At 36.5% G+C, this 144,179-nt stretch overlaps 6 protein-coding genes across 7 annotated transcripts; 3 read left to right on the top strand and 3 right to left on the bottom strand.

Moving 5' to 3' along the window:
• Positions 1 to 8,794: 8,794 nt before the first annotated feature.
• LOC137393850 (protein mono-ADP-ribosyltransferase PARP15-like) lies at positions 8,795 to 21,063 on the bottom strand. Its single transcript, XM_068080560.1, has 11 exons — positions 20,824 to 21,063; positions 18,732 to 18,959; positions 17,795 to 17,960; positions 17,260 to 17,441; positions 15,480 to 15,573; positions 14,361 to 14,494; positions 13,051 to 13,228; positions 11,895 to 12,162; positions 9,366 to 9,435; positions 9,075 to 9,180; positions 8,795 to 8,874 (listed from the first exon to the last, which is right to left on the bottom strand). Exons 1-11 carry the CDS (start codon positions 21,061 to 21,063, stop codon positions 8,795 to 8,797), a joined length of 1,746 nt encoding a protein of 581 aa, XP_067936661.1.
• Positions 21,064 to 41,894: 20,831 nt separating this feature from the next.
• On the top strand, positions 41,895 to 48,828 carry LOC137394680 (glutathione S-transferase 3, mitochondrial-like). 2 transcript variants are annotated; one of them, XM_068081438.1, is made up of 5 exons: positions 41,895 to 41,909; positions 46,933 to 47,079; positions 47,517 to 47,639; positions 47,824 to 47,893; positions 48,411 to 48,828. In XM_068081438.1, the coding sequence occupies exons 1-5, from the start codon at positions 41,904 to 41,906 to the stop codon at positions 48,539 to 48,541; spliced, it is 477 nt and encodes a 158-aa protein (XP_067937539.1). In that variant the 5' UTR covers positions 41,895 to 41,903; the 3' UTR covers positions 48,542 to 48,828. The 2 variants fall into 2 exon arrangements, with proteins under 2 accessions (XP_067937539.1, XP_067937540.1); XM_068081439.1 differs by lacking the exon at positions 41,895 to 41,909 and adding an exon at positions 41,929 to 42,006.
• A 5,829-nt stretch (positions 48,829 to 54,657) lies between these two features.
• LOC137394777 (glutathione S-transferase 3, mitochondrial-like) lies at positions 54,658 to 67,156 on the top strand. The gene is made up of 5 exons (XM_068081544.1): positions 54,658 to 54,802; positions 59,757 to 59,916; positions 64,172 to 64,294; positions 64,632 to 64,701; positions 66,650 to 67,156. Exons 2-5 carry the CDS (start codon positions 59,776 to 59,778, stop codon positions 66,784 to 66,786), a joined length of 471 nt encoding a protein of 156 aa, XP_067937645.1. The 5' UTR covers positions 54,658 to 54,802; positions 59,757 to 59,775; the 3' UTR covers positions 66,787 to 67,156.
• Positions 67,157 to 68,042: 886 nt separating this feature from the next.
• On the bottom strand, positions 68,043 to 79,776 carry LOC137393375 (carbonic anhydrase 3-like). The gene is made up of 9 exons (XM_068079904.1): positions 79,744 to 79,776; positions 77,846 to 77,965; positions 77,473 to 77,511; positions 76,854 to 77,009; positions 75,187 to 75,353; positions 73,632 to 73,721; positions 71,445 to 71,511; positions 70,789 to 70,958; positions 68,043 to 68,725 (listed from the first exon to the last, which is right to left on the bottom strand). Exons 2-9 carry the CDS (start codon positions 77,949 to 77,951, stop codon positions 68,585 to 68,587), a joined length of 936 nt encoding a protein of 311 aa, XP_067936005.1. The 5' UTR covers positions 77,952 to 77,965; positions 79,744 to 79,776; the 3' UTR covers positions 68,043 to 68,584.
• Positions 79,777 to 86,362: 6,586 nt separating this feature from the next.
• Positions 86,363 to 112,528, top strand: LOC137393402 (cAMP-dependent protein kinase catalytic subunit alpha-like). Its single transcript, XM_068079947.1, has 10 exons — positions 86,363 to 86,655; positions 89,102 to 89,163; positions 91,370 to 91,498; positions 92,984 to 93,082; positions 94,522 to 94,604; positions 100,293 to 100,419; positions 102,948 to 103,043; positions 107,520 to 107,642; positions 108,851 to 109,015; positions 111,684 to 112,528. Exons 1-10 carry the CDS (start codon positions 86,595 to 86,597, stop codon positions 111,807 to 111,809), a joined length of 1,071 nt encoding a protein of 356 aa, XP_067936048.1. The 5' UTR covers positions 86,363 to 86,594; the 3' UTR covers positions 111,810 to 112,528.
• A 53-nt stretch (positions 112,529 to 112,581) lies between these two features.
• LOC137393404 (small ribosomal subunit protein uS7-like) lies at positions 112,582 to 142,275 on the bottom strand. Its single transcript, XM_068079948.1, has 6 exons — positions 142,144 to 142,275; positions 139,217 to 139,393; positions 135,567 to 135,630; positions 133,471 to 133,641; positions 123,564 to 123,701; positions 112,582 to 112,722 (listed from the first exon to the last, which is right to left on the bottom strand). Exons 1-6 carry the CDS (start codon positions 142,266 to 142,268, stop codon positions 112,630 to 112,632), a joined length of 768 nt encoding a protein of 255 aa, XP_067936049.1. The 5' UTR covers positions 142,269 to 142,275; the 3' UTR covers positions 112,582 to 112,629.
• Positions 142,276 to 144,179: the final 1,904 nt, after the last annotated feature.

Below are 144,179 nucleotides of genomic sequence, written 5' to 3'. Positions count from 1 at the left end.
TGATTTTTATGGTATTAAACTTTTATATACATGTATTTATGTAATTCTCTTATGAGCACAAATACAAACATTTTTATTTCTTTTACTGAAACAAATATACACACACCAAAAACAAAAAGCTTCATTGCTCTAAGAGCAAGTACAATGTACTTTATAATTGAATGGTGTATGTGTAGCAGAGAGAGAGTTTAAATTTGCTAAAGCATGCTATCGACTGCTGGTGCACTTGTGTAATCTTTTTGCTTCTTGTATATAATTAGAAAGCTATGATCAAGCAGTTTAAACGCAGCTGTCTTTTGTATTTTTCAATAAGCAAACGGCTAATCTTTATGTTTAGTATTTGGAATTAATATATAAGTTATGACAAAGTTGATAAAGGTCAGTCATTAATAGATGGTGCTACAGGTATATTATAGAGCGCAGTCTGAAATAGTGGCTAACAGATCAACCCTTTGATTGCCACATTGGAAAACATGCTACTTAGACAGTCTACCTACATATTCAGTGAAGGTCTGAAAACAGGTATGTGTACCAAAATTTTAGTACTATTGTGTAAATTTAAATTTTAAAACAATGTTTTAATTAGCGTTACAATGTATTTAATGCTAACGTTAATTAGTTTGTGTCATCTATCTTGTCTAGAAAAAGGTAACAGAATTTAATAAAACTCAGTGTATATACATGAACATGAATGTACTGAATAGCAGTCTAAAGTATTCAGAGCCTGTTCTATTTGTTTTCTAGTGTCAGTCATTCTAACAGAATGTATGTAGAAACTGAACCCATGAGCCTAACCTCCCACAACCTCCCACAACCTCCCACAACCTAATCAGAACTTACTTTAGTTGTAGTCGACCTTTCGATATACTGTAGTTAGCCTGTAGCCTGGGAGACATACATAGCTGACCTGGTGGCATGTTAGGTATTTATAGAAACATACATACAGGTTTGGTGATATATTTACTATGTTAGACTCATTTACATGTTACACTGTGTATAGCTAAAAAGTAATGTTACTTTGTGTATAGCTAATAGCTAAGGATAATGTTACCTCATGTATAGCTAAACGGTAATGTTACTTAATGCCATGCACGCAACGCATTGCGCTGATGGCACGAGTATCTTTGCAGCAAAATATCGTAGTAATTAGCACAAGTTCTAATGATCTGGTCACAGAGTAAGTAAAGAAGAAAGCAGACCAGGACTTGCGACGGGTCTGCTCCAACTTCAACACCTTGACAGTTGGTAGCGTTAAAAAAACTCGGGCTTAAAATATGACCTGCAAAAGATTATTCGCCTCAACTGTCCATCAAATCGACACGAAAAACAGAGGTAAGATTTTATGTAATTTCCAAGTACGAGAAGTAAGAGAAGTACGATACATGGTTGATCGCATAATATGCAGTTGGTAGAAAAGCAGCTACAGCTTTAACAATTGACCCCGATGTCTATGTAGTTGAATTGGAAGAGTATGAAAGCACTGTCACCCTCCAAGGCGTCTTAGCCAAAATGGCGAAGGTGAAAGCCCGTTTGATCGCTCACCAAGGTACTCTGGGACCGCTGCAGTTGCACCAGATCCCGACAAAGTAATATTTATGACATTCAATTTGCTCAAATAATCCTTGGCATTCCAAAATTTTTTTTTACATTGTGGTTAGATTAAAATCTTTTTGCCGTCACACGTTATTGATGTAAGTTTATACATCTACCCAATGATATTTCTAGAGTTCCATGCCACCACATTAGCAGCAGTTTTGATGAGCTGATGTCTTGCTACTGCATCTTAGCAAGTAGTCTCTTTATGCCCATTCAAGACCTTCATGTGAATAATGGGGATCTAGCCAAATGTGACTCCTTTAATGTGCATGGTTTAAAAAACAACTGTAAAATTACTTCTCATTCGCATTAAACTTTGCTAATGGAGCCTTCAAATATTTTGATTTTGTACTGATCTACAAAAGTACAAAATATGAATATCATGACCTGATTTTGTTTAACATTTCCATACTCTCTGATACTTAAACGATATTCTCAAATCATTGTTTTTCGCATACTTTTGAATGAGCTCTTGTCATTTTCATGTGTTTATGTGCTCGCTCACCAAGATGATCTTGAATAAGTGCAGTTGCTCCAGCTCCCGGCAAAGCTTATGTAACTGGTGACACTCTTTTCTTAGCTGAAGACCTGAGAGAAAACTGAGACTAGTTGCCTTTTCAGAAGCTCATATCTGCAATAGAAAGTTTTAGTCGATTCTCGAATTAAATTTGGCCAACATTTCAGCGATTCTCCAACTCAACCAAACTGTTCAGCATCTGTTGTCTGAGACTGTTTAGTTCTGAATTACTTCTCTTTTTTAACCTGCTGTTCTAAATGTTTGACTTTTAGTTGATGTGATTGCTTGAGTTCCGCCTCATTTTTATCTTGACTTTAGAAAACGGAATATAACCTTTGTAATTCCTTTCGAGAAATTGCCAAGTCTTTTTTGTAACTTGTCAAGTGATTTTTTTTTACTGGACAGTGGATGAGTTGTTTTCCTGATTTACTTTGAGCATGTTTATGGATTCCATTACTATCATACGCATATATTTTGGTAACTTATCTGTTCATATTTGTATTGGCGGTGAATTCCCAAGTAATCCAGGATTAATCATTTGCGTATCCTTTTTGTAAAGTATCTAACATATTTTGGTTGATCAAACTGCAGTTGTTCGCATTTTGCCTAGCCCAGCTCCCTATTCTGCCTCTGCACAGAGGGCACTTTCAGTTAGATAGCTTAATTATCTCAACGAAACACGGTTTGCATATAGTATGGTCACACGGTAAGTTACAGGTTCTATATAAATGTGCAAAGGCAGGAAGCAATTAAATCCAAGCATTTAAATCACTTAGACAACAGCTGTTCATTCGCAAATGAGCTGATATATGCATTTATTTCGGTCAAACTAAACTTATGTGTACTTAGCTGACCGCACGCCCGCCCGCACACACAGGCCAAAGTACAAAATAAGTTTTAAGTTAGACAGCACTCAATTCTAATTTTGTTTTCCTTTTCACTTGCATCTGTCCCGGTAATAATTTTTGCAACACGCTTTGTCAGACTTTGTCGCTGACACTCCTTCAAATGTTATTTATAATAAATAACATTTGAAGGAGTGTCAGCGACACTCCTTCAAATGATAATCACTCCTTAATTGTTGCATATCCTCACCTTCCAGGTCAACAAGACTGTTGTGGTATTTTTTCCTAGGGCCATCTCTTCCTGATATTTCCTGACTAGATCCTTATTGCGTTCACTTTCATAATTGAAATTTTTCTGAAAAGATGGAACTGTAGCGATTGTCATAGTCACTGCAAAAGCCATAAATATTTTAGTTATTCTCATGACCATTCTGTCATGAGAGTTAATCTTCAGGCTGATACTTGAATATCAAGATGTTAGCTGATAATCCTTCTTTTTCTCTGATTGGCTGATCTACTTGGTTGGCTGGTGCTACTACTTCTTGCTGATCAGTCGACTCTAGCATGAGCAATAAAATAAATCTTGGAGTGTGGACAGGTAGATGACAATTCTGATTGTTCTTTATGAGTAGGTGTTTTTGGCTATAATAATATAGAACTTATTAAGGTTGCATTTCTTAGATCTGTTGTTGTATAAACTTGCATGATTCAGACAGCTTTGATTTATTTTGAAGTTTATGCTGTTGTATTTCAGGTTCCAAATATTATGCTTGCTAAGTTTGCATTAAGCTTGCTTTATGGTTTAGCCCAAATTAGGTCTCAGTGGTTTGTGTGGAGTCTACTTATTGTTGGGTGGTACACTACACTTTTTTGCATGCGGTTTTTACCTACATTGTTCGTGTTGTTGTTGTGTAATTTGCTGTTGCTTTTGTCTATGTTGATTTTTATATTAGGCATTGTTGAGTAGCTGACTTTCAATGTTGTACAGTTGAATATTTTGCTTATGGTGTTGCCTTTTTGGAAGCTTAACTACAAATGATAGGAACCTTTTTGCTACAATTGTTTTCACATCTGCATTGAATAGATAGTTTTACAGGTCTTTATCTTATTGGTGTCACTGTTGTTACTCTGTGGCATATATTTCAGCTCATAAATGTAGCCGCTACTTAAGAGAGCTGTTTGATAAGGCTTTTTTGCACTATATTAAGCTCGGCGGCAGAAGGCGACAGGTTGCTGAGTCGTTTGTTTATCTATACAGGAAGGTTTTTTGTGATTGTCGGTGGGTGGTAGCTCAGTTTGTTACGAAAGCCTCTACATACAAAATTTTCAAGTTACAAAGTTTCTTTTGGTAGAAATTTTGTTTCAACTTGAGAAAGATATCTATTGATGCAAAAGGCAAAAACACTTGTAATTTGTCCTGTTTGTTTGTTTCATCACTTAACCTCTTTTGCTAGCGTTTATGTGTTAAATGAAATAAGTCGAATTATAGAGACTGTTTTTATATCTAGTCTTACGCCCAGGCTAGCCAAAACCAAGCCTTTTTTACCCAACATATTATAACTAGTGGAAGAATAGTAAAAACGTACCAAAGGTTTTTGTTTCGGCAGTTTGGATGATGCCATTGATTTTACACATAGAGCAGCGTGTGTGACCTGGAAGATTGTTGGTTTAACTTGGTACAGGCTGTTGTTCTGTTGTTTTGCCAACACTCAACGAGCTATTTACATCATCCACATTGCTCACTCTAACCCACCGGAGACCTGCAAGGATAGCTCACATGTCTGCTTTCCTGACCACTCAGGTCGACCAGGTTGCTACAAAACAGCATGCTAATACAGCTGTGTGCATTCTTATGCATAAATGAGAAATTCTTTATTACTGTATGGCAACATATGTAATAAAAACTTGTGAAATTTACCATTAAACATTTACCATTCTAACTTTTAAACTTCATACCATGACAAAATATTTTTAGGCAGTTCAATTGAATTAAAAGGTAAAAGAAAACAACGGTAAAAGTTTAAGCTTTTTCAAACAACTACAACTTTTAAATTTCACATGAAAGAAGTTTTTCATCGAAATAAATTAAAAAGAAGAATAAAATTGTAAATGTGTTTTAATGTAAATGTGAAATAATTAGCAATTAATAGCTAAATATAATTTGTTTAGCTATATGATTACAATAAAAAATTGTTTAATAAAAAAGGTAATAAAAAAATCTATTTTCTTTTTTATATAATTTAATATAATTAAGTATAATTTATTTTTATATAACATATAACAATATTTGTCACTCTTACCATCAAACTACATACCATGAGAGAAGTGTTTTGTGTAATTGAAATAAATGAAGAGAGAAAATAAAAACAACTGTAAAGGTTTTTAAACTTTCTCATACAACTGTTAACTTTAAAACTTATGTGAGATGTCTATCTCGATATTTAAATACTGCGATATCTCCTCAATATGACACTAAGTGTACTAGGTCACAGAAATTATATAATGTAATGATATGGCTTTCACTAGTCGTTAAAAGCTTAGCGTGCTTGTATGGTCATTACAGTTTCTTTAAAATGTGCATATGTATGTAAATGGTTATTAGTTAAAAATTAAGTAGTTAAATAGACTTGTGGCTAATAAGTACGCATTAGAAATAGTGATAGCCTAAATGCTATTTAATAATAATGTTTGACAGAAACATTTGATATCTGCCTTAAAGTGATTGATGGATTAGTTGTAAGCTTTTGGTCGCGATTTTTGCTCTTGCATAGAGTCAGTAGATTAATATGATAGTGGTAACTGTGATTATGGAGAGAAAAGTAGCTATTGACAGCTCGAGAAATAGTGATGAATTAGTTGTTGCGTTGGTGTTGGAGTTGATAGCTAAGACAGTGGGTACATGTTAGTAATAAAGTAACAGTAAGGTTATTTGTAATTTTGAATTTTATTGTAATCAGCAATAGTGGCTGTAGTGGCAGAGGTAGAATCAGCAGAAGAATCAGCTAAAAATAAAACAAATTTGCTTATTAATACTATTTTTTTACTAGTTATGCTAAGACTTCATTATAGATTTATTATAGCTTGCAGATTGAGGTGTTTACTTAAAATTATTATCTTTGCAGAAAAAAGATATGGCTAATTCTGATTTATAGTTAATTGCGAGTCGGAATAAACACGAGTAAAGTAAGGGAGCAGCAGCATAAAACTAGAAGGGCAGAACATGATTAAATAGATACAACTAGATTTTATGAATTAAGGAAAATATTTTAACAAATTTTGAAACAGTCAATTTGGCTGTCGGCATAGATATGGATTGATTTCCCACAGATTGGCTTATTTGTGATTAATTATTTGAGAGATGTAGTAATCTGAGTTAAATCTCAGTCTAAATTGGTCCTTAAAATTCATGTGTGTAGAGAGCACACAATTCTTAAGGTCAGCTGAATTAGCTGTCAGTTTCGGTTCCCCACCTTCTTCAACAACATGGTCCAGAACACCAACCTACAGATGCAGACAAGTTCCAACCTACCTGACCGATATCAGTCAACTCACAGCCCTCTAGTAAATCAGACGATAACAATCTTTATGCTTCAAGACTACTCAGAACTGAGTTAAGTTAATTTATTCAAGGATTGCATGACTAGATTTGACATTTTCTCTGGCTAGCTAAATAATAAATTGCTCTTATAATTAGGTTGTGTAGCAGCAAGCACGTGATTTGTTAACTACTTGACCTAAGAGTTGTTTTATGTTAAAGCCTATCCACTTGCCATATGATATTTTTATCGGTGGAAGGGAGCGAACTGTTGTATAAAAAAAAAGTAAATAGAACTAAATGAGACACATGCTTATTATTTTTGTTTTGTTTAACCTTAGCAAAGAAGCCTGACTAGTAGGGTAGGGCTTGACTTAGTTAAGATTTTATTTACAGTATATATTGTGTGTTTATATTTTTTATTTTATTGTGGTTTTAGTACACTGTCTTTCTTTTTATTCTTAAGAACTGCAACTACATACTCGAGAAATTGACAGCAAATGACAATTTGTGAGCCATCGACAAGATACACAAAGGCACATCCTGTAACAAGCGAGTTTGGGTATTCGTGAAAATTGCAGTACAATGTCAGACATGCCCCAGACAAACAGTTGCTATATAGACACTCGAGCAACTACTATACATATGATCCTTCAACAGCATCAACACGCTACATCTACCAATAACCATAACAGCCAAAGATTTGCAGCCAAACATCCGCAACCCTCTTGAAGAAAATTTACGACCATGACGCCATCTAAGGAGGAAGGTGTGAGATATGTCTATCTCGACATTGAAATATTGCGAGATCTCCTCAATATGACAGCTATTATTCCATTCAGAAGATTGTGTAACAGATCTACATATGTTTTATTAGTATTCATTTCTTAAGACATTCATTTACATAATAACTGCACTAAATCCACCATTACACCTGGACACAATCTTGTAAAGCACTCAGTTGCCATCTGCATCAATGTTAACCTTCTTTGTCTGACCATTGTGCCTGCAACAAAATTATAATAGTATTACTTATTATTTGTGTCCTTTTTGTATCTTGTGCTTGGCTCATTATACAGTATTATTAATGACTATTATGCTACCAACACTATATAAAGGAATGCTGACTTTTTACTAGGAGAGTGATCATTGTTAGTCTTGTTAGCCTGTCAGTACTCATGACAGTTTTGCTAAATAAATGCTAATAAGACCCAAAACTCTCTCTCAAAAAATCTTTAGGCTTTAGGAGTTAAAGTCACCTTAGAGCAGCATAACGCACTGTTACACTTAGTATCATGTGGAAAAGGTTTTGTACAGGACAACTAAATTAAACATAAATAAAACAGCTGTAAAGGTTTTCAAACCACTATAAATTTAAAATTTCACAACTTTCAGCGACATGTAAGAAGGTTGTTCGAAAATCGAGTTGTTCAAAATCCAAAACAAAGTTCATCAAGTTTAAGGTTTTCCAGAGGAATGTACAGTTTCAATGTCAGTTTTAATATTATTTCACTTTTTCTGTTACGACAAAAAAGGAAAAAGATACGTTAGTCTTGTAATATTCATAACATTTAATATATTCAAATAACGCCTGACATTCCAAAGAATTTTGTACATGTACTTTGTGACTAACTTGAAATCTTTATCATCACATGTTATTGACATCAGGTTTCATATCTACCCGATGATACTTCTAGAGTTTCATGACACTACATGAGTAGCAGTTTCCATGAGCTGATGTTTTGCTACCGCATTTTAACACATAGTCTCTTTATGCTGATTCAAGACTTTCATTTGAATAATGGGGGATCTAGCCAAAAGTGACTCTCCTAATGTGCATGGTTTCAAAATCAATTTTTAAGTTTGCATTAAATTTTCCTAATGAAGCCTTCAAATGATTTTGATTTTGTACTGATCTACAACAGTAAAACAATGAATATCATGACCTGATTTTGTTGAATCCTTTTAATACCCTCTGATACTTTACCGATTTTCTCAAATCATTGTTTTGCGCATACTTTTGAATTAAGTTCTTGTCATTTTCATGTTCTCATGTGCTCGCTCACCAAGGTACTCTAGGACAGGTGCAGTTGCTCCAACTTCCGACAAAGCTTATGTAACTGGTGAGACTCGTTCCTTAGCTGAGAGACTTGAGAGAAAACTGAGACTAACTCTACCAGGTACATGCAGAGGTCCTTCCTATTTGCCCTTGATGTCTGGTTTGTCCCTCGGTTTGCTACTGAGCTAGTCCCTAACACTTTCATTGTAGATTTACATGACAGCTACCTTGATTTCGTACGTTCAATCTGTTGACCTTTCCGCAGCTTCATCAAATAGCTGAATTAGAGCTCGTTCGCTGATGCCCAATTCACTTTTTTTATCTAAAAACAAAATTAACAAGTCTTAAAAGCTTTTTTAAGCTTTTTCTATAAAAAAAATAGTCATTGTTGAAGGAAAAAATATGGTCATAATTAAAGTAAAAAGCATGATCGTAATTGAAGGAAAAAATATGGTCGTAATTGAAGGAAAAATAAATTAAAATAACATTTCAAATTAATAAGCTTGTCAAGAGTGAACCAACCTTCCATAGCGTGCGGTTTGTCAGAGCCTGTTTGTCCATATGCGAATATACACATATGGTAGCCATCCACACAGCTAGTAGCCAATGCCTGTACATCTTTGAACACCTGCATTTCCAACAATTGAAAACAACAATTACGTTTCAAAATGATTGAGATACAATAACCAGTTCGTGATCAGTTATACTCTTGTAAAATAATCAGTTCAGACTTTTTCAGTTAAGACATTCGCATCACTAAAGATCAACAGACATCGAAAATATCGGAATGTTGAAAAATGTAAATATTATTACCTTTAACTCATCTGATATAGACTTCGCTTCAACTTTTAAATCAGACACTTCGGTGAAGCATTCTGAGACACTAAATGCGACATTCAAACAGAATATTATATTATTACTGTTGTCATAGCAATGAGAACGACATTGGAATTAGTGTTGGGTGCATGAAAAATTTAGCAAGCTACGCTTTCCTTTGTACATGTATTTCACTGAAAACAACAATTAAATTTCAGAATTCATTTGAGCTAGAAATTTATAATTACATGATACTGTTTCGAAACATGAGAAATGACACACTCTAACGTGAGAAAGGAAACAAATCTTAGAGTGTGGACAGGTTGATAAAATTTTGGGTTGTTTTTTAAGTGTAGGTGTTTCTGGCTATAATAATATAAAACTTATTAGGCAAAGATTGCATTTCTTAGATCTGTTGTTGTATAAACAACAACGATTGTCGATTTATTTTGAAGTTTATGCAGTGGTATTTCAGGTTCCAAAAATTGTGCTTGCTAAATTTGCATGAAGATTGCTTTATGGTTACAATGTTTGGTCTTGAAGTCAGTCTCGCATAGCCCAACATAGGTTCCAGGAGTTTGTTTGTGGAGTCTAGTTATTGTTGCATGGTATACTACGCTTTTTTGCAAGCGGTTTTTACCTACATTGGTCGTGTTGTTGTTGAGTAATTTGCTGTTTGAGCTTGCTTATGGATTCTATTAATTGTTTTTTTTTCAGCTTCTAAGGCAGCGACTTTCAATTTTAATGCCTCACTCTTCACCTGTACTTCAACCCACTTCTCGACAGGAGGAAGTGACTTGTGTCTGAGGAGTTGCTGCTTGAGGTCCTTAATCACTCCATTCTTTACAGAAGACTATTCAGTCAGGTTCTTTAAAATTTTAGTTTGTGCATACTTTTGAATAAGCTTTTGTCATTTTCATGTTCTCATGTACTCACTCAGCAAGGTACTCTGGGACAAGTGCAGTTGCTCCAGCTCCCGACAAAGCTACTGTAACTGGTGACACTCTTTCCTTAAATTTGTTGTGCCATAACAATGGCGGCTATTACATCATACATTGTTCCTGAAGAGTGTTCTCTTCATTCATCAAAATGCTTTAAAGTCTTCAGGTCAAATTGCAAACCACATTATGGACAAAACTGAAGACATTGGTTTGGATTTACACCTATAGCGACTTCGAATCAGAGTGTAGTTCTGATGATTGGGACGATCAACCTTCTAAGGTACACCGTCACTAAAACCATGGCAAACACTACAGCAAAAACAAAGGAATTACGGTAATTGTTATTGATGTAACCAAGTCATTATTGGTGCCATTTTGGGGACACTTTTCTACTGATCATTTTATATTGTGGGTTATATTATATTGTGGCTCTGAAAAGCTGATATTATTTTTGATGAGAATGCCATTATGAATGCAGTAGATCCTTTACTGTCATAAAAATGCATATTCAGTGACTTTTAGTGCAAGTTATGTTTAGTTTACTAAAGTTTATGTTATGTTAAGTTTGTATCATATATTACTCTTTAGAAGAGAACTTGTGATTCACCTACTGATGCTTATCACGTTCAAGGGATGCGAAGAATAAAGAATGAGTTCTTGCATCTAATATCGTTTATATATCTAAAAAAAAAGCATCCATTCGGTTCTGTAACAAGGGCCACCTGTTTACAATAACCTATAGCAATATCAGATAGTTGCTACAAGTATGAAGTCCTGTATTGCCCTTTCTCGTCATCACACAGTTACTGCAAAATGCCTCATTTAAATAATCAAGACCTTTTGCCAAAAGACTACGGGTACGTGGTACTGGCTGCCGTTGGAGGGACTTGGTTGAACATTCATCATGTTTTCAAGGTGGTGAAAGCTTGAAAGGATTATGGCATTCAAGTAGTCATATGCTTACATTTTTGTTTGCCCATAACATGGTTTTCCTTATCCTGCTAAACCTTAGCTTAGTTGTAACTGTTTTAACATTTTTAGATAATTTTAAAATTACATGAATGTGTTGCAAGATAGCATTGCTTATCAAAGCTCTAGCATATTTGAAAAATTAGTAACAATATGATATTTTGCTGTATTACACTTAACAATGCTATACTGAAAACAATTGCAATTTATACAAACCAAATAAACCAGCATAGATTGTCTAATGTATCAGGAAATCATAGAACAAGCTGTTAATTTCTTTCTCATCTTGTGCTCTATTATCTTTATAGCAGTTGCAACATGATAAAGTCTTCTTACCAAAAGATATATGTGCACAAATGTTTATAAATCTATCTAGATACAGGAAGATGTCTAAAAACATACAGAATGTAAAAATATAACATGATATAATCAATGTATGGAGCCGATTTTGGCTTATATCCAAAGTTTTCAACAGTAAAAAAAACAATGTCGTGTACCAAATTGTTTATAGTTGAAAACATCAATATGGTAAAATAATAACTGTTTTCACCTTCCTCACCAAAGTTCCATTTTTAAATGTTGGCTACTTTGTTAGTACTTGTATTTAATGACATACTCTGGGTAGGCAGATGCATCATGAAAGACAGCGTACATTGTTGGTTTTGCAAGGTTGTCAACAGCAGAATCATACTGAACAAATGGATTATCAGGTTTGTATAATTTAAGGGTCGTGAGCTGAGGGGTGCCAAGACAGCTTTCACCAGTGATCACTCTGGACAGGATTATGTATCTCTCTCCAGCAGCATTCGCTGGAGAGTATCTTTGTTGGGAAGAGTAGTTAGCGCTGACAGAGAAATAAGTACCAGCTCCAAGCAGGCTCCCAGCTGATATACAAAACAAAAACAAGCATCACTAGAACACTCATAATCCAACTAGTATATGCTAGTACGGGGTTCCTACAGACATTGACAGACCGCTATGTGGTTCCAAAAGGACTGCGGCTTAACTTATATTTTATAGAACAAGCAACTCCCTTTTGAAAGCTATGGGTGACAGGATTACAGCCAATTGTATGGCTGCATAATAACGATAAGTGAAGCAGTGAATTCATCTTCAATTTTTGGCCTTTTGCTTTTGAGACAGTTTAAGTTATAGATAGTGCACATTTTTTCTAAAATATGTAAGACTACTTTTATAAAAAACAATGACAACAATTTAAAATGATTGGTTGTTTTAATAGATCTTGTGAATGCAAGACATCTATTGAAATTGTTAAAAACGATTTTAGTCTCGGTTCCATAAAACAAGTTAGTCCTAACGAACAATTTTCCTACAAATACAGCAAATAACCAATAGAAATAACACTAGCATTCATTAATTTTGTTTTTGAGTAGAGAGTTAGATGCTGGTAATCTGTAAAATGAGTGCAATTCCAGGAACTCGTGAGCTCATGATATAAAATTCAAAGTTTTTTATTTTGCCTTGAAGGTAGTAAGTACCAGAGTAAGTCAGCTTTTAAAAATACAAGATGGAGGTATTTTAGATCATGGATATGTCTGTGACAAGTTTTTTTTCAAACAAAGTTAGCTGAAATCAATGCTAGCTTAAATCAATACTAGCTGAAATTAATACTAGTTGGTATCAATACTAGCTGGTATCAATGGTAGAGCCCTTAGCACTACCATTGCGTATTTACACTCCTTTCTTTCATGAGATGGAAACAAAATCAATCATATAGCTTCATTAAATAACTAACTCTATCATGTTCTTACCTCCAGCTGTTCCACGGTCAAACTTGGTCCTAACAATCTTAGACACACTGCTCTCACTTGTGCCATGCCAGAGTGGGGCGGTCTCCACTTCAGCCTCTTGTTTATTAAGTTTTCTAGCAACACTTTTTCTCATTGTGTCATAGAGTGGGTAGGTTTCTGGATTCTGTATACGCTTTACCTGTGAAAGACAATCTAGGACTAGTACCGGTTAGTTACAGAACTGTCAGAACTGTAGGTACCTAAAGATACATGAAGTATGATAACTACATGTATTTATTCAAATGACATGTTAACAAATAAATAACAAATGATTATGCTAGCAGTTAACTAAATTATCTTCATGTTTAGATAATGTAAACCAGGTAAATTCTCATCAAGTCAAGTGTTAACAATCAAAACTCATACTCCAACCAAATATATCATAGCACTGCTCATATAGGTAGGAGCGTGTCCACTAGGCGATCAATCATGACAATATATAGGTTAAATACTTGAATGTTAGGGCAAGTATCATTTTCATCAGTTGATTTAGTATGCTAGGATTGACAAAATACTTTTCAACTGAAAAAGTTCCTAAAGTCTAAACTTCATCAACCATTAGTACTTAAATACATACCTAAAGTCATAGTACAACTTCTTTAGAATCCTTGTCTTTACCAAACTGCTATCTTTATTTAATATCATTACTTATCGTTATTGCTTTACCAACTAGCCGTATTATTATTATTATTATTATAGGTTTGTTACAGCTTAAGCTGGTGTTGTTTTTTTCTCTTTGACCTAGTTCCACTATAGGTTAAGATAGACAAGACATTCCTAAGGATGTTAGCCAATCTTAACAGGGCTGTTAGCTGCACCAACGAGTATTTCTTCACAAAAATGATTACAGATTATTATTATTATGAAAGGTTAAAAGTTGAGATGAAGAAAATTCAAGTGATAATGGGAGCTTTGAGAACAAATTCCTCGATACTCTCTACCCGACTAGACCAGGTATAGAGAATAGTCAAGTGTAACACCAGCAGTTATTAAAGATTGACTCGATACTCTCAACCCGACTAGACCAGGTATAGAGAACATTCAAGTGTAACACCAGCAGTTATTAAAGATTGACTTGATACTCTCTACCCGACTAGACCAGGTATAGAGAACATTCAAGTGTAACACCAGCAGTTATTAAAGATTTACTATCTCGAGTTTCTCTAATCCCAAGGTGATACTCCAGTTCACAGCTCAAGTGGGATGATTGAGTTTGGGTCACTGCCCAGTAATGAGTGAGAGAGATTATTAGTATTTCAGTGAAATTTTACCTCTATTATGGTTGCTGTTGGTCTATTCAGAGTTTTGTTCAAATCTGTGATGACATCTTTGTACTCCCTTGTGCCTTTCCTAACACGACATTCCCGAAACTCGTGCACTGGATTTTCCCAAGGGTTGGGTAGATCTAAAAGATTTGCTGAGGCAGAATTCAAACTAATACTTCAAATTTAATAATTTGAAGTAACTAGGAAATGGGAAGCTGCTTAAATTGCGCAAATGGTGATTTGTAGAGTGATATTGCCCAGATTGTGGGCAATATCACTCCACAGATATTGCCCACAATATGATATTTGTGGAGATGAGAATTATTATTTGTGGAGTGAGAATATTTGTGGAGTGAGAATGCCCAGAATTGACACACACTGCGTGTCATTGATAAAAAGTCAGTGGTTGTCTACTCTTTACAACTAGTCACTAAAGCTCAAAGTCATATAAATGTTAAGTTTTAACTCAAACGGACTTCACAGACTTGAGATACAAAGTATTGTGTTTAATATTAGCCTTGTGTATGCAGTACAACTGAAGAGGAAGTCTTAAAACTCATTTACACATCGGGAAAATTGGGGTGTGCAGTCAAAATAGGCAGACATTTTGATTAATCATTCTCAGACATTTGCTCATTTCCTTAGAAAAATAGTAAATTATAGTTTATATTCTTTTAGAAAATTTCCAAGTCTTTAACAATGTATACATAAAGTCTCATGAGAAAAACTTTTGAATACTTAATGTAACAACTGCATCTGAATATTCATAGTACTTGTGTTGCCTGCAATATACTGTATGCCAAGATTTAGTAAGCTAACCAATGAGCTAAATACAGTTTAATTTAAACGTAACCTTGTAGATCACTACTTTAATGACACTTGCTGCGCCTTCAGCGTTTTTGTGACTTCTTTTGACAATATCTTTTGCTAGATGTTTCACATAATTGCTCACCAATCGAATCTTGAAAAATAACATTCTCTGTCTCCATCATAAAAAGCCTCACTGTAGCAGTGATATTATCATATGTAGAGTTAGGCATTGAACATTGAAGAAAGCCCAAGGGGTAATTTACAACAAGTAACTATAACGAAAATATGCTGCCAATCATCATATAGCCAACAGACCAACAATGGTTTTTCCATCTTGCAGAGTAGATGTCATATCAACCTTGCCGGTTATCTGTTCTTCCAAATGGAAGTCAAGGGCCTGTTCAACACCCTAAAAACAAACAAAAAACTTAAGAAATAAGTGAAATATTAATTAATTGAAGACCACAAAGTAAAAAAAACTCCTAGATTTCCAGCGTAAAGCAGCATAGACTCATAAGATTGCTGAATATTGAGATTTAAATGATGACAAAGCAGATATGAAAACTCTATGTTTTATTCAGTATAAGAATTCATGTCCTGCCATAAATCACTTATCATCTTAAGGCAGAACACTACTCTTATAAAAATAACTTGTCAACACAGTACTCAGTGTAATCTACAGTGGAGCTAAACCATTCAGTTACATAGACATCGGGATCAATTGTAGAAACTGTAGCATTTTTTTTTACCAACCGCATTATATGTGATCAACCATGTCTCCAGCATGGTCCTACTAGGATTTGTATATGCAAGTTTTATGTATTATAAGTTAACAGTATCAGTTGAGCAATCTGTTTCAGAGCTTTTTTGGTTTGAACTGTTGAAAAGAACACATTAATAATCAACACTGACATTCATGTAATAAATAGCTAAACCTACAGGACGCAGACAAATATGTGATAATATCTAAATATTATCACATATTTATACGCGTCCTGTAGCTTGTATCATCAACAATACATGTGGTGTGTTCTGACGGAACTGACCTTAACCTGGTAACATTCTTTGTAACAACAAGATCAGTAGCTCATCGAAACTGGCGTATTTATTAGTGGATAACATTCTTGTTAGTAAATAATTACTATGGTATCTCTTTGGCGTAATTCAGCTACGACCTTCATATGCACCAGTTTTGTTTGTTTAGCTGTAATATCAGTACTTGAATGTGTTTTTTACTATTTGATTTTATATCCCAACAAACAAAGTGCATGTATGTATTGTAACTTTCATCTAATAAATGGGAAGACTCGTTATGTACCAAATGTTATCTTAAGTAGCGACTTCATTTCTACACTTCGAAAAGCCAACGGATTAAACTCGGGACTTGTTTGGTCATATTAGTTGTCATATTGGGTTGCCAAGGTCATAACGTTACAATTACTGTACCAGAATTTGGACTGACAGACATGACTTCTAAATGACAATAATAAAAATCATAGCTAATACTTGTAAATTAGTTTTTATATGACTGGCTTCAACTTGTCAAGTATATAAGCACAATTCACCGTAAATTTATGTAGCTATTAAGAATCATTTTCAAAAGTAATTATCTGTAAATAGATTAAATAGTTTTATAGAAAAATCCGCAATGCACAAAGTAATGAACGGCGGCAGATACAAGAGAGTGCTATTAGAAAACAATATAACTAAAAATTATAGCATTAATAATACTATGGTCATTTTAAAGCTGATTTTTACTGACATTGGTGTAAGCAGTAGGTAGCACCTGGCTGACTTCTTGCTAAAGAAACGTTGATCTGAATTTAAACTTAGTTAAAGTCAAAGTTTGTATATTTATATTATTGTAATTCTAACATTGTTGTTGTTCTTATTAAACTTTGTTGATGCATGTGTTTGGTTTATCTACCAACCCTGTTACATAAAAAAAAATGTTCCAGTCTCTTTGCCCTAAGCTCAGCTGTGACATAATGTATTATAATTAGAAATCATTAATGTCGAATTGGAATAAATCTACCAAACCAGCCATTCCAGCTTCAACCATATTCAAAAAGTTGTAAATTAAGAGTTAACTTACCTCAATAGCAGATTCATCAGCTGAAAAGATGACTAGGGAAATACTCTTCAGAAGTGACTTTCGGTTCAGCCGAGCAAAATCTGCAACAGCGTGCACCACGCATCTGGCCACAGATTGAGGAGGGTACTCTAGGAGTCCCGTACCGATAGGTGGCAAAGCAAGACTCTCTGCTTTTGTGTCATCTGCCCAGGACAGGCATCTTATGATCAGGTCCCTTAATCTCTAAACACCCAGGTACAATTTTAAGTCTGACAGCGAGGGAAGTACAACGCATTAATATTATGAACTGGCCATGCTTTTGGATGAGATGGAAGCTAATTTCAGTTTTGGAAACAATTATATTTCGCGAAATACTGTTCCTAAACACCTCTGAATTGAATCAAAAGTAAAAAAACATTGTACAAGAAAATCAAAAATGCAAGTTGTAAAAATATATCTCTTCTAACTACTGCAATTGCATAAAAATAGATTCCCACCTGCTCTGTTTCTCCTCTGATCCAGAGTTTTGGGCAGCAGACATGTAGCACCTGCTTACAGGGCAGTCCAAAGCCCTCGGTCATCACAATATCACCAGTTATTATGGGAGCGTGTCGATTACACTCCTCTTGCAATGCCTGACCCGCCTTGTTGAGCAGAGCCAGAGATGTCTTGCCACCTGACAAAGCCATGTGACTTCCTGTTGAATTGATTATGAAGTCGGCCTGAGTAAATAAAAAGCCAACAATAAGAAGGGTATTAAATGGAATCGTCAGAAGGTGAATGTATCTACGAAGTTAATTTAATGCCATTTGTATTAGTAGTGTTTCAATTAGTTATTCAAAGGAAGCAAGGAAAGAAGATTGTTCTAGAACAATTTACTTATACTCACAGATGTCTCTGCTAAGTCTCCTTTACATACTGTTAGTTTAGTTTTGTTTGCCAAGGAGTATCCGTCAGAGAGTTTTTTTATTCCATGACGGCGCACAGACCACTTGAAATCCTGTTACAAAAACTGTTGACTCATTGAAATACGTGTCAGCAAAAAAAAGCAGTAGCAGATAGAAGCAACAAAATTAGAAAGCAGAATACAGAATATCATATGGCAGCCCATACTGATTAGCTTCTTTTTACCTTCATAAATACGTATTGCAACGTTGGAAAGATTTCTGTAATATTTGATTGTGTAATCAATTTTCACAAAATAAAAGCTTCAATATTCATATTTAGTTTTTGAGCAGAGCCAAAGAGAATATAACATGTAATCAGCGAGGGGAACCGATTGGTCGACTGTTAGACCAATTGGTCTGTATTAGCAGCAAGAATCAATCGCGAGCAAACCAATGTTTCTTCATAGTCATTGACAGAACTAAAAGATGCTGTGTAACATACATGGATTGTATGTACAGATTTTACCTACTTGTTTCTGCTAAATTCTCATACAGAGTTTAAGAAATAATCCAAGCATACAAAACTACACCATTGAAAAGGATCACCTCTCTGACAGCGGTTGTCGTGCTGTCAGGAGACAGATAGAATTTGATGGTGATAAGACAACTCTGGGGATGTTGCTGACTGAAATCGGCTATAGCAGCCAGCACGGAGTCAGCAACTACATCTGCAGCATAGTCTTCACTTGTGAAACTATCTGGAGCAAAAGCTATGGATCGATATTTCTTCACTGTACATATGCCTAGACATGCCTTGACTACGCCTTGCAGAGCCTGCAATAAAACAGTTTTATCTTGACTTTCAAAAATTTATTTGGAATTCTGCTTTGGGAAAATATGTTGTAAACCATGTTAATCCATATTCCATGTATTAGGAAATGACGCTGCTTAATGTTTTTGTTCTTGCGAGGAGAATTTTTTAGGATTTTTGTGCTCTCGTACCATATGACATTGACCTTTCTTATTAAGATTCAGTAATCGACGGGAAACAAGTCATGAGCGTATATGCTTGTTTTGCATTAGCTAGATTATAACCAAAAATAGATTAGTATGCAACAGTACCTTAACAACAGATACATGTACATGTAGGTTGTGAGTAACAAACCTGGTACAAGTATGTTGCAAGGGCATCGCTTAGAAATAATCAATTTAGAGCAGCAGTAAGTCAATAGACTACCATTAAAATCCTGTTCAACTAAAGAAAAATATGCCAAAACCACACTATACGTATCCCAAATGTTATGGTATATGTGACTACTAGTAGATTTAATAAACTAGTTCTGGCATTAACGCAAGCCAGAGACTTGAAAGAGCTCCAAAAAGTTGATATACCACATATAAGCCAAAATACACCGAAAATGTCATTCTTTGGTATTACGATACATGACAAATATCTTGATTGAGATGGGTCATGTGTGAGATGTGTCGCGAGTGAGATGTGTCGCGAGTGAGATGTGTCGCGAGTGAGATGTGTCGCGAGTGAGATGTGTCACAAGTGAGATGTGTCGCGAGTGAGGTGTGTCACAAGTGAGATGTGTTGCAAGTGAGATGTGTTGCGAGTCAGATGTGTTGCAAGTGAGATGTGTCACAAGTGAGATGTGTCACGAGTGAGATGTGTTGCGAGTGAGATGTGTTGCGAGTGAGATGTGTTGCGAGTGAGATGTGTTGCGAGTGAGATGTGTTGCGAGTGAGATATGTCGCGAGTGAGATGTGTTGCAAGTGAGATGTGTCGTGAAAAAGATGTGTCATGAGTGAGATGTGTCATGAGTGAGATGTGTCGCGAGTGAGATGTGTCACAAGTGAGATGTGTCGCGAGTGAGGTGTGTCACAAGTGAGATGTGTTGTGAGTGAGATGTGTTGCAAGTGAGATGTGTTGCGAGTCAGATGTGTCGCGAAAGAGATGTGTCATGAGTGAGATGTGTCACAAGTTAGATGTGTCACGAGTGAGATGTGTCACAAATGAGATGTGTCACAAGGGAGATGTGTCACAAGTGAGATGTGTCACGAGTGAGATATTTCATGACTAACAGTGTGTTTTAGTGAGGTATGTCATGTTTAGCATGGATTATAAATATGGCAATGAAATATAGTTTTTTTTTTCTTTGTGATTTATTTTCATCAACAAAATTAGTTAAACAAAAGAAAAAAGCTGGAAGAGTGATGAGGCTCATAATACGCAATAGCATAGCTAGTCATGGCGTTGGGCTTGTTGTCGTCATCATGTAATCTACGTAACTCTTTATTGGTAATTAGGTTTTATTCACTTGTTGAAAGATTTAATTTAATTTTTTTTAATAGCAGGTGGCGATACACCATATCGCCACCTTATCAAAAAATAACAGTAATAATATTAATAATAATACTTAGTTCACTTATGCATGTTCTCACTTATGCATATTTGTTTCTCTAAAAGCACAAGGAATATATTATATAATTGATTGGTTTATGTAAAAATATGTATATTCCTTAATCAAATTTACTCAGTAATAATAATTATATTGCTGCTATTATATTTGCTTTATTATTATGCCTTTAGAGAGGTAAAACTTATATTTTCTAATAAAAAGATCAGCATTCATACATAGCGGTGTCAGAATAAATTTGACAAGCATTGGAAATTATATAAAATGTTACTTACATCTGTGTTCCCATCTTGACTTGGTGGACAGTTGAAGTGAATAATGTTTTTGCAGGTCATATTATAAGCTTGGGTTTCTTTAATGCTACCAACTGTCAAGGTGTTGAACTTGGAACAAACCCTTTGCAGTTCATGGCCCGCTTTCTGCTTTATTTTCTCCGCGACCGGATCTTTAGAACTTGTGCTAATTACCACGAGATCTTCCTGCAAGGATACATGTGCCATGAGCATGCACGGCATTAAATAACATTACCCCTTAGCTATTATAGGCAAGGTTACATTTCTATTACATGATATGTTTAAACATTGTCTGCACACAATACCACCTCTATTACATGATATGTTCACAATTATTTCTGCCCACAGTATCAAGTATCTAAAGCAGCTGGAACATCTATCACTTTGAGTTGAAGTTCAGCCACAAGATAATCCTTCAAATGCGGTTTATTCTTTCCATTTTGATAGACTTTTTATACCTAATTTGATAACAACTCCCAAAGCCATGGCAAACTCTTATGTAAATGAGTCTAACATACTAAATATATCACCAAACCTGTATGTATGTTTCCATAGTTACCTACTAAATATGTCACCAGGTCAGCTATGTATGTGTCCCAGGCTACAGACTAACTACAGTATATCGTAAGGTCAACTTACGGTAGAATCGGTAAGATCCTGCCAGACGAGGTCCAAGTGAACTCGGTTGTATATTAATAGGTGCTCATCTGTACCCTCCTTGTACACAAAGCTGCTCATGAAGTTCTCAAAACCCTAAATACAACAGAAAACAGCTATTATTTTTAACAGCTGCGTTAACTTCTATTATAAGTGACTTTGCATTTGGTCTATTTATAATTTGCAGAACAAAATGACTCGTCCTAAATTATATCTATGCGCAAGTTATCAACAGCTACACTGTATATTGAGTCATTATCACAATTACCATCTCTTAGGCATTGTTAAAAGGTTACCTTGGCAACAACATTCCTAGAATATGTAGCTCTTGTAAAGCTAACTTTTGTATGAACTTGTCATAGTTTAACAAATATTACATAACGCCGCGCTGTAATCTATTCCTTTACTTTCTTGAACTATCAATGATAATAATAGCATTTAGAATAAGATAAAATAAAAATTTGTTTGATTAAATATTAGGGAAAACTTGGAATTAATTTCTAAGCAAACACAACTCTGCAAATAAAAAAGTTTTCATCGAGCTTTGAAATATTTTTCAACAACTATGAAGTGAAGATTTTTTTGACAAACTAAAGTTGTATATAAAAACCTCTAAAGATGATTAAAAATAAATATGAATTAATTAAGAGAGTGAGTCTACAATGAAAGGGGAATTTAATGATGATATAATAGAGAAATAGTTAAGAAAAGAAGACATCACCATGAACCTCAATAGTTTTTCTGTCTGAACTGTATAAGAATATGTCAACAGCTGTAAGAGAGCTCCTTGGAAACATCTCACAGTAATCGATAATAGCATCAATCATCCACATTGCCACAAGCTCTGCAGGGTAACCCAAAGATCCCGTACCAAGAGCAGGCAGTGCTATAGAGCTATAGTTACTCATCGCAACTTTCGTTAGACACTTGTGCATGAGTTCTTTTATTTTCTACAAAGTTATAAGAATAATACATAATAAATAAGAACCACGCACCACGCTTTGTCAGAAAATATTTTCATGTAGGTTTGTGTGACTATGTCATAATTTCATAAAGGCTGTTGTTGTGCAATGACATTTTTGAGACATTACTTCATCTGATGAGAGGAAAGCCAAGATGGAGCATTCAGACACACCTCAGAGCAGTTCAATCACTTTTCATCAATACACAGACATCAAATAAGCAATGCTGACTCATTGAAATTATGATAACTAAGGCTATACAAGCGGACAAGCAGAGCTTTCTAATGTTTTTATTAGATGCTGGATAAGCTAGTACACATATCACAAGTAGGTCCTAGACAAGGTAGCCAATCGACACTAAGCTATATATGTTTACACATCTAGTTACTTACAAGTTGAAATAAACTATTCTACATATATCCATTCTCGGTTTAGTTCTGATCCTGAAACAGTAGTAATAATTTATTCACAGATTTTGTAGAAGAAATTAGTGATACTGCTAGAAATGAGAATTCTGACAATGTACAAGTCATTGGTCTCTCTGACAATAGGTTTTGGGCGGGTGAGAGACAGGCAGGTGCCAGATCACTATTGCAAGTGTGTTACTGTAAAAGAAGTCGACTGACTCCTTGAAGCTACACCAATCTCAGAATAACTCATGAAGGAAGTTAACAGATATATAAACCTGTTTGTCTGTCTGTCATTTGTGTCTCCAGTTATAGCAATAAAGTTTTTGGAACAAAAAATTTGCTTCGCATTAGGTTCGAACTCATAAACTCTAAGTCTACAGGCCAGCAAGCTTACCCAATACGCTGTCCTTGCCATACTAATGAATTAGTAACGTAAATGTAACGCTTTCGTAAATACTAGCGCCGTTTGAAGTTCATGATTGTGTTACAGATTGCATATGCACTCTATAAAGCAATCATGAGACATGTTTGCTTTTCAGAGGTTGAAAGTGATGCACTCACACCAGTTTTTCTTCATTGACATTTTGAGCCAAATTAAATCGTGGTCACGTCAGCATATCAGATATGATATTTATTCAACATCCACCAATCAGAATTTAAAGTAAAATGCTCAGTGAATAAACTTTACCAGCTTGTTAGTCGCCTCATCTTCATACTTTGCCAAGTTACAGTGAAGTATCTTACATCCCATCTGAAAGCCATCAGTTTCAGCAATATCACCTACTTTCAAAGGAGCCAATGCTTTACATGCTGCTTGTAGCTTTGGCCCTGCTCTGCGTGCTAGTGCAGGGGCTACATGACCTCTAGACAAGTCTATGGCAGCTCCAACAGAATTCACAATTACTTCATCCTAAACGGCAAAGGACATATAATAATAAATTTTTAAATAAGAACCTCTGAAGACTGAATGCAACAGCAAAAGGCAACTAAACCGCGAAACAATATGGAGAATTAACTGAGCAACAATTCTTTCACACAAAAAAGTTAATGTAATTTTCTAAAGATCAAACTATTGCCTAAGTGAATATTCCCTCGACCAAACACGAGCGAAGCGATTGGTTGGGAAATTTATGATAAATGCATATGTGCACACAACTCACGAAAATTATTCATAAACGGCCGTCGCAAACCCTTGTACCGAAATCTCATCAACAAATTTAACCATTTTTCAATGGAGTCGCTTAAGCATAATAATGATACAAAACTCATATAAACCTAGTTAGATTTGTTACCAAGTCTTTGTTATTTGTAGAAAACTTCCTAAACCTCACCCATCTGATCGCATTATACATAAATAGACTGATTAATTCGGCCTAAAATCGTTATTAAAACTTGCCAAGCCTTATTTTTATCAAAATTAAGACCGGCAAACGAAACGCCGAGCGACAGAGAATAGAACAATTAAGTCATGCGCATGTCATGTAAAGAGAACATGCATATTTCACCAGTCTATAGCATTGTCGAATTGCCGAAGGTTTATGTAATTAGCGTAGAAGTACTGAAATATGACTGCGACTGACATTTTGGACACGTTTGAGTACTTTGGTATTCTAACTGATGTCCAAAGCAGTGGAAGTAAAGGAAAAGACAATGATATTCATTTTAACAATTCTTATGAGATTATTACAATATTTAATTATAAGAATAAGCATTCGGATTTACAAGATCGAAGTATATAGTGATTGATGTTGGGCAATATGTTACTGTTACTATTTTTCTAAATAGTTTTGCTAACTAGATTTGCTAAAAATCTATATAAATATCACAACTTCTTGATATTGTTAGCTGTGAGGTTTTGAAATGTTAACAAAATTGTGCATTGGTTTTCTATTATTACTGTATTACTACTATATTAATAATATTGGTTATTCTAATAACATCAGTACATTTTTCTTCTAATATTGCATTTCTCCTATTGCAGGGGGAGAGATATAAACATATAATCTTTTCCTTTCATTATTGCTGTTTGTTGTATATAATAACACCCACACCCAGTACATTACAGCTACCATTGCAGTTATCCTATTGCACTGCAGTGCCATTTGACTGCTAATATTGCATTTCTCAACCATCAGTACCCTTTCTTTTTTCCAATTTTACTTTAATCATGGGCTGTATAGCAGGGGAATTTCTAGCACTATTATTGTTATTATTATTATAAAAAGTAAGATGGTGCTTTAAGGTTGTATATTCAGATTCAAGTCCCAGCTCAAACCATAATGCTGGTGTTTCTATACGCAACCTAATAGAACTAATGTATATTAATAGAAGTAAATAGAACAGTCTAGCAACACTTTGAACTGCTATTCAATACATAAATGTAACTTTCTGTTGGCAATATCTGACTAAAATTTAGTTATATTACAACTATAATGTCATTTAGTGCCAGTTAGTAAAATATAATTAACTGTAATATGGGTTAGTCTAATGCTGTCTGGTGTGGTATAATGCGATATGGGTTGCTGTAATGCGATATAGCTCAGTATAGTATGGTACAGTACGATATAGCGCGGTATAGTAATTCTGGATATAGTATGGCATAGTACGGTATAATAGGATAAAATATGGTATAGTATGGTATAGTATGGTATAGTATGGTATAGTATGGTATATTATGGTATAGTACGGTATAGTACGGTATAGTACGGTATAGTCATGTATAGTCTAGGATGCTGTAATACAGTGTAGGATAGTGTTGTGTAGTAAACTATAGTGTAGGTCTAGTATTGTCATAGTACAACTAGGTTTTAAAAGTCAATGAATGATGCAAATTTATTTATAAATCTAATTAAGTCAAAGCACACATTATTAAAAAGACTAAAAAAAATCATAACTTGTTTTTCAGATATCATTAATAACAAAAGACAATTTGAAGTAGTTCGCACAGCATCATGAACACCCGACTACAACTAAAGTAAGTTCTGATTAAGTTGTGGGAGGTTGTAGGAGGATAGGCTCATAGGTTCAGTTTCTACATACATTTTATTAGAATGACTGACACTAGAAAACAATTAGAACACACTCTGAATACTTTAGACTGCTATTCAATACATTCATGTTCATGTATATACACAGAGCTTCATTAAATCCCTTTACCTTTTTCTAGACAAAATAGATGACACAAACCAATTAACAGTAGCAGCTTTAACCAAGCCTGTATGTCTGGCAATAAAAGCGCTTCTCACCTTGGACTCGGTGATATCACCATGGACAATGGAGAGCTTCACCTTGTCACCTATAATCATGGTCGTGTCTGTCACTTCTGTCAGGTGTCTGTCTATGATTCTTTTAGGCATCAGTTCAAACATGGTGCTGTCAAAGCTCTGCATATGATTGGGAGATGTTTTCATAACAATTCAAGTAAGCAAGAACCAGTAGGGCTGTCTAAATTGTAGCCAGCACCTAGCTAATTCATAAGTGGGGACATGAAGCGTGTAGAACCAGCCATTTAAAAGGATTACATGTGCAGTGCCTTTCAAGCCTTTCAAGTACTGAGACAACTGAAAAGTAGCATTCATCGTTTGCAATAAAAGCCCATAGACTAGCTTGTTTTGTTCATCAAAAAGCTAGTTGATTCTAATACACTGAACCTTTTTGAGCGGCCAGAAGAGATGCCTATACAGATGATTGTTAACAATAGTTGTAATACCAGCAAGGTAATTTCATTAGCAGTTATTTCAACTTGAAAAAGCCGTTTAATAGTTCAGAGTTCTTGTGCACAGTTGAGAGCGCAAATCAATAACAAACATGAATGATTACAGTCAATACTAAGAACACCAACTTCGAGCTAGCAAAGATCCTACCACAGATATAATTATGGATCTTTTGTTAAAAACTCAATTTTTTAAGCAACAGTTGCTCAAATATTCAAGCCTGTCATTACAAGTATGTAAAATCACATTAAAATTTATTTGAATACTGTTTTGCTTTCATTGAACTTTCCTGATTAATATAAAGATGAGGCTCAATGCAAACAAAAAAATTTATTTACAACGTGTTAAACTCAATGTCGGAAAAATATGTTGTTTTTTCAAATCAATCGTAAAATAGTTTTTAGATTTTTGCAGCTGTGTTCTTTTAAATTTATAACAACTATTCTGCAACTTCATTCCATGACAATGAATGGTGATTTGCTCTCCTTAAGTATTTCATTCTAACAGTAATTTGCCTCTTGAGATCTGTTAACCTTTTAAATCCGTCAACTCATAAGAAAGTATAACCAAAATCATGTCCACTTCTAGAGTGTCAGACGTATATGATACAAATAGTTGAAACGGAATTCTTTCTTCCTGATGCTATGAATTTTTTGCTTCATCTGGATAAGGACAATGTTGCACACCTTCAGATTCATCTAGCTGGAATAAAACTGAATGTGCACATGTAAGGTTAACAATACGAAAAAAGAGGTAATTACCCCAAATTTTGATTACATGAAACATGCGATGATAAAAAATTTTTTTATATGGAATTGAGCTGAATATGCAACAGTGTATGCAACAGTTGAAATGCATCACAAAAACCACATCTCAGAGGAGGCAGATCAATGATTGGTCAATATTAGCACATAAAAATTCATTCAAATGATGTTGTAAGACAGCATTCGAATTTATTTGAATTACGCTGTCATTTAGGACAGCGTATGTCTCATGCTCTCATACGCTGTCTTTCGCTATCATACGCTGTCATACGCTGTCATACACTGTTTTACGCTGTATCTTACGATGTCTTTCGCTGTCATAAACTGTCATAAACTTTTATACTCTGTCATACGCTGTCTTAAACGCTGTCTTGCGCTGTCTGAAACGCTGTTTTATGTTGTCATACGCTGTCTAAAACACTTCTTGTACAATCTTGTACAGTCTTGAACTCTTTTATACAGCCTTGTGCTGTTATACAATCTTATACTGTCTTATGCTGTCTTATATCGTCTTATGCTATCTTATACAATCTTATACTGTCTTATACTGTCTGATACTGTCTTATACTGGTAAAGAATTGCTTCATAATACTCAAGCTTCATAATACCTCTTGAGCCAGCGAGTCACTGACAGGTATGACAACTCTCACACTCCTGAGAGAGCTCCTTCTGTGAAGGTCACAGTGGTCATGCAGGATCTCCAGTATCCACTGACAGATGGGGTCTCCTACCATGTAGCCCGAGTTTCTGCTGCCACCAGGTATGCTGATCGACTTATAGCGCGATGCGGCTGTTTTTACAAGACACTTTTTGATGATGTTTTGGTATTTCTGCAACCATGTCCATATTTCCATGTCCATGTCCATATTTACTCAAAAAGCTAACAGCATTCGATGCCTTCAGTGATTAATTAAATATCTAAAGAAAAGTTTTATGATTGTAATGTGTTCAATTGGTTCCAGAATGTCACTGGCAAATGGAGAAACCACCTGCCAGAAAGGCAACTGACTGAATATGCAGAAAGGATAATATTCAGGCTTTTGGTAACAGTATTAAAGTAAAAACTTAGTAACATCCACAAATTTTTATAATTTGTGCGTATCTGGAAGGAATGACCAGGTAGATAACGTGCTTAGGATTTTTATCCCTTTTGTGAATATTACCTTCATCAAAATAAACCATTGCCTGTTTTAGTTTATGAGATTGAATGCCACTCTGCGACAGCAAATACAGCCTCAGATGTTGTGGACAGTTTGATATTTTTGAAATGTCTGACCTCATTGGAAACCAGTTAGAACTATTAGTTTAGGATTTTTTGTACAAAAACTCAGAATTGAAAAGAGTCAAACACTTTAGAACAACTCACAGCTTTTCTCTCACCCCTACTGGGCAGCAGGGAAAGGTTGCAGTGAATCACTTCTCTGCATCTCAGTCTAAATCCAGAAACAACGGCGATATTTCCTTCCTGTAACTCTCCAGCTGCTTTGCAGGCCATTTGAAACTTTTCTCCTCCCTTTTCAGCGAGTAAGGCTGAAGTGCTATTTAAGGAAAAGTCTAAGTCGCTGTTTGTTAAATTCACCAACACGTCTTCCTAAACAGAATAAAAAGAAAAATATGTATGGCCAGAAAAAGTTATAAACTTGAAAAAATAGAACCCAGGAAATGAGGAATAGTTCCAATAGTGTGAAAGGCGTAAACAAACAAAATAAATGCTATCTCATATTGTTAAACTTTGACTCTTTGTCTAGCAAGGTTTTTGATTTTGTATGCCCAATTAACTTCTCAGTTTTCATGAACAAGAATTTTGTGCAAGCAATGATAAATAGTTTAGGAAAAGATAGTTTTCATATGTAAAGTTTATTTCCCAGCAAATGTTCTATAGAATTGAACTATTATTACATAAAGGTCTTAATTTGAACATATACATGTGTACAGATGTTATACAGCATTTTAGTTAGTATCATTATTAACAGTCGACTGAATCATCAACAGCGTTTATTAAGAGATGTATACCTAGCTTCGCCCGCTGCTGTGCCAACAAATAGCTAGAAGCTAGTATTTATATACAGCTGTAACTAATCACTTATGCTGTTCTCTTATTAGCCTATACTCTCACTAACATTTTAGTTTATACTCTGACTAACATCCTAGTCTATACTAAGATGTTAATCAGAGAGTGTTTGTGTGTGCGTGCGCGCGTGCGTGTGTGTGTGTGTACAGGGATGTACATATGTACACCACTGTACGCCATCATACACACATGCCGCATACTTTTATGCAACATGTGTACGCATGACTGCTAACATTGAGCAACAGTCAGGAAACAGTTGATATCAGAACTTGAAGTAGATGAAATCAGATAACAGATAACTTAAGTGACCTCTGCCAATGAGGAATGTGGGCCTAAACTCAGCAGCAAAAATAAACATAAAACTCCTTCTGTTGACTGAAGTTGATAAAGGCATGTACTTTGAACCTGATACTCCTGACTTGTTGTTCAAAAGATTACAAACGAAATCAACCCGCTTTCAGCTGCTACTGACCATGGAGGTAGGATACCATTTCGGCCAGTCAGAAAAGTCGTACCTAAGAAGTTGCTCAAAGATATTAACCTAGCACTAGAATACATCCCAACCGAATCAATCACTGAGACTAACACACTAATCTATGGTACAGAAACCATCACCTTAGAGATGAGGTGGGTATTACACTACTGTCAGCCAGGCATCAAACTTCCAGACCAACTTGGCAGATGAGCCTTTAAAATAAGATCAACAGCTTGCGCAAGAAAGTTAGCTAACTCAGTGAAAGATAAAAGACCTAATTTGGCGAGTCCAAATAGAGAAGTCATAAAAGTTCTAGAATCTGCTGAACAGCAACTAATAGAACTCTCTATGCCACTGAAGCAGTAGATCAAAGAGTGGGATAACATGAAAATAAATCAACATATTCAACCGGAATCCCAAGAGTGTTGCGAAGGCAAATTACAGATCCTTCCAAATCTCTTCCCTCAATGTTTTGAAAGGACATATTTGAGGAAGATGGTACTCATAACACCACTGCCAATTGGCTAAAGAGGTTCACACAAAGCCACCAACATGTTGTGGCCAATCAAAGACTCACTGTCAGCGAAACTGGCAGTAAGTGCAATGTGCAGCATATGAAAAACTAGGCAGCACTTGAACCAGACGGGATCGATGCCCTTTAGTTGAAAAAATTGACATATTTGCGCCCTAAAAAAGCAAAGCAGGTGGAATGTTGATAAATTCCACTCTATTGTTGTGACATTAGAACTGAAAACTTAATAGGAACCTGGATGGCATACCAAACCTCTCCATGTACCCACCAATGACAAATATATGAGGTCGGCGACCTCTAGCAAACATAATTATGTGTGGCTGAACAAAGGTGGCCTAATTAACAATACAGAGTCACTCATCATGGCAGTGCAGGGGCATGGGCTCCCAACTAGGCAACTCTAAACACAGATCTATCACACAAGAAATGACTATAGATGCAGACTGTGCGAGGATGCACCAGAGACCATCCAACACATAATCAGTGGATGCAAGCAGCTAGCCAGACTTGCATACACTAAGATACATAATCATGTTGCAGGTTTGGTGTACCAAGGTCTGTGCGATGAGTAGTGATGCCTTAATAAGCCACAACACTGGTGGAAAGCTTCAGAGGAGGTCAATGAGAATGACCATGCTAATCTTCTCTGGAACCTCTAGACCCAGACTAACAAGCATATCTTAGCAAACTAGCCAGATATCATAGTGATAGGCAAGGAGAACAAGAGGGTTACTATAATAGATGTAGCTGTACCCAATGCCTACAACATAACCTGTAAAGAAAAGGGAAAATGGCAAAATATCTCCCACTCGGAGAAGTGTTTGAAAAGTGCTGGCATGTAAGAAAATCTGTAACCCCAGTAGTCATTGGCGCTTTGGGTTCAATAACCCCTGTACATCAAATGTGGCTTGTTTATATACCAGCAACAATCAACACAAGTCAGTTGCAGAAAAAGTGTGCTATTTAAAACGGCTAAGATTTTGACTGCTCAAACTCTTAAATGTCTGGCAGGAGACCTGAGCTTGCGTAAACATTACGACCCACTTGAGCTAACAGGGGTAAGGAAACCAACTTTTTCAGAATAAATTTGCTATCTAGAAGTTTGAAAAAACAATGTTTTTGTTAGTATAAGTAGCTGATATGTAGCATGGAATACCAAGTGCTGCTTGGACAGCATTAGTAATATAGATGATAATAACAGCAGGACAACAAATGCTGAACCATAAGAATCTGGTGCTGTAGCTAATAGAGTGTATTATTACTAACTTTGCAGTCTGTAATATCTGTTCGGCAAATGGCGAATCTAACTTTTCCTCTCACAATCAGACTAGAGTTTGTTATACCGGAAAGTTGAAGCATATCTGTAATCAATATAAAACATCACATGATCAGTTACAGAGTCTAAAAAATTTACGTAATTCAATTATGAAAACCAAAGGAGACCTCAGACCTACTTTAATGCGTTGCATTGCGTTCAACTCACAAACATGCCTTTATTGCAGTGATATAGCCTTGCAGTGATGAATATAAAAACAGAAACAAATTGATTGTCGGTAAACAGCAAATATCAATAATGCATTGATGTTCTGTTTTGTAATGCAAATAGCCAATGCTAAGAAGGTTTTTTAATGGAAGCCCTAATCAGTACTCAACATATCATATCTACATAGACATCTACATAGGACTCCTATGAGGACTCCTATGACTCCCATGCATGGGGTCTAGCGAACTATGGCTCTATCTGAATTCAACTGATAAGCTATATATAGGCTATAGAACATTCCCATGTAGATCAGGTCTGTGCCTTGAATGCGCAGTTCAAGCAATTGAGCATTAAGGTCCGGCCACACGTAACGAATTATTCGTTCATTCTGACCGAATTCACGAGTTTCACAGAATTCACAGATTTATTCGGCCGAATATCTCATAATCGTCTAAGCTGTGCATGCACACCGAATTCGTCAACGAAACGCTTTTGATTGGCTAACCAACTTTTTTAGCGAGCACGACTCCAGTAGCTTTGACAAGTGGTATAGTCCAAGACACGTACGACGACACGCAATAAAAGTATCACCGCGATATGACTTTATACATACGATGCAACTGCCTATATGCGCTATAGATAGCGACTGTTTTTACGACGAAGCTTTTGCTGCATAAAAAAGAAATTATTATAATTGAAAAAGAAACAATTTATAGCTACTAAAACATTTAAAAGAAATTACTGGATACACGATGAGAAGTCCCTGTCATGGTGATGGTGAACCAACGAGAGAGAACCAACAATAGCGCGTATAGGCAGTTGCATCATATGTATAAAGTCATATCGTGGTGATACTTTTATTGCCTGTCGTCGTACGTGTCTTGGACTATACCACTTGTCAAAGCTACTAAGTCGTGCTCGCTAAAAAAAATTGGTTAGCCAATTAAAAGCGTTTCGTTGATGAATTCGGTGTGCATGCACAGCTCAGACGATTATGGGATATTCAGCCTAATAAATCTGTGAATTCTGTGAAACTCGTGAATTCGGTCAGAATGAACGAATAATTCGTTACGTGTGACCGGACCTTTAGGCTGTGGTTCATAGCTTTTCCCAATTAATCATATACTTCCTGTTATTGCACAATAATAGCACCTTGTTACAAGCAACGCTACTGATTAGGCAGCTTGCCTCACGCCAAAAACTAGCTAATCATATGATGAGGGTATAGCTTTAATTAAAGATTGACTTGCAACAAAATTCACATTACAGTTATTTGGTATCAAAAGATTCATCATGTCTTACTCGGTTGTGTTGTAGGTGCCAAATATGTGGAAATGTGATTACAAGCTCTTGAAAGATCTAAAGCGAACAGTTAATCGCAGCCACACGAGACCACCGTAGTTTGGATTCTCTTTTTAAAATGGCTCAAATGTGACGTAGTTGTTACAAGATGGTTTCTGTTTACACATTCATGCAACCTCATTCGTCGAAATATTTTCACAAATATACTTCACGCATTCAATAAAACCATGTCTATTGTTCTTACGCGTCTGTTTTATCGTCATTGTAATGCTGTCACTTTTAGCAGTGATATCTTATAACTTACCGTAAAAATTCATTTAACTTTTTAACCTTACCTCGAAGGAGTACATATCATTGTCTGATAATCATGACGAGCCTGTTGGTCACTTGTGATAATCGAAAAGTGCTGCAGAAATTATTTGCGAAGTATTAGGGCACATGATCAGATTACGACTTGCCCATTAGACCAAACCGAAACAAAACTGTAAAGTAGCGATCATCTATATTTGATACGGGGTCTTCGGTAAAACCCGAAGTGTTTGTCATAAACTAGTGCTACGATGAGTTTTATATTGAGCTTTTTATTGGCCTTTCAATTCACGTGAGAACATCACGTGACAAGACAATAAGTAAATTTCATGACTACGTCAGAGAAATAAAGAGATTCCAATCTACGGTGGCTTTTCATTTTTGAGCTTTAAAGAGCTTGTAGTCACATTTCCACATATTTGGCACCTACAACACAGCAGAGTAAGACATGGTGAATCTTTTGATATCAAATAACTGTAATGTGAATTTTGTTGCAAGTCAACTTTTAAGATTGTTGACACCTTTGTAAATTTCCCTTTCTGTTGGCAAACGCTATTTCAAGACTATGGATTTAGATAGCTAAGATTGCATATTTAGATAGCTAAAGTTGCATATTTAGATAGCTAAGATTGCATATTTAGATAGCTAAGATTGCATATTTAGATAGTCCCATAAACTGTCAATATTAATCTAGTTCTAGCTAGAACTGTTACATTATATTCTAGTCTACAATACATTCATTGCAGGTTCCAGTCTTCTTACAACTTTGAAACTGTGCAACTGCGCAACTATACAAATGTACAGCTGCGCAACTGTACAACCGTGCCACCATACAACTGCACAACTAACAACTATACAGGCACATAGCAGAAGAATGAACACCTAGATTATCTTACCCATTGCTCTCTATAACTTGTACTGCTGGAGCCTTGACGGCAAAGATTCAACTACCTGTCACCTGCTGGTTTTGACATCAAATGGTCACAATGGATGCAAAAGATGGGAGTCTAATAATCCAATCAAACGACAAGAAGAAAACATTGGAAATTCCAAGAGAGAAGTTTCACTTGATACTAAAATCAATATCAAACATAATTTCTAAAACTGCATGCAAACGTTGAATAGGCTGAATGAAGCAGTTATGTTTTACTCATAATCAATGCCCTACCAGTGTAGGATTGTTCCAACAAGGAGCCGAATACAAAGAGATTTTTTTATACACATGTACTAGTCTGCAATGTCCGATATCAGTACAACCAAGACCTTATCAGCAGCCAGTCAGCTATGCTCTTTAAAATTAAATAGTCTTAATCTCTTTGAAAAAACTCCCCAAGATATTTAACCAATGGTGGTGCGTCACTTTTTGCAGCAAGTAAATTGGAGAGAAAATAAGTATGCTTTCAGACTTTTTTAAAAAAGGCTCCATTATTTTCAGGAAGGATGGCCTTGAGCAGTCGCTGAGGCCTTTGCCTGTCTATATATGTACATTACTTAGAATTAATTGCCACAGGCTGCAGTGAGCAGTGGTTATCATACAGCATTATTTTCTCATGGCTAGTGTGCAGGGTTATCCTCTCATGGCTAGTATACAGGATTATCATCTCATGGACAGTCTAGATGTGACTATAATAACTGTATAGTAATCGAATTGATGCAAGTTAGTTAAAATTCTCTTCATGTTATTAAAAAGCCTACTTGTCAAAAAGCCTACTTGTCAAAAAGCCTACTTGTAAATTTTACTAATCATAAACTAATATTGGATACTGTTATAGATTTACTAGGTGAATGCCCGGTGTTGCACGGATAATAAAAAAGGTATTTGCACAAAAAAATTACTTTTAATCAACATATACAACATTTACCATTTTAAATGAAAGTATTTGTTCATTTTTGTGTATTGTGTTTACTTCTGTGTAGGCCTACTGTGTTTATTTCTGTGTATTGTGTTTATTTCTGCGTAATTCATACTGTATCGGCTGCAGTGCCTACTGCAGCTCTATATTGATTGTAATAGTCTTGCAATAGTTCACGCATTTTTCTTCTCAAATGGGCACATATTTTTGTTGTAGTATTGCTTCGCAAGGTATTCTAGATGAATTGTTAAGCACGAAGCCATAAAAGATAAGCAGATGTAATAAGTATGTGCACAATTCATTCCCTAGTGTAGCTAGTTAGACAGCGCAGTGTATTGGTTAATGCCTGTCTGCAAGACTGGTTCAAATCCAGTATACAGCGGGTTTTCAATTCCTAAAAATTTATTGCTACAACTGGAAAAATGGACAAACAGACACTGAAATTCATATTTACATATACTAGCCAAATGCCTGGCACTGCACAGATAATAGACTAATTGCCTACTAAATTTGAATATCTTACCTAAAAAGCTAAATTTTACTAAAACAATACCTGAATTACTAAATCATTACGCTTAAAGGTCAACAGTGCTAGTTATTAACCCCAAGCAAGCGCTCTAAGCATGAGGATATTAACCAATGTAATGACTATTCGCCCAATGAATCTATTGTATTCTGTGTAGTTAAATGGTCAAGTTTGACAGCATTGACAGTTTGACAGCATTGACAGTTTAACAGCACTGACAGTTTAACAGCACTGACAGTTTGACAGCATTGATTGTACGCAACATTTCATCGATGAATGCTTTCAAAACCGTTGAACGTAAACGAGAACGTTATTATCCGACACAGTGGTGCCCTTAATAAGCTATTTGTGGTAATTGCCTCAGGTCTTCACTCTGACTGCAAATAATACTAGTTATTTTATTATCTATACATGTTTGAGCTAGCACTCGTTAAGTTTCGAGAAAGTTAACAATTTATCAAATGTCAGCTTTCTGACATTATTTGCCATCAAATGACTCTGGCATTGGACGAAAGTATTTAAATGATACCACAATGTAATAAAATATAGAAAGTAGAAATGATCTGTCAAGGTGATGTAGGATGTTTCTGTATAAAAATTTAGCTAAGGTTTAAGTCTGTAGGCCTATGGCTGTTATAAATAGTTACAGACCGACACATACACTGTAAGCTAGAATGGCTTTTCAAAGAAAAATTCCAAATTCTTTCTTACTCATCCCTGATTCAACTTTTTTCTAAATATCAACTAATTTCACATTTAGTTAGCAATTTTACTTTTATTATTAATAGGTTGGCTATCCAAAATAAAACTATAACATACTTTATATAAATTACTATATCATTATTACATCATAAAAAATTACACAATAGTTTTAATATGAACACGGTACATACGGTCAATGCTGCACCTCATGTTTGTATAACTTTTATATAGTTTAAAAATAAATCTGTTATTAGAGATAAATAAACTAGCTCTCACAAAATACCAACATACGGTTTCATTGCCAACCATGTCAATATTAACGGCTTTATGATTATTACTTACTGCTTTCTTTTGCTGAATTCCTTTCTACCATGTACGTAGAAAAACTTTTGTCTCAAAATCTCTCAACACAGTCGACAAAGGAATGTTAATTTATCAATGTTAAATTATTATAAAGCCAGTACTTCTCTCATTTATAATAAAATAGCAATTACTAGAGAAAAAAGCTAAGTTTCCCATGTGGGTGGTCTAAATCAAATGATTTAGCAGATATATAAGCAGAACACAGACTAAAGCCAGGCTTTAACGTTTAGCAATAACCTGCTTTAAAGATGTGGTTGCGTCAAAAAGGTCGATTTAATGAAGTTAAGACCAATAAAAAACTAAAACAGCTACAATTCGATGTTATTTTTGTCTTTGTAGACTATCCCTGTCCAGGGATATATGCGTTTGAATGAGGCCATCTTTTAAAAAGCTCAGATTCCAGCGGGTGCTTCATTCATGACGTAACTAGCGATACATCTGCAAAGAGTCAACGAGCGATAAATATAAGATTGCTCCATTAGCCAATCATCAGCACGAAATTTTTATATACAGTGTAGGTCGTAATAAATTTTATCACTCGTAAAACGCGTTGTCTGTGAGCTCAAATTTAGGGATTTTACTCTATTATTAAATTGCATGGATATCGATATTTACTAAATTAATTAACATCGGTACTTTAATGAATTACTCGATCGACACATTTTGTTGACGAACAACAGAATTGTAAAAATTACTGTAAAGTTACTGCGAAGGTGAGTTCGAGTTTTCTGAGCATCAGGTGGTTAAAGTGCTTCAGAGGAAGATTGGAGAATGGAGGTAAATTTATCTTTTACTTTGAGTCTCCTATAGATGTACTGCTGTGTTTACATTCAGATTATATTTCCCTGTTTGAAGTTATAATGTAATTTCCTGTGCGCGAGTGCGAGATACGGATGCACAGTGAGTTCTTGATGGCTTCTTTTTAATCCATAGCATCTAGCAATACAGTGGCTTAGATTGATGAATATATTAAAGGTAATAATTTTAGTACTCATTAAGACATGTACTAATTAATAGAATTACAACTTTGCTATCACCAATCATCGTTGTATAATTTTTTATCATTTCACTTAGCTATATTTGCTTCAAATTTTCTTTGGCAGTTTTATCTAGTAAATTAGATTTATGATTTGACTTTAGATGTTCACTTCTCACTTGTAGAAAGTGAAGACAATCGATTGATCAATGCACATCTTTAACTTCTAGAACCAAAGCTTCGAATCGTTGGCTTGGCGTACTTATGCTTTTGTTAAACATTTATTCATTTTTAAAATTACACTCGCAATCTATCTAACTCCCAATTTAAAAGCTTTCAGTAAATACGCTTTAGAATGACATATCCATGAATGACTTTTATTAATTGCATCTGTTTTATTGATTACAGGATTTTTATGTGGTCCCACTAGCCGAAGCAGCTTTGTCAGAGTGGAAACTGCCATAAATGGGAAAGAGAGACTTGAATGTGTGCTGCATATACCATGGTGTTTTGTTTGAGTTTGCTGCAGTAGATGAATTTGTCCTATTGTATGAGCTGAAACTATGTAAGGGGCCACGATTTGGATGGATATTTTTAATAAAAGCTTTATGGTGAGATGAAAATTCTTTTGCTTGTAAAAATTATATAATAAAATAATATTGTTGAAGATAATGCAAAACATGATTTGCAAAACATTGAATACATCATAGCCCCGTTGACACCTGTGCTGAAATCTTGTCTGATAGATGGATTTATGAAGTGTAATCAGAGCTTCATGGACAGGCACGTTTGCATAACTAACTCAACCATTTGTTAAGTACTTGAATCAATTAATCAAATGTGACCGGTGAATTTTTTTCTACAAATTGATACCAATAATGACTCGATAACGTTGACAGTCGACTATGCAATGTACAGTGGAACTCGGCTAATTCGCCCTCGGATAGCTCGAACACATGATTAACTCGAATGGATTTGTTAACCATGTTAACACATGGTTAACTCGAACACTTTGTTAACTCGAACAGTTTTTTGCCCAACGGCTACGGTTATCGCTTTAGAATATCATTTCATAAATAACATTATTTCAAGCCATAGAGATAAACATCAACTTTTAGTAGTTCTTAAGCGTCATTATTACCGCTATCGGCAAAATATTTTCGTTAATGACCCTTCTAAAAGTTTGCAAAAAATCAAATTTTATCAAACATCCGCTTGAGGATAGCCTTCTGAAAGCAAGGAGAAGCGAGGTAACCTTCAAATAAACTTTTTTTTAAATCTGCAAAATTGTTTTTGTTAAAACGCTCAAAAGAAAAATGTCTTTTTTTACTGAGCGTTTCAACCGCGATCAAGTTTTGCCTATTTTAATCTGAAAACGTCCTGGCAGTCACATCTATGGCACCTTACAGTGCCTCGCGTTGGGTGTTAAACAACTCGAGTTGCCGTGCTGTGCAACTCGGCCCGGGTTTATGATGAACTCGAGTTGTGTTACGCAAAACAAACACGGGTTTGTAAAACAGGCAAAGTGAGTAATTGGGGTGCCTCATTTACAGAAATTTAATAATAATAATTCAAATATATATACATATTTAAATTATATATATTGGCAAGATTTGTGCTTATTTATTTCTATAAATATAAAGAGACAAAAACAATTGTAGAATGTAAAAAGCAAACTAAAAAACAATCTATATGAGAGCCTTGCGAATATGAGTTTGACTGAGTGTACGAGTTTGACTGTATGTTGTCGGTGATTAGATAAATTTATAAGCTGGTGAGTGAATTTTTTCTTCTTTCAGAACAAAGTTTGGAATTTTTTATTATATTAATATTTAGGAACTACAAACCATTACGTTATTTTACATAGCGATATGGTAGCATTTTACCTGCTTTATTTTAGTTTATTTCATTAGTTGTATTGTTGTATCTTAAGAGTACTATTATGATGTGAATAAGACATTAATTTTTGTTGATTTTATGTAATTGTTATAATTGATGCTTTTTTTTAGGTGGTTCGAATGATAATCCTACTGTTACTCAGTTTAAGGCTACCTTTCGCAAACTTCTCAGCAAAGTTGGTGCAAAATCAGATGCTGGTAAGACAGGTAATGTTACTGCTCAAAACCAGATTCTCATCATACAGGCTACTCCAGGAGTTGATCAGTTTGTGGATCTCACAATGATTTCAGATGTGAAATTTCTGTTATAGCTAACAAACATAGTCTATATAGCTGGCTACATTGTGCAAAAGCTAACTAAAGTGCTGTCACGTGACATTGGCCGTCAGTCGCTGGTTACCACTAAGTCAAGTATCCAGTACCGACATCTCTATACTCTACTCGAGCTACAAAACAATGAAGGATTGGTGCCTCCATCAGACAGTGTCATCAGGATCCTGCTAGCTGCAGATCGATACTTTCGTATTAATGCAAAGCCAGATCCACTTCATTGTGTAGTGTATGTTATCAGTAGTGTAGGATCTTGTGATGTGCTATGCCTTGGGAAACACCTTACGGACACAGCAGATGGCATATCCAACCACTGCGTCATTGATGAAAAACCTTATTCAGTCGTTTTATGATCTCCTACAGCATCATTATGCTAAAATCCTACATTCAAACTGCAAGGTGCATCTTTGTGGCATAAAATACTAAAGCAGTACTTTTTAAAGGCCAGTAACAATGTAATCACTGTAATATTCATCTGTAGCTATTGTTGTGCTGTTATTTCTAATCTGATTCAGTTCTAAGAAACTCTGATGCACCTTTGTTCAACATTCAGTGGTATACAAATCTCCTTTTACACAGTTTCTGTAACGTGTATGTTTCAGTTTAATCATCTAATTACACTAATTCCTGTATTTCCTTGTTTGCATTATTTTGATTATCCTCTAATACAACTGTTTTTAATTTCCGTTTAGTTGTTGCAGTAGTTTATTCCATCTTTTACAGATACTGTATTATACATATCATACATTCATGAGCTATTAGCACTTAAATCTTGAAAACGGTTTTTGTTTTGGCAGCATATGCATACCTGCCAACTCTCACGCATTGGGCGTGAGACTCACACAATCACCCCAAAGAAAAAATGAAAATGCGTGAGATTTTTGTCCCAATTTCTACAATTTTATATATACTATCATTGATACATCAATTGCCCCAAAACCAAATCTCACGCATTGTCCCACTCTTGGGTTGGCAGACCTGAGCATATGTGTTGTTTTTATCGATATACTTCAAGTGCTAAATTTCTCCATTATGGTTTATGCATATATAATATAATTTTTAATATAATGGAACAGTTGTTCTTTGCCTGAATATATCATTTCCTGGGTTTATGCATCTGTAATACAACAGTTTGAATGACTAATATGGTCTACGAAAATCTATTTTACATCTACTTATCACTTATTATATCCCACTCCATATGTTATAAATAGGTTTTCTTCTATCAGGGCACGCTAAACGTTGTGTAGGAAGAGTTTTCATTAACACCCAGCTAGAAAATAACTATTCAACATGTATGTTTCTGTCATTTTTCACCGTTTGTTTACAAACGGAACTAGTGAACGATTAGCTCTCCAATATGGCGCATGCATTACGTATCACAATCAATGTAAAAGTCACGTGATTGCCATTCCAGGGGTTCTAAGTTCAATGCGGACAACATTCAAATAGGATAATTCTCTGGAATTATTCCTCCCACGTCCCTTCTTAGAGCCACCACTATTTTCATAGAGTTTGTACGTTCGAGTATCTCGCTAGAGCTGTTCTCGTGGTTTCAACATCAAAGCGGCTTACCGTTAGAGTTGTCTTCACGGTGTCATAGAGTAGGTTTTTAGCTGAGTTATCATTTAAGACCATGGCATAGCAAATGTGAAAAAGATTTTGCAACAGTAAGTTGTGCAACGTCCCACTTTCCGTTGGCAGTCGCCGCAAACCAATGAAAAGAATCGAGGATTATGAAGGTTTGCGGTCACTCCATCGCATCGCTAATATCCACCCCCAAATGCTTTACCAAGTAGCAAAATAGTAGATGGGACAGATGTTTAACGCGCACCAAGTGTTAGTTTTAAATAATAATCTGGATAAAATCGGAGTTAGCATCTGACTATCTTTTTATATTTTACAATATGATCTTACATAGGTGTACTTTTACTTGAGGGTCAAGCAAACAACGCATTTTTTCACAATATTGAAACAAATTTTATGTGACGGTGTCATGGGTGGATATGGAGAAATTATGTTATGCATCACTAATCCGAATCTACACATAACATCAGTGTTAAGTTTCCTTTGTCGTCTTGTACTGTTTTGACTACGTTCAGCTTGTGCACCTTTGCTTAGCTTGTGGGAACTGAATTGATCATTAGTTCCTACCTGCTCAAGTACTAGCGAAGATGTTAAGTTATTGTAAGCAATACTGATATTTCTTAATAAAGATCTTCTTTCTTAATAAAGATTTCTTAATAAGGATACTTCTTTATTTTATAACTCAAACAATTAAAATATACGACTAACAAAATTCTAAACAATATTAATGAAACAAGGTTGAAATAGCTAATAAAAGTTACGCCCCATGTTTGGTTGCTCTGTCCTGTACGGCTGGGAGTCTTGACAGTCAAACGAGAGTCATAAGAGCTCATAGATAGGGAAGCTCAATAGTGGAGATAAGGAAGTAGAAGGGGATCAGCCGATGATGAAGAAGGAGACTCCGTAAGCAGGGGTAGGGGAGGGAGCCTCCAGTGGCAGAGTAGCGTGTCTCAGCAGGCGGGGGAAAATAGAGCCTCAGTAGGTCATTGGGAAACAGAGAGGCTGGACCGTTGAAGTTGTTCTCTTTTATAGATGTCTCTGTTAGTCTGCGAGGTTTTTAGGCACTCTGGTTCTGTTCTATGTGTTGCAGAGGGTTAGCAATTGACTGGACTTGTCTTAAGTATGTCATGGGGGTGTACTGATTGAAAATGATGACAGTTAGTCCAATTGTTTTGGTTGTGTTTGATGGCGATCTAATTTCTTTTTAATGATTTTCTGACACAGCGATCGATGTGTCTTTCCTCATGGGTTACATCCACTAGAGGCTTTTAATCCACTTGTAGATGGGTGTATGATGACTGTTTTTCAGGCGGTTCTCTGATGTATTAGGTGTCATCTTCATTGTACTATTGTGTATATCTCCAGTGGTTTAGGCGTTTCTTCATTATGCTACCTGTTTTTGCTAATGCTTCCATACACCAGTAGCATTTAGATCATACGATTTTGCTGCTGTTGCTGCCACATTATTCTGAATAGCAGTTTCTGTAATTTTTTTTCTTTTATTCATACCTGGTTTTCTGTAGCCATGGTGCATGTTTATTCTGCTTTTCGCTCTGCGAAGTTGGTTTTATTGTTTCTTCAATAGTTTAATTTTTGAGTTAGATAAGTCGTAGTAGTCTAAACCATTATGTATATTTTAGTCAGTTAGCGTTGCAGCACGCAAGACATCGAAAGGTTGTATGATTTTTTCCGAAATAAAGGTTCACTAGGCTATAAATAATAACAATAAGAGTAGCTGCTTGACATGAACTCAAATGGGCAATTGTGATTATTCGCCTTTTCAAAATGAAGGAAAGGTTGTTTAATATGCATAGCAAGCCTGTTGTTAGCAAGCCTAAGGTTTGGAACTCTTATCTTAACAGTAAGTAAAACAACTTGAGGAGTGAAATTGGGCTGTTTCAAATAGGTCTTGTCAGCTAGAGAGAAAGCTTTTTGATATCGCATAAGAAAGATAAAAATATATTCGCATTTCAGGACAACTATCACACCCAGAACTTGTTAAAATGGTAAACTGACTAGTTATAGTCATACGAAATTTTATTTAGATGTTAACCTCAAAACTTCAACAAAGTTAGTTATGCAAAATTAGCTGCACTGTTTATTATGCCATCCTCAAGCAATTCAATATAAATTATGCAAAATGGGTTTGAATTTTTGTGTGTAGATTGTAAGGATAAGTAGGTTTGAGTCCCTTTTTTTTTCAAAGCTAATGTGACTGCACGAGTAAATGCTGGGCCAACAGTTCCTTATTTCAAGAATGGCCATTTATGGAAGGCCACTTATCATTGTTTGGTGCTGGTGATACGACACTCACTAGATGCTCAACAGCTGCCGAGATGTATCAGTGTTGAAATATTCACCTTTAATACAGTAGGCACCCCTACTACTAGATTATAAATAATCTGATTCGAAAACAAAATGTGAATTACATGTAAATAGCCTAATCCGTTCTACTATTTCCTAAACGCACACCTTGTGCCCTTTAAAAATGAAAAACCAAACTTAAGTTTCCAATTAAATGACTGTACAGTAGCTGGTATTATTGGTTTCGATTAACAACTTTTCCCTTTTGTCCTATCACGTTCACTTAGTCCATATCCCGTGATTACGATAATTCTACGTGATGTTTGGGGAACACACACTTTCAATGTTAGTTTAAATGTTTTTCACGTTTTTTGCGACTACAAAAAAGGAGTATGATGTGTTAGTGTTGTAATATTCATAATATTTAATTTATTTAAATAATCTCTGACATTCCAAAGATTTTTTTGTACTTTGTGGCTAACTTAGAATCCTCTTTATCGTCACATGTTATTGACATCAGTTTTCATATCTACCAGATGATACTTCTAAAGTTTCATGCCACTACATTAGTAGCAGGTTCCATGAGCTGATGTCTTGCTACCACTTTTTAACACATAGTCCCTTTTATGCTCATTCAAGACCTTCGTGTGAATAATGGGGATCTCGCCAAAAGTGACTCGCCTAATGTACATGGTTTCAAAAACAATTTTACTATTACTTTTCATTTGCATTAAAATTTCCCACTGAAGCCTTCAAATATATAATTTTTGTCCTGATGTACAACAGTAAAGGCATGCAATTCATGACCTGACATTGTTGAATCCTTTCTATACCCTCTGATACTTATATGATATTCTCAAATCTCTAGTTTGTGCATACTATCCAATATGCTCTTGCCATTTTCATGTCTTTTTTTACTTTTTTCACTGTTACTTCTCTTTAAAGCTTCAAATATTAACTTCGTCACATGTATTTTGTCAGTAGAAGCAATCATAAATAGTATGAAATGTCAGAAACGTTTTATTAAGCAACCGAAAGTTATAAAGCCGTGCGATATTTGATAGCATTGGATGGCTACACCCTCCATGTTTGTGATAACGTGGGCTGATAACTTGATTACTGATTATTTGAGATAACTTCAACTAGATTCTCATTGTTACCCTTGAAGCATGCTAGAAATAATATGTTGTAAATAGCTTATTTATGGTTATGTGTTGTTTTTTGTAGTAATTATTGCTACATTTTCTAGTATGCTGTAATACCTCCATTTGAATGCCATGGCGCTGTATTTTCCAACCCTTCTCTTATAGGGGCGTTGTATCAGAGGTGATGTTCAAATAGAGGGTGGCGCTGTATGTTTCGACAAGCTCATCAGAATTTTGTGAAAATAAATTTAACCACTTTACAGGCGAAACGATGCGGATGTCACTTATATTGTGCACTCTACTCGGGCGAAGCGACATGGATGGCATCAGCTTCAGCATTTTTGCTAAACTGTTTCTCATATCAGCCAATGTATCAGATGGAGTTAAACAAGGAGCTACTTAGAGTAAAGCATTAGACGGTTACAGTTATTAATTATTTTGATGGTGTCACTTTCAAAGTTTTAAAGAAAAAAACTGTAGAGCTTTGGAGTTAGAAAATGAACCTTGATGTGCCATAACAATGGCTGCTTTTACGTCGTGCGGTGTCCCTGGAGAGTATTCTCTTCGATCATCAAAACACTGTAAAGTCTTCAGGCAAGATTGTAAACCACGTTATGGATGAATCTGAAAACAATGGGTCGGATTTAGTAGTTATTGACTTCGAATCAGATTGTAGTTCTGATGATTGTGATGATCGATCTTTTCAGGTACACCGTCACTAAAACCATGGCCAACACTACAGCAACACTAAAACAATTAATTTTTGTTGATGTAACCGAGTCATTATTAGCGCCATTTCGTGGGCACTTTTCTACTGATCACTTTCTATAATGGGTTCATAAAAATTATAGAATCTCAAATAGAGGTGGCGTTCAATTAAAGGGTGGCGCTGTATTTTCTAACCTTTCTCTATAGTGGCGTTCTATTAAACGTGGCGTTCTATTAGAGGTGGCGTTCTATTAGAAGTGGCATTCAAATAGGGTTTTACGGTAAGCTGAAAACAATAGTGGATCTTGGCATACATCTGTGCCTCTTTTTTTACAAATTTCTATTTATTCTGTAACACTGCATATAGTGTTTAATTAGAATACTTTTATAATAAATTGTATGTTTGATAAATACTCTAAACAATAGGTATTTGCAGATTTACATTTATAAATCCTCAATAAAAGTGAGGCAATTTATCTTTTTTCACCGAGCTATTAGACTGACAAGTAAGCATAAAACAACATATCAAAGTGGCTGTTGCCCAAATCAAAGTCTCATGCCCATCATGCTTCATTTATAATTCTTACCATTTTTTTTTTGTTAACCGAAATCATCAACAGCTCTATCAATTTGGTGGCCCTGCAAAATAGCTGATATTGTTTTCATTGAGAACGCCATTATGAATGCAATACATCATTTACTGCCATAAAAATGCATCTTCGTTAATTTTGAGTGCAAGCTATGTTTGTTTTACTAGAGTTCATGTCATGCTTAATTCGTATCATGAATTTACCTTTAGAAGAAAACTTGCGGTTCACCTACTGATGTTCATCAAGTGCAAGGGCTGCAAAGAATAAAGAATGAGTTTTTGCATCTCATACCATTTATATATCTGAAATGAGCAAAGCTTCCATGCTGGTCTGTAACAAGCGCGACATATTTGCAATAACCTATAGCGATATTAGTACTCGTACTATTGCTACTAGTAAGAGGTCCTGTATTGCCCTTTCTATCATCGCAGAGTGAGTGCAGAATGCCTCAGTTGAAAATTCAAGACCTGCTGCCAAAAGACTACGGATACGTGGTACTGGCTGTCGTTGGAGGGACTTGGTTAAATGTTCGTCATGTTTTCAGGGTGGTGAAAGCTCGAAAGGATTATGGCATTCAGGTAGTCATATGGTTACACTCTTGTTTGCCCATAGCATGGTTTGCCTTATTCTACTAAACCTTAGCTTATATGCAACTGTTTTCATTTACCATACAAGTTATTTGCCCATGCATTAAACACTCAAGCAGCGACTTGTAATTGTTCCTTAACCAAGATTCTGCCTTTTTATTATTTTTTTGTATTTCCTTTATATCCATGTTTGTTCTAATATTTCCAGTTTGCTTTTAATAGATTTCTGAAGAGTTTGTGTAGTAGATAGCAGTTCTGAGGATTAGCCAAAGTTATGGAACATCATTTTAATTCTTTTAATGTTTCCATGAATCTAGACTGGTCATACCAAAGTGTAGGATTATCCATGAACAGATCTCCTCTTTACTAAGTGTGACTGTTACAGAGCCTAGACAGGATAGTAAATGCGTATTTGGTATTCTTTGCAGGCACCCATTATGTACAGCGATGAGAATCCTGTCTTCAACCGCATCATGAGGGCTCATATGAACTACCTCGAGCATTATCCATTCTATGCTGTTACCATGCTCCTCGGTGGACTCGAGTTTCCAGTTAGTGTTTTACTTTCTTATGAAGAGTGTGAACTGTAATTCAGCTGTGATGTAATGTTATCTTTCTTTGACTAGCATTTAGCTGCAAATAAATCAATGGCAATTGGGTAAACTAGAGATGTATATCTTTCAAGAGACTTTGTTTCAAACTAGTTGTGTCTCAGTCTTGTTTTTCTCTTTGCAGCGAGTATGTGCTACTGCTGGAGTTGCCTGGCTGATTGCTAGAGCAGTCTACGCTGACATCTATGTAAAAGGTAAGTTGCTATAATTGTGATAATAATGCTGGTTTTATGATTAAATGAGCTCTGAGAAGTTGACCACACTGCCTTATCTCTGACCTTTTTATGACCTTGCTAGAGCTATACAACTACTTCCTAGAACCAGGCAACTCATCCGATTTACTCCTATACTCTTGTAGTTTTTGTTCTTATATGAAAACTAAATATCTTAACTACCTTACTAGTAAATTACAGAAAGTTATCCTTTCCTCCTTCAATGGCAAGAATTTAACTCTAAGTCTTTGGCTGTGAGTCTCACGTGTAGAGTTGGGATCTTAACAGGCCAGTCTGTTTCCAGACATAAACTATCTCCATAACCTAGATCCGTAACTTATCATAAACTTCAGTGCTTTTTGTTTATTGTTAAAATATTGGAACCTTAAACTATGTAGACTTCCTCAGAAGTACTTCTTACAATTTATTTTCAGATGAGTAAATATTTTTAGATCAGTTGCATAAAACACCAAAGTATAATTTCCAGCGTTCATTACAGATCCACCAAAGAGATTTAAAGGGTTTGTCCCATCAGTACTTGCACAGATGGTCATGGTTGGATGCACAGTTATTTTTGGACTTCGTCAGACAAGTATTCTAGATAGTTTGTCAGATCTCATCAGCAAATAACTGTTTTTTTGTACTAGCCTTGCTTTAGCTAATGGCTTGAAGATTTTCATTGCTTATGAAGGTGGTAGTACATTACATTAATCTTGTGTGGTGTGATTTAGTACACTGTATCTTGCTTTGTCGTCATGATTAAAATTGTTTATCGATTTTGGAAATCAACTTTATATTGTTCCCTTTCTAGATCAGACTTTCTGGTGTTGCCAATTTATTTAGCAATTAGTTATAATTTATGAGTGTATTTTATGTACCAGGGCAAATCTATATATAAATTTCAGTATCTGTCTGTCTATTCGCCCAGTTATGGCAACAGAGTTAAGATTTGAACTCGAAACCTCTAGTTCTGCAGGCAGGCATTTATCCAATACACATTGTTGTCCATGTGGCTATAATATGGAATAAATTTTTACATATTTATTACACCTGCCAATCTTTCGTGCCTTCACGCTTAACACTTCAGCTTATGGAATGCATGAAACTATACCAGAAAAATAATGTACCCATATGTGAAGAAAACTTTTTAAAATATTGCAAGACTTGCAATCAATATAGACCTGTAGTAGGCACTGCAGCCAGTAACGTATGAATTACACAGAAATAAACACAGTAAATATAAATAAACAAACACCTTAATTTAAAAGTTAAAATAGTAGATGTTGTATATGTTAATTAAAAGTACATTTTCTGTGCAATAAGATTTTTATTTTTCATACACTGCCAAGCATTCAACTAGCACATTGGAGTAAAATCTTGACCTGGGTTAATGCTTTGAACATCTTCTCGTCAGTGCATTCATTAGCAACCTCTGCCTTTTATTCGTTGAAAATAATTCAATATTTGGCATTTGTTGTTTACATCAGACGTGGAACATCTAATCGGTATTTGTCTTCATAGTATTAGCCTTATAGTTGGAATATCCGATAACAATATAATACAATAATCTTCAACAGCAAAGAACCTAATAATTTGGATGTACTTTATCAAATACTTTACATAAAACCTACAAGTAAATTGTACACTACATAAAAACTACAAGTAAACTGTACACTACATAAAACCTACAAGTAAACTGTACACTACATAAAACCTTGAAGGTTGATGTGCAACAAAATTTACATTACCGTTATTTGATATGAAAAGATTCACCATGTCTTACTCTGTTGTGTTGTAGGTGCATAATATGTGGAAAGGTGATTACAAGCTCTTAAAAGCTCAAAAACGAACAGAAAATCGCAGCCACATGAGACCGCCGTAGTTTGGGTTCCCTTTCCAAAACGGCTCAAATGTGATGTAGTTGTGAGAGATGGTTTCTGTTTACACTTTCTTGCAACCTTATTCGTCGAAATATTTTCACAAATATACTTCACGCATTCAATAAAACTATGTTTATTGTTCTTACGCGTCTGTTTTATCGTCATCGTAATGCTGTCACTTTTAGCAGTGATATCTTATAACTTACTGTAAAAATTCGTTTAATTTTTTATCCTTAGCTTGAAGGAGTACATATCATTGTCTGATAATCATGACGGGCCTGTTGGTCACCATAATCAAAAAGTGCTGCAAAAATTATTTGCGAAGTATTTGGTCACATGATTAGATTACGACTTGCCGATTAGACCAGGACGAAACAAAACTGTAAAGTAGTGAGCATCTATATTTGATACAGGGTCTTCGATAAAACCCAAAGTGTTTGTCATAAACTAGTACTACGATAAGTTTTATATTGAGCTTTGTATTGGCCTTTCAATTCACGTGAGAACATACGTGACAAGATGATAACCAAATTTCGTGGCTACGTCATCGAAATAAAGAGATCCCAATCTACGGCGCCTTTTCATTTTTGAGCTGTTAGGAGCTTGTAATCACATTTCCACATATTTGGCACTTACAAAACAACAGAGTAAGACATGGTGAATCTTTTGATACCAAATAACTGTAATGTGAATTTTGTTGCAAGTCAACCTTTAAGGAAGCTTCTAGATCAAGCACCATTAGTAAAACATCAATAAACCTTAGCCAAATTAATTGCTTATCGAATTTTCAATCAAGCTCTCATATTTGATTTTTGTTACTAGGTGAAATCTATTAATTTTATAGCAATGATTGCCGTGAAACCTCTATTTGAACGCCACCTCTATTTGACCGCCACTTTGCTATTCTTTGATTTTTACGAACCCATAATAGCAAGTGACCAATTGCGAAGTGTCCTCAAAATAGTACTAATAATCACTTGGTTACATCAATAACAATTAATTCTCTCGTTGATTCTGTTCATATCGATGTCTGTTTTGTAACTCCAAAGCTTCACAGTTGTTTTTCGTTAAAATTTTGGAGGCAACACCATAGAAATAATTAAAAACTGTATCAGGCTATTAGTAGTGCCTTTTTAATGTGGTCTTGATACTTAGACGTATGGGAAAGACAATTCAATAGAATCTACTACTATTGTGAAGCTAAAATTTGTGCTATACGCATGCGGCTGAAAGGTTCTCATTATTTTTGCAAAAAGTATTCAACTGGCAACGCGTAAAATTTTTGCTCTGCTAAAAAATTGTTTGGACGCTAATATCAACTAGTTCAACAGTGCAGAAGAAGAGTTGAGGTCAGAAGACTTTTTATAAGGTATTGAACAGCCAGAGGATAAAATGGTTCCAAATGAAAGCAACAATAGAGCGCAACAGGCCGAGCAAACGAAGCAAATATTTGTGTTCCAAAAATGTTAATTTTCGTTTCCGCATGTATAATAAATTAATAAGTATGGTTTGTTCATGTCAATTGTTTTTGAATATATATTTGTAGCATTTGATAAATTATCATTATTATTACTTATCAATTTGCAGATTTATAGCATTTTACTTGATGGCATCATTGTGGTTATCTAAAGTCGGCTTACAATAGATCAACGCTCATAACTCTTCTGTTGCACATGAAAAGCCAGTTTTGACTGCAAACTGTAGCATACATAACAATAAGTGCGATGAGCTTGTATGCAACATTGTTAAATATACTGTAGTTATAATATAAAAATTTGCCTTCAAATTTGGAAAGAAATGAAAAATTTAAATATCCAACAAATTTCAACACAGGGCGCAGGCTATAATATGGCAGATCAATTGCAAACAATAGACATCAACTGGTAAAGGTACTTCTCAGCTTCCAATGCATATTTATATAGAGATCCACGACAAGTTGGAGGTAAGTTAGCAGATTTCTTGCATCCAAAAGGGTTAATGTCACTTTGCCCAAAGGAAAGTGAAAAATGCATGTAAAGGCGACATTCACTTTACCCGTAAAAGGGTTAAATTTGTCTTCCCAAAATTCTGATGAGTTATTTGAAAAATACAATGCCACTATCTATTTGAACGTCACCTCTAATAAAGCGCCAATATAGGGGAAGGGTTGGAAAATAGATCACCATGGCAGTCAAATAGGTTTTACAGTGTCTCAGTGATAATGGTTGTGGGGTGCAAGTCTAAAGCTAGTTGGGAGCGGTGCACATTGATTATTAATTATTTTGAAAACCATATTTGAACCCCACTTTTATTTGAATGTCACCATGGAAGAAGAGTTGAAAAATAAAGTGCCACCCTTTAATTAAACGCCACTTCTGTTTGACCTGTGACTATTCATGATATACATGTACATGCCAGCTCATGATAGCAAGTGATCTATAGAAAAGTGTCCACAAAAATGTCCTAATGATTCGATTACATCAATAACAATTAGTTCGTTCGTTGTTATTCCTAAATTCGTTTCAAATCTAGATTTTTTCATTAAAAACTTTGATTGCAACGCCATGGAAATAATTAGTAACTGTATCAGGCTAATACAGTAATAGTTCCATGTTTTTAATACGGTCTTGATACTTCGACGTATGTAGAAAACATTTCATTTTAGTAATGATGGTGCTTTGAATGGCTTGTGATAGGCTTGCATCTAGCTAAAAGTTTATTGTTACTTTTGCAAAGTTTTTTCAAATAGTTTTTTCAAAAATCTTTTTTTTTCAAAGATTCTCTTTATTAAAAAATTGTTTAGACGCTAATATCGACTAGTTCAGCAGTGCAGAAGAGTTCAGGTCAGCGGACACTGGAAGGTATTGAACATCTAGAAGATGAAATGGTTCCATATGAAAGCAACAATCAGAACGCAACCTGCCAAGCAAATGATGCAAATATTTTTGTTTTAAAAATGTAAATTTTTTTCTGCATGTATTATAATAGTGGTGTCTGCCACTTGTTCTACAATATAAATTAGTAGCATTTGGTAGATTATTATTATTATAAAACAAATTTGCAGCTTTGTAGCATATTATTTAATAGCATGATTGTGGCAATCTGAACTCAGCTTACAATGGATTGACGCTCAGAACTTCTGTTCTATTGCACATAAAAAGCCAGCTTTGACTGCCAACTGTAGAAAACATATCAATGAGTGCAATGAGCTTTCATGCAACCTGTTTAAATATAGTTATAAAATGAAAATATGTCTTCAAATCTAATATGAAATAACAAAACTTGAAAGCTCCAAAAAATTGCAACGCAGGCTATAAGATCATCGTAAATTAATTGCAAGCAATAAATATCGACTGGTTGAGACATGTACATGTATCAGCTTCCTCATGCATATTTATTCACCAAGTTCGGATACGACAAGTTGGAGGTAAGTTAGCAAATCTCTTGCATCCAGAAGGGTTAATGTCACTCCGCTGGAAGAAAACTGCAAACTGCAACATTCGATTCACTTGGGAAAAGGTTAAATTTATCTTTTTAATATTCTGACAAGGTTTTTGAAAAATACAACGCCACCCTTTATTTGAAAATCACCTTTAATAAAGCTCCGCTCTAAAAAAGGGTTGGAAAATTGAGCCCCATGGCATTCAAATGAAGGTAACTAGTTATTACCAGCTTATTTCTGTAGAGCTTTGTTGGTTGCTTAGGTGCAAAGAGAAGCTGTGCATGGCTTTCAGTAGTTTTGTTGATGCTAAACAGAGGTTCACCAATTTTTGCTAATTATATGCTAATCCAACAGTGTAGACCTAGCAACCAGTGGCATTACAAGTTGAAGTGAATGGTTGCTGACCGAACAAGATTCTTCTTTGCTCTTCATAGCTAATGATTGTGTTGAGGGTTTTTCAAACCTGATGTTCATGTTGGGTAGCTGCTGTTAGTATGGCCGAGTTGCCCTTTGAAATACTCAAAGGTTTTTTGTAGATGTAAAGTTACTTGTAGCAGTTATTTACATGGTTGGCGAAGGCAGATTGATGTTACAAAATTTATGTGATGACAGAAGCGCAACCTGTGCTGCCAAGGTGAATGCTAACAATATTAAATTTTAATCATCAACATTCCATATCTATCCTTACTCACTTATCCCTTATCACTTCACTGCAACACGACTGGATCGGCTATTACATTGTAGAATGGCTTACTATCTTGTAGGTGAGGACACTGTCACATTTAAAAACATAGTTTTATAGGTACATGTATTCAGACTAACTGATCAAATAGAAAGGCTGTGTCAAAGTCCCAGGAGGTTCACTCTCTTCTATTCATCTCCAATGGCTTGACGAAAAAAGTACACTTTTGGGGACCAGACACTCTAAAGTGTTTTCATAAAAAAGAGTATGTTATTTAGTTGGGTGTAATAGATAGGGGCCAAACCTGTTGGCTCATTGAGTTCCACGCAGCGGAAAGGGGTATTCATGAGCATAAAAGGGGCAATTAATCTGTGGTGATGGAGTAATAAGGGGTAGTTTTTTATTAATGTGTAAGTCAGTGGAAAGGGTTCATTTTATAACATCTCAGACTAGCCCTTGGGGATGAATAGAAGAGAGTGAGCCTCCTGGGATCGGAGTATGGTTTGCGTCGGCTTATGAAAACATTTCAACGGAGTTGCCTTCACAAATTTTTGTGCTATTTATTATGTGAAGTAGGCAACTCCTTTATTGGATTTTGGTTTATCTTCTGTTATCTAGGTACTCGAAATGCCGGCGGAAATTTAATGCTCAAAACGCTTAAGCGCTTCATGGTTACGCCACAAACGATTGGAGAAAAGTTGTTTTGTTTGATTTACTTTGTTGTCGCAAATTTCGTCGAACCATCTTCAGTTGTTGAGGCGGTTCACTATTCGTTCGCTTTCTTTATTAGGTGCTGCGAGCTTCATTCACCGTTGCATCATTGGAAAGATCTAGATCACAAGATAAATTGCATCACCATTGCAATACTTCTGCTTGATTATATTAGATAATTTAACTTATTACGTCTGGTAAGTATGAAGGGACAACCAGTTAGCAAAATCAGTAAACTGCAACTTTTTATCCTTTTATTTAGCTAGGTTTGCTAATTGTTACAACTTATCTATTATCGGCATATTCTGTGTCATCGTAACGGAAAATGAGCATTGGTGTTGGCCATTGTACGAAAAGTAGCTAACTGCTAAGTTTTACGAAGTCAAGAGTACCGATTTAGTGCATAGTGTTATACATATGCTATCACAACTTGAACACTTCATTTATATTGTTGTGCAGCTAAGTTTGGTTAATAACCGGCTTCATCAACCTCTGTAATTTGTTTTGTATCTAGAATTTGCATTATATTCTGTTTGCTTTCTGCGTTAGCTGTCAGGGCTCAACGGAAAAATCCACTAACGAAACGATTCTTATTGTCTTCTAAAAACTTGGTCAGAGCTAAAGGAATGAATAATTAGCTAGGTGCCAGATTTTACTGGCACCTAGCTGTTTTGTTTTATGGGCTCCACCAATTGGTGACACAGCCGACTCACGTTAGAGGGAATATCTTGGACCTTGTTCTTACTAATAATGAGAAGCTGGTTGACAATCTGAATATTGTTGAGCCTGGCCTGAGTGACCATTTCATGGTGGAGTTACAGCTCCAGTCAGTCCAAAGCCATCTTGCTAACTCAAAAAAGTTTTTAAATTTGTACAAAAAGGCTAATACCCCAGCTGTCATAAAACATCTGGATAATACACTGGTGAAAGTAAAAGATCTAATTAGGGATAATGCAAATATAAATGTGATTTGGAACTGTTTTCAGAGTGATTTACAGATGGCAATTGAAAGGTTTGTTCCCAAATACCAGATCAAAAATTCGAAACCAAATGAGCCTATGTGGTTTAATAAAGAGGCCAAAACAGCTGTTACGCAACAAAAAAAGATGTATAATAAAGCTAAAAGATCGGGCTTGCCAGAGGACCTTGAAGAGTACAAGATACTCAGACGAACAAACAAAAAGGTTTTCAGAACAATGGAACATGAGCATTATATTAGAACTCTTTTTGAACCGCTAAGCAAGGGGGACAGTAAGCCTTTTTATTCTTTTTACCGAAGAAAGTGTGGCCGGAGTGGTGGTAGCGGTACGTCAGCTTTTAAGGACAAGTCTTGCTCAGAGACAGCTGAGATTTTTAACACATTTTTCCAAAGCGTATTTTCAAAAACAGACCACAGGCCTACTTTTTATAGTGATGGGGTAGCAAAAAGTCAGATAGTTGTTTCTAAAGATGGTGTCATAGTAATGTTGAAAGGTCTTAAAGATGGCAAAGCTCCGGGGCCAGATGGCTTGACAAAAAACGATCTTAGTATTGATATAAATAATACCGCTGAAATTTTAACACTAATTTTTCAATACTCTTTGGATACTGGAGTTTTGCCAGACATCTGGAAAACTGCAAATATTGTACCAATTTTTAAAAAAGGGAACAAAGAGCTCCCTGGAAATTTTAGACCGGTGTCTTTGACATGTATATCATGCAAACTTTTAGAGCATATTATTCTTAGCAATATAAGCCCAATACTTGAGGAGTTTTTAAGCCCTGACCAACATGGGTTCAGGAGAGGACTCTCCTGTGCTACTCAGCTTGTTTCTACATCAAATGAAATAATGGCGGCTGTTGATAATGAAACATCAGTACATGCAGCAGTCTTGGATTTTTCCAAGGCTTTTGATAAAGTCTCCCATGGTCTGTTAATTGACAAATTGCTTCGTACTACAATTGACAAGTCAATAATCAAATGGATAGAAAATTTTTTGTTTGATCGATTTCAGAGAGTGGTTATCCAAGGAAGTAACTCAAGCTTTTTGGCAGTTACATCCGGAGTCTCCCAGGGTTCTGTTTTGGGCCCCTCACTGTTTTTAGTTTATGTTAATGATATTGGAAGTTCTCTTCAACATTCTTCTATAAGCCTTTTTGCTGATGATGCTCTCTTATACTGTCCAATTACAACGCCTAGTGATACGCTTTTATTTCAGCAAGATCTTTTATCTCTTGAGCGATGGGCTAACACATGGAAAATGGAGTTTAATGTTAAAAAATGCCAGGTAGTTTTGTTTGGCTGGAAGCCACCAATCAACCAAGTTAATTTATCGTATACCCTTTATGGCGTACACTTGGAGATTGTGGAATCTTTTAAATACTTGTGAGTGAATGTCTCTAATGACTTTAAATGGGACATACACATAGATGACATTACCTCTAGAGCATATCAAAGGTTAGGGATGTTGAGGAGAGTATTACACGGAGCACCCAGAAACGTCAAAAAAATTGCATATCTTAGTCTGTGCAGGCCCGTTTTGGAATTCGCTTGTGAGGTATGGGATCCATACCTCATAAAACATGAAACACAACTGGAAAATGTCCAGAGGCGCGCTGTGCGTTTTATTGCGGATCTTAAAGGGGTGGAAAGCGTAACTATGGCCAGAGACAAGTTAGGGTTGGAATTGCTTAAGAACAGACGGAAGTCGGCTCGAATGGTTTTACTTATAAAAATTCTCTCCAGCGGTGTGCATGAGTCTTTAGTCAATAATTTTAACAATATACACAATGACACACACTCACATCATACCAGATCGGTATCCAATGACGTACCTAGGGCTGTTCCAGCCAGCAAAACATTTTATCATAACAGTTTTTTACCGAGAACTTCTCGCGACCTACGAGGAAATTTTTAACGCACTTTTTATAGTCGTTTTTACTTTGAATATTACTTGACTTTTATTGAAAACATTTGAACTAGATCTAGATATGTACATGATGGCCCTTTTTTTCCTCGGGGATCGAGGTCTTAGGGTTCGATTGACCAAGACCAAGAAGACTGGTTTATCGGGAAGAACAAATATGAATGATTAGTGGGAGGCTGGCAGCCAGATTGATGAGTGGTAGTACTAAAAAGCATGTGCAGGTTTTACTCGCAACACTTTAATTAATAGTTAAAATTGTACATGTGTAGACTAAAGTTTGGCTCGTTAGTCCTTACTACACCAGTTTATAATTGTAGACTGAGAAACCCTGGTTGCAAAAAAATATTTTCACCTACTATTGCATAGAAGTAGGCTAAACCATCTTCAGTCAAATGTAAATTTTATGGCCACTTGAGAAACCCTATTCATATTTTATATTGAGCCATTGAAAACATCATGAACATACTAATGGTTTTTCTCACCTACTCCTTGACTAAACTCTAGCTCACTCAAAAACTCTTACTTAAGCTTTGAAACTGTGACAATCCTGCTTGTCTTATAAGCTTCAACAAAATCTACTTCTGTAAGTACGGCAATCCGAGTTGTAATCTCTCTCACTCCTGCAGTAGGTCATTTCGACAATGACTCACATGGTTTAGGCTTCACCATTAACTTCTGTACAGGTCTGTTTTGTGTCTTCTCTTGCCATCTGTTTGTGTCTGGTTTTCTCAACTTCATGTCATTTTTAGCAACCTACATCCTTGTATCTCATTCTGGATCTGCCCTGATTCTTCTTTCTCTCATAGCGTTGTGAATACAGTAGTTGTCATGACAATTGCTCTTGACCCATTCTGTGCATATGTGTCAGCCATATTAGGCTTTTTTCTACCAGAATGTCTCCCAGTCCATCCTAGGATGTCAGTGTTCTAGATCATATCCTTACGTGTGAGATTCGTTATGCTGCGTATTTGCCTCATCATGACTGCGTGCAGTCTCTTCACTTGTCTTTCGTATACTGTCCAGGTCTCAGATTTATATAATAGGGCTTTTAAGACTACCGCTCTATACCTTACACTTAGTTTGGGTGGTTATACCACAAACGACTCCAAAGGAAACCCTGGCAGCTCTAATTCTGCTACTAAGTTCTTTCTTAGTTTTGTCATTACTGGATACGGTACTACCTGGTATCTGATAACTGTACATTGAGTGCTCGGCTTGTGTCTAGCAGGACATTTGTAGGATTCGGTGGTAGATGCAGAAGCTTTGTAACTTGTTACAGACTGATTGATCTGTATCAACTTATAAAGCTGACCGGTTGATCTAGAAATTTGTCCTGTACTTGACGGAAGCTAAACACCATATCTATTGTACTACATCCCTCATGAAATTCACACTGTCTCAGACAGTATATTTGGCGATGTCACACTATTGATCTCGATGAATAGTACAGAGGTTGTAACCTTTTCAGCAATTGACAGAAGAGAGATACCTCGATAGTTCCCACAGTCCTTACTATCTCCTTTTTTAAATATAAGTGTGATGTTAGCATCTTTTCAATCCTGTGACATTTTCTCCTCTTATATATCTTTTTTAGGGTTGTAATATCGATAATAATTGTGAGGTCGAATTATTACATTAAAAGAGCGAATAAATACTGATTAATTCAGCTTATTTTTAACAATATTTTAGTGGAGTTGATAAACTTTTGAAGAAATGCATGAAGTTGATAAACATAGAATAGTTCAATATTAACAAAAAAGTTAAGCTAAAGTTGTTGCCACTTTTTTGCATCGTAAACACGCTACTATCAATAAGCATGGTGCACTGTTACAACTTTCAGTAACAAGCTTTCATGATATGAGTTCAGTTTATTATGTGACGACTGATCTCTCTACAAAAGGTTCATAGAAGTGCAGACTCTAATAGATTTTGGAAAAAATAAATATGCGCAAGCATGTTAAAGAAGGGCATTTGTTTTAAACATACATATCACGAAAATAAAATATTTTTTAGTGATAAAAATCTGCAAGCAAAGTACGTTGAAATAATGAAACCTGGTAGGATAGAAGGTAGGATCGATAATATTTTAATTACATGACAAGCATGATTTGGGCAATTAAAAATATTAACTAACCATTACAAACACTTCACATACCCCAAATGCATATCATCTATGTGTAGGAACCTCAATGTGTGGCTAGGTTTGAGCTGTCCATCATGTCAATATTAAAACCTTGCATTGTAGACTCGACAATCAGATAAAGATGTCTTTAGGAGCAAAGCTTTTAAGAGAGATTCTTCCCCAGGACTATGGCTATGTAGTGTTGGCTGTGGCTGGTGGAAGCTTGATGAACCTTCGTCATATATTTCTGGTTGTAAAAGCCCGTGAGAAGTATGGCATCAAGGTAGACACAATCTAAGATTACTAAAATTATTGCAGTGCATAGCAATGTACATGTATGTATTATAAAAGGCGTGAGTTTTTCAATGTTGTTCTATCCTCAGTCGGCTGCTAGCACCACTCACATGTTACATAAGCTATCACATCCTTTGAGCTTTCAACTATTTTAATTAGATTCTATGGTACTTATTAATCTTTGGTACAGCAACCATAGTTGCTGCTTTTCTAACTTAGGCATGTTATTCAACTAACACATCATGCGGACAACTGCTCTTGCATGTCACGTGTCACTAGTTAATTTATGCAAACGCCTACACATCTGGTTGTTACCACATGAACCGAGTGAAGGTTGCTACAAAGTTGGTATTTTTATGTGTACTCGGTATAATAGTTTGCTGATGTTGAGTTTTACGCGAGTTGCTTGGTGGAAAGGGCAGCTAAGATGATTATGTTCAGTTTTTGCTAGGAAGAAGTTGTTATCTCCTGCACCTAATTATTCAAGAGCTACTGTTTAAGCAATTTATTTAAAGGTCGCTGGCTCTATCGTAATTCTCTTGCAATATTCTCAAAGCACACATTCTAGGCTTTGAAATGAGTACCAGCTAGATAAAGGTTGGAGCTTTCAAAACAGACCAATAAGGCTTTTTTCTTAAGTTGGTGAGGAAAAATCAAAACCATATCCGCAAAATTTGAGGATCGTTTTTCAGCATTATCATTATAATTTCGATATTATATTCTAACTCTTCAGCTTTATCACTTTACTACTAGCTCTAGATAAGTCTCAAAAGCTGATATGATTACAAGATTTACTTACAGGTAGGTACTACGTAGACATTGAATAAAGGGTGAGTAAGACATCAAATAATGGTGATAGTTTTTACTATCTAACTTAGTCTGACCGCTGTGATAGCAGTTTTTGGTAGTTGAGTAAACTTTTATGTAGTACGATTTACTTTCAAGCAGTCTTACTACTTGCTGCTACAATTAAGCATATTGACAATAATACTTACTCAATAGCAGCTGAATACAATTGGAAGTTGACCGACCCTGTTTTACATAATCACAATTATCTCGGCTTGTAGCGCATAGATCTTCATAATTTTTTCACTGCTTATCTTAACAAATAGTTCTACAACCTAAACTTGTAGTATTTATGTCGGGTTTGCTTTTCATGTCTTAAAGGTTGACTTGCAACAAAATTCACATTACAGTTATTTGGTATCAAAAGATTCACCATATCTTACTCTGTTGTGTTGTACTGTAGGTGCCAAATATGTGGAAAGGTGATCACAAGCTCTTAAAGGCTCAAAAACGAAAAGCCGCCGTAGATTGGAATCTCTTTATTTCTCTGCCGTATTCATTACAGTTTGATTATCGTCTTGTCAGCTGATGTTCTCACGTGAATTGAAAGGCCAATAAATAGCTCAATATAAAACTTATCGTAGCACTAGTTTATGACAAACACTTCGGGTTTTACCGAAGACCCTGTATCAATTATAGATGCTCGCTACTTTACAGTTATGTTTCGGCATTATCTAATCGTCAAGTCGTAATATGATCATGTGACCCAATACTTCGCAAATAATTTTTGCAGCACTTTTTGATTATCACAGGTGACCAACAGGCTCGTCATGATTATCAGACAATGATATGTACTCCTTCGAGCTAAGGTTAAAAAGTTTAACGAATTTTTACGGTAAGTTATAAGATATCAGTGCTAAAAGTGACAGCATTACAATGACGATAAAACAGACGCGTAAGAACAATAGACATAGTTTTATTGAATGCGTGAAGTATATTTGTGACAATCTTTCGACGAATGAGGTTGCATGAAAGTGTAAACAGAAACCATCCTGTAACAACTACGTCTCATTTGAGCCATTTTGGAAAGAGAATTTTAAACCACGGCAGTCTCGTGTGGCTACGATTAAATGTTCGTTTTTGAGCTTTTAAGAGCTTGTAATCACATTTCCATATATTTTGCACCTACAGTACAACACAACAGAGTAAGACATGGTGCATCTTATGATACCAAATAACTGTAATGTGAATTTTGTTGAAAGTCAACCTTTAAGTAACTAGTACTTTTTAGAATCGTTTAGTGATTTGAAGCAATGTTTTTTATTTTACTCAAAGTTTCTTTACTTCTACATAGCAACATTATTTTAATAAATAAATGTAGCTAGACATGTTTTCTTTTTGAATAATAAAAAAAACAGAATTACAATATTATTTATGAGAAAGGAAATACAGGCAATCTCGTAACACTGAGTCTATCACTTGTTAGCAGCCAATTGATTAATCGGGCCTGGATGTATGCAATAGTTATTTGATTGAACCTGAAAGGGTGACCATCAAAAAGAGTAAAACAATTGTTATGTGAACTGAAATAAGTTTGTTTGAGATTTTTCTTAGCTAGCTTGCAGGATTGAATAATTATAAACTCTTCGGTGTGTGAGCTTGCTATCAAAAGGTCTTCAGATTCAAATATCTGATAGTCAACAGTTTTCAAGCTAATGAAAAAGAGCTGATTGATTTTTAATGTCACACCATTCATGCATGATTGTTGCTGAGTCACTGCTCACTGCTGCTCCGGCGTCTCTAGACTGGTGATCTTAGGCGTCTCTAGACTGATGATCTCAGGCGTCTCTAGACTAGTGGTCTCAGGCGTCTCTAGACTGGGGGTCTCAGGAGTCTCTAGACTGGTGATCTCAGGCGTCTCTAGACTGGTGATCTCAGGCGTCTCTAGACTGGGGGTCTCAGGCGTCTCTAGACTGGGGGTCTCAGGCATCTCGAGACTGGTGGTCTCAGGCGTCTCTAGACTGGTGGTCTCAGGCGTCTCTAGACTGGTGGTCTCAGGCGTCTCTAGACTAGGGGTCTCAGACGTCTCTAGACTGGGGGTCTCAGGCGTCTCTAGACTGGGGTCTCAGGCGTCTTTAGACTGGGGGTCTCAGGCGTCTCTAGACTGGGGGTCTCAGGCATCTCGAGACTGGTGGTCTCAGGCGTCTCTAGACTGGTGGTCTCAGGCGTCTCTAGACTGGGGGTCTCAGGCGTCTTTAGACTGAGGGTCTCAGGCGTCTCTAGACTGGGGGTCTCAGGCGTCTCTAGACTGGGGGTCTCAGGCGTCTCTAGACAGGTGATTTCAGGCGTCTCTAGACTGGGGGTCTCAGGCGTCTTTAGACTGGGGGTCTCAGGCGTCTCTAGACTGGGGGTCTCAGGCGTCTCTAGACTGGGGGTCTCAGGTGTCTCTAGACTGGGGGTCTCAGGCATCTCTAGACTGGGGGGTCTCAGGCGTCTCTAGACTGGGTGTCTCAGGCGTCTCTAGACTGGTGATCTTAAACCTCTAGTTTTCAACTAGCACTTTGAAGCAGGTGCTTCCCACTAGTGTTTTGAGACGACTACTTCTGGATGATCAGGTTGTACCTGGTCCCCCTATGTGTACCTCCTATGCACAGGGAATCCAAAAACATCCTTGTTTCTCTTAATAATTCAGGTCATTGAAATTCACAAACGTGGTTTCTCACAATCCAGAAGCTGAATAATTTTTTGCACAATAAACATGGAAGCAATGAACTTAGTTTCGGTATCAATCTCACTTGCCCAAGCGCTGTCTCGATATTTTTGGGTACCACAGCCTTTGCTTTCAATGGAAATTTCAACACCACCTCATTTAGCTAGAATTTTCTCGCTGTCAGTAGAGTCGGGCTAATCCTCTCTTCGTGTGCGCTGCCTATTGGTGAGGCTCATTTAGTTTGTTCCACTTGAATTCCACAAAATGAAAGCTTGAAAAATTGTAAAAGGGACCAATTTTGACAACACTCTCTCTGCATCTTTTCAGCACTTATTGGTCTGCATGATAGAATTAATACTAGGACACCCATAGATAGTCTTGATCAAAACCAGGAAGATTTTTTTTAATTTAGGCTAATTGTTAATTGCAAGTTACACAAAATGTATTAATTGTACCATGTTTTATTTTTTATTATTATTTAGTTATTACATTTTAAGCTATGTTCTAATAACCAGATGATATGTGCAACAGATGCACATAGTATACCTTGAATTGCTGCTTTTCTAACTTAGGCATGTTATTCAACTAACACATCATGCGGACAACTGCTCTTGCATGTCACGTGTCACTAGTTAATTTATGCAAACGCCTACACATCTAGTTGTTACCACATGAACCGAGTGAATGTTGCTACAAAGTTGAATCAATATTAATCCTGGCTATGAAACTCTTACTTTTTCCCCTCCAGGCTCCACAAACCTACAGCGAGGAGCATCCAGAGTTCAACCGCACAATGAGGGCCCATTTGAACTACCTTGAAAACTATCCATTTTTCACCGTTACCATGCTTCTCGGTGGACTTGAGTTTCCGGTTAGTATGTTTGTTGAATATTCTGCCTCTTTATGTATTAAATAGTATATATGCAAGTAGAAATACTGTTGTTGTACCTGGAGCAGAGTTAGCTGCAGCAGCAGGTGCATGCTGGGTATTATATGTCTTTATTACATGGCTCACTCAGGAGCACAGTTGGCCAGATTAGCTCGAGCCTCTAAACATGCCATGTGAGAAGAAAACTTGATAGAAGCGCTTCTGGAGCGAGCTACCATTTCCTATTTTCTGTGATAATAGTGCAATGCGCTATTGTTCGCTGTGGTGTCATTTTGGGACATCAACAAAATGAAGTGTCATGGTATCTTTTATGTTTCAGCGTGTCTGTGCTGGAGCAGGTGTTGCATGGCTAATCAGCCGCAAGATCTTCTGTGATGCTTATATCAAAAGTAGGTGTTTTGAGCTTATAGCTTATCAATTTCTTGAGCAGCGTAAAAACCAGGGTAATGTATCATGTGAGTTTGGAGACCTTTACAAGGTTGTGCTGAGAAATTTATTAGATGTATCTGTCTAAACTTTTCATTTAATCTTGGACTTATTCCTTGTACAGATTTGTAGGATCCCCAACTTTTTCCGAGTGTCAACTCATCTGTCTATAATGTTCTTATACAACAAGTGTAAGCTGTTATCATACCTTTCCTGGTGTAATGGGTAGTTGAGTGAAAGTCTGCCTGTCTAGACTTCCACCAGGGAATAAAAGTGTTCAACTGAAGCCGGTACATTCGTCATCGATATAAATAATTGCTTTATTTAAAATATCAGTTTGTTACTACGTATTATTATTATTAGCTCAGTTATATTTTATCGTATTCACACAACTGCTGCTCTTTGAATCTGCAGTCAAACCCTGACAAACAAAGTTAATCTGTTCCAACATTCACTTCATGCATTGAAACAATTGTATGTCAAGACGCATATTGTTATAAGAATACATTGTAATTGCATGTAATTCATTCTACAGCTAAACAACTTTACGGTGGATACTTTCAGTAATTGCATGGAGGATTTTTTAAAAATGCATTATATGGAACTGTAGAAAAAACTAAATGTAAAAATATAGATTACATGTAAGAAACACCCTATAAAGAGATAGTTGGTAAAGAGAGGTTTATAATTAAGACTTGAAGTGGACATTAAAGACAGATGAATTGGGGTGCCTTGCTGATACAGGAGATAAATGGTTTGTAGGTAGAGTCGGTGATAGAGATATGGTGCTTGTCTAATGAAGATTACATAATCTTTTATTAATGTAACTTTTTTTGCTTCTATATTTCATGCATTTTAATTTTTGTTTTATTATTGTGGCAAGCTTCTCCATTTTCTCTCATTTCAAACTTTATTTTCTTCGCAGCACTTTAACCTTCGTCCTTGGGATAATTACAAGACCTTAATAGTTTGGGTAACGAATTGATCTGAAGATTTCTGTTCACATCTTTTTACTATTCTTTGTATTAATTCTAAGGTAAACATGGCATTCCTTTTTTACCACTGCTACTCACACTGGTATTCTTAAATTTTTAAAAACTAAATGAAAGTCTGAAGCGCTGTTTGATTTTAGTGGAGCTCCATAAAACCAAACTACATGTATGTTATTGAGAGCTGTCTATGTACATATGCATTGTCTACATATGTATTGTCCACATATGTATTGTCTACATATGTATTGGTTTACACTGCTTTGTAAAACTTTGGACGTTCTATATTCGAAATTATTTTGTAGGACTAGTCAAATATTTGCTCAAACTTTTCATATGTCAAAAGATTTATTGGTGCATGTGATTGTAATTCAGGGGTTGACTGCATATTGTTATATATCTGTAATATAATACAGCCTATTGTTATATACCTGTGATATAATACAGCATATTATTATATACTTGTAATATAATGCAGTTATACAGCATATTATCATATACCTGTAATATAATACAGCATATTATTATATATCTGTAATATAATACAGCATATTATTATATACCTGTAATAATACCAGTAATATAATACAGCATATTATCATATATCTGTAATATAATACAGCATATTATTATATACCTGTAATATAATACAGCATATTATTACATACCTGTAATATAATACAGCATATTATTATATACCTGTAATATAATTAATACAGCATATTGTTATATACCTGTAATATAATACAGCATATTATTATATACCTGTAATATAATATTCATCTAGCAAAACTCTCATAATATGCACCATATCCACTGTGTACGATAAGTTGTTCATTATACATATATAGATGGATGAGTGATAGTGTACATAGAGCAACTATTTGTCGGTTCCCCTGTTTTTATTCCCTGTGTATTACAGATGCAGAGTCAGGGAAAAGACAGAGGGGCTTTGGTCCCGCTGCTCTAGCTCACATGGTGATGCTTGGTTGTACTGTTATCTTTGGCCTCCGTCTCAACCGCGGTCTCACCGGATTCCGTCCATATTTCATGAAATAACTGGCTTGTAATCTAATTCAACTGCTTAGCAGTATTTCAAATGACTGTTTTTGCAAGAATTTTGGACATATATTTTTGGTGTAAGCGTGTGGAAGCTGTTTCAATTCCGTTGGTGTAGTCAATTTTTGTTGCTTTGCAATTCTTTCTATTCAAAGCCAGAGACTAAAGCAGATTTTTGATGTACTCAGCAATATAGGTAGCCTTTGTTACTGACATAGAATAACTACCCTGTATAGTATAGTTTACAATTCCTTTTACATAATGATTTGTTTTCTTTGCCCTTTCATGTCATCAATAGCTTCACTTTCATTAGTTTAAGCTATTCAATTAGAATCGGGTATGATTATCAATAAAGCGTCTTCAAGCACTACTTCTCTACAAAATTCATGGTGTAAACTTCTGATCAGCATGTTGATGTGTTAAACCTTCCCACTCTCCTCTAGGTACATGTACGCTAGCCTTTGCTGTCAAGTTGAATACAATTTTGTAAGCAGTTGAACATTGCAATAGCAAAATAAGTAGCAAGTAACTAGTGATCTTTTTCTAGCAAGTCATCATTGTATACGTAAAACTAAAACTACTCCTACATACCAGGCTTAAATATTGTGATCAGGTGATGTAATAGTGACAGTTTGCACTCACACATGTAGACTTGCATATAAATTGTAGCTAACAGTGATGGTCTTTTTTCACATACTAATCTATTACTACCTCTGAAAATGTGTGTGACACATACACTGCTTCTTTAGGGTACCATGTTCAATAGTCTAGTATTTAATTCTCAGAGCATTGGGATGCATGAGGAAATGTTTACACGACTACCATGTATATGGTTTCTTTTTCAGTTTATTGGTGATTGCGTTGTTGTTTATTGAAATGATGTACGCAATCTCTCTGATCGCAGTTAGTTGCATAATTAGACATCGAAAGGTAAGAGTCAAGCCTAAAATGTGAGGAATGCTCATCATGGTCATACTGTATTTGCTTTCATATGCTTATTGTGATAGCTATCTGGCAGCCAATCCTGAAAACTTTGTATCGACTGGATAGCCAAAGCTGGTGTACGCTTAACTTTCACTTGACTCTTTGGTAACACTTGAGTTTTAGATAAGGTCGACTTTTATTCTCACATGGTCACTCGGGAATTCAGCAAGGTTTTGTAAAGACACGTTGGCCACACGTCTCGACACGTTGGCCTATATGCTCATGAAAAAACTCGTGCTAATGGTTACAGTGTCTAAAGCAAAATGTGTCAGTGTTGTTTCACTATTACCCATGTTATTAAAATACAACATCAGCTTGCAACAAATGGTATGAAATAAGTTGAAGCGTAAAAAACGTTTGCAAGGCATGATCACAATAAAGTAAATACAATAAATATTTAATGCTGCTTTATATCTGCATAAAATATTTGGTTATTATTATGACATGAAAAACCACACCAAGATGAGTATCACAATAGTTATCTGTAAAATGTTAGAGTAGAGATTTGATGAAAAGAATAAATTTGAAAAATAATTTTGTCTATCAGTTCTAAATAAAAATATACTCAGTTCCTCGGTTTAGGTTTGATGAAAATATTCGAAAACAAACAATATGACGGAGCCCATGAAACAAAAATGCTTACAAAAGGCTCCTTACAAGTTGAAAGATCACTATGAGATTACAAAATTGGAAGTGTGGAAATCGTGTCTGAGGAGTAAACTGCACTGGTAAATTAAACATAAGAAATCAAAAGCACATACATACATGTATGTAATACTGAAACCAACATAAGTTGCTACAAAGAATATATTGGCTATTTGCTGTCCAGAAAATCCACTGATGTAGACTGGTAAATGAGCCTTCCAAAGGACTCCTGCAGAGGACGCCAATTACCGGACATGGGTTCCACACATCCTTTTCCAGAACATCTTTGCAGCGATCGAAACACCTGCATCTAAAAATGAAATTGGCTCGTCAATAAATCTGACCAAACACTGGATAAGAACTTCCATAATAATGGCTGCACGCTACCTTATCTATTTACATCAACACCGACTGTTATGTTATACAGCAAACACCCTTGTAAGGTAGATAATCCATTCCTAGAATGTTACTTTATAGGAATGTTACATTAAAGGGACAGTATAATACATGTAAATAGCCTAATCCGCTCCAAGATCTTCTTAAACTCACCCCTTTGACCCTTCAGAACAAAAAATTAAACTCAACTTTTTAATATAATGGCTACAGTAACTGCTGTGTTATTGCTTTGTATCCCTTTTTTCCAATCACTTTCACTTGATTCAGGGTCCATGACTACTGTAATTTTACATTAAGGGCAGCACACACCTTCAATGTCATTTAAATCGATTTATTTTTCACTTTTCAGACAGCAAAGAGAAAAATAAAGAATATTTGTATAAGTCGCAAAGAGAACAAATATGTATACTTCTATATATGTATTTCTCAAAGTTTGTCTTCTGTCGTCCTTAGGTATGTCCAGCTATAGCTATTAAAATTTTGTAATTAAAATTTCCCGTTTTGCTGGACTTGAACTCGTGAAGATCACAACCGCAGCTTTGCAATCCAGTCCTCTAACCCAGAGACTACAAAAGCTGTTACGTTTCTTCGCTCTTACTACATAGGGTATACGTACGTCCTTTTTCGTCCTTGCTGTACTAGGGCTAATATCAACAATCAACAATAGATATCAACAATAGATTCTCTGGAAATTAAAATTTGGCGATTGTTGTATTGATTTAAACAAAATAACAATTGTATTGGCTTTTGTACAGTTTGTATTAATTATATCATTACAAAGTTATATGTTTTGTAATTTACATACTTGCTATTTATCACACATCGACACTTCTTTGCTCTCCTAATTTATTTCAGTTGCTCTGAAGACTTTTTCCCAGCTGCACCACGTTTCTTTAATTCTGATAATAGTGCATTAATTTATAGGTATTTCTGCGCTAAATAACGTGTTAATTGAAACTCTATGAATTCTACTAACTCTATGAAACACAATGCTTTTTCGTCTTTGTTGTACTAGGGCTAATTTTTTTCCGCATAACAATATCAATAATAATCTTCCCCGAAATTAAAATTTGGTGAATACATCTCCATATAGTTTAAAAGCTAGAATGGTAAATGTTGTATATGTTAAATAAAAACAAATTTTCTGTCCGAAGACTTTTTATTACCAGGGCAACGCCGGGTAGTACAGCTAGTATATATATATACTAGCTGTGCCACCCGGCGTTGCCCGGGTAATAGAAGAGTCTTTGGACAGAAAATTGATTTGTATTTAACATATAACAACATTTGCCATTCTAACTTTCAAACTACATATCATGAAAAAAGTGTTTTGTTTTATAAACAATGAAAAGTAGTGAGAGTTGCTCGCTATTAGCCAGTTTAATAATGTGAGCAAACAGCTTCTCGTGACGTTATGCTATGACCAGCGTCATACGCAAAACAGTTAGGTATTTGCTCTCATATAATGACTTATATTGGCATGCTAGCTATTCGATTTCTGTAGTCTAGTGGGTAAGGCATCAGACTGGTGAACAGCAGGGTCCGTGATCAAATCTTCTTCAGTATGGAATATTTATTCCAAGATTTTAAGATCTATAGCCGGACGATCAATCCTACCAACTTTGAGAAATAGATAACAGACACCTTTATACATAATTTTCTCTCCCAAGTGCGGCAAGAGAGAAAATGGTACTTTTAAGGCCAACTATGGGACGCTTGTTATTCAAATCGAATTTAAGAACTTGCAACGCCTTGACGCTTTACATTATGTGGGATATTTTACGTAGTATGATGCAAAAACTTTACATAAACTTTTTAAGTTCAGTGAAATTTAGATAAAAGGTTTACGTTATAGGAGCATCTACTGTATTGACCAATATACAACCTATTATTGATGATCTGTTTATTGACCCAAAATAAAATATGGTCTACTCCAGCTCTGCTGCCAACTGTCCTGTCGCAGTTGCTCGTACTTACCTGGCGCTCAGAGATTGGTATTGGATAAGAGAAGACGGTCCACTGAACAACTTCACTGCATGGGGGAGTCGTCAAACTACCAGAGTAGTAGAAGTAACTGCTCTCCAAGACAGGAGGTAGTAGGCTAGCCAAAGTGAGAGATGGAGAGCTGACAACCTCCTTCTCTTCATCTGCAGTGGAATCCACATTCATTAGAATTTTTTTTGGTGCTAGTCATGATTAAACCCAGTAATAAATTATTCATATAATGTATTCGAACGGTTGACCAAGTTTGCTTGCCTCTTATCACAATTATATCGCAAAGTAACAGGACACATTTCTTGCTGGTGCTACATCTATGTTGGTCTATGTAAATGTTGGTCTATGTTGTTGGGGCTCTCTATGTCCATATATGTTTACAAACACCCAATACACAAGTAGACATTGCCTCGGTTCCAACGAAGATATATCTAAACACCAGAAATTGTAGGGATTATCTTACTTTAATTAAGTACTAGAGATCATTCGTTAGCATTCTTATTTACTCCACTTATGTGTACAAGTTAAAGGTGATGCCCTAGAGCAATTCCGCATAAAACTGTTTTTCAAACAAATTTAGCCAACCTCGCATCCCCGATGTTTAGAAAATTACAGTTAGGTGATGGACATGTTCCTACCTTTATATGTTACATGCCTGATAGCATCCAGCAGAGGAGTATACGCTTCGTTGTCTTCCTCTGATATCTGTAACACCAGGACGAATAATGTTAGGCTTATATGAACTAGAACTCCCTTTAACCATTTTAATAAGTGAAGGAACAGCGATATGACACATAATCATCATCACCATGATTGTTAATAATGCCGCTCGGATTGCACAATATGGGAAGATAGGCGAAATGCAATTCTTCTTTAATTGTCCCAATGCACTAGCATAACTCTGTTGAGAAAACAACTTCAAATATAAAATCACTAACCATGCCGATAGGCATATACATGTAAGTGTAGGAGAGTTATAGTAACAGTCACGAATACCAAAGACTGTATACATAAACATTTCATAAATCTTGTCCAAGGTATGTAGGAGCTGATGAAATACCACTCTGCACTCTGCTAAACTAGAGACCAAATGGAAATGGAGAAAAGTTTGGACATTGGATCATAGATGTGATTAGGTTAATCTTTCCACTGATTTTTTTCTAAGTTTTGAAGAATTCACTAACTCTAATTGTCAATGGCCGAACCGCATAAACATCTGTTAAAAGTATAAACTCAGACCTGAATTGACATCATTACACATAGAGGTATGATCATTAGAAAGGGTGTGCCAGTTGGAGTTTTGTTGGAGCCCCAGTTGAAATGAACTTCAAAGCACATCAATTATATCAGTACTATTTCAGCTTATTCAGGTTCTTCAATATCTTGGCTTTCAAATGAGCCATTGTTTAACATGGTGAGACAGACATTGGTTGGTGTTTATAGGAATTCTCCAGAGCTCTACCACAGAAATGTTCAATGGTACAGGCTCGCAAATTATGACGTCACAATTTTCATATTCGGTGTTGTGTGCTCTTACCGCTTATTTATCAACTACGATAATGACGCTAGTGGCAGGCGGAGGTAGGATAACTCCAGAGAACCAATGAAGATGACAAAGGAATCGGTGTCATTAGCTCTTCATGTACAGATTAGTTCTATGAAAAATAGCTCAGATTCCAAGCACCATACAATATTTTCCTGATGATATTATGCACTAGCCCTCTCTTTTTATTGTGATGTTGAGGAGCACGACTGAGGCTAATTAATTTCAAGTATTGCGTGATCTCGCGAGAGTACAATTTACATATAGTCCTAGAGCCACGCCACTGCAGGTCACAATTTAATCGATGTGATTTCATTACCTTTATCAACAACAGTATATTTATTGAAGCATAATCATATTTAGAAAGCAACATGAAAGCCACCTCTTGCATCGCAAGCAGCTCGGGGTCGATTTCCTCTGCATTTCTGTATGGGACAAACAATGCCATCTAATAAAACAATGAGATAATAATTACTATAAATGTGTAAAATGAACGAAAGGATGAAAAAAGCAAACTCTAACAATCACTCGAAATCTGTTAACCCAGAACATGTTTTCGTATTTGTCAGGCGTTAGCACGATCCCCAAGCATTGTTGATTATCTAGAATCCTAGTTTATTATTAGCGCTCTCTGGATTTTAGAGCACCAATTGTCACAGAAAAGCGCAGCCTCAATGGCAGCGAAAGGGATCGACGACCTAAGGCTAAATGCTAATTATGACATCACATTGTGGGAACCACAACCAAGTGTTTTTTATCGCAAGGCGTACTTTTGATACCCCTTTTTTCATAGTTGTATTATTCTTTGTGTATTGAATATAGGCTCATTCGAAAGCCAAGACTCTGAAGTACTGAAATATATGATAAAAGTATTGATATAATTGATGTGCTTTAAAAACGTTATGATGATTTCAGTTTAGTAAAAATCAATTTTTGGTGCCATATACATGTAATTAATGATGATTTGGAGTCTGTTCAGGAGTTGGCCTATAGCAGAAAACTAGCTAAAATAATACTTGCATAGCTTTTGGAGTTTACGTTACGTCAGTAATAATTTAACTGTTCTTTTATTTTGCTGAAAGTCATCATCACTCTGCCTGTTTTACTTTGGATAAAATATCACATAAGAAACACATGAGTCATAACACAGGATGTTGAAAAGGTAACTGGTTTGAATTTAATAAATGCGCAACTCTCTACATTCAATTATGGGTATATACATACTCTCATGCGGGTAAGTGCATACAGTTATTAACATATACACATGTGAAACTATGTGTACCTCATAAACAAATCCTAGCACAGCCAGACCTTTGGGTTGCTCAACAGCTTCAGGTAGGGAGAGATTTCCAAGACAATGAACAATGTGCAGCTGCAACGAGAGGGACTAAGAAAGTTGAGGAGAAAGGATTAGGGATTCCCCTCAAATAATTGAAAAACTAACTCATTATAACTTATATCAATTTGACACATTTGCTTCAAGAAAAATTCAAAGTGCTATAACAGCAGTTTTATGACATGTCAGCATGCAATTTTAATTTACGTTAAAACATCCTCTATTTCAATGTCTATGTTTCACTTTGTGCATAGTTCAAGTGGTTGGTACAGTAGTATTAGACCTAACAACTCGTAGCAGTGTTGGAGCTGAGCTCATCAATGTTATTCATGTAAAGAGAATCTAACGGAGTGCACCAGTAACAGCTAATGAACCCAAATAAACACTCCTAAGTCACCTAGATGGACATGTTCCGGACTAATTTGACTGATTTTAAGTTGGAGCCCTTTGGATCCCTTGAAGTCAAGATTGTGTCATCAAATAACGCTTCAACATTTTAGGCTACTTTTTGTACAACATGACTAGATGAAAGGAGATGATGCATAGGCGTTTAGTAAAGTCACTTAAAATACGGTTCGTTACTGCTATTTACTGAACGTAATAAAACTATTAACAATATCGTTATATTATTGGTTATCAATCTTCCGCTGTCAGTTCAAGAAACAGACAAATAATAGGAAATCAGACAATAAAACCCAGTTTTGTCTCATATTTGGAGTAACTTGAAAGAATGTTTGCAGTTGTTTCACAACTACAGTGAGACTGAAAGTTGATATTGCTGTTTATTTAGCTTGCTATAGGAAACATACTTTGATTCATCAGAATCAACTCATTGCTGAATATAACCTTCTTACAGTATCTCATAGTTTATGATACTCATCACTTGATAGAGATGCAATTAGAGCTTCACGATATGACGATTTAATTGTTTAGTGGCGGTTATACGGCAGACGATTTGAATATCGCCAGCATTTAAAGAGATATTGTCGATGGTATAAACGGCTATAATTGTGTAATGGTGATTTATCTCACACCTGACGATTTGCAGAGTGAGCGATGCTGGAACGTTGATGCTAGAACGTTGGAACAGCGATGCTGGGCATTCTAGCCTTATAATACGCTCATTTCATGGCCTTCCAAACGCATATTCATGAAAGATATGTTTCTAGTTATCACAAACACAAAACAGTTTCTTTTCAAATTAAAATTTATAAATAAATATTAACAAAAATTTACAAGTTTTTTTATAATAATGGTATCACGATATACCGCAAATCGTTTATAAATAGACGATTCACGATATAGAACGACTCGATATTACCAATTAGCAATATCGAGTCATTTGGTAATTCTTGGAAATGGCGACGCTCTACATAATAAATAATAATAAATAAACAGCGAAGCTCTAGATGCAACAATCTAGCAGACACAGCTTCTAGCCAAACACAGACTAAAAACTAGATGTTCATATTTTACACTGTGAGGGTAAAGTGTGACCTACCTCCATTGGAAATCGCTGGTCATCAATGGTATGTTCAGAGCCTTCTTCTGATGTCTCACCCCAGTGCATATGCAAATGGTTGAAAGAATATTTCTCCAACCAACCATGTGCGCCAGTGATATAGCAAGGAGAGTTGGCCATCTTGGTGCATTCACCTTGGAAGGAAACTGGAATATATACAAAGAGAGATATTTCAACATGAAAGAGAAACCACACGCAATAATGGACATACACCTTGGTGACATTTCTATGGCCATATATATATATATACCTATATACTAGCTGTACTATCCGGCCTTGCCCGAGTAATAAAAAGGTTTTTGGACAGAAAAATGATTTTTATTTAACATATAGCAACATTTGCCATTCTAACTTTCAAACTACATATCATGAGAGAAGTGTTTTGTGACCTTTTGTATAGTTGAAATAAATTAAGAGAGAAAATAAAAACAACTGTGAAGGATTTCAAACTTTGTCAAACGACTGTAACTTTCAAACTTCATATCATGAAAAAAAGGTTTTGTGCAGGACAGCTAAATAAAAAAAATAAAACAACTGTAAAGGTTTTCAAACCACTGTAAATTTAAAATTTCATAACTTGAAAGAAGCGTTTCGTTGAAATAAATTAGAAACTAGAAAAATAAAAATGTGAAGGTGTTTAAATGTAAATGTGAAATCGTCAGTTAGTAATGGCTAAATATAGTCTGTTTCGCTATGATTACAATCAAAAATTATTTGGTATTCAATTATATGATTTCAGTTTGTCTTAGTGTTGGCATGCAAAAATTGGCTAATATCATAGGCTATAGACGCATATAGAATGGTATAGAAACCTATAGTCATTAATAGTCACAGTCTACTCTAATGCAATCACCTCCTGGTAAAAACCATCGTCATTAGAAATAGTACCAAAATACTATGTTAACCTTAGTAACTATGGTTACCTACAATCCTACAATGACTTTAGTGCATTTTGTGGCTATGATCTGCAAGATAATATAACATTACAACGTACTACGTAGAGGGTTTTTACCTTCGATCAGACGGGTAATATAAACGCTGAATCTAACTTAAATGAATTTTGTTTGCTAAACACATACTTGAAGGAAGTTTTAGTATGTATTTTAGTAAACTTCTAACTTTTGATTAAAATTTTACCATTTATCCGTTTGCGAATCCATTTTTACCATAACGGATACCACTGAACTCGCCATGGCGAGCAACGTATCTCTTAATAACGTATATAATCAGTACACAAATCGCCAAATTTTAATTACGAGAGAAGTTATTGTTGATATCGTGTAGCAAAAAAAATTCATCATGACGAAAACATAACGGAAAAGCATCGTGTTTCCTAGAGGTAGGCGAAAAATATTTTATAGCAGGGGCATTATAAAGCGTGGGCGCAATGCTCAAATAATACGTCATTTAGCGTGTGCATACGCTAGAGGGTATATGATCCCATCTTATTTCAATACTCTTTGTATAGCTCAGCGGCAGAGCGCGTGGATTAAATACTTGCAGTTGCAATCTCCGTGAGTTCGAGTCAATCAGAATGCAAAATTTTAATTCCAAGAATTTAATAGCTATAGCTGGACATACACAGATACAGACAAACACACAGAAACACAGACAAATTTAGAGAAATATAGATAGATACAACTGACCAGTAAAGCCAACATTGGTGGCAGTCAGATTGGCTGGCTGATTGTATCCACTCAACTGGAGGTTAAGGGGGCGATGGTCAGCATCAGAATAGAGAGCTATTGGGCTTTGACAGCTTCCCCTGGCATCAGGATACCATTCTGCCCAGTTGTCGGGTCCTGCAATCACATTTATTAATGGTGAGTAGGGTTCATCTGAACAAAAAAACTGTTTTATGGTCTCACTAGGAAGAGGAAAAAGACAAGCCATGCTAATGTAAATAGTGATTTGACACTAGGAAATGATATAGAGATGAATTAGATAACTATCTACTTGAGGAACTAAACAAGACAAATAAAGGATGTTTATTAACAAAGTTCATTGAATAAATAGCCCCCTACAACCTTGTAGAGATTCGTGAACTAAAAATATTTTTGCAACATAATTCCTTAGTTTTTATCAACAGAAATAGCCGATATATATATATATATATATATATATATGTCAGAAATGCGCTCTATAGACATGCTCACTATTACCTCTTAGTCAAACCAGACAGGGTCTGTGACAGAGATGAACGGAAACAAACTAATAAGCAGAGTACATAGTGTATATACCACAGGATGTAATCAGAGTACAGACCGAGTTCTCCTCTGTGACTCCACGGGGATGCACTTGTATCTGTAATAAAGTAAGACTATGTATAGAACTCGCACTATCTATCCTGCAAATATTGTACATGTGCCAAGAGACTTAACAGCATTTGAGGGCTGGAGAGAGTGAAAATGATCAAATACCGACCTACATATAGTCTTGTACACCCATATTTGCAAGTAACTATAACTGCTAGACGAGAACATGTCTTGTGAGCAAGTCTGTAATAAAAACTCAATCGAACACTAAAATGACATCGCATTCACTCTCAGACTTGTACCAAGCGCACTAGCAGTTGAACAGAGACCAACCAGACAATACAGACACTAACAATATTATAGGCAGCTTATTAACAACATACAGCTGGCTCTTTGTAGATAGCTGCACCAACAATATCTGTGGTTCTGTTTTAGCGTGGATTTTGTAAGCTTAATCCGGCTGGCCAAATACCGGATTGTTCTTTGCATTGCGTCCGAGTAAGCTGCAAAATATTCAGTAAATATGGGCAAAATGAAAGCTTATAATCGCTGGCTGCATGAAACACCAAATGTTTTAGTTTTTTGTTTTTTAGTTCAGTATTTTTAATTCTATTTTTAATCGTATATGCGGTCTTGACATACGAATGCCCCAAACGAGCGCCCAACAAATGAGAAATTTGAGATGCATGCAAAATTTCCCACAAAAATTTGCCTTCAGATACGAGATGAAATTGAGATACAAGCCTACAGGATGCTTCTTGATGGCGGCCAATTACGTGAAAAACCATTTTCAAAAACAGCATCACTTAGACTTTTCCTTGTAAGATCAGTTTTAAAAAGGCTGGCTAAAAGTGATGGTGAAAGCGAAGCAAAAGGCGCCAAGCCACAAGAAAATTCATTCTATGCATTTGTAGCAATATTATAAAACATGCTGTGGTAGTATAGCCAATCGAAAAAGCGCATTTGACACACTCTAGGTATTTTTAAATGTTTTGCATATTTACTTCTGTATTTGAGTTTATCGACAGAGCAGGGTTTATTGCCCAAATGTTAGTCAGTCAGTCACAGGTAGTGTTAATTGGCAAAGATTGTCATAACTTGCGCCGGGCTCACTAACAAATTAAGACAAACTGTTCCAAGCTATCTTGTGCCTTTCAGTGAGTCAAAACTTCAGCAAACAATATGTTGAGGGAGCAAATAACTCCTAACTCATCAACTGTATAACAATAACTAGGATCTACAGTTATAGTTGCAAAGTGCAAGCTCTCATAAGTACCTGGAGGTAACCAACCTTCCTGCTGTAAGCCGAAGGCTAGTTTACTTGCATACTAGTCAAGCTTGCTAAACAACATAGATGTTCTAATCAACTTATAAATGCTCAGAGAGTTAGAACTACTTTATCTTGGAAAGTCTCATATCAACTCAGCAAAGAGAGCTGTCAATAGGTCAGTGCACTCTTGAGACACAATCACTCATGATAAATCTTACCCAACATCTAACAACTTTCAATCATGTAACTTTTTTTGCAATTTAAACACTGCACCATAAATGACTAAATAATATTTTATTACGACCACGCAAAGCACGGACATGGCCTAACATGGTCATTACAGCAATGACTGACAAAGCAAATTTATAGTTGAAGAAAATGCGCTGTGATATGCTGTACCATTATTACAATTATTATTATTATTTTAAAATACCTGTGTTAAAACATGATGACACAGTGTGTCTTCAAGCATACAACAAGCAGATGTTTGCTCATCACAAATTCAACAATCCAATAAGCAAGGCATGCGGCTAAGTAATTGTAGTGAAAATTCAAAATAAAAAAACGACGTGTTTTCTAATTTCTTTTTCCAGATTACCTATTCGTTACCCGGATTAACTATTCTTTACCCAGATTAACTTCTCATCCATATTAAACTTGTCGCGTCTATCTACTCGCATGAGGTGGCCGTGTACTGAACGTTAGCGAGATTTACTGGTGCTAACCCTAAAACTTCAACAGCACAGGTTAGCACCATATAATTTAATACCTAAAGTGACGGATGTAAATAATCAAAAATGCAATTAAAAGATCCAAAATTAATCCGAAAGATCATGACTTTTATTGAAGCCATGAAACGAGCTGTATTTAAGTAAAGGCAACGTATTTGAAAATCTAATCCGTCAACATTTGAGCTTGCAAAATACTTGATCACTCTGTCTATTAGTACAGTATTAATATAAGAGACGTTAATAATGCACGTCCGTTAGCAGAGTTGGTTCAAATACGTACGAGCTTTTTCTGTTTATTATTACCAGTTGCGCAGCCTGTGTTGCCGTGCTACTAAGTTTAGATTTTTCACAATATGATTTAATCACTGATTGTAATCCATTTATTTTACGCAAAGGCTATTAGCCAAATATTTTAGCCTTGACATTTTACATGTACATCGAGTTGCCGAGCAATTCGTTGGCATGATTATGCTACATAAAGAGCACAACTCTCACTATATTCCAACTCGCGTGAACATGACGTAATAAACATTGTAAACACAACGTTGGTATTTGCCCGGAGCATAAGCACATCCTATACTCTGCAAGTCACCGTGATACTACCATATTTAGTTTAGTACAGAGCTTTACTTTAACTAACCACTTCAACAAAAGATTCAAGAAAATAGATTGCAAATAAATGTTATTCGTGCTTTGGTAGGTAAATTTCTCCATCATTCTTTTCTACGTCGTCATTGCGTCAACTAAGGTATAGCTGAAGACTCCCTTAAAGACTACATATGTGCTGAAAATCTGCAGCGCTGTCAATTAGTTTAATTTCATCAAAGTCATGGGAGGAAGTGCATCAACAAGTACCAAGCCAAATTCTACTGATCAAGGTAAGCTTGCATAAATGATAATCACAACATGCAATGTCAAACCACAAGCCAAAAAGTCACTATATAAAAACAAACATAAAAAGACTTCTATGAAATTTACATGTAGATACTACTAAATGTATAATCAAACTACTATATTTTGCCAGTTGTAAATGCATGTATGATATATGAATATGTTGTTGCTATAAATGCTAGATAACCACAAAACTTTTTTTAAACTGTTCAATAACTGTTTTTTTGTATTTAATAACAATAAGTAATACATGCAAAACGAAATTTTGTAAAAAGTTCTCAGGCAGATTATGGTAAAGGGTTGTTTTCAATTATACATGCTAATTATTGCTAGCAAAGAATTCAATGCACTCTAGTTAAGAGCAGCTCCATTATTTGTCATACCTCTATGTCTTAATAATTTATAGACTTATTTTAAAATTCAAACTCAGAAGTTACGTGAATGGAGCCCATAATTCAGCCCTTTTCTTATAAAGAATATATTTTCTTAGAGAGGCGAATTATTTGTTTGCTGGGTTGTGCATCACCATGCAAAGCATTGTGAGTAGCGAGAATATATCAATATACATGTATATGCAATGAGTATAGATGTGCGTATGTAAAGAAGTAATGTATTAATAGCACCTCGGAAGGTGCCAGCAAATCTTATAACTCACAAAATGGACATGTCATTAACTATGCACATACTTGTTAGAGGGACCAATAAAAAGCACCTGCTGCGCCTGCCTATTAGTTCTTATCAGGAAGTGTCAGTCTATTCAAGTGATAGTTAAAGGTTGCAATACATTATATTATTAGTACTTGGAGGTCATTTATGACCTATGAATAGCACTAGCGAGTAGACGGTGTAAGTTGCTATGTTGATGCAGCGGCAAAGTTTTTCACCCGTTTTATCAGTGAATTGTTATTAAGGAAATAAAGCTTAGCGTATGTTGTAGACCTTCGTACTAATCATGCATAATTTATTAGTTTTAATACAGCAGCGTCCTTTATTTACAATCTAAAGATAACATGTGATATGTTTATTTGTTTGACTGCCGGTTAAGTTTTTCCCTGCTTGGTTATTTTGTTTACTTTTGTGCTCTAATCAGATTTGTATGTAGCAAGCTACAGACATTCACTCGTACACATGCATCGTAACTCGGTGGCCGTTTCTCACTCTGTGGGAAGAAATAGATTAGCGTCATCTGGCTATGTTCTAGGACCTAATAACAGTAAGTTACAACTCTAAGAACAGCAGTATATCAGGTGTAGAAGTTGGTAGCTGATGCGTTATATTAGGAGTTGTCTGTTTGCACATGTAGCTAGAAAGCTATGTTATTGGTAGCCCACTACACAGATAATTTAGGACAATTCACTTAAGTATAGTTTATGGTATGACAGTTTAGATAATCAGCCTATGTCAAGATTAGTAAATTACCTTGTTTAAAAATCAGCAGTCATAAATAGTTGATAACATTATGACAAGTAGATTAGATTTCTTTGTAATACAAGGTAACATTAAATGCTTTCCTCCTGCAGTGTGGTAATCTCTGACAGCACTTGGAATGTTGCACAATGTTGTAGAGTATTCAGAATCAGAGAGCAGTTATAACCCATGAGTGTTATGACATCATGAAAAGAGGAAGTTGTCTTAACTTTTGGCAGTGTATGAGAAACCAGGGCTATGATCTATTTTAGATATGTTGTACCTTTAAAAAACAATTTTATCTATTAATGATGTTAGCTTGGCGGATGTTTCAACATATCGGCTTGTATAATTTAATCGTACTGTTTGGTTGGCAAAGTTCTTGTTAATATCTGCCTCATGGCAATTAGTTTTTTGATGAATTCCAGACTCGGTTTCTTGCTCATGGTCGGTTTGTCCTCATCATGTCAGTTGCAAGTTTATGAGTGCAAAGAATAGCCTTTGTTTCTGATGCACATCATACTGGAGTAGAGGCTGGCTGACTCATAGTGCTGCTGACTTTTTCTCTTTCTCCTCACCATACAATTTGAACTTCAAATATTTACATGTACTAGGTCATAACTTGCCGAGGGTCATAACTTGCTGAGAGTAGCTCTTTCTGTCACCCTTCAATAAATAATAGTTCTGGTCAAAATTTAGTGATCAATATTTAATGTCACTGATTTTCCTGACTGTAACAACCCATTTGCCAGATGATGCCAATTACCGAGATATTTATGGCGATTACCATTTAATGGCTATAGCTGGTTTATAATTGAACAGTAAAGATTGGGTATCATCTGAGCAAGGCACATTAGACTCTAGAGAAGGCACATTAGACTCTAAAACTTGCTGTCGCTATTTGATGTGATAACAAAGTAAAAGCTAGCAACCAACTAAGGGTGGTGCCCTTCATAGCTGCGTAATCAGCTCTTAATTGGCAAATTTTAAAGATAAAGTAGCTGTGACTGTGAACTGATCATAGACTGCTCTCATAGAGCATGTTCTTGCTAACTAACTTTGAAAGGTTCATTCACACCTCTATTGAATATCATAATTACGACTAAATTTTAAAACATTTTGGAGTTACTTTTTTAACAAGTGTGAGAAAACACAACTCCAGTGTACAAAAATTACATAGTTTTAAAATTGTGGCGGCAGGTTGGCTTGTAACAATGAGGTCTTAAGCTAAGGTAGCAACGCGATAACCTGTTTTCATAGCCAGCTTCTCTTTAACTAAAACATAAACGGGTTATAGTAATCGAGAGTCTAGTAAACACCACCATTACCCTCTGTCAAACATTACATATAAACAAGCAATGCATGGCCTAGTGAGGACATGCATTACATATAGACAAGCAATGCATGGCCTAGTGAGGACATGCCGCTCCTCGAAACGCGCAAACAGTTTTTTGAAAATAAAACCAAACTGGGTTCTGGTTGATATACAACCGCTCGTAGACTATAACTGATACCCTTTGTTTGTCTTTTTTCATAGAACAGTATCTCCAGTGTGATGGCTCAACAAATATATCATGTGATGTGATTTACCTATATAAAGTTAAATTCTCTATAACAACCATTTGGCTGTCACAATTAATATAAGCCTGTGTTTAGTCCTATAAGGATAGTAGCTATAAAATAAGCCATAAATGGGTTTTTCATTTATATATTGAATGTTCATCGTTTTATCATTGTTTTCAAAATAGCTACAAGTAGTTTATTAACCCTTTCACTGCCAAACGTGTACAAATTCGGCTATCGGCTTAGTGCCAGCCATTTTACCAAAAATTGCCGATATTGTTTCATGATATGTATACAGTATTTTTTCAATTTCAATCCTTATCTAGAACATTTTTGTTACATATTTTATTTTGCTAACATTTTAACCAACATTGCTATGCAAAAATTCAATGAATCTATACTTTGTGCGATGATAAAGCTATGTGAAGCTACGATCAATGCGAAGCTAAAACGATCCTCCACAATGTTCCTTACTTTTACAAAACTATTACTTTCACCACTATCAGAGACAGTGCTGCTACTTTAATTATCTGTTTAATCACGAAAATCTGAATCTGAATTGGCTATAATGTCATCAGCATAAGTAATTACCTGTTTTCTGACTCCGGACTGTACTTAATGAACTCACACAAAAAGTGTTCGTTTTTTGATTAGAGATTCCCAAACAAAAGTTTAAAATTGTTTCGTTGTTTTAGGCTAATTTTATAGAGAAATATTCGGACAACACTGTCAATTTCATAAAAGTTTTAAAGACCGTGGGTTATGTTGTCAACAGATAATAAATTCAGGTTACCACGTAGTGGTAACCTGGCAGGACCCTAGAAGTTTTTTTCTATGGCAGTGGACCCTAGAAAACGCATAAATGCGTTTATGGCAGCGAAAGGGTTAACTCACTTTATAACAATGGCACTGTTTTCCTGTCACAACAATGCAAAGTTCTGGATCCTTCTTTGTCAGGTGAACTCAGTGGGATAGCTCTTGGTCATGGATTACTTTAGTAGTTGCATTCTTGGCACCAAGGCTTTAAACCATAACTGCCACGAACAACTTTTATGATATTTACTAGGTAAATCAGACACGCTGATTCCGATTTTGTAATCAAAATATAGATTAGGCCTCCAACTTTCATAGTAATGAAGGGTTTTTTTTATAGCGTTTTAATATCGGTCTCGAAAACAACACGATCGGCATAACAAGCTCCGCCCATAAATACGTGACGTAACCTAGCTTTTTAGGAACAGAAGTTACGTAGGTATGTTTAGATCGATTTAGAATAATAGAGATGGGTGTTTTAAAATCCATTAATATCTAAATTCAGCCTTAAAAATAATATCAGTCTTTTCTGAAAGGTAGATAAGCTATTTAGCATTGCATTTTTAAAAAGCGCGATAACAACGCTAGTTCGTGATAAAACCGCGCTTTTTGAGCTCATTTTTTCTCGGCGTCCAGCCCATTTAAACGTCATGTAACAAGCTGCGAGCAATTTTAAATAGTTTATATCCCTTTCATAAAAAACTGAAACTATTTTACAGGCTGGATTTAGATAATAATGGGTTTTAAGACACCCATCTCTATTATTCTAAATCGGGCTAAACATTCCGAACTTCCGTTTCTGAAAAAGCTAGGTTTCGTCACATATTTATGGGCGGAGCTTGTAATGCCGATTGTGTTGTTTTCGAAACGGACATTGAAACGCTTTAAAAAAGCCTAAATGACTTTGAAGGTTAGTGGACTAATCTTTATTTTGAGTACAAAATCGGAATCGGCGTGTCTTATTTACCTATTTAGTACGATAAAAGTTGTTCGTGACAGTTATGGTTTAAAGACTGACAAGATCTTTTGACGGGCAAACGATGGCCTCATTAATAAAAGAGTTGCATAAAGAGCAATTGCTGCTCAGTAGCTGCTGACAAGAAATGCTGTCTCTATTATTATTGGCCTGTTAGTAAAAACCGTGGTAACTTTGGCCATTCATCGGTAAAACCAACATTTACTGCAAAAAAAGTTTTCGCAAATAAAAGCGTTATGCATTTACTCTATACTAAAATATAATATTTCTAAAAGCTAAGCAAGAACTTTTTATATAGATTAGAACATCTTCAGATCGTGTGTACCAGTACATATAAATGGTCAGAGTTAACCCTAGCATCAACATGTTATTCACCATTAAGGAACGCTTCTTGAATTGCTAGAATATTTGGAGTCTAGTCATTCTATTTATAGATGGAATTTGTTATAGTGGACCTTTGACTCAAATCAGCATCGCAATGATCTGAGCATCTAGTCTAACCAAAATGCAGGTGCCCCCAGCCAACTCTCTTAACAATGCACTAACCAAAGCTAAGTACTTGAGCGAAGAGCCTCAAAATAACCCCAACAGTATACTATCACAAGTATTTCCTGCCAATAGTGGTCTACCTCCTCACAAACAAATCAAAAATAGTGAAGAATTGTTAGAAGATATATTTGGCATTTGCTCGGCTCCTCGCGAACCTTCTTATGTCAGCTTTCCTGTACCCGCCATGCTTTGTTATAATTGACCTAGCTATAACCTTTTAGTTTTGTTCTGCCATTATAGCCTTGCTATGCCTTCAAAAATTTGTTATACTTGGTTAGTAGGCTAGATTTGTCAACTTTGCTTGATGGTCAAGCCTTGTTATGTCCTCCTAGCTTTGCTATGTCCTCCTAGCTTTGCTATGTCCTCCTAGCTTTGCTATGCTTGATGTATGTGCAAGAGGTGAAAAAGAGAGACACGCATATAAACCCTTGAGGAGTAACAAATTTGATTTATGGCAGACTACGCGAAGCCGTGCCCTATTAGCCTCACCTCCTAGATCACCCACAAATAAATCAAAGATAATTATTATTTGAGTGATACTAATAGCCTCAGAGCCACAGATATGTTAGTCTTTATGTTGACGGTTTAGCGGAGCTGATATCGATTGATTATCCGCAGTGCATTACTTAGCATAATAAGCTCTTAGTCTACAAAGCAAGAATTGGGAAGCAGTGAGAGCGTAACATTGTTAACTGGGTGCTTGTTGCAACGAGACTGGACAGGAACTATCTCCGACCTGAAGTGATGAAAGCTGCAGCAGAGTAGTAGCGCAATAGTATCCTGTCAAAGCTACAAGGCAGTGGCTGTAGTTTGTGTTTACCTTAAAACATTTTCAGTTTCTCAAGCCTATTTGATTGGGAAAGAAAATTCTGGTTATTCTTTCACTATCATATCGACTGCGACGCTGTTATTGCGGGTCGACATAAACAGCAATGGCTTTATTAAGGAGGCTGGCCTCTAAATCCAGCAAGAATCCAGAGACAGAGGCTCCGAGTGAGTATAGAACCATAGAGTAGTTGTCATGCTTTCACCATTGTGTGTTCGAGTGATCTCTGGGAGGAAGCCTCAGTAATTCATTCCTAAATGGTGTGGGCTGTTACCAATTTGTTTTTGCGTCTGAATTCTTACATCTGAACATTATCTACTGCATCTCTACTTGGGTTTCACTTTACTTAGTTTTTTCACATTGTACGTCTATGTTCAACTCGTGTTCTATCTACAAAGCAATGAGAGTACCATTGCTTTGAGCATTGATGGCTATGAAAACAGTGTATTGTGATAGTGATAGGCACCTCTGAGCCGAAAACAGTACGTATCTGTGTCAGTAAGAACTAATCATTTCATTTCTTTAAAAAAAGCTTCTAATCACAGTATTTTGAGCAGCGTACACTTGAGTCAGCGTCTAATAATGCTGCCACAAGCTAAGAGCAGGTTTCTCTGAGTGTGTATAACATTATAGGGCGCCGTAAATGGAGATATGACATTTATTAGTAGTATTTATAGCAGCTAATAGTTAGTTTTATGTGTCATTCTGCGTATTTCATCTGCGTTCAAGCGGGTGCCATGTACTTTTTATTGAATTTGACATGATTAGCATGTGCCAATTTGTATAAAATAATTGCATATGTGCTGCCAGCTACATCCCCTCAGGTATTCCTCTAACACCAAATCAAAGTGTCGTGTTGCTATAAATAACACAACATTGTATGTTGCAGCTTGAGTTTGTATTGTATTAGTCTGTAGCGGTGTCATTGGATTGGATGTGAAGAGTTATTTGATTGTAATAGTAACAGTTTCATTTCTGATTAACTGTGGACAAGCGAGAGCTGATTATAGACTCGGTCCCACTAACTATTCATGCATAAATACTTTATATAGCCCCATAATAATGCTGTTCAAAGTGAAGTGTCTAAGGTTTCATCACTGGAACCATAAACCACACGGATCTGCTTGCACCTATATTTGAATATAAAAGAACAAGCTGTTACGGAGATGTCTCAGTTGTTTTGCTGTAATTCACTTAGGCAAGATCCTGGCACCGAATGAATGGATTTTGGCAGCGGTGAGGGTTACCTTAGACTACACAGCTGTTTGAATAGGACAGTTGAGTCAACAGCTAGGTTTGTGTAAGGTTGTTGAGGCAGCGTTGAAGCGAGTTATTTGTATATCATGCATATAACAGTAGAATAATGAACCCTCTGAACAGGAGAGCTGTTAATCTCCAGCCAAAGACTGACATCCCGATGATGGATGCTAGCAGAGCTCAGAGGCTTGCTGAGTTCACCACTGCTTACTACTGACTCCGTAGTAGCTCTCTTCCTGGCTTATACGGTCTCTGCTGCGTGATAATCTCTTGCTCCAGGGTCAGACACCTGAACGCCTGTGTCACTCCTGAGAAATTACCATTGTGTGTTGCGATGCAAAACTATCAACAACATACGATGAGATTGTAAGAATGCTAAGCCTTGATCTTATGGCTTCATTGGTGAATGCTGCAATCACTCTAATGCTGCCGGTCTGATATTACTCGCCTTGGCATGCTGTCGGATGGTTCGGAAACGTTCAGCTAATTCATTTAGAAATTTGTGCGCTTTGAAGAAAGCAAATTGCCTGCTAGTGTGCCTAGGAGGCTACTAACGGGTATCTTTACGGGAGAATAACATTCGAATTTGTTCAACTCCTAAAAGTATAAAAATGTAATAGATACTTTACAAGGCTATAGTAGTTGAAATGGATGGAGTAAAAAGTAGGAAAGGCTGGATTGCGAATTATGAAATCATTTTATACTGTCACAATGTTTGAGTCATTGAAACATGCTTCATTCTAAGAACACGAACAGCGCTGCCAGGGATGTGGCTGTTCGGCTGTGACCTGTTGTGTATACTTATGAGTTAACACAGCATTCCAGAGAGATTGGCTTGTTACTTACTAGGTAGTTGTGTTGTAATCTCTGAAATCATTGAGCATGCACAAGATAAGATATACCATATTATTATATGTTTGCAAGTTCGTATCAGATAAGGAGGTGGCTAGGTGTGCGGCTACACTGGTAGGTAGTAAGGCGCTCATTAGGGCAGACCCATGTATTTCTATAATAAGGTGGACAACTCTATGAAACAACACATATTGTTATCTAATCAAACAATTACACTTAACACAGGCTATTACCAACACAGGAAATACGTAAATCCTCTTCGTGTCTTGCTGTTTGACGTGCTCCATGTTTGTTTTCTGGTATTGAAGTTCATTCGGGCATCTTGTCTAGCCATTGCGGATCGTAGCAGACGATTCTAGGAAACTAGGAATAAAGATGGTCGTAACATGGCTGCTAGCCTAAGGCCATACTCGTGATACCCCACTCGACTTTCTGCAAACATAAAAATGACTCAGTGTACAGATGACTTTACACTTATCACCATTATTATTTTTATCTTTGTAGTGAAAGCTTTCCTTAGTGACAGCAAAGCCGAATTTGAAAAGAAATGGGATTCACCTGATAAGGTATGTAAAGATTTGGCTCTAATTTGCTTTTTTCCCAAGTCTGTGTTGGCACTTGACCAAACTTTTGTGACGGTTCACGTCATAGCGTCCTGTTAAAAAATTTGAGCCAATTTTGGCAGATGAGATAAACAACATCTGCAGACAACTTATCACTATCTAGCTGCCTGCATGCGCCTCTATCTCTGTTAAGAGGCGAGCTTGTCCGACAGTCTAAGAGTAGGAAAGACTTGATCAGACTTCTTGTCTCATTCTATGTGTGCTACCACAACACGGAGTTGCTATGAGATTAAACCCAAAATGATAAAACATTTGGCTGTTCCAATAAAATTTGGAGCTAATACCAAGCATTATGAGTAGATACAGTGATACAATGGCGTCAGCGGTTCAATGGTGGCAGCGAAGAGATAGGCACGGACTACTGCCTCTAACTGATTCCTGCGTAAGAAAGGACTGCAAAAGCAATTCAATGTATCTGTTGGGGAAAACATTGCAAAACACCGTAAACAAGCATTGGTTGTACATGGCATGTTCTTGGTCAGAGTGTGCCAAGGAGCGGTCTATATAAAAAACAGGATTTTGTAGCATATTTCAAGAAATGCCAGCACCACAGTTGAGTCGCTGTGCTGAACTGGTAAAGCTGAATTGGCTTAAAAAATGACATTGATAATTGTTTCAAGAAAACGTCCAACTTTATCTCAACAATATAATGGAATAACACGTATGAAGAATATTCTATTAAGCGTTTTTCAGAGTTCCACATCCTGTAACTTTATGGAAATGTTTCTTGAATTCATCTTACTGTCGCAGGTATCTAAAATGATGAAAATAAAATTGAGGCATAGTTGAATATATGATACAAATAAAAGGATTGGGTAATTTAAAGAAATGTTATAACAGCTTATGCAAAAACTCTATCAATTAAAATACTGACTATAGCGTAAATGAGAGAATTATTCTTAAAATATGGCTAGCATATGTTTCCTAATTTATAGTAGTTGGCTGTATACTTATTCTGCTACACCACGATTATTAAACAGATTTGATACAGTAGTGTCAGGTTATCATGAGAAATAACTGCATTCACCCAGGAAAAGATTATTTGTCCTTTGGAAAAAATCAACAACAACTTATTGTTGCCAAATGGTGAGAATATTCACATTTTACATACTTCGTCAATAATTATTTTGCACAAATGAAAAGAACAGCATCGCTACCAAATTTCGATTATCGGAGGTTCAAATACATTACCGGTTTATAAAATTAACTAATTAGCGAGTGAATGAACTGGATTATCAGCAACTCAATGTTTGCTTTGTATTAGCAAGATTTGCAACGTAAGCTGGTGATTGTTGTACAAGTTACAGCCAACATACACTCTGTTTTCATGAGGAGGGTAATTCACAAGTCTGTGTCATCCACAAGTCTATGTCATCCACAAGTCTGTGCCATCCACAAGTCTGTGCCATCCACAAGTCTATGCCATTCACAAGTCTATGTCATCCACAAGTCTATGCCATCCACAAGTCTATGCCATCCACAAGTCTATGTCATCCACAAGTCTATGCCATCCACAACACGCGAATGTCCATTGAAGTACTTATTAACTCCAAGTGCGCACAGTTCCAAATCTACATCATCGGCATAATCGAAACATAGTGATAGGGAACATCAGTTTTGATCAACAATTAAGCGAGTCACACGCCTCGAAGCGAAGAGTTTTAGGATCAGAATATGTGAGACCGTAATTTATTAGCTTGAGCTCACCAGTAGAAAACAGCTCTTGCCAAATGCAGTACTGTTGTTATCCGCGGTCCACTTGACACAGTCGTTAATGCACTACCAATCCGTTACATAAATCCAATTTTATCTCTAATACTTTTTTAATTGCTGCATTTTATAGAAACTCCAAGTGTACCGTAAAGTTCAAAGAGGTTTTTACCTAATCCTATGTAGAATATTGTGGATTACAACTTTGTAATGCCAAGCGATATGACTATCTCCTTCATCGAATGACGAAAAGCATAACGCTCCACATTAACTTATTTTCTAATTGCTCAGTATTCACACACGCATTGACCTATCAAAGAATGGCCTCCAGTTCATTCTTGCAAAAATATTTTGCTGTTTATCAAACAAAACAACGTTTCACCATCTTGCTCAACCGGTCTGTGATTGTCTGATCAGCCAGTTAGCTTTGCTCTTTTAGAATACTGCCTCTCTTAATGAATTTGACCGAATAAAGACTCTAGGAACAGGTTCCTTCGGCAGAGTTATGCTCGTGAAACACAAGTCGAACGGAGAACACTATGCAATGAAGATTCTTGATAAACAAAAGGTAGGAAAAGGAAACTTCATTTTCAAAGAATAATTACACCTAGACCCTGGAGTCGGGCGTAAGATGACCAGTCTAGACTATTTCAATGAGTCAGCTGAGTCTTTTACAAGTTTTATGGTTCTAACTTTATTGATGTTAGACGACACGACCAAACAGAATGTCTTTTTACTTTTTACGTAAACTGAGACTCCTGTATCAAACATTACGATTACATAAACTTTAAGCACACCTCTTTGTTCATTAACTAGTTTGCCAGAGTGACCTTGACATTCCGTGTGCTTGTCGTATCGTGTCCCTTATGTCACATAGGAGATCATTAATTGTTTTTCTTTTGCTTCCAATACCTTGTCATCATTTTCCAGTTTATCCTTAACGGGTTGTAATAAATAATGACCTACTAGTTGCTTGTCAGTATATGCAACGATGTTGAACGCATGTACCAGGTGTGCCGACATTCCTACCAGCCAGCACTATACACTCTACAGCTGTTTTTAGTGTCACTGTCAGAAATTCAAATTATTTGAAAAATTATTCATTGATTTCTATCTAAGTAGGGGAAGGCTTGAACAGTAAGAAGAAATATACTGAGCATTCTAGAAGCTCTCTAATGTTAGAGTATGCTCTCTGAAGAGCTTAGGCTAAGGGTCAGACATTTTAGAACAAACAGAGCAATTCTAGGCTAAGAGAAATTTATACAGTTTTTGTTGGCTTGTTGTTTTGTTGGACATGAGCTGTATGACTAGCCGTATGACTAGTTGGAGGTCAAATGATTCCAAGATAGGGGAACTTTTAAGCAGTAAATAAATCACTCTCGTCTTGTGTATGAGTGTACGATTTAGCCTCTGCTTTCCTAAATGCTATAGCCTTTCCTTGTGTATGAGTGTACGATTTGGCCCCTGCTCCTCACATACTATAGCCTTTCGTTGGCTGGCATACCTATCTAAATGCAAATGTGAAATTTCACATTAGCTCTAACTGTATGAAGTAAAATATTGTGAGAACTAGCGACGATTTGCAGCTTGAAGACAAGTTGAATGAAAGTTGGTAAGCCTGGCAACTTTATTTGGGCACATGTAAGGGTTAGACAGCTTCTTATAAATGCACTGAGAATCTGTGTGGGCTCCATCAAAGCCACTAGTAGGCATACATAGTCATGTACTAGATGACTCTATCAACTCGAGTGACTTGCGGATTTCATGCTCATGAGTCCGACCACAATCTGTTACAAACATTAGTATGTTTACTAATTTATAAGTGCTTTACATGCCGGGCGTATATTTTTAGATAAGTTCTGTTTTGAAAGCTTGGCAGGATATGGTTTCACCTCACGCAATCAGCCCAGCGCTCCCAGCTTCAAAGCGATAGAGAATTTGTCAAATGTAGTTATATAACACGACCTCCGCCAACCCATAAACAATGTTGGTTTTACTGTAAGTGATATGACTGAAAAACGCCAACCCATAAACACTGTTGGTTTTACTGTAGGTGGTCCGGCTGAAACAGGTCGAACACACTCTCAATGAGAAGAGAATCCTTCAAGCGATCAAGTTTCCCTTTCTTGTTGCCCTCACCTATCATTTCAAGGTAAAAACAGTCAACTATGACATGTTTTGCTTGTTGTTGGACAGTGTATTGTTTCTGCAGTAGCTCCCTGACAGAAATAGTTGATGCTGAAAGTGTTGCAAGGTATACTAAACAGGCCAGAGACCAGCATCTCATACAGGGCAACAAACTTCAACCTGTTGCCTCATCACAAGTTCATAAGCTGGGCGGTATCTCATGCCAAAATCTTGCTCATAATCGCTGTCTATCCGGCAGCAGAAACCTTTACTAACTGCTGGTATATAATTTATAACTGGCACAAGCATTTAAGATGTGAAGTTCCAGCGCACACGTCATTCTGAGATTTGGGGAGCTGCAGAAGTTGATCACAGCCTTTGTCAGCGAGTCTGCCTCTCCTAGACCTTCTTGTACCCTTAACTGTTGCTGAGTGCTCTTGCAATCTTTCATCTCATATTTAGTTAACCCTGCTCTTACAGAAGTTGAAGCTTGTGCATCCATCGTGTTTTTACTAGCCGTTTCTCCAATTCTCTATTTTTTTGGAAAGGCTCGGCTGTTTTTGTCAATTGTAATGAATTGTGAGAATACGTATGAGATCAAATGAAATAATCTTTTGGCATTTTCAGCATCTCATATTTGTCACTCAGGCTTTGTTAATCAATTCTAGCGCGTCTTTGCAACGACCAGTATCCTGTTATGACATCACAGAATACGTATTATTTCATATTTTTATTAATTTGTTTTTAACTGTTCATATTTAATTTGTTTTTAAATCATTTCTCCTACTTATTGTATATATTTTTATTACAGTTAAAATGTTGATAGTGTCACGAAGGGCCATGAAGGACCAACGCTAATTCCATATTGATCGATATAAACTGGGAACAGTAAGACACTATTCAGGCGTAATTGTATAATCGTCTCTGATTGGTCACTGTTAAGTTATGAACACATTCGAACACACCAAGCACAAAATTTCGATTCAATATATCACAGTTATTACGCTGTACGTGTTCAAACTGATGCGGGAAAATCGAGCTCGACATACATAACAAAAACACTACATTTCACAGGATGTTATCGAAATGTTATGCGTATTAAATAACACAAAAATAAAATCTGCGCGTGGAAGAGCTTGAGCTAAAGGCTAGGGTATCAGGAAATATTGATCTGGCCCTCACCATACTTTGTCTTACTGAGGCCTGCTTTAAGTCATCCATAGTTGCAACTTTTTCTCCTTGAACTAGCAAAGAATATTATCGTTCCTTACGTTTATTACATTCACAGCTCCATGCTGTTTGTCTCCTGTAGATGAGTGCTCGGCCGCTTGCTATATCAATGTCTACTACTGTATTCAGTGATATGACGGTACAACCATAAAGCAGCGCATGTGTTGCACTAGGCTGCCAACTTTAGGTTGACTAGCCATTAAACGGGTAATGGATTTTCGCCGTATCTTACAGGACAATTCCAATTTGTATATGGTGCTGGAGTTCATAGCAGGTGGTGAAATGTTCTCACATTTACGGAGAATCGGAAGATTTAGGTGAGTCTTACGTCGTCTTGTCGCAGTTATTTTAGTAGATCGAGGAGGAGCCAGTTGCATCCTGTACGTAATGCATTTGCCATTAGCCAATAAGCCGGCCCTCTTGAAAGGTTAAAATGTGCAGTGGGTGACATTGAACTAGTTATAATAAGGTCAAAGGAGGTAATGGATGAGAGACAAGACATGAATGCTTTATAAATAGTGCTGTTACGGGAAACGCATGAGGGTAGAGGTAACTGGCTTATCTCTGCAGGAGCCAATTACCTACAATAGCTTACATGAAGCGTTTTACTAATAGGATGAGATGCAGACGTCCAGAATTCAATAATCTATCTCTCACAATTTTAGAAAAAATAAAGTAGTTTTTGCCTCAATTGGGATATACGATGAGTACACGAAAACTGGGGTGGGTAGCATTCATTGACAGTAAATAGCGATGTTGTAGCAAAAGTCATAGCCTGAGATCTTAATCAATATTGTAAAACATATTTTTAGCCTAAAAACATGTTTTAGGCTCCAATGACTGAGCACTCGCTTTGTAACATACGCATTCGGCATATACTAAAAATATTTTGTTGGATTTGATCGCAGGTCATCAATATAGTAATTACCGCGTCAGTCACGTCATTGAAAGCAGCATGTAGAAGATAACTCCAAATCTATAGATATGCATAGGACCAAATGTATGCTTTTTCACATGCTTCATTCCCATATAGATAATTTTCAACAATACTGGGGTATGCTCGATTAATCTAAAAGTATCCGTAAATTTTTTCCTTTAAAATCGGGAGAAGATCGTCAATAGTTAGTTGTCTATTGCAATAAACTATCATTTTTATTTTTACAATGTTTCCTAACAACCATAAACTTGTGCTTTTGATTCCAATTGTTAGCAAAAACGACACACTGTCATTCGAAACAACTGGCTTGTATTTAGAGAGCACAGAACAGTTGCACTTTTATTTTTGGCACAACAAAATTTCCTTTTTTTCTTTTATACGATGTGAAGATTCCAAATAACAATTCAAGAGGTTCACTTACACTTCCTCATAGCAGGCGTGTTGTAACACAACTTATAGATCGATGGGCTAGGCACACAGATTAAAAATATATCATATGGACTTAGGATGGTGGGCAGACAGCATAACAAGGAACGGAGTGTTTGTAGCCATAATTACTAGCATTTGTCACCTCAATCTTTGATAAACTGATGATTATAACCTTAGTTGTGGAGCTCAAGCTATCTTCTACCTAATTATAATTAGCATATAGAGTCAAGCCTATTCTGTTTACATCGTTACTTTGAGATCAGTTTCCTGAATTAAAATCATAGCGTATAAGAAAACAATGTACACCGCTTAATTTATTCTACAGCACAAAACCTACATCCACTCTTTATTAAATACCACTGTACCTGTGGTATTAAAACTAACTCATAATGTAAAACTATATTCAACATTAAATTTATAAAACTTAAATTAACAAACTAATAATAAGTAAATATTTTTATTGTTATCTGGGAGACACGTGAATGGAGAGTGTAGGGAGAGGTAGTAATAGAGGTACCCAGGCTTACTCACATGGACTTGAACTAAGTGAAGGTTCAACTAACTCACTCTAATTCTCTTTATTGTTTGTATATGTTTTTATGGTTTCTTCTATTTTGCAAATGTCTTGATTTTCAATAATGAAGCTACAATATTTTGAAAACTCTAAAAGTTGAATGCTGGAAAATGCTCTAAACGTCAAATAGCTACTGGAATTGTACATCGTATGTTGAAAAGTCTTTGCTGAGTTGATCAAAATAGAGGTTTGATCGTAGTAGAATATGCTTTCCCTTTGTCATGTAAGAGGCTTGACTGTACTGAGATTTCATGGGCTTGTATACTTTAAATATTATCACCCCAGACGCGCAAGGTTTTTAATACTCACGATTGTCTAGCATGTCTATGGAAATAATTCTAACCGAAATACTTTTAAAAGTAGTGTCTTCTACTTTTTCAAAACTAAATATTCAGCAGAGTGACATGTATGGGTATGTCATGCAATTATCACATGCTGATTCTTTGAAACAATCTTTTAAATGTCGACTAGAGTGCCCAGTCTATGAACATGTGCTTAGTTTTTGTCACTCAGTGTAGTTGTGCCATAACATACATATAAGGTTATTTCTATACAAAAGATTTTGCTCTGTATATATGTGTTGAATGGCTTGATGTAAGATGGAATTTGATTGGCTCATATTAAAAAAAACCTGTTAACCTAGTGACTATTTTAATTTCCTTTGAAAGGTAATGATCAATAATATAGTGAAAGGATACTGGCGCTTGTTTATATCTATATTGATGACGGCTTGCTCGACTTCTTCTATTCAACTGAGCGTTTGCACAAGTACATTTATTGATGATATAAAATAAATGGTCTCCAAACTATGGAGTAGAATTATATAAATCACATCTCAACCTCCAACTGGCTTTAATATCGATCCTGTCCTCCTTTGAAATTGGGGCTTCCTTATATATAATAAAGATAGCAGATGCCGGCCGATACAGCTGATACGGCTGACTCGGCCGACATGGCTGATTCAGCTGATATTAGGGATTCCAAAATATATGTCATATCACTCTCTGAGCATTAATCAATAAATAGGAAGCCCAATTAAAACATTAAAAATGATTAACTAAAATTTTTGACACCAGTTATAAGAATTTACTAAACAAAAATGAGTGTTATGTACATAAATATGTAAAAATAGATGAGTACTTGAAATATTAAAAAAGCATGGTCTCATCGCAGTAATAGCAAAACTCTTGATTTGTGGTGCAAGAGAGTATTTTATATGAAGCAGCAGAGTGATGAGTTATTATTACTGCTGACTGTTAGCCGGTGATTTAGTAAGCGTCAGTATTGATTAGACTGAATGGTTTGTGTTTCCGTCCACCTACAGCCGCTTCTACATATTTAACACTCGCTTCTACATATTTAACACCCGTCAGCTCTTTCTGACAAGACATGTTAATTATTAGTGAGAACCAAGAAAATTGGCAGCTCTAGAATATCAGCATTTAGTTCTCACCCCGCGCAGACAATCGACATGTTTTAGATCAATAGCTAGAATAATATTTGACTTTCTATGATATTCGTTGGCACAATGTAGTTTTTAAATTCGATTCCGCTGCCATGTAGAAGCCTTATTTTTCTGCCACAGCCAAAAGACTGGAGTGACTAAAAAGTTGGGCAATTTTTAAAGTAATATAGCGGACATACAGACATACAGACAAACCTCAAATGATTACAATGTTTTTTGAACTAAAAAAAGTAACACAAGAAAAACATTTAGGGTTCTTTTATGACCATAAACCAACTCTTTTAGCGCAGTATGACTGCATGTAAAGAGGGAGTTAGGGCAGAGCTTGTAACAGCTGATTGTGATAGTGTATGTCATTTTTTATAATCGCATGTATTCATATTTTATGTATAAAACGTTGTGGAGACAGTCATATTTTCGCTAACCAATAAATAGACAGTTGTCCTCTGATATAAAAAAATTGTCTGTATAACAAAACAATTGGCTGGATACATTTGTCATCCTTTACAAATTGATCAAGTTCCATAATACGTACGTAGCAATATTATTTACATGTGCTCCATCAAACCTGCTTTGAAATAAAGAGAATTTGTTGTGAGAGGTTCGATGTGCATTAAGTTATCATTGTTCTTGCTGTATAGCATCAACTCTGACACTTTAGGTTGCCCTAACAGTTATTATTTCTAAGGCGTTTATGAGTTTGTCATTTTAGCATAAGTTCACTGATTGTTTTAAAGAGACTACTACCACTACTACCGCTATTAACCTATTCAAATGATTTAAGAACTTATGAGACACAAAACTTGCCGGGTAAAACCCCAAACAGACTCCCTAACTCAAGTGCACCTGAAGTTACTAGAGCGGAGTCTGCTGCTGATGTCACTATTTACATGATAGAAATCATCAATGATGACATCAGAAGGTTTTGGTCATTTACCCTTTCCTGCAACTTGCGGTGAAACGAAGCTAGAATGGTGCTCATTTTAATTCTAATGAGCTGGCAAGGGAGATTAAATACAAAAGCTAGTCAGAAGGGAAACTAATCCGTTCTAACAGCCGGGGATTACTTGGACAAAACTATCAGCTGATAGCCAATAAGGAAGCTGTATGCTATTGAGTAATACAACACAGGGTATATTCCTGACATATAAAACCCTTTGTAAAACAAGTTTGTGCATGAAAATTTGGCAAACTTGTAAATGTATTTGCTAATAATCTTTTTTGAAGGTTTTCAACAGTATTTTGTTTAAATCTTTTTAAAATATTTCAATATTAAATTGAATTTGTAATACTTAAGCTCTGATGTAATTCCATAAGAATCCATTAACCAATGATTGGCTGGTTGACTATATTAGAATATAAGTGTAGTTGTGTTGAAAGCTGGTGTCTGTTGCCAACAGCATGTCCCCACGCAGCACTGTTCTTCCAGCATATACGATAGCTAAAATAGCTCCTTCGAGTTTATTCATAGACCCTTATAATCAGCTAGTTCATTCTCTTGGTCAAATGTCAGGATGTCAAAATGTTTGGAATGCCTGGCACAAAAGGTGTCTATAAATATAACAGCTGGCAGGAAACCGTATGATAATATCATGGTTATATTTGCTATTATAATGACATTTTTATTTAAATCTCACCCATTGTAAACCTCAGTTATATTTGTCTTTCATGGCATTTTGGGTGCACTCTCGTTGTGCTCAGGGGCATGGAGCTGTCTTCTGCTGCCAACTAACTGCTGCCAGTTTACCATCGCCTGCTGCCTGGTCTTTTTATTCTCTTCAATAGTCTCACCTTTCATTAAATGTGTTTAGACAAACTTTTATAGTATGTCTGGCACAAAAATATTCCAAGTCAGACCTAAGGACACTTTCAAGGAAGATAAACAAAGATTATGGTGCAGACAATTCTACGTTAATCAATAGTCATGTTTTCTAATTATTTGGCATACATGTCCGTGAGCAGTAGTGCAGGTTAATCACAAGTAGTATCAAACTACCTACTTGACTAACTAAAACAGTTTAATGCTCTTGGCAGTGTATTATTATCTGCTGTCCAAAGATTTTAAAAATTCTGTTTAAGATGGCGTAATATCTGGCCTAAAATGATTTACTGACAATATAATTATGGGTACGTTGTCAGTGCATTCCATTATTCAGGTAGATTCTGCTAGGGAATGAAGTACATCAGTGTGAGCAGATGAACAGCCAGTGAAGATTAAAAGTAGTAAAAACTTTGTCTTCATTTATTTCAAATATTTCAAAAACAGCTCATGCAATCTCTCCTGTTTTAGTTGCTAATTTCTACTTACTGCTTGGTTTTTACCTAAGTTTTGTTAAAATTGCATGTACAACAGTTAAAATATATTACACGTAGTGACGCCATTTTCCACATACTTTTCTTTTGAGCATTTTAACCGCAATCATTTTTTGTCGAGTTTAATCTTGAAACTTCCTGGCAGTCAGGTCAAAATATGAAAAACACCAATTCTCATAAAATTACATAACTTTATGTAATTTCATCTTTAAGAACTCGACATCCATTTAATTTACTCAAGATTGAATCCGACCAATCAGGCTTAAAGGAAACTGTTTGCATTTCAGCGAACCACACTCAAGATTCTATGGCTCCCAAATAGTACTAGCCTTTGAGTACCTCCACTACCTCGACATCGTCTACAGAGATCTCAAACCTGAGAATATTCTCATAGACACAACCGGCTACCTCAAGGTTAGTGTTGGCCGATAGCCAAGGAGTTTATATGTAAATATGGTGACAAATAAGGTGTTGGGACCAATAGGAGAGTTGACGGTTGTTCTAGAGAGAGGGTGGTCAGGTACCATGAACTGCTTTTTAAAGTTGTGATATTTTATGTCTATCTGAGCTCAGTCTTTAAATAGAGTTGTACAAAAGGCTTGTCGACGGCCATAGGAGGCATTGTTGATCTATGAAACCGATGTTTTCTTTAAATCTGAAAGTCTTTAAATATCTCCATCTAGTTAAGAGACCAAGAATGATTATCTGAGTAGCTAACATTAAACCATAACTGTCACGAACAACTTTTATCGTATTTACTAGGTAAATCAGACACGCTGATTCCGATTTTGTACTCAAAATAAAGATTAGTCCATTAACCTTCAAAGTCATTTAGGCTTTTTTAAAGCGTTTCAATATCCGTTTCGAAAACAACACAATCGGCATTACAAGCTCCGCCCATAAATATGTGACGAAACCTAGCTGTTTCTGGAACGGAAGTTAAGAATGTTTAGTCCGATTTAGAATAATAGAGATGGGCGTCTTAAAACCCATTATTGTCTAAATCCAGCCTGTAAATAATTTCAGTTTTTTATGAAAGGTATATAAACTATTTAAAATTGCTCGTAGCTTGTTACATGACATTTAAATGGGCTGGACGCCGAGAAAAATGAGCTCAAAATGGGCGGTTTCATCACAAGCTAGCGTTGTTATCACGCTTTTTAAAATATGCAATGCTAAATAGCTCATCTACCTTTCAGAACAGAGTGTTATTATTCTTAAGGCTGAATTTAGATATTAATGGATTTTAAAACACCAATCTCTATTATTCTAAATCGATCTAAACATCCCTACGTAACTTCTGTTCCTAAAAAGCTAGGTTACGTCATGTATTTATGGGCGGAGCTTGTTATGCCGATCGTGTTGTTTTCAAGACCGATATTAAAACGCTGTAAAAAGCCTTCATTACTCTGAAAGTTAGTGGACTAATCTTTATTTTGAGTACAAAATCGGAATCGGCGTGTCTGATTTACCTAGTAAATACGATAAAAGTTGTTCATGACAGTTATGGTTTAACACTGCGTTTCTCAAAGCTCACCAAGGGATTGAAGTTTATAGTCTTTTTTATCAATTTTTTTTGCTTTGGTTTTCTCTTTACCTAAATTGTAAACTATTGTATATAAGTTTACATTGTAGTAAGCCGAGCAGGTATTAGAATAGTCTGAATTAAGGCTGGTTCATACTATATCGTTATATCTAGGCGTTGATGCCACAATACTTCGGTGATCGTTGATGATAACGATGTTAACACTATCACAAACCCATCCGCGTTTACATTAGGAAATACTTCGTTGGTTCCGTAGTGTTCTCATTTTTCTTTTTAATTCTTCGCGAATAAACCTCTTTGTTTTCGCATGCTGGAATCAAATACTAGTCCCGCAACGACTATCATAAACGGAAATAAATGAGCCACGCTATTCGCGACCCGAATTACCATCGTCGAAATGATTCACATTTGAAAGGTCATCGTCGATGCTCAGCGAAATATCAAGAAAGTTTGAAAGATGCAAACTTTCCTGAAGTGTCTGCGTTGCTTCGTCGATACCATCGATTTACGGTTCACCTAATCAACGATGAATGCCCAACGGAAAGCGCTGACATACGGTGATATAGTGTGAACCAGCCTTCATTTGGTAGCGCAGTTTCCAAGGGAGAATGTTGAGTTTTTACCAATAATCAACTACATTATGTAATCAATCATCAGTTGGTTATCAGCTATGTTGTGTGCGCCACTTTACAGCTCTTTATCAAGTTGGCCAGCAACACACAAAATTAACAACAATAGTTTCCTTTCCTGAGAGGTTAAGTTGACCAGAAGCCATGCCACACAGTGGTACTGAATAAGCCTCCAAATGTACTCAGTGTTACAACAGAAGGGTCTTAGCTTTGTCCTTCGTTGGGGAAACACTAGTGAATACATATAGCACTGGCTTTGGAAATAATAAGGCTATTGTTCACAGCCACAAAACAAAAGGCAGAAGCTTGTGGTGGTGGTTGGCCTCTTGCAGATGCATGGTACTGGTGTAACCATCACCTGTCATCACCTGTCATCGCCTGCAGCAGATGGTTCCTAGCACTAGCCTAAGATCATTTTGTCAGAATGTTGAAATGCTTCAATAGAATACGTAAAGCATGGCATAATCTGGAATAGACCTCTATAATGGTTTGTCAAAAAGCCTTCCAGTATAAAAGCCTTTGAAGACCTCAATGATTCTCAAATTTCTTGAAGACCTCAATGATAAACAAACCCTGGTATTTCGCTGAACCAGTGCCAGCAAACTAGCAGCGTAGTATAAGGAATTTGTGTCTCTTTTCTGTGTCTGCCCATCCGTATCATCGAGCAGGTGCGTGCTTTGCTTTTGTCTCTATTTGCACTCACGAATAACTGTCTTCATCAACATATCTCTTTAAAGATATTAAATACTAATAGCTTCTCATTTCAGGTGACGGATTTTGGCTTTGCCAAAAAAATCAAGGGAAGAACCTGGACATTGTGTGGTACCCCAGAATATCTGGCACCAGAAATAATCCTCAGCAAGGTGAGTTGTTGTTCCAGGTACCACAGGATGTGGCTAAACCGTTCTTGGCAGCACTGTATCTTGCCAGCGACTCGCTTGGCATTTGAGCTGGTCTACTAAAATACTAGTCCTGCACTAGCCACGCAGTGCTGCTTACTATTGGCTGGTTTACATTATCAGGCATCGTATCACTATAATATTGTTGAGTTTTCTGCACCATCAGCGTGAGCACTACTGTGAGAATTCCTGTATCAGTTTTCCGGTTAACATTTGCGTCAGCGTAATTTTCTGCTTCTGAACTTTACGAATGAAGCCATAATTTAATTGCTGCCAAGTACCGTGTCTGTGTAATGCAAGAAAATATGCGTAACTGGATAATGGGTAGGCGTAACATAAGGCTTAGCCAGTTGACGAATCCACAATCTCTCTTCTTTTAATCCTTTTTGATAAAATTTCTATTTATGTTGCATCAATGAAAACCTTTCACTTACGCGTAAGACATCACCCCTTAAATAACTTTCAGTGTGAAATCCGTTTGCTTTTAACACTTTTAAAGCTTGCCAGTTTTAACTGATTACATCAGCACACACCCAGATGTAGGAATCGTGCCAATACTGTAAGATGTTGATTGAAACGCCAAGCGCACATCGGTATATATCATGCTATGCTAGTGTGACATAGCTAGGTAGGCTAGAGAAACGAGGAACTATGAACTGAGCTAGTGTGGTGAGGGAGAGGAATGGTAACTCAGCAGTCACCCTCTTTAGCATTTTCTGGTGAAAATAAAAAATAGCGAGGAAGACGAATGGGAGTGAAAGAAAAATGTCGGAAGAACAGGGAGTAGTGAAGGATGTTGAGCACGAAGGCTGTTTGGAAGAAGTGAGTGGCTATGAGGTGAAGACTGAGTGACGAGTTGATAGGTCAAAATAGAGTTGAAAAGGTCTGCAGCAGTGCTGGGGAAGAGTTGCCAGCCGACAACTCATATTGGATAGAGAATGAGAGGGTACATGAGGATGACCAGTGACTAATTTGTTCTTTACTATAGTAGACAGCATCCTCGGGCTGGTTAATTAAACTGAACAGACGTGGTAGCAAAAAGGCATCTTAAAGACAAAACAAAAGAAATATTGTCACTGTTACATATGGTATAAAAATGTCATAGCTAGTGTAATAGCAATAGCTAGCCACTATGGTTAATAATGTAACAATTTTGCTATCTGATGTAATCTATTCTTTTTTTTTAGTGGACATGTTTTTATAGCAGTTAGCAATCACTGCTAGCATACAAACCATCAAAGGATTATTAGTGGTTTGTACTATTTACAATGTCCTAGTAACTATTGTTTGATTGGGATCGATGACTCTCAGGACCAGTCAGCTCTGGGCTCACCTTTATTCTCAGCCAGTAATTCTTCCGAACCTGGTAAAAAGTTTTATCTGACACTTGGCTTTTCGTTGACATCTTGTGAAGTCTAACATTCCTAGAACTAATGTGACCATGATAGTTTTGTCTAGTCTCCGGCTAGAACGATTATTTAAACACCCAAACAAAGACCAGATAAAAATACTATCGCAGCTTAAATAACTACTTATGCTACATAAAGCAGTGATTAACATTAGTCTTGTTGGGTCTTGTTATCGCACTATTAGACAGATCTCAACTTTGGCTGCTTCATTTCTGTGTATATACCTACAATATTACACAACCATATTTAGTTATTATCATGAAGTAGGTCTGTCATTATCATGTTACACTGCGCTGACCTGATAAACGGACGATAATATTAACAATAAAAATATGAAAAAGAACGACAAGAAATAGTAACGATTCGTGCCTGCCTGTACACTAGTGTAAATTGCTTGTCGGCTCGCAGGCTATTCTTACAATACTCTGCCAAAGCATGAGTCACCACCTTTAATAATAGACTAAGGACCTACAGACTCGACCCGATTAGCATCAAGTTGCATTTAAGCTGTCGCAATTCTTTGTGCTTTTTGGAGAAGCAAGGCCAGTTTTTAAATGGTGAAAAGCGTTTAGCGAAAATAATAAAATGTTAACGATCAGTTTCATCTCGAAGAATCCACAGGAACTGATTGCAAGAGAAACAAAAGCACTCATGACAGCCAATCAGTGCATCACATAGATATTAGTCAGACACTCAGAACATCACATAAAGTAGCAGTCAGCCAATCAGTGCGTTGCATTAAAATTAGTCAGCCAATTGGTGTATTGCATTGATATCAGCGACTGAAATTTCATTCTATTAATTTGGCTATTTTTGTTAGAAGTTGCAAACTTATTCCAATAGTTGCACGCGATTAAGCTTGATTTGCTGAAAATAATAATTTTGAGATTTTTAAAACACAGTTAAAACTTCTGATGGCCCTACCGATAACTTAACAAAAATTTTATCTTTTGTCTTCATCAGTTCAACTAGGGTAAGACGACTTTTATATGCTGGTCAATAGGATTTAACCAGTCATATATCCACTCTGATTCACAGATTTATGGGCTGATTTGGGTTTCTATCAGACGCCTTGATCTTAAGGGCTTGCATAATCTTTTGAAATTGTTAGAACTGCTATCAAAACAACTAAAAAAAGATGCTGCGCTCAACTCATCTCTTGTCTCGGTGAATCAGACTTTCACCATTATTTCACTAGTGAACAAGTAGGTTATTGCTAGGGCAGCGTGCAACAGCAGTGGGCACACAACTGAGACTCATTCATTTTAGTAATGCCATTTGTATGTTGTGATGACAACTCAACTAGAGGAATGTCTAGAGCAGTTCCTTAGTTTAACATAGATGCACTCACATATGCCATAGATGTAATCAACAAGTTTATGTTTTATTATTAGTATATTAGTAGCAGAACGGGCCTTTCTATAATTTATTCATTGCCTTGAAAACACAAGCCATTTTATCTTCATCTTGAGTTCTGCATTATTCAGCTCAGGCAATTTGACAGGAGCCCTTCTCCCTTCAAACAACGCTGTCATTGATGGCAAACTTTGGTGTCATGTCACCAGAAGTTTCACTTTTACATCACCTTGAGCTAACAAATGGAGTCTATCTACACAGGCTTATGCTTGGCACTGGTGTCCCGGGGCACACACTTTTGATGGCGTCAACATTAAAACCATTTTGCTGGCCAGAGTTCAAAAGGCCTACATACCCTGGCTTTATCGGCTAATAGTAATAACGCCAATAGGGCTTTGACTTTTGGACAAGTTGGGAGAAATACTAGGACCATTATTGCCATTATACTTTTGGCTGCCAATGAAAAGGCATGATTGGAGCCTCTAAACACCAGCCTCTGTAGCAACCCTTTGAAGTGGCCAGTGCTAAGTGTTCCTTATTACCAGGAGCAAAGACTAACTTTTCTAAATCGTACAGAGAGAGAGACTTTTTAACATTGTATCTGCTGCTCTAATCAACATGGTACAAGACTGCAGGGTGATGCTAACTTACTAGGAAACTTCAACTTAACAAGTTTTCCTTCTGAATATTAATCGAGTAGAGCCTGTGGATCTGCCAAACCATCCATCATGCGCTTGCATAAATTTAAAGAATGGCATGCTTTGTTTTTCTCACGAGAATCAACATGTAAATTATGCAACTGATGTAGGCCTCCTTTCTGAGTTTGCTTCAAGAATCTTTGATAGCTCGTGAGAAGGGACAGTTCTTAAAACACTAATGGTTTGCTTTCAGTATTCTAGCTGACTTAATACATGACAGCACAATACCATCATGCTGACAGCGTTTAAATCTCTTAGAATTTGCCTGAGAGGCAGCACATTTTTACGATTGAGAAGAGTTTAAGGTTGGATTCCAAAAGGAACTAGATATTCCGTCTGTCAGTTGACCTTCCCATCATTTCTCTGCTGTTGAACTCCATTGATGGATTTACTTGTCAGCTTTAGTGATTGAAAATTCCACAGGTGACATCAAACAACTCTGAGTAAACACACTTGCATATTTGATTATGCTAATCAGATGCGAAACTGGGTTACCCGGGTGTCTTTTGAAACCAGACGATGAATAAGAGTTGAACCACAGTCGCTTGTTTATAGTTAGAACCCTAAACTAAAGCAGTTCCTGCAAACATGCCAGTTTACCGTCATGCGGGACCTTCTCCTTTCAATGCGTCGCAATACACCGCTTGGTGAATGGTCTGCCCTTGAGCCGATATTACTGATGAACCAATCGCTTTCTTTCATCTTAAACACCCAGCGAGAGAATTTCATATTTTATCAACTGCCCATCTACCTATAGGAAGGTGTTGCCTTATTCATGTGCCTATCAATAGTTAAATGTTAAACTCAATGAGAAAGATTTTATCATTTTTGTTATTATTAGAAAGCACAGTCAAAGTACCAGTGCTTTTATACTTGCCATACAATAAAACTAGGACTAGGGGAGGCTTCTACACTGACCTGCCTACCAACTGGGTCTAGCGCAAACAACTGTATAAGGTATATTACTCATTGTTCAGGGGTACAACAAGGCGGTAGACTGGTGGGCTCTCGGTGTGCTTATATATGAGATGGCAGCTGGGTACCCTCCATTCTTCGCAGACCAGCCAATCCAGATATACGAAAAGATCGTCTCAGGAAAGGTGCGTATTTCTTTTTTTACAAATTGTTTTGGTAGCTTAGGTTTTGCCAATCGTTTAAAACTAAATGTCTGATCTCGCTTTCGAGTTGATGACAGATACCTACCGATGACACCTCTGTATCGTTAAGATAACAGGAATACGTTGTCTGGGAGCTGGGAGCTTAGTAAAGTTGCAGACCCGAGGCTAACGAATATATGAATATTCAAAGCCTAGGCTACAGAATGAATTATCTAAAAATACATCATTGCAATGTAAATACAGGTGTTAGCATTCTGCTCAATGTAAATTTCTTCTACATGTAGTTTTGTACTGTTTCATATTTACATGTTTTTATGTCCTGGGATGCTCTAATTTTATATAAAAGATAAAATTTTCTAGATCTTTGTTCACGTATATTCACTCTTTAACTCTGCCTACACCCAATTCTAAAGGTTTTGCAGGTGCACATCGCCTCATTTCTTTACCCAAATCTGGCTAGTTACCTCACTGAAAGTGCCGGAGTTCTTTCTCTGGCACCTCGCCTTCTGGTTCTTTCTCTAATTTACCTAAGGCTAAGGAATGATGACTATCGACAGGTCAGCCTTGAGTGCTGACTTTACGTTTGCAAACTATCCAGCTTGTCAAAGTTTACACAAGTTTTTCTTTACAAGAAAATGTCGGCGCTTCCTTTCAGAGATAAACTTACATAAAGTTTTGGTAGATTTTATTCGAAAGTATCGGCATTTTTTATAATTTGTGATCGTTTTTAATGTTTGAGGTGATCTGACTACCAGAATGTTTCAAGATTAAAATCGACAAGGCTTGATCACGATTGAAACGTTTTCAAAAAAATAAGTGCTGACGTCATTAGTTGTACGGCTGCCTGTCTCTCTCTCTCATTATTCATATCGACTATTGTGTTGAAGTTGCAGTGTTAAGCGTCTCTATTCTGTTGGTCTCTTTGCCGAAGTGCAACTATAAACGTCATAATGGCACTATGGTACTTTCGCTTGAATATTTGCGGTTTAGCACGATCAAGGGCTGCCAATCTTCATTTTAAAACATCCTGGCAGTCAAATCACCGTGTACATCAAAAACGATCACCAATGATTGAAAAATACCGATACCTTTGGATAAAATTTAAAATTTTGTGTCAGCGCATATTTTTAATGCCATTAGAACTAGCGCTGACTCATGCTATTGGTGTATCCATTGAGACGATGTTGTAGGTTCGATTTCCTGGACACTTCAGCAGCGATCTCAAGGATTTGCTAAGAAATCTCTTGCAGGTTGACTTAACAAAACGCTTTGGAAACTTAAAGAACGGCGTAAATGACATTAAAGGACATCGATGGTTCTCCTCCACAGACTGGATAGCCATCTACCAGAAAAAGGTATTTAAACTATGTAATTTTATGATTTATTTTAATTTACAAATGTAATTATATTTTATCATTACCTGTTGAACTGCATCAAGCAAACTGGCTCCATTCAAGACTTCATTCATTAACCGCAGTGTTTGGTTTCTTTCAAAATTAAAAAATGTATGAGCAAGATAAGATGCTAGTATACTTTGAAAGCACGAAAGTAGTGATATTTAATATATTCATTATTGTGATAAGGATAATTACACGTATACAGCTCAGGTTATTCTAGGAAATATGCTGTACCATTGCACTACCTCAATGTTGCTGATTGAGTGCTGCGTAAATCAGTAAGTAGAAATCTCTGGCTCCAACATCTCTTCTAGCACACATTCCTACGCAAATATGCTGCTTTTTTACTGTCTATAGTCTAGTTGTGTAGAAATAATGATAGTTAATTAGCTTTCTGGTAAAATATGGAAAAACAAGGATAATTTTCCTTTGGGAGTATAACAGCTACAAATGGATACCCAAGTTTACTATTAGCTAACAACCTCGCAGCAAGTGTACTACGCCTATCTTACCAGTGCTGACATCGATGCATTCATATTTTCTTCCTTTACAAATCTTGCCTACCTCTGTACCTGCTGTACCCGTCATGAGTCCTGTCCTGTCCATCTCTTACCACTCTCACCATTTCAGCTCGACGCTCCTTTCAAACCAGCTGTTGACCCGGAAGGAACCGGCAAAAACTTTGACAAATATGAGGAAGATGAGAAACTATTTCGCAAAAATTCGAATGACAAATACCATGCAGAGTTTGCAGACTTCTAATTCAACTCAATACAAATTACAATTATTCGTCACAAATATATATGTCCAGGTATGGGAGCGCATTTGCTTATAAGCTCAAATCCGGGTTCAGTGCGGTACCAAAATGGCGAATAACGCAATGTTAACATCTGCGGTTTCTTTTCTTTTGCGTGAAAATCTTTAACTTTCTGTTCTTTCAAGCAGTTAGCTCATTAAACTAACCAGCAACGTGATCAAATGTCATTATGAAGTAGCAAGCCTATAAAATATTCCAAAAATGGTAGTTTCTCAAAACCTAGCATAGGTCCTACCAACTCACGTCACTCGCACAAATCCATATTCCTTGCTGTGCACTTATCACCTTCGTATTCTCGCGCTTTGAATCTTTTCACAACCAGTTGCTTTACTGCCATACCAATTCTTAAAGTTTTGGGTTGTACCATGCATCAGTATCCTAAATACTAGATTGTTTTTTTGAGCAAATACTTTACTATTTATACAACAGCACCAAGATATTTTAAAAATCATTTTAGTCACATACTAGAACATGTGAATGATAAATCAGCACGTATTACCTATCTTAGATTCAGAACATAATGATACAGTCCTAAAAGTTAAAACCCCTTGAACTTATGTGTAATGTAGCCTTTCAAATGAGAAAGTGGACGCTAGTCAAATGTAGTAATGAATTACTGGTAGATATTTGATATCTCGTATATAGTGTTGAGACAATTTTGTTCATACCTTCTTATAGTACTTATAAAATCATTAACACATCTGATTGCAATTCGGGGTCCCAAATCAGCATCTTGAACCCAGGCATAAGAGTTTACTGACCACGCTGAGCTTTTAATCCAACGATCTGGCCTGATTAACCGAGCAGACAACTCATATCTGACATAGTGTAGCATTGCATAAAATATAACACTAACCAAAATAAGGAAGCGCTTAGGCAGTGGTTAGCCAGTGCGCATAAACACCCTTGGTAACCTGCTGGTTATGCCAGGTAGTATTTTATCAATCCATGTTCTAATCCATGGAAGTCTATTAACTAACTCAGTGCATTCACACTGAAAGGAACAAGTATGCTATATTTAGCCTACCGATCAATATGAAAGTAAAATGGATTCTACTATCACAGAATGCCTGAAAGGCTTGCTTTATTAGCTACTAGCCACGATAGCTCAGATACTCTGCCCTGTTTCACAGTTACGTAATGAACATAATAACACCTTACGTACAACGGCCCCATATGCAGCTATTTCCTTCCTATACTGACATGCGGTGGGTTCCCATGGTAGCCCACCATAATAACATGGTTATACTACATGATATCAACATAGTTATATACCAAACCCACATGATTATGTACCATACTGTCATATTACTCTGATAAACCGGTATTATTGCGCGTCATACTCATGCGGTTATAGATCCAAACCCCTAAAAATCTATTTACTTGGTTACACAACACATCAAATTACATAGTACAGCCATTTGGTTATGTGGTGTACCCACGCAGTTACATAGCGCAGCCATTTGGTTATGTGGTGTACCCACGCAGTTACATAGTACAGCCATTTGGTTATGTGCTGTACCCACGCAGTTACATAGTACAGCCATTTGTTTATGTGGTGTACCCACACAGTTACATAGTATAACTACGTGATTATGCCACTAAGTTACATGGGGCACTTATGCAGGCGCCATCCTAAACCCACATAAATACAGTTTACACACAATTTCGTACTGAAATTACAAGGTTACATACTATAGGGCTGACTAATTGTCTGTGCATCTTTGCTCGTCTTCAACAGGTAAAAAGATCGACCATATTATATCCTTATCCGATACCATTTTTGAGCCATTGTTACTTCGTTTACAGGTCGAGGCTCCCTTCATTCCCAAATGCGGAGGCCCAGCAGATACAACAAACTTTGACGATTACGTAGAAGAAGCTCTACGCATATCATCATCAGAAAAATGCCAAAAGGAGTTTATCGACTTTTGAATATCATATAGAATGAGTTTTAACTATTTATTATGCTTAATAGTCGTGACTTTATTCCGTACCAGTATTTGGGTCTGGAGTAAGCTACTACATTCCACCTAATGCTAGTTGGCCGAGACACTGCGAACGAGCGGCGGACAATCAGCGGCTGAGCTTTGGACATGTTGTCCAGTAGCTCAGCTATGGTCACTCCATTTCTGCTCTTCTAACGAACACACAAATCGCATCGATTCCTGCTTGGCTCGACTCCCGTGAGTTGATCTCCGCAAGAAATTCAACATCCTGACCAATTTATTCGTTATTTTAGCGTATGTGAAGTAGAATATAAACCATGTCACTCTACGCTCTCATCCCTTGTACAAACTACACGGTATGAAGCCTAGCAGTACTTATATGTAGTCTGTCATTTTTGGTATTCACGCTATTAACAATCTTCCGGAAAGCAAGGAATTCTGTCATGGATGGTGCTTTATTTTCTTTAACAATTACATTTAGCCCTCTATGACTAATCATAGATTGTTAACTCTATGAACACTATCATACTAACTGGATTGCATTATCTTGCCTGCTAACACATCCAGTAGTCCAGGAGTTATCTCCCCACAGCATGTGTCATCTGAGCAACATATACACTGTATTTAAATGTAATTCATTGTTGACTTTTGTCCTCTTCTGTCAATGCACGATGAATAAACTGAATAAACTGAATAATGAGACCACTGCAAGGCAATTTTCTCCTCACAGCGATGCTAATTATGAGTAACCTTCATTCCCTCATGTCCCGTAATCATGCCTCAGGATGTATGTCAAAGACAACTTGTCACTTTCCCCTTCCGGACCATATAAAATGTGTGTAGGCCTTGTTTTGATCACACTGTCGATGGAGATCTTGCTTCCTTCGAACGCTTTGCCCCTGCATCACATGAACGCAGTAGTAAATTATTAAGGGATTGCAACTAAGTACCATTTATAACAGACAGAGTTGACGCATAATGTTAGTTATAGTCAAATTCCTTATAAAAATGTAACACAAATGGACAGATGCTCTTCAAAACAAAATTCGTATAACTGCAAATTACAAAAAACTGCATCAAGCGGACCAACCAGCTAATGCTTGTCATATACATTGTAGAAAAGGAAGGGGTGTCGGACACAGTATGTTAGCTTTATTTATCTTATTAGCTTCATTTACAGTTTACGCCTTCAAGAAGCCTAACTAATTTAGAGAAATTGACCTAACAGCCTGCTTGAGCCAAGGCTGCTGCAATCAAACGAAAATCCAATAAGGAAGAAATAGTATTGATTGTGACCTGCTGGACACGGCTTAGAGCCGACAGGAAGCTGCTGTCAAATGAGCGCATGAAATGTCTTCTCTCAAGTGGATGAAAGGGATGTAATAGAAACAGTTGATGCAGTAGCTTTTAGCGTTCATATCAACATTAAAATATCGCAAACATGCTTTATATTTCAATGAAATACGTAGGCTGTAAAGCCACTTCACATTATGGAAGTTTCAACCTTGACGTAGGGTCCGACACTTTTTACATGAGGTAAACACGTCATAGTTGACCATAAATTATTCATATTACTAGCGAGTGGCAGTGTGACACCAATCATTAGTCACTTTCTCCCAGCTTTACAGTTGTTTATTAATGGCACAATGAAAATGAATTGTCGAGAGAAGTGAAGGCAACTGTAACATGGTACCGCGAGTCGGGAGCCCAGGCTCATGTTTATGATAATCCTCTGCAATTTTTTTTGCATGAAGACAAACGGAGCGTACTGGGAACCGTGACATCACACATTTCATAATTGCTAGGAATCAAACAGCAGTATTAAATACCAAAGTGCCAAACAGTGCGCTAAATTTCAACTCTCTTTGTCCTTACTGAGCCGAAATAGGTTTTTGTGCATACCGTCCCTCTTACGAGCTTTTGAGGGTAAGTACAAATATACAGGTGAGGGTATGTGGGTGTTGACCAGAAGCTTGTCATTCCCAGATGACCCACATATGTACAAGTTGACAATTTAGATTTATTGTAATGACTGCTAAGCCAAAAGTAACCACAGCCTTGAAGTCAAAGAATTTGGAACAATACTACAGCGAAGCACACGAGCTGTCAAATGTCACATTAGCTATAGTTCTACCAACTGAATATTTATGGAATTGCCAGAAGAAATGGCTAATATTTACAGCAATCAGTGCATGGTCTATCACTACACTGACCAGATCTGACAAAACACAGCAGCTCAACTTCTCATATTTTCCACTATGATGAACTTTTTACTGTTTTCTACACAGTAGCAGTGACATTTTGAAATCATTGGGTTATAGAAAAGATGGGGTAACAAACACACATGTAGAAGCTAGCACTAAGCACCTAAGCTAGCATTGTAACAGTGCTAGCTTAGGTGGCCAAGGGCAGCATCAGATAATTCCTTGATATTCAAGACCAAAACTGGGTGATTTTAATGCAATTATACAGATCTTTTGGAAATGTTGTTATGCTCTCCTAGATTTGTGCTCCGTAAGCTGGTCAAATGTGCTAAAGCTTACAAAAATAATTTAAAAAAATGGCAGACTATAAGATATAATTTTTTATTAAAAGAGATAATGTTTGCATGCTGCCACCTATGCTTTAGGTAAGGCCAGTGTTCTGCTGTAACTGGAATGGCTACATCCGAGGAGTCAATTTATAGTAAAAAACCCTATATTTTTTACATGTCTGCAAGGAGTTGAATTTAAAATGGCTATTGCCTTATCTGCAGCAGCATTTATTTCAGCATCTCAATTGGTGCAGTTGGAAAAGGGATTCAATATAAAACATTCGACTCACCCAAAAGGTTGTCTTCACCAAAACTCACACAAACTATTCTAAATGTACCATTAGGTGATTTAGATAACAATTGGAGTTATGTACCCTTACCAAACACTTGAAATTTTATAGACTTTACTGACCAAACCTATCGATTTGGTTGTCAATTTATGCGATGTACATCAGCATGTTCAGGGTATAGCTACACACAACAACGACATGCATCTTCTGCGGAGCAATCAAATTGGCAATGCATGATTTTAAAACGAACATGTTGGTCTGCATCTATTTCATTCATCTCCAATGCAAGCAACTTGTGAACAGCAATGACAAGGCTTCCTACAAACAACTATTTATATACGAATCAAGATATTCTCACTTGTAACAGATATCTACGAACAACTAGCATAAATCTGCTTATGAAAGACTCAGATAATTCTTTAAATAATTCAATCTGTTAAAATCCTTTCGTTTTATAGTTTGCTTTCTGTAATAAACTTGAAGCATTTTTGTACTTGACTGTTTTTATCGTTAACATATAGTATTTTTTTCTTTTTACAAAATATAGCAATGCAAATAGCGGAACAAACACATCTTTAATAATTCATTTTAGATAATAAATATATTAATAATACTTCAATAACTCTACTGGAAAGTCCAGCAAGGGACTTCACACTATCGAGGCCAACTCTCATTAGTCAATTTATTTGTCAACACAATGCATCGTTTAGTATCGTGGGTGTGTGTAGCCGCAGCAAATATTTACACGATGCGATGCGCCTTTTTTATGATATGTTTCATCGGTGTGTATCAACAGGCCTTGAAGGATACTAGAAAAACTCACCAAATTGTATTCTTTATGATCTACTAAGTCTATGGAGTATTACAAGCAAGCGCTTAGTAAGCTAGTATAGCAAACACACATTGACCTTCTGGGTGTTTAAAACGTAGATTGACTGGCATACACCGAGTAAAAAAATGTTACCCACTTGAACAAGCCCCGACACAACCTTTAAATAATATATATTCTAAAAAATACGCTGTCTCGCTAAAGCAGAACAATGTCGATCATTCTCCAGTAGCTGCCAGATGGCTAAGCGAAACGGTTTCTTTTCTAAACTCACTCCAAAATGAAGTCGAACATCTCAGTCTAAACTTTGAACACTTGTCTTGACATCAATAGAAGCTGTGTCTATTATATTTGTTAAAGAACAAAAATTAATAGACAACTCCAAATTACACTACCTTGTCGAACTAACATTTCAAAAAATTAAAGGTTTAAGATTAACTTTTATTAAAGTTTCATATGCAGCAGCTACATGTATATATACTTTACTATGGATGTGTTCAAACAGGGCCAGCCTAATACAGTATAATACAGTAAATTTAAGAAAGTCCTAATTATTCAAACACCAGTTTGCTTCTAATAGCTTTTCCCCCTCATTGTTGTATAACTGCTGACAGCCATATCTGGTATAATTAATACTGGCATAACGGTTAGTTGGAACCCAGGGGTAATTGTGGCTAGATGTTCGGCCTAACACCACCACGGTCCATGCGTGATTTAAACCACTGATCTACAGATCATAAGACTGCGTACCAACCATTGAACCATATCCGAAAATACCAGTCGATAATGTTAACAATATTAATAAAGGAAACGTTTTTCTTCCGTAGCAATAATTTTTAAATTCATGAAATAAATCACGCTGGTGTAAGGCCGAAAAACCCAGCAATGAATGATTGTTTGTGCATTTTTGTTATAATATCCGTAGTAACAGACATATAACCTTAACTATTATATCCGTAGTAATAGACATATAACCTTAACTATTATATCCGTAGTAATAGACATATAACCTTAACTATTATATCCGTAGTAATAGACATATAACCTTAACTATTATATCCGTAGTAATAGACATATAGCCTTAACTATTATATCCGTAGTAACAGACATATAACCTTAACTATTATATCCGTAGTAATAGACATATAACCTTAACTATTATATCCGTAGTAATAGACATATAACCTTAACTATTATATCCGTAGTAATAGACATATAACCTTAACTATTATATCCGTAGTAACAGACATATAACCTTAACTATTATATCCGTAGTAATAGACATATAACCTTAACTATTATATCCGTAGTAATAGACATATAGCCTTAACTATTATATCCGTAGTAATAGACATATAACCTTAACTATTATATCCGTAGTAACAGACATATAACCTTAACTATTATATCCGTAGTAATAGACATATAACCTTAACTATTATATCCGTAGTAACAGACATATAACTATAACTATTACAGTGTATATCCGTAGTAACAGACATGTATATAACTCTAACTATTATATCCGTAGTAACAGACATATAACTTCAACTATTATACCCGTAGTAACAGACATATAATTTTAACTATTATATCCGTAGTAACAGAAATAACTTTAACTATTATATCCGTAGTAACAGACATATAATTTTAATTCAACCATTGAACATATTAACTGAATGTATTACAAACAATGAAAATTAGTACTAGTGTATATAATATTCATCGTGAGAAGAATACCCATGAGTAACATGGAATTCTCAAAGCGATCCCGACAAAGACAGTGAAGAACAAAGTTGGATTGGCTACAAGCGATAAAGATTCATCCTTGGTGACAGCATGGTCGCCCTTAGTCATAATGGCAGCACGCTGTTACTTTTACATTTTTATATTGATTATATACTTTATTCGTATCTGCCATATTACAAAACAACATAGCTGCCAATATAGCTAGCAACGAGGAATGACTGCTGTCACAGCCATATAGCAATTCTATAGGAGAGTTTTGTATTCAACTCATTATGGTAAAAATGGTACCTAATTATTGTTTATGCATTCTTTCAAAAACATATTTTATGAAGGGATTTTATGAAGGGATGTGGCGCAAGCTTCCGTGTCTCATAAAAAATTGCCAGTGTTATCTGTTAGAAACGCCCAGATACTAGAGTGTCTTTCCATTGTAGTAATACTTATTGTGAGTAATTACAAAAAATCAGTCTGTACAAAATGCAAGAGACAACCCCGACGTCTGAACCTGCGCAATATCAGAAGACCAACAAAGACCATTCAAACTAAATACTACTTCATCAGAGAATGATGAGAAGAGCGGACAGATGTGGATACGAAGACTGCAAGCCATAATGCATGTTTTTGAACTGGGTTGTCATTCAACTAGACAACCACAGAATTGCCGCTCATACATATCTAGAGATTCTATGCACCAATTTGGAAACACAGTTGAAGCTGCCAGTAATAACAGTGAGTAGTTGTGGCTTTGTGCTCTACAACCTTCTGCTCAGCGCCACCCTTCATTAGAATTAATTGAGTTTAAAAAAGGATTACGACAATTTAGTACCGTATTAAATTTTAAAGTCTCAATTAGTGTTCTAAATTTGTTCCTGTAATCCAAAACAGCTTATTCTTTAATTATTTTTTCATTTTTTCTTCATTTTCAAAGGTGTTTGAGCTGCCTGCTGCATCAATTACTAACTTTGAGAATCACCAGGTGAGTAATTGCTGCAATGAGTTAATATTACATTCCAGAATCAAAAGGCGATATTTACAAAAAAAAAATAATCGCAAAATTGAAATAGCCGATTTGATTAGTTAGTCGATGGATACGAAGAACCTCGCCAGATAGAAGACAAGCCTTGTCCCGGATGCCCTGAATGAATACTTGTGAGAGAATCAATTGCATTTGTAATACTTTGCGTGAATGAAGATTATTGCAGAATTTCTAAGTCACAAAATTTTTTTTAAATTAGCAAAAAGGGTTGGACAACTCCTGTAACAGCAAATAATTTAAGGCAAAAGAATTTGGGCATAGCTGCTGCAATCATGTTGCAGTTACATTCAAACAATTTACAACTGGCATATAAAATTTAAAAATTTAGCGAACTATCAAATTTCTTAAAAACTCTTCTATGGGAACCATGTAAATAAATCACTCACTCAATACGTCTTCCATCATATCATTTGTATGCTATTCGACTTTCATGATGACAAAATATATTTTTATATCATTTATAAATATTTTAGAAATCACAAAATAAGTTTGAATTAGTTCGAACTTGACCTTTATTTAATTTTGAGAAAAACAACCAGTTATAATGCTTTGTGTAAACATAAATTTACGCAAACAATTTGCCATTACTGGAGTTGTCTAACCTTTATTCCTATTTTTTAGAAATTCCCAGCTTTGAAATTTTGCAGAAATTTTCATTCATGCAAAGAACTACAACTTGATCAGCTGTTGGTCAGATTTGGTGTCTGCACCATTAAAGGTCCAGCTGTAAACTCACTAAGGTGTGGTGATATGCAAGTCCTTTAAACCCTAGTGTACGTACGCTAGCGTGACATTACAGTGTACCCTCGAGATACGATTACCCTGATATACGATTTTTTCACCTTACGAAGTCAAACATTGTGAGATCTTCACCTCGCTATACGAGTTTTATTTCACCATACGATTGTGAGAAAAGTTTCGCCCGAGTTAAAATTTGGCGGTCTGTGTGCTCATAACGCACGTCGAAATAAAAAAAAGACACCGAAACATAGTGCGCCGAAAACATTTTCAGAACGTTTAGAAGAGACACGATGATCGACTTCTCTCATGTCAGAATTCCGCGTGGAAAATTTCGTGTAAAATACTCAAGGCAGAGGAAATATTCATTTGTAGCGTTATAATATCTTTTACTATAAACTTTAAGTCAGCATACGTATATAACTATGAGTATCTACATTTAATCCGTTAGCTATGGAATCTGAGACTGATACAAAACGAAGGAAAAATGATTTCTATGTCAACAAAGTTGGATGTTGTAAATAAGAAGAAGGCACCCGTATTATTAACATTGTCAAGGAATATGATTGCAACCAATCAGCATTTGCAATTATTATTAAAACAAGAACTCCATTAAAGCAAGCACAAGAAGAAGCTTACGACTGAAGATTTGAAGGAGTTAGAATGCCATGCACGCGATCAGCATTCAAAAGGAGCAACCAATTAGTAAGGGCGAGGAGGTAGAAGATACAGAAAACCCCCACATTGGCAGAAATGTTTCAAGTGTTTAATTTACTGATGTGGAATGATACTGTACATTAAAACAATACATGTATAATATATATTATTTATCTCTTGTGTGGCACGTTTTTCATATTTTATTTGTTTCCTTTTGATTTTGTTTTACTTTCTTGTTTAACCATGTCTTTGCAGATGGGCTTGTTATCTCCTATGTGAATACAATTCATCGTATGTATGTAACTCATATAACTAGCTACTCAAGATAGTTGATGCATTCACATTACTTTCTGAAACTTGTTAAAGCCTTGTCCTCTAGTGTATAAATACGTACAAACTTTGTACGTATGGTTACATTGATTCTTGTGCACGTTTCTTACAAGAAAAACTACTGTAGCACCTTCTCTGGATCCTTCTACAAGCGTTAGCTAACTAGCAGTTTTCTGCATTGCACCAGCATTTTTTCTTTTAAATCAGAAGAAAAATTGGACAGGACTAGACAACTTTCTTTCGCCTGCTAAAAATTCCATTTCATTACGTATTAAATTAACTTTCAAGTGTACAGCAACATAATTAACATTGATACGTTTTTACCTCCTCTCTGCTTTATTCGCTACATGTACCAGCTAAAGTCACGTTACTTCAAAGGTATGTACGTCCTGTATAATAGTAAATAAAATTTCATTTTTCTTTTCGGTAGCCATTAAATGGTCAGGTGTGTGAGAGGCCGCTTTCGATAACTGCATCGCTCGGCCTTTCTTATTGAATTCTGGTTGAAAAAGGTTTCAACCAGACACGCTAAATTTTGTAATGAAAGTGAAGACAGAAACTTATGAAGGATAAAATTTCGTGATAATAAGTTGAAATTCAGTAAACTAATTCAAAATACATACTAAAACATGAATTAACATACTATTTTGTTACTAATTTTCAATATGTACCGCATTTTTATAAAATTTTGGACGATTTTTACCTTGCATTTTTCCATTGTATAATTACAATGGTTTCTATACCCCGGCATACGATTTTTTCGCCATATGATGCCAGCCTTGGAACGAATTAACATCGTATCTCAAGGGTGCACTGTAATGACATAGCCTTAGCATTTTGAGCACTAACTTACTTGTAAACCATAAATGTGACTAATAACTATCAAATCAACTATATAATAAACTATACACGATGAGGAAGTGTTCAATAGTTTTCCAGATAGAAATTTTTTTATGGAAGTTTCTAAATGTAAAGATCGGTCAGCACAAAGCCGAAGAAGGCCTGGCACTCGCCTCCCAACTTGTAAACTTTATCAAATGTTTTAGTTCATTAGCCAGAACTGCTGCATCACCAAAACGCCATACTTAGTGTAAACTTAACTAAGACTGGAGGTTCAACTGGTTCTGGGCTGAGAGGATGTATAACCAGAAAATGCCCAGATTGAATAAACCAGACACAGAAACTTCTGCCAAGGGTACAGCTAACCAAGGTAGTTTATGGCCGGCTAGAGGTAGCAAACAGGCTGGATAAGCCTTTTGAACGCTTGGCATTGCCCCAAGAATGATCCTTCTTGTCAGATCATAACAAGTTTATAATTAGACCTGGAGGTGACCTCCCGACCTACATACAATCCATCTTCAACCAGCTTGCACTTTAGTCATTGTCTAATGACCTTTCCACGCAGCATATCAATATTCTCCAATCAATATTAGGTCACCGTTTTTTGAGAATTATAATTATTCAAGAATCTGTTGGAGTAGCAGGAGTCACGCAAGAATGAAGTCATCCATTCAACTCAATGACTCTATTACCACTGATATATACTTGATGACCCTGTTTACACCTTTCTAATATGTCTATGACAAATATTAGGTATGACCTACATCAAATCAAGATATTAAAATGATTTGGTATCTAAACAGGCCATTAAACCTCTTTAAGAATTACTGGAAATAGTTTAAACCCACTGATCTGCTATTAATAAACCAATGGAGGTGAGGATCCCATCAGTATGGTAGTTATGTTTACTGCCTGTAGTATACCAATATTGTGATGACTACATGGTAGTTATGTTTACTGCCTGTAGTATACCAATATTGTGATGACTACATGGTAGTTATGTTTACTGCCTGTAGTATACTAATATTGTGATGACTACATGGTAGTTATGTTTAGTGTCTGTAGTACACTAATGTTATGACTACATGGCAGCAGAATACCATGACGACTACGCTAGATTTTAATGAAAGTTTTTAACACAACTCTGATGCATTTCATAATAATTACAAAGTCTACCAAATTCTATGACACAACAAACCGCAATGAAGTCAACTTCAACAAAGCAAATAAGGAAGAAACGATGAACTTTGAGTAGCAATATTTATAAACAGAAACCACGCCTACAGGAGAAACTTGTAGTCATGCGGATAAACATGGTAAAGCTTACAGACGCTACAACGCTAGTGAACGCCGATCATGCGAGGTCAGGCAGCCTACAGCGTCACAAGATAAAAGCACCAATCAATAGTTTGCAAAAGGTATTGATTCAAAAGAGATTAAAACTGCGAAAAGCATAATTTGATACAAATAAATAGATTAGTATTTCTCAAGTGAGATATTGCTTCCTGAGAGCTGAAAACAAGAGGTTTGATCAAACAAACAAACAAACAAATACAAAACAGAAAGTAATGGAAAGTAGACAGTAATTTGCTAGGTTATAAAAGGCACATTCGCACTGCTCGATTGTCTGCCAGGAAATAACAGCTCCATTAAGAGATGTCACGGCTGTGCAAATACCTAATTTTAGAAAAGAATTCCTCATAGTAATCAGTGAGCCTCATGTATAATGAAATTAGATGCAACCATGTACCAAGTGTACTATTTAGTGTACTATGCAAGTGTACTATGCAAAGTGTACCAAGTGTACCATTTAGAGTAATTATCACCAAACCCTGTGTTGAACCTTTGAGAGACATTGCCTTGGTTCAGGAATGTTTGAAGATGATGGAGAGACATGTAATCGATGATTCCAAATAATTTTTCTTAAAAATTCCCCAAAACTATGAAACTATTTGGTTCAAAATAAAATAGAGCGCACAATATTGTTTTCTGATGTCCAATTTCAAGGTACTAGATTTATCCTCTCATTGATTATTGATAGACAACTCTATTGCGAGCCTTCAAGTCTTCCTTTTTAACTAAGGTTAATACAAAACAGTGACCCTAAGATGAGAGCCCAGCGAAAAGTTGACAAAGCGAAAGGTTGAGATTTAGACTTATAAAAGATACAAAAGTGTCTTTTTTTTCTCTCACTGATTTGTTAGCTGTGCTTGGACAAAAAGTTACCCTTTTTTTCTGACCCATTTATTTCAAGCTATAATTCGACCTCAGGTATGAACTGCCAAAATTGATTATGGTTTCCAATTCAAATGAATGCCTATCTACCTTTCTGCCTATTAATACCGATTAGTTCCATTAAAGTGCAGATATTCTTAAGGAAACTGACCAAATAGCCAAGTAGCCGTAGACACATGAAAAACCCAAAAATGCGACCATTACATCACACCATCAAGGCATTGCAATGTATCTGTTAGACATGACAATGCCTTAGAGTAAGCCAAAAAAGAAGATAGTTGCAATATATCTAGTGGAATAGCAAAGTAACACAGTGAGATAATTATATGTCTGTGCACATGCTAGACTTTGGGTTGTCCAAAATTAGGACATAAACGAGTTGACAAGAAAAAGCTAAAACTTACTGTAATTAAGAACCAAATTAGTACAATACAAACTGTTTACAACACTGAATTGTTAAGTATAGCTAAATTGGAGTTGTATACCCTTTAGCCAGCACTTACAGTATTTTGAGATGCATCAATTAACTCTTTAGCCATAGCATTCCAAATAGAAACACTTTTATCCTTGTTCTTTGATGAGTCTCTCAGCCATCGAAAAGCGAAATGCTCCGATTCTTTGGGTACGGCTGCTACAGGCACCTGGAATATTTGCAGACACATGTAAATCCTCAAACTAGTGGACTCGCTGACTAGTGGATACTCTATATAACTGTAAGGGCAGATTAAGAGCAGGTATATATTGAGAAATAATAAAAATGAGTTATATTACCAAAAACTTAAAGGCCTATTCAAAGAATTGCTGACACAGGGTACTCAATAAAACAATAAGATAAATTAGTGAAAAGACAACTCCAAACTAATAGCGAACAGTATTTTAATGCAGCTGGGATAGATAGGTGGTAGAAGGTGTACAACTAATCAAAGACTCTATATTCACTGATTAAAAGACTATCCTTTGTTTTTTCGTGACTTCATTCTATCATTGGCTGCCATCTTTATGGACAACTTTTATCATTAAAAACACGAAGCTTCTGAAATTAATTATTGCAAACAATGCTTTTGTTTGCAAATTTTTTATTTTAGTATCAAAACAACACCGAAAAATACTATTAATCAAGAGCGTGATGATCGTTTTCTACAAAGTTGACGGTTTTTTCGTGGACGAGCGCATGTGCAAAGAGGGTGATGACGTCAAAAAAAACGATGGATACACAATGTAATGCAGAAGTTCGCAGTATCAGAGAGTTACATAATTGACAGGAATGCAGCAAGAGGGGAGATGCAGTACAACTCCATCTTCTAATGCTAACATAGAGACCAGTTTTAACAGTAGTCCCATTTTAGCTGGATATTAGATCAGCGCTTTGACAAGAGAAGACAACTACTCTGTAAGGTTCTTTGTTCATTGTAAAATTTTATCTTGCCATTGATGGCCGCTTGTCTATTGTCGCATCGCTGCCAGTCAGGTCATGACCCAATGTGCTCACTGCTTTAATCACCTTGTTTTTAAAATTGCCAAATGCTCCCATATTACAAGAACATTAGTGAGCCTTTTACACCGGAACAACTACCACAGCCACATAGAGTTTATTACTTTTCCAAACCGCTGACCGTGTCCTCACAGTTGCAATATACTCTGAATCACCATTTTCCTTTTTGTTTTTAGCATAGGTTTTATCTTTCTTGGCATTTCAGTCTAACACCTCAGAGAATGAGGTTGTACAGAATTTTTGTTTCTGTTCACTTACTATTACTGTTTTTAATATTCACCCAGAGAGACATACTTATACATATTTACTCAACCACATTTTAACTCTCTCCTGGATAAGGTGATAGGGGTATGTACTCATTATAAGTTTATGTTTTTATTCAATATTGACTTTTTAAGATTCTTCAAATATTGTTTTAAACATTTGATGTCATATTGATATTATATGTACTCTTGTTATCATATAGCATTCTTGTTTGCTTTATTTTATCTTTATGTTTCATATTATAATTTGTAGTTTTACGGTGTCTACGTCTATAACAGCAAATAAAATTATATAACAAATGACACCCGTTCGAAACTCCACGTTGCCTCTGGGAGGGCTGTTACAGTAAAACTCTACCCTTGTGAAGTGCTGCCTAGTAAAACTGACTCTCAGTGAAACTCCGCTGTAGAAGTCAATAATAAGATTCTGCCAACCAAAAAGAATCTTTCTACTTCTGAACAACAATGAAGTTATACAGGTATACGGACATTTATCAACGGATTATTTTGACCAATTGAACAAGTCAACAAATCATCATATACAGACAATTCCATACGCAACTATCTGCCACTAACATTAAGTTTGAAAGAAGTAAATTACAAAGTAAACAGACATTTCAACTACCGAAAGTCAGACCTCCTAAACTCAAAATCAAATCGAACACTCTGTAGCTGAACCTATAATAAGTCTACAACAATTCGCACTAGAAGTACACGAGAATACTACGCCACAGTATCCAACGTCTAACGCAAAGAAGAAAAGATAGTGCCAGAGCCAGTCCGACAATAAGCCAGCAGCCAGAGCTTAGAAACAGAGCCAGCAGCCACATCTCCTTCTCATTAGATAAGTTGTTTAACACAGTTTGATTCCTTTACTCAGAATTTTGACTTTATAAATAGGTATAATTGCTTACAGAAACTTGTTTAATTTGAGTTTGAATACTCAATTTGAATAGTTGGAGAAAATCTTGTCTTTACGGTATATTTGTATGCGAAAATTTGAATTTTGAACAATTGTAACAGAGCAATTGCAATTGTGACGACATCAGCGGTCAAGCAAATATCTAACTCGAATTGGATAAGCTGTGGTTAAGACATCTGTTTTCATTTTACTAGCAGAGCAGATTTGCTTTCAAGGGGTTCTTGGCGGTGTGCATGAGGGTAGACAGCCTTGCTGAAATTATTGACAGTGGATAAGACTGTAAAACATTTAGCCCTGTTTACAAAATCACCTTGTGCGCTGAAACCTTACACCCTACTCAGATTAGAAATTATCTTCTCTTTGCAACTTGTTTGAATTGCTCATTTGCAACACTGACAAGTCAGTTGACATTGTCCTAATTCAACCATGTCTAAGAAAGGTAGTTTATCTGATCACAATGAAGATTTTCATAGCGTAGATCTAGTACTTGAACAAACCACAGGTGCAAGTGCTGCTAAAATTACTGAAGACTTTAATTGCACAATTCAACCAGAAATGAATATTGAACATGTTGCAACTAAAGTTGAACCTCAGAAGTTTAGTAGGACTGCAATTGGTAATGTTGCTAAACAGATACTTCAAATCATTGAGAATTGCAGTTTCTTCCACAAATCGCTAATAAATGATCTTGTATCAGAACACTTGAGTTATGACCAATTGGCAGGATGCCAAGCACAACTAGAACACGAAAGAAAAACCATAAAACAAACACATGATCAGTGGCGGAGCATGCTTAGAGAGATTGAGCCAGATAAAAGATTAGTTAATCAAGTAGACCAAGTATTAGCAGATATTGAACATCTAGCAGCTCAAGTTTTGGAACGAATGAGCAAACAATGTGTAAAGAGTGAGAGTGTTGCATCACTTAGTTTATTGGTTGACATCCCAACTACCAACAGTCCTCACTCAATTCAATCACCAGCTAACCAACTAGCTTCTCGTAGTCATGAACTCTCAATTACTGAGCCTGCGCCTTCAACCACTCAAACACACATTTCGAAAGCTAAGTCTATGTCATACAATTCTGTGAGCTCTAGGGCAAGCTCTAGCATGCGTCGTATGCAGCTTGAAACAGCTGCTAACCTTGCTGCTATGAAGAAAAGGTTGGCAGCTGCAAGAGAAACGCAAGAGCTGGAAATGAAGGCACAGCAAATGTCGCAAGCCATTCAGCAACGCAAAATGCAAGCTGAAATAGAGGCCGAAGAGGCAAAGCAGCTTGTGATAACACAAGCGCTTGAAGAAGATGGTGTTGGATCATTATTTCACCCACCCTCAATAAATAATCAACCCATCGCTGTTTCAACTGGAAATGCTGCAGCATCACATCCAGTTACGCAGTCGCATGAACGAGCTTCAGTTTCACCTGTCAGTGCACACGTTCTTAGATATTTATCTGAGCAACAGCCAGTGCCACTTTCAAACCCACAAAAAGATCGTTTCAAATCCGAAGAGCTCCTAAGGCCAAGTCATGACAAGTTCATTCCGAATGAGTACACCACAGCAAAGAACGCACAACCTGACACACACTCTCTTGCTAAGCTTCCAGGTGTCATAGCAGACACGCCCCATAGATATGATACTAGACACCAGTCAATTCAACCAGCTACTCTCACCCCAGTCACAATCAGTCCCAACCACGAGGTATTTGTTGAAACTTTAGCAGATGCCATAAATACTGTACGCCAGCGACCATCGGAACCCCCAATGTTTCATGGTGATCCCCTCCAGTACCATGACTGGAAGGCGGCATTTGAGGAAGCATTTGACCTCTCAAAGGTTACACCAGGTCAAAAGTGGCTAAAGCTGCGGCAGTACGTGGATAGCAGAGCGTTAAAAACAGTAGAGGGTTACTGGAGGCATAAGACAGAGGATGCCTACCAAGCCGCTTGGGCGAAGCTTGATAAGAGATTTGGAAGACCTGAAATAATTGCTGAAGCCTATGAAGAAAAATTAACTAGCTGGCCAGCAATCAAGTCAGGTGATGGTGAGAAACTAGAGGATTTTGTAGACTTTCTTGAGTCTGTTGTTGGCTGTATTTCCACCGAACTAGACTTGAACTCAAAGGCTGCAAATAAACAGTTGATCCTCAAACTTCCACATCAGATTGCACAAAAGTGGGCGACAAAGGCTACCAAGCTCGAGAAACATTATGGAAAGTTTCCTCCTTTGAAAGACTTCATAACATTCTTGTCAGACGAATGTGATGTGGCCAAAAACCCTCTGACAAAAACCATTCAGAACCACAAAGAAAAGTCTGCTAAGATCAAGAAAGATAATCAAGCCACAAAGCCAGACAAAAGGGCAACTATGCTTCTAGCAAGTGAAACAAAAGACTCTACAACATTTGAGAGCAAAAACTCTAAAAACCCAGCAAGCGCCACAAAATCCATTGAAAACAAAAATCAACTCAAACGCGTAAAGTATCCATGCTTATATTGCAAAAAAGACAATCATACCATATGTGAATGCTTCAAATTAGGCAAGCTACCACACAGTGAAATTGAAAAGCTATTTCATGAACATAAACTCTGCTTTGCATGTGCAAAGCCAAACCACAAAATGAAAGAATGCAAACATCTATCAAAGTGCAAAAAGGCTAACTGTGAAAAACAACATCTCACAATGTTTCACGAGCATTATATGCACCCAAATGATACAGCCAAATCTGCTTCAGAAATGCAAAACCACGCTTCTGGCAATCAAAACAATTTAAAGCAAAGCAAAATCAGTAATGAAGAGAAAGCTGCTGCACGCCAATGCACTGACAAAATGCACAAACCAGCGCAAGTTATGTCATGGACCAAACCCGTCTATATTTCCACATCAGATAATCCTCAAAATGAAATCCTAGTCTATGCTCTTCTAGACTCAGGATCTAGCCACACCTTTATCACACAAAGCACTCTCAATAAGTTACATGCCAAGACAATCACACAGAACATGAACATAAGTACACTAACAAACACGGAAGGAACGAAGTCTGTAAAGGAAGCTGCACCTGGGCTCCTGGTACGTGGTTACCGCAGACAAAAAGTTCTCAAGCTACCAATATGCATCAGTCAATCTAAGATACCAAGTAATTCTGATGACATTTCCAATTCTATGTCCGTTCAAGACTGGCCTCATCTGCAACACTTGGCCAAAGAACTGATATCTGTAGAGGAAGGCAACAAGTTAGAACTCGGGCTTCTTATTGGTAGTAATCTACCTCAAGTGTTCATTTCTAGGCAAGACATCGCAAAAGGTGATCGTGAGCCCTTTGCAAGACTGACCGATTTAGGATGGACACTAATGGGTAATATCACATCAGAAACCATCCAAAAGGTCGTAGCTAACCATGTGGATATTGTAGTGAATAGATCTGTTGCTGCCCCATTGAGCAGATCAAACATTGCATTCAGGGTGAAACCTGAAACACACGATGATGATCTTGAAAAGAGGATACTTAAAATATTAAGCTCAGACTTTGAAAGCACAATTTCAGATAAAACTAAAACACTTTCAATTGAAGATATAAGCTTCCTAAAGACAATGAAAGAACAAGTTCACAAAGACAGTGATGGTTACATCACTATGCTATTACCAATTAAATGTGAACCTAGCAGGCACAACAATTCGAAATCCATGGCAATGAATCGATTCAAGTTGCTTCAGAAAAAGTTCACCAACCCAACATTCAAGGAACATTATTACGCTTTCATGAAAGACATCATTTCACAAGGCGATGCTGAGCTGGTCCCTGAATCTGAAGTAGAGAATCCAAAGTCATGGTACGTTCCCCACTTTGGTGTGTACCATCCAAAAAAACCTGACAAGATCAGGGTTGTCTTCGATGGATCAGCCAACGTGGGAGTCATGTGTCTCAATGATCACCTTCTTCAAGGACCAGATCAACTTAACAGCCTGATAGGCATTCTTTTGAGGTTTCGTAAAGAACAAGTAGGACTGGCATGTGACATCAGTCGTATGTTTCATCAGTTCCGTGTTGTTGATAGACACAGAGACTTCCTAAGGTTCTTGTGGTTTGACTCTCAAGGTGATATTGTAGTTCATAGAATGAAGGTGCATCTTTTCGGAGCTACCTCTTCTCCAGCCTGTGTCACATTTGGCTTAAGGGCCTTATGCAACATGAGTCTTAATGAGAATGATTCCGCTAAGCATTTCATAAAGAAAGACTTCTATGTCGATGATGGCCTCACCAGCGTGCCAGACAGGGAGGCAGCTAAAGCAATGGTACATGACGCCATAGCCATCTGCAAAGAAGGGAATCTGCGGTTGCACAAATTTTGCTCAAACTCTGCCGACTTTCTCCAAGCTCTCCCAGAGTCTGAGAGGAACCTACAAGACATTCAACTACTAGAACCAGATATAACTTCCCAACCTCTTGAAAGGACATTGGGACTCATCTGTTCACTGAAAACGGATAGTTTTCAATTCAGTTCAGATCTAAAAGCAGGCCCCAACACCCGTAGAGGTGTACTATCCACGATAGCATCCATCTACGATCCTCTTGGCTACCTGTCACCATTCATTCTCCAAGGTAAGAACATCTTCCAAGACATGTGTAAGATGTCAGCAGCTTGGGATAGTCCTTTGAACGATGAAATATTGATACGGTGGGAGGACTGGAAATCTTCATTGCCAGACCTGTCAACTGTAAACATCAGTAGGTGCTACAAGCCAGCCAACTTAAGTGCAATAAAAACCGCAGAGATTCATCACTTCTGTGATGCAAGTACTTCTGGTTACGGATCAGTAAGCTACTTACGACTCGTGAATGCAAGTGACCGAGTCTATTGCTCTCTTCTCATGAGCAAAGCTCGCGTAGCACCACTTAAGCCCACTACTATCCCTCGTCTAGAACTCCAGGCTGCAGTAACAGCAGCCCAGACAGCTAAGCTCATCAAATTAGAACTAGATATGGAAGTTTCAGAGGTATTCTGGACAGATTCCCAAATCGTTTTGGGATATCTGAAAAACACTTCTAAGAAATTCCATGTTTATGATACCAACCGGATTCAACAGATAAGGGAACTTACTGATGTAGAAGGATGGTTCTATATACCTACTTCTATCAACCCTGCTGACCATGCCTCTAGAGGGCTTACAGTACGCCAGTTAATGAAACCCTCATGCACTTGGTTCACTGGCCCAGAATTTCTCCACCATGAGCCGCTGGTCATTCCTCAGCAGGTGACACCTCAAGTTAGCTCTGAGGACGCCGAGGTCAAGTCATTGGCAACTACTGCGCATAACCCTCCTCAAAGGACGCTCTATCAAGCGCTTCATGCCTGTTCCTCTTGGACAAGGGCTGTCAAAATAGCCAATGTTTTCTTCAGCAAACAAAACTCTTTGAAAAGGAAGTCACTTGATCCCAATGCAGCAATCACCTACCTTGTCAAATCTTCTCAGCAGGAACATTTCCCTGAACTTGGATCCATGCTGACTCCAAAGCAAATTAGTCGAGGCAGTAAGATTTTCAACTTGAATCCCTTTCTTGATGAAAGTGGAGTTATGAGAGTTGGAGGTCGCCTCAAACATAGTACTAGTCTAGATCACAAACAGAAGCACCCAATAATCCTTCCAAAGGATAGCCACTTCACTTGAATCATTCTTCGACATTTCCATGAGCAAGTAGCCCATCAGGGAAGAGGACTCACTCTTGCTAAAATGAGATCCTCAGGCTACTGGATTGTTGGAGCCAGAGCTTTAGTCGCTTCTTTAATTCACAAATGTGTGATCTGCCGGCTACATCGCGCAAAACCAGTTATTCCCCAGATGTCCTCTCTACCACAAGAAAGATCCGAGTCGTCGCCCCCTTTTAGCTATTGCGGAGTCAACTGCTTCGGACCATTCCTAGTAAAAGACAGGAGAACAGAGCTAAAGAGGTACGGCCTGATGATCACCTGCCTTGCCAGCTGAGCAGTTCACATTGAGTTACTGGATGACCTAACGACCTCAGCATTTATTAATGGTATACGCAATGTCATGGCTATTCGTGGTCCTATCCGGCAAATCTGGTGTGACCAGGGGACAAATTTTGTTGGTGCCATTCCAGAATTGAGCAGAGCAGGACTTCTAGAATTTAAGTTAAACCCTCCCGATGCTAGCCACATGGGCGGTGCTTGGGAGCGGATAATAAAAACTGCCAAAAATGTCCTACAGTCATTGATGAGAAGTCACGGTGGGAGGTTGGACACAAGTGCTCTTCGAACCCTACTCTATGAAACTATGGCCATCATAAACTCACGACCTCTTTCCGTTGTCACAGAGGAAGACATACCACTTTCTCCTAATCAATTACTGAATATGAAGTCAGACATACTGCCTCCACCTAGTGAGTTCGGTGATGCTGATATATATAGCCGAAAGCAATGGCGGTCAGTTCAGTTTCTAGCCAACGAATTTTGGAAACGTTGGCGAAATGAATACCTGACTTACCTTCAGGCCCGCCAAAAATGGGTTACAGGAAAATCTGATGCAAAGATTGGCAACATTGTCATCATCAAAGACGATAATGCACATAGAAATCAGTGGATTAGAGGTAAAATCACAGAATGCATTAGCTCAACGGATGGGCACATTAGATCTGTAAGAATACTCATAGGCAACCGTAACAACCCTCACCACTCTGGTAAATATCTAGTCTGACCTGTCTTGAAGGTCATCACACTCATAGAAGCTGAAAATGACTAAAAACTGACAGAATAATAACCTTTGCTAAGATAAAAATGAAAATTTTAGGTGGGAGTGTAAGGTTCTTTGTTCATTGTAAAATTTTATCTTGCCATTGATGGCCGCTTGTCTATTGTCGCATCGCTGCCAGTCAGGTCATGACCCAATGTGCTCACTGCTTTAATCACCTTGTTTTTAAAATTGCCAAATGCTCCCATATTACAAGAACATTAGTGAGCCTTTTACACCGGAACAACTACCACAGCCACATAGAGTTTATTACTTTTCCAAACCGCTGACCGTGTCCTCACAGTTGCAATATACTCTGAATCACCATTTTCCTTTTTGTTTTTAGCATAGGTTTTATCTTTCTTGGCATTTCAGTCTAACACCTCAGAGAATGAGGTTGTACAGAATTTCTGTTTCTGTTCACTTACTATTACTGTTTTTAATATTCACCCAGAGAGACATACTTATACATATTTACTCAACCACATTTTAACTCTCTCCTGGATAAGGTGATAGAGGTATGTACTCATTATAAGTTTATGTTTTTATTCAATATTGACTTTTTAAGATTCTTCAAATATTGTTTTAAACATTTGTTGTCATATTGATATTATATGTACTCTTGTTATCATATAGCATTCTTGTTTGCTTTATTTTATCTTTATGTTTCATATTATAATTTGTAGTTTTACGGTGTCTACGTCTATAACAGCAAATAAAATTATATAACAAATGACACCCGTTTGAAACTCCACGTTGTCTCTGGGAGGGCTGTTACATACTCTTTTCGCAGAACACCAAAGCTCTTGCTGCCAGTTTGTGTATTCTTACATGAAAGGCCACAAAGTGTGTTCAAGTAGTAAGGTGTGTTCAACTATTGCCACAAGAAATAATACAGCTTTGGTGTTGACCAATTCCCATCCACCATTTATAATGCACTCGCGATGCCAGCCCACCATGTATTCAGCTCACTGAATGCGCCTACGCACCATATATATTGTTCCTGCTTTGATGTATCGCTGCAGCTTAAACACTGGCTTCACGTTCTCAAACGCCTGATGGAAAATCTTGTTTGGGTCACAAACAACAGCTTGTCTATCCTCCTCAGTGTCTGCCTTATGCCATTTCTCCAGTTGGATTAGCTTTATCTTCTCAAATGCCTGTGATAGAGTAGAAACAGAATGCAACATACAAAGCAGAGAGCGGGTTGAAGGAGCTATATGCAAGACAGAGAGCAGGTTGGGGAGACGAGCACCAACTGCTATACTTTATACAGCAAAACGGAAAGCATATTGAACCAAGCCACAGCGCCTATGTCTATGCGTGTAGATAGTATTTAACCTTGGAAGTCAGGCTACCCACAAATAAATGGGTTTTTTGTAAAGTTGATGCGTCGTTTTGAAACGAACAAGTGGATATACATCAGTACATACAGATAAAACTGAAGCATCGGTGGTTGGCCGAAATGGCTCATTATAGAAATCATAATTGATATTTAATCATTTTTACTGCAAGCTAGTTGCATTCAAGATTAAATTTCAAATGACCTAAATAACAGGACTTCACACAACAAATGATCCAAATAACAAAGCTTCACGCAACAAATGACCCAAATAACAAGGCTTCGCACAACAAATGACCTAAATAACAAGGCTTCGCACAACAAATGACCCAAATAACAAGACCTCACACAACAAATGACCTAGATAACAGGGCTTCACACAAACTAAAATAATCTCACCGGTAAAATAAATAGGAAACTTACTAGTATAAATTAGAACTGTTTATTATACATTTAAAATAATTCTTTTGATAATTAAATATGTTGAAATACTTTTTTCCATAATTTAATTTACATCATGAACTTGAAGTATTCTTTACTTGGTTGTTTTTATTGTTAACTTGTAATGGTTCCCTTTGGAGCAAAGTATAGCTGAGTAGTTGGCGGTGCATAAGCTATTACTATCACAGTCAATGTTGACCCATGTTGATTTCAATAGCAGGACATCATGGCCAATCTAATCATCAACACAACGCATCATTTAGTGCTGTCAGTGTGTGTGGCCACGGCAAAGATCTACACTATGTGATGACAACGCATTTTGTCAGTGCGTGCAGCCATGCCTTAACAGCCATATTTTGTAGCTGACATATCAGCAAAGTACATCTGACTTGCATTTTACTTCAGCGACAGCTATGGAGCTGATATTTCTTCAGACTAAAAACAAGCGAGCAGCTAATAATGCATAAAATGCTTTTAAATTACAAGTTTTTTCTGTCTTTTAGTTGGAACCAACTTCACACTGTCTTCGGCCTTCCTTACACGCGGTCCCCTGCCCTCCTTAAACATGGTCCCCTGCCCTCCTCACACACGGTCCCCTGCCCTCCTTAAACATGGTCCCTTGCCCTCCTTACACCTGGTCCCCTGCCCTCCTTAAACATAGTCCCCTGCCTTCCTTACACATGGTCTCGTGCCCTCCTTACACACGGTCCCCTGTCCTCCTTAAACACAGTCCCCTGCCGTCCTTACACACGGTCCCCTGACCTCCTTAAACACGTTCCCCTGCCTTCCTTACACACGGTCCCCTGCCTTCCTTACACACGGTCCCCTGACCTTACACACAGTCCCTTGACCTTACACACGGTCTCCTGACCTTACACACGGTCCCCTGACCTCCTTAAACACGGTCTTCTGCCTTCCTTACACACGTTCCCCTGCCTTCCTTACACACGGTCCCCTGCCCTCCTTACACATGGTCCCTGGCCCTCCTTACACACGGTCCCTTGCCCTTCTTACACACGGTCCTCTGACCTCCTTATGCATAGCCCCCTGAGCTTACACACAGTCTTCTGACCTCATTAAACATGGTCACCTGACCTCTTTACACACGGTCTCCTGACCTCCTTACATATGGTCCCCTGACCTTACACATGGTCCCCTGACCTTACACATGGTCCCCTGACCTCTTTACACATGGTCCCCTGACCTTACACACTGTCCCCTGACCTCCTTACACATGGTCCTCTTACACTGATGGATGAAGAAAAAATATAACAAGGAGCATAAATGTTTGTTAACTCTTACCTTTGAGACAATTGACTTTGCTGTCTTTTTGTGTCCGTGAGTCATGCAGCTGTTGATAAAGCGTCTAAAAGAGATGACATGTATTATACAATAAACGCAGTTACAACTAGGCTAGAGTTAATTTATAATAACACTAGCTGTATTACAGTGCATAACATGGTGGTTTTAGAGCCTAAAAAGATGACATATTGCTAGTTGACAGCATCAGCGTTTCTGTTTCGCCTCCAAGAATCAAAAGAAACTAATAGCCAAATACGTTAGTTAGTAAATAAAGATACAGTAATACTTCAACTTACGAGTGCTCCAACGTACGAGAAACTTGAGATACGAGCCAGCTTTCAAGCAAGTTTTAGCACTAACATACGAGCCATGTTTGAGATACGAGCACTTGAGTCAGTGGCCAAGTATGCCGGAGGTGTTTTATGAGAACAGCATCACTATGTATTTTTCAACTGCTCAGGGGTTATACTGTTGTACCGTGTTTTTGTGCACGATTTTCTGTGCAGAATTATGTGAATTAAAAGTATTGTGCGTAGACCGAAAGTTTGCCAGCAAAATGAAAGATATTACAAAGAAAAAGCAAATGATAACAGTCGATATTAAACGGAAAAATATTGAAAAATATGCGAAATGTGTATGCGTGATTCAGCTAGCTCGGCAATATGACAGAAATACATTCATAATTATCAAACAGAAGGATTATATTCAGGGCATTTAGTTCGCAAAAGGACTAACCATAGTTTCTAAACGGTGCAGCGATCTTCACGGCCGCTGATGGCATTGGACAAACAATTGGCCGGTGACAGCGTAACTGAAACGATGCTATGTGAAAAGGCGGGTGCAATCTATCCAAACTGTTTAATAGACATTCGGACAAGTTGGCTAGTGGTCGTGCGTTAACCATTTGTGGCGACACTTGTGTTCGTCCTAATCGCAACATGTTGCAAGGGCGACAAAGACAAACGTCCTTAGATAGGTTTATCTTAAAACGGCCGGCTAGTCGTGAAAGCGAAAAAAAAGGAAAAATTTCTCGCTAACCAGCGAGAAATTTCAAACTATGAACGCCGAAGAAACTTTAATTACGTTTAGTTGAAAATGAAAGTTTGCTTTTTGGTTTGCTTGTAAGTTTGTCTTTTAACACTTTGATAAAATCCAAATTTACCAAAGTCACCTGTTGTAACGAAGGATAACTTATATCTCCCTCCCTGGCAAATGCGAGCGTTAACTGCTATTGTATGTATTTAATTTTACATTTTAATTAATCACATTTCCTTGCATTGTTTTTTATTTGTTGCTTTTTAAAAGCATGTACTACGTAAGGACAATAACCAACATGTTCTTTCTGTTATAATATCTTGTTTTGAGTGTTTTATTTGCTTTTTTTAGAGTATGGAAACCAATCAATATATATTTAATTGTTCTATATATAAATGAATTGCACCAACATGCGAGTAAATTGACATACGAGCTTAGTCTCGGAACGCATTAAGCTCGTAAGTTGAAGTATGACTGTATACTGAAATCATGTAACTGTTATCCATAATTGAAATTTATGGTTTCATACAATGGCAGCTACACTCATCAAAATTTGCTAATATTCAGAGATGATAACTGCCAATTGAGCTAATGGTAACCAGTGACCATTACACAAACATTCTAATGCTTATATTTAGGGCATCCAGCAAGAAAAACATTCAGTAAAACACGGGTTCGTGTGTATGTTTAACTGAATGTTGCTGTTTGACAACCTTGTGGTGCTGATGCATGGGAATAGGTGAACCTACATGATTGTACAGATAGAATTGCACACTACCATCAATATAGCAAAATGAAACTTCAAAAAATTCCTTCCGACTCGGTTTCACTCATGATAATATAATAAGTAGGCTACATGTATTCATAAATTAACTTTGAGGCAGTGTTTAAGGCTAAGTTAATCATCAGTGAAACATTAAAGCTGATGTACATTACTACATGTGCTTATCAGAAAACTGAGCTTCTTTTTAAGGCATTTCCCATGAATTGCTTTGTAAATTTAAAGGTTGACTTGCAACAAAATTCACATTACAGTTATTAGGTATCAAAAGATTCACCATGTCTTACTCTGTTGTGTCGTAGGTGCCACATATGCGGAAATGTGATTACAAGCTCTTAAAAGCTCAAAAACGAAAAGCCGGCGTAGATTGGAATCTCTTTATTTCTCTGACGTAGTCATGAAATTTGGTTATCGTCTTGTCACGTGATGTTCTCCCGTGAATTGAAAGGGCAATAAAAAGCTCAATATAAAACTTATCGTAGCACTAGTTTATGACAAACACTTCGGGTTTTACCAAAGACCCCGTATCAAATATAGATGCTCGCTACTTTACAGTTTTGTTTCGGTTTGGTCTAATCGGCAAGTCGTAATCTGATCATGTGACCCAATACTTCGCAAATAATTTCTGCAGCACTTTTCGATTATCACAAATGACCAACAGGCTCGTCATGATTATCAGACAATGATATGTACTCCTTCAAGCTAAGGCTAAAAAATTAAACGAATTTTTACGGTAAGTTATAAGATATCAGTGCTAAAAGTGACAGCATTAAAATGACGATAAAACAGACGTGTAAGAACAATAGACATGGTTTTATTGAATGCGTGAAGTATATTTGTGAAAATATTTCGACGAATAAGGTTGCATGAAAGTGTAAACAGAAACCATCTAACACAGCTACGTCACATTTGAGCCGTTTTGGAAAGAGAATCCAAACTACGGCGGTCTCGTGTGGCTGCAATTAACTGTTCGTTTTTGAGCTTTTAAGAGCTTGTAATCACATTCCCACGTATTTTGCACCTACAACACAACAGAGTAAGACATGGTGAATCTTTTCATATCAAATAACTGTAATGTGAAGTTTGTTGCAAGTCAACCTTTAAGCACAAAAAATTGCCCTCTTTTTCAGTCGTGTGATACCTAAGACACAGATTTAGTATAGAAAATTTTGTGATGTTTAATAATTAAGAGAATCTAACTTATTGTCATCTGTCAATATATCCGTGAATATAATATAACAAAACCTCTGCATAGTACGAATTGTTTTATGCTGACACATTAACAGTTGCCTACAGCTAAACAAAAGAATTATTCTGGTTTGATTGCGGTAACTTATCACAGTAACAATCCTGAACAGCGTGAAACCTTCAAAGCGGGTGCAGTAAAAATATTCAACTCTATTTAGATGGCATGGCACCTAATAAGGGCTTAAAATTTAGCATAAAAATTCCATGACATTTAATAGCCAATTAATAGAGAGGCACAATTTGGTAATGAGGATAATAGAAAAATGAAAACTTATGAGTACATGCAGGCAAATATCAGTTTATAGTTTGATGAAAAATGTTTGCTTACCATCTGTTATGATTTTCTGTTCTAAGGTGTTTCCAATTAATTAAATGCTGCGATTTGCACTGAAAAACTTTTATCATATGCTACATCATGTGATGTTTGTAGATACACTCACATAATTATTTCACAGGGTAACCATTCTATGCGATTGACACTGAATGTATATGAATGCCTTGCAGATTAGGCAGTGCTATTTACTTGCAAACGAAAAATAAAAACGTCTGGTCGCTTGTACTCACTGCATCATTGAATGCTACTCACTCAACTAATGGATCATGATAACAAGCAAACTTGTCTGTGGAGTTCATGGCTTTTACTGGTAAGAAAACTCTTTCACCCATGTCTTGTTTCTGTGAAGGCAATTCCTCTCGGTTTACTATAGGCTCTAAGAATTCTTTAGGATACCGAGATTGTTGTCTATGTGTGGTATGGACATCTCTGTAACACAAATCATAAGGTGTAAAAATGAAAAATAGCGCCAGCTTTTGCTGCTTATGAGAAAACCGTTCTCACTCGCACAGCTTTTGGGCAATGTAATGATAGATTTCCATAAATGTTAAGTGAAACTGCAACAGTCTGAACTAGTGCTGGGCACGAGTACTTCTTGGTCAATGGGTTTAGACCCGCCCCCTTCTGTTCGGGTTTTTCGAGTATCGGGTAGCTAGTAGTGCTAGGCTCGGGTATTTCTTTGCCTACGGGTTTTTCGGGTATCGGGTTTGTTGATATGGATTTTATGTTTAAATTTTCCAAACAGATATATTTTCAAATTTACAAAGCAATTATATTTCTTTTCAATTTATTTATCATTTTTCAGTTTTTATCGACTGACATTCGTACTCGCAGCGTTAACAGGCAGATTGTTAAACAGTCAAGATAGTCTAGGGCCACAGGGAATTTTCGTGTCAACAGGTGGCAGAAGATAGGGTCTATGGTAGCTTAATACTTAAGCATGTTCTATAGACCTCTCTGATTTTTTGTAGATGGTGCTCCAAATCTCATAAAAAACTTTACATTATCGGCTTTTTCCGTTAGTAAGGCTTGTTGGCTTAGTAAAACTTGGTTATAATGAATTATGTAATCCATAATAGCTAGCTGTGGTAATCAATTTAAACAGAGTTATTAAATTTTCACTGCTACTACCGCGAAGCTGATGGCAGTTTCTAATAAGGCGATAGCAGAAACAGACTAAGGACCTATGTGTTATCGGTGAAAGCAAACACGCGCCGTATTAAAAAAGGCATAGATTTGTTTACGAAGCCGATCTGGCTAATTGCACAAATAAAATTTGATTTAAGTATTTCTACTCACCTTTTAATGACAAGTAATCACTGCTTGACTACAATACCTCCAGTAGGTATAGTAAATAAGGTATGAGATGCTTTATTCTATCTATCAAATTAAAGACTCGTTATACCCCATTGTCGTGCCTCCTTAGCAAAAATGACACAGAAATGCCCTACAGAAAGACTAAGAGCGCAGGGTGCAATAGACCGAGTTTTTGTTCACACTACCCGACGGATCCGTGTACCAAAACCCGAACTCGAAAGTCAAAACCCGAAACCGAAGAACCGGAATACTCGAAATCTCTATTACCCGATACTCGAGAGAAGATAAACCCGCGAGTTCAACGAGTATTACTACCCGTGCCCAGCACTAGTCTGAACCACAGTTGTCCTTTAGCGGGATATTGCCAAAGCTGAGGCCGGGCCGTAGTCTACACACACAAAAAACAACAAAGGTCCACGTAGTTATGAGCAAAAACAAAAGTATCCACCCAAATATCTCACCAATCCGATGAGCAGCGAACACAAAAACTAAACCAGTCGACAGAGCCATCCATCATGTCAAAATATTCCAAGTCATGTCTTGCACAACTCACCTTATGGTTTCTCAAAACTTGTCCCAAAGTCCCTATTAATTTGAGACTGTCCGATTGCTGTTTTAGAAATGGTCACCGCTAGCCTAACCTAACGTCCTGATTCAACATCTCAGTAACTATCGGGGCATTGCTAAAAGAGGGAATCAAAAAGTTTGGGAGAACTCAGCATTGCCCTGATAGTTACTGAGATGTTGAATCAGGACATTAGGTTAGGCTAGTGGCGACCATTTCTAAAACAGCAATCGGACAGTCTCAAATTAATAGGGACTTTGGGACAAGTTTTGAGAAACCATAAGGTGATTTGTGCAAGACATGACTTAAAACTTGGAATATTTTGACATGATGGGTGGCTCTGTCGATTGGTTTAGTTTTTGTGTTCGCTGCTCATCGGATTGGTGAGATATTTGGGTGGATACTTTTGTTTTTGCTCATAACTACGTAGACCTTTGTTGTTTTTGTGTGTGTGTGTAGACTACGACCTAGCCTCGTCAATATCCCGCTAAAGGACACCTGTGGTCTGAACTATATACTACAGAGTAAACCAACTTATATCTTTTGCAGATATAATGCTCTAACAAGCAAGCGTCTAATCTAAAGGTAAGGCATTGTGTAGCCATTTTTTACAGAGCCAAGTCTTGCCAAAAAATCTTTTTCGTAACTAAGAAATATGATGCTAGCTTTAGGCAAGATGTAGAAATAAAATCAAAGCATATATATACAAAATATAGCTACTGACTGTAATGAGCTAATAATAAGCCAGTAAGGACTTAGTAATGAACTAGTAAACATTTAGAGCACAAAACAATTTAAGTTTCAAAAATACTATTAATTCCAGCTCACAGATGAGTATACGAATCTTTGCAAAAATTTTTGGATGAAGGTTTTACGTGAGAGTGCCTCCAGAATTCTGATAGTTTTTTAACATACTTTCCAGAAAGGTTACCCTATTGGCAATATAATGAGCAACATTACATTTATCCAAATAGTTTATCGCTTTGAGAACGTCACATTTAATGGCAACTAGCTAAAGCAATAAACTAGTTTTCTATGTGAAGTTAATTGCACAAAGTATATATATATATATACATAAGCCAACTGATAAGTTAGACGGTAAATTGAAAAGTTTGCTCTATAAATGAAGAGGTTCGACGACAGTTACAATGCCCACAAAGTTTTCATACGTAACTATCAGGTGCAATAGATGAAATGAGGCTTAAATATGTAAGAATAAATGGTAACGACAGTAATTATGCAAAACATACACAGCAGTGATTGAGATGATCGTGATGTAAAAATTTTACTACAATACCTAAAAAATGAAGTCAAATGCAAATGTCCGCTTCCAGACAAATAAATGGCTTTTTGGTGAGGATAACATGTTTTTGTAAGATTTAAGAGTTCTAAAGCTAGACGGTTCCAGGTTCCACCAGCCATGATGCTATATTAGCTTTAATTTATAATTTTGATCTTCTTTCGTATTTACGGCTGGCATATGTGACTAACTATATTTCGCAGCCTAACTGTGTAAATACGCGCTGGCAAGATTGTGGTAAAGACTAAAAATGGAAACTCTAATATTACTAGTCTTTCAATTCATGGTCCAGAGCCGTATAGCTTCACATGTGAAGCTATACGGCTCTGTTCGTGGTCTAACGTGTCCTCGTTATTGTGCAAGCTGCAGAGGCAAAACTCTAGTTTTTGACGACGGCAATGAAGAAGATTACGAACGTTTTAGATGTATCGAGAATAAAAATATTTGAACGCCGTGACTCCTGAGATACGACATAATTGTTTTTTCAAAAAGGAACTAAACTCCCATCAAATTAAGTGAGAACATAACTCCAATTACATAAGACATCCCATATGTTGTGGGTACTCAGTGGAAAACATGTTGTAAAGTGTAAAATATGACTAATGATTACCACAATAAATATTGCTCATATATGTTACAAAAAGTTTCCTGAAATCTTCAGGCATCTACAATCTACCTGTTGCTGTTATTCAAAATTACATTGCTTAAAAAGTGAAGCAGTTTAGTATACATATCCTATACCATTTCAAAGTGTAAGTATGATTAATTATAGACAAAAAAGTTAATCAATAAACACATCAATATTCATCTGCATGCTGATTGCGTTGTTTACACTCAAACATTCATGATTTTTACTTTTAAAGCTTACACAATTTGATTAATCCACCATGATGAAACATAGCTGCGGCAATTTAATCAAATTTCAACACTAGCTCTTCATTGGTTTTTCCATTTTACTCTACAGCATTATTAGCACTTTATTCGCAAGGTTGGTCAGCCATGATCTTTCCGGAAAGGGTTGTAAGTGTTAGGCAAACATAGCTAAAACCTCTCTGCTTATATTAGTTGTCCCAAAATGGAGGGAGAATAGGAGTGTGATCATCTTACCGCCACCATGTTACTTTATAAATTCAATGTGCTCTGAGCACTTGCTGTCTTCCTGCCAAGCTACGAATCACCTCTACTTTCGTAAAAACCTCTACCTTGTTGAAATCTTTGATGACCATCCAGTAAACAAGTTAGATGGATCCTCATTAGGTAACCCATATTTGGGAGTTGTCTTTTCAATAGCACGCATGGCAAAGAGGCAGTAAGGGCTGCAATTCGAAGTATGTCATGATTTGATGTACAGTATAGTATGTACATGTAGGTAGTTGCGAGTGTAAAACATTTACATTCTGTAAACTTCTCCATCATGAACCACTCTTTCTACTGGTGGGAGCAAAGCTGAGAGCTGCATTCATTAAGTGTTGCTGTAGCTACCTTATCCACAAACTAGTAATCTGGGAGTGATCTTGCGCAACGCTTGATAAACCAATACTTTTGTAGTGCTTATAGAAGCATTCTGTTAAGTATAAGAATACCGACCAGTTTGCTAAGCATGAGTTCTGTAACAACTTTATGCCAGAGACCAGTGAGTGTTGTTTATTAAGGCATTTTAATATGGATTAATTAGAGAGTGTGGGAATAGTTAGTTACCTGCAAATCAGTTAGGCAATGGCTAGCCTCTCTGCATAGCAGAAAGGCTAGCCATTGATTATCCTCAGAGCTACTACACCCATGTTATTTTAGCTTAATTCTTTTTGAGAATAATGAGTGGAGGAGGACAGGTGTATGTGAGTGGCAATGAAAAGGAGGTTACAAGAATAATTATATGGCCTAGTCTAAGTACCTCCTATGTGTCAAGCAAGCCATGACAAGTGAATATTCATTGCAAATACTATAGAGAGTACTCTTCAGTTTTTTTAGAATATTCATCTAATGTACGCAAGTATAACTAACAAGTATTGTATAACTGCAGTCGGTTGTACAAC

This window comes from Watersipora subatra, chromosome 4 (genome assembly GCF_963576615.1).
Source record: "Watersipora subatra chromosome 4, tzWatSuba1.1, whole genome shotgun sequence".
Classification (NCBI taxonomy): domain Eukaryota; kingdom Metazoa; phylum Bryozoa; class Gymnolaemata; order Cheilostomatida; family Watersiporidae; genus Watersipora; species Watersipora subatra.
The sequence above is the reverse complement of the archived record's forward strand: the minus strand, read 5'-3'. Positions and strand labels throughout refer to the sequence as shown.

Bases quoted from the DNA above. Each gene is read 5' to 3' on its own strand.
- LOC137394777 (XM_068081544.1), top strand. From the start codon at position 59,776: ATGTCTTTAGGAGCAAAGCTTTTAAGAGAGATTCTTCCCCAGGACTAT. The intron at 59,917-64,171 runs GTAGACACAATC...TTTCCCCTCCAG, and splicing joins GTGAGAAGTATGGCATCAAG to GCTCCACAAACCTACAGCGA. The intron at 64,702-66,649 runs GTAGGTGTTTTG...TGTGTATTACAG, and splicing joins CTGTGATGCTTATATCAAAA to ATGCAGAGTCAGGGAAAAGA.
- LOC137393375 (XM_068079904.1), bottom strand. From the start codon at position 77,951: ATGCAAAGAACAATCCGGTATTTGGCCAGCCGGATTAAGCTTACAAAA. The intron at 75,354-76,853 runs GTCAGTTGTATC...TATATATTCCAG, and splicing joins CACCAATGTTGGCTTTACTG to TTTCCTTCCAAGGTGAATGC. The intron at 73,722-75,186 runs GTAGGTCACACT...CTCTCGTTGCAG, and splicing joins ACCAGCGATTTCCAATGGAG to CTGCACATTGTTCATTGTCT.
- LOC137393850 (XM_068080560.1), bottom strand. From the start codon at position 21,063: ATGCCGTGCATGCTCATGGCACATGTATCCTTGCAGGAAGATCTCGTG. The intron at 13,229-14,360 runs GTAAAATTTCAC...TGTCTTTCACAG, and splicing joins CAACAGCAACCATAATAGAG to GTAAAGCGTATACAGAATCC. The intron at 8,875-9,074 runs GTTGGTTCACTC...TTTTGTTTTTAG, and splicing joins CAAACCGCACGCTATGGAAG to ATAAAAAAAGTGAATTGGGC.
- LOC137393404 (XM_068079948.1), bottom strand. From the start codon at position 142,268: ATGGCTGGTGGAACCTGGAACCGTCTAGCTTTAGAACTCTTAAATCTT. The intron at 135,631-139,216 runs GTGAGTAGCATT...CATCTCTTTTAG, and splicing joins TATCATGATCCATTAGTTGA to ACGCTTTATCAACAGCTGCA. The intron at 112,723-123,563 runs GTAAGTGCTGGC...CATGTGATGCAG, and splicing joins TTGATGCATCTCAAAATACT to GGGCAAAGCGTTCGAAGGAA.
- LOC137393402 (XM_068079947.1), top strand. From the start codon at position 86,595: ATGGCTTTATTAAGGAGGCTGGCCTCTAAATCCAGCAAGAATCCAGAG. The intron at 91,499-92,983 runs GTAGGAAAAGGA...GTTTTACTGTAG, and splicing joins AGATTCTTGATAAACAAAAG to GTGGTCCGGCTGAAACAGGT. The intron at 94,605-100,292 runs GTGAGTCTTACG...TTTGCATTTCAG, and splicing joins CGGAGAATCGGAAGATTTAG to CGAACCACACTCAAGATTCT.
- LOC137394680 (XM_068081438.1), top strand. The intron at 47,080-47,516 runs GTAGTCATATGG...TATTCTTTGCAG, and splicing joins GAAAGGATTATGGCATTCAG to GCACCCATTATGTACAGCGA. The intron at 47,894-48,410 runs GTAAGTTGCTAT...CGTTCATTACAG, and splicing joins CGCTGACATCTATGTAAAAG to ATCCACCAAAGAGATTTAAA.